At 40.8% G+C, this 138,952-nt stretch overlaps 9 protein-coding genes, 1 long non-coding RNA gene and 1 other non-coding gene across 13 annotated transcripts; 6 read left to right on the forward strand and 5 right to left on the reverse strand.

The window, feature by feature from the left end:
- Nucleotides 1–5,222: 5,222 nt before the first annotated feature.
- Nucleotides 5,223–5,296, forward strand: trnat-agu (transfer RNA threonine (anticodon AGU)). The gene has a single exon. It is a non-coding gene; the product is annotated as a tRNA-Thr (tRNA).
- A 7,875-nt stretch (nt 5,297–13,171) lies between these two features.
- LOC110952881 (homeobox protein otx5-like) lies at nt 13,172–18,110 on the reverse strand. The gene is made up of 3 exons (XM_022196629.2): nt 17,369–18,110; nt 15,983–16,134; nt 13,172–15,781 (listed from the first exon to the last, which is right to left on the reverse strand). The coding sequence occupies exons 1-3, from the start codon at nt 17,466–17,468 to the stop codon at nt 15,143–15,145; spliced, it is 891 nt and encodes a 296-aa protein (XP_022052321.1). The 5' UTR covers nt 17,469–18,110; the 3' UTR covers nt 13,172–15,142.
- A 1,387-nt stretch (nt 18,111–19,497) lies between these two features.
- Nucleotides 19,498–31,316, forward strand: LOC127536754 (uncharacterized). The gene is made up of 2 exons (XR_007945947.1): nt 19,498–19,695; nt 30,507–31,316. It is a non-coding gene; the product is annotated as an uncharacterized LOC127536754 (long non-coding RNA).
- Nucleotides 31,317–32,174: 858 nt separating this feature from the next.
- Nucleotides 32,175–38,800, reverse strand: psma6l (proteasome 20S subunit alpha 6, like). Its single transcript, XM_051957834.1, has 7 exons — nt 38,425–38,800; nt 36,676–36,770; nt 36,073–36,154; nt 35,783–35,938; nt 35,309–35,487; nt 33,340–33,434; nt 32,175–32,764 (listed from the first exon to the last, which is right to left on the reverse strand). The coding sequence occupies exons 1-7, from the start codon at nt 38,498–38,500 to the stop codon at nt 32,707–32,709; spliced, it is 741 nt and encodes a 246-aa protein (XP_051813794.1). The 5' UTR covers nt 38,501–38,800; the 3' UTR covers nt 32,175–32,706.
- A 95-nt stretch (nt 38,801–38,895) lies between these two features.
- LOC110952893 (inositol-tetrakisphosphate 1-kinase-like) lies at nt 38,896–47,806 on the forward strand. Its single transcript, XM_051957833.1, has 10 exons — nt 38,896–39,011; nt 40,294–40,318; nt 42,546–42,668; nt 44,066–44,183; nt 44,270–44,371; nt 44,464–44,504; nt 44,607–44,772; nt 45,088–45,119; nt 46,740–46,902; nt 46,973–47,806. Exons 1-10 carry the CDS (start codon nt 38,929–38,931, stop codon nt 47,074–47,076), a joined length of 957 nt encoding a protein of 318 aa, XP_051813793.1. The 5' UTR covers nt 38,896–38,928; the 3' UTR covers nt 47,077–47,806.
- On the reverse strand, nt 47,293–57,610 carry LOC110952892 (glutamic acid-rich protein). Of its 2 annotated transcripts, XM_022196641.2 has the most exons (6): nt 57,443–57,610; nt 53,906–53,946; nt 53,731–53,800; nt 52,391–52,456; nt 51,216–52,264; nt 47,293–49,086 (listed from the first exon to the last, which is right to left on the reverse strand). In XM_022196641.2, the coding sequence occupies exons 1-6, from the start codon at nt 57,486–57,488 to the stop codon at nt 49,018–49,020; spliced, it is 1,341 nt and encodes a 446-aa protein (XP_022052333.2). In that variant the 5' UTR covers nt 57,489–57,610; the 3' UTR covers nt 47,293–49,017. The 2 variants fall into 2 exon arrangements, with proteins under 2 accessions (XP_022052333.2, XP_051813792.1); XM_051957832.1 differs by lacking the exons at nt 53,731–53,800; nt 53,906–53,946.
- A 1,588-nt stretch (nt 57,611–59,198) lies between these two features.
- Nucleotides 59,199–71,308, reverse strand: sars2 (seryl-tRNA synthetase 2, mitochondrial). The gene is given in 17 exon segments (XM_022196640.2): nt 59,199–59,571; nt 59,574–59,595; nt 61,797–61,862; nt 61,971–62,063; nt 62,251–62,344; nt 64,472–64,584; nt 64,844–64,931; nt 65,025–65,070; nt 66,606–66,714; nt 67,051–67,098; nt 67,214–67,319; nt 67,450–67,513; nt 67,604–67,658; nt 67,750–67,890; nt 68,036–68,065; nt 69,690–69,785; nt 71,006–71,308. Coding segments are annotated over 17 exon segments (1,563 nt in total). The 5' UTR covers nt 71,282–71,308; the 3' UTR covers nt 59,199–59,455.
- Nucleotides 71,309–71,730: 422 nt separating this feature from the next.
- On the forward strand, nt 71,731–82,811 carry si:dkey-260j18.2 (uncharacterized protein LOC325231 homolog). The gene is given in 6 exon segments (XM_022196639.2): nt 71,731–72,195; nt 72,615–72,768; nt 72,856–72,934; nt 74,502–74,729; nt 74,916–76,102; nt 76,105–82,811. Coding segments are annotated over 5 exon segments (1,956 nt in total). The 5' UTR covers nt 71,731–72,195; the 3' UTR covers nt 76,413–82,811.
- A 528-nt stretch (nt 82,812–83,339) lies between these two features.
- On the forward strand, nt 83,340–99,051 carry slc5a2 (solute carrier family 5 member 2). 2 transcript variants are annotated; one of them, XM_051958259.1, is made up of 15 exons: nt 83,340–83,438; nt 83,547–83,618; nt 87,681–87,785; nt 87,959–88,018; nt 88,107–88,211; nt 88,301–88,406; nt 89,063–89,143; nt 92,344–92,573; nt 94,511–94,646; nt 95,006–95,113; nt 95,216–95,366; nt 96,385–96,553; nt 96,642–96,857; nt 97,962–98,097; nt 98,179–99,051. In XM_051958259.1, exons 1-15 carry the CDS (start codon nt 83,340–83,342, stop codon nt 98,388–98,390), a joined length of 1,986 nt encoding a protein of 661 aa, XP_051814219.1. In that variant the 3' UTR covers nt 98,391–99,051. The 2 variants fall into 2 exon arrangements, with proteins under 2 accessions (XP_051814219.1, XP_051814220.1); XM_051958260.1 differs by lacking the exon at nt 83,340–83,438 and having other exon boundaries at nt 97,962–98,023; nt 98,156–99,051.
- A 1,484-nt stretch (nt 99,052–100,535) lies between these two features.
- fbxo46 (F-box protein 46) lies at nt 100,536–112,228 on the reverse strand. The gene is made up of 3 exons (XM_022196638.2): nt 111,808–112,228; nt 104,327–104,964; nt 100,536–104,219 (listed from the first exon to the last, which is right to left on the reverse strand). Exons 2-3 carry the CDS (start codon nt 104,825–104,827, stop codon nt 102,378–102,380), a joined length of 2,343 nt encoding a protein of 780 aa, XP_022052330.1. The 5' UTR covers nt 104,828–104,964; nt 111,808–112,228; the 3' UTR covers nt 100,536–102,377.
- Nucleotides 112,229–116,920: 4,692 nt separating this feature from the next.
- Nucleotides 116,921–131,893, forward strand: coq8b (coenzyme Q8B). The gene is made up of 16 exons (XM_022196637.2): nt 116,921–117,034; nt 118,270–118,451; nt 118,567–118,666; nt 120,006–120,211; nt 122,020–122,086; nt 124,323–124,397; nt 124,820–124,939; nt 125,051–125,136; nt 125,221–125,361; nt 125,462–125,543; nt 126,355–126,448; nt 127,349–127,490; nt 128,697–128,804; nt 128,906–128,971; nt 129,141–129,227; nt 130,722–131,893. Coding segments are annotated over exons 1-16 (1,863 nt in total). The 5' UTR covers nt 116,921–117,033; the 3' UTR covers nt 131,028–131,893.
- The last annotated feature ends 7,059 nt before the right edge of the window (nt 131,894–138,952 follow it).

The raw sequence follows: 138,952 nt of genomic DNA on the forward strand, positions 1-138,952 counted from the left end.
GTGAGTCTGGTTGGATGTACTGCCAAATTCTCTGAAACACCTTTGGAGACAGCTTATGGTAGAGAAATGAACATTCAATACACCAGCAACAGCTCTGCTTGACATTCCTGCTGTCAGCATGCCAATTGCACGCTCCCTCAAATCTTGCCACATCTCTGGCATTGTGCTGTGTGAAAAAACTGCACCTTTCAGAGTGGCCTTTTATTGTGGGCAGTCTAAGGCACACCTGTGCACTAATCATGGTGTCTAATCAGCATCTTGATATGGCACACCTGTGAGGTGGGATGGATTATCTCAGCAAAGAAGAAGTGCTCACTATCACAGATTTAGACAGATTTGTGAACAATATTTGAGAGAAATGGTGATATTGTGTATGTGGAAAAAGTTTTAGATGTTTGAGTTCATCTCTTAAAAACTGGGAGCAAAAACAAGAGTGTTGCGTTTATATTTTTGTTGAGTGTAGAACTCTAAGTTCAAAACAGCTGAAATGCCAGATGTTTGAATTACGAGTTATCGACCAGCAATGAAAATGCACTGGAATCTTGAAAGAACAATGAAGGTACTTGGAACCTTGTACAGTTCCTGTGGTAGAATGTAACTTACATATGATGGATTCAAACTAGCTGTCTAGTCAGAAGAGAACCACATGGTTATGGGAAGCCTTGAGAGCAGGTAACCGAACAACACTTCCACATGAAGGCACTGTACCCTAAATAAAACCAATACAACTTGGTATTTGAGGTTTGTTTGTTAATCTGAGTCTAGGATGATGTTTGCCCTCACTTGTGGATTGAGCATTCCCAGTCCAGGTGGGCTGTCTGACAGGAGATGGATGGCAAAGACATGGGTGGTGTTTTTTGCTTGATGGGGGTTGGAGTCGTGGGGGAAGGGTGGTGAGCGGGTTCAGGCTAGATGAGTGTACCACTGAGATTACTGTAGTACACCAGTGTAACACAAAGAGACATGGTGAGAGGGGGGCGAGAGGCTGAGGAACCTGAGGGTGGGGGTGTGTGGAGGGACTTGGGACTTGCTCCCAGGGATTAACTGTGTTCAGCCATTAACACACCCTGGTAGTCAGCTAACGACGCAGCAGGGTTCACTGCAGCAGCACACACTGTTTAACAGGGACTGCAGTTATTAATACAAGCTGCAAGGAACGATGGGGGACGTACGATGAACACATGTCGTTTATGTGCAGCCTGAAATCAACAAAAGCTAAAGTTTGCTAAATGCTTTGTGCTACATGTAAGAGCTACATGTAGGGTTAGCACCACAAGTGAACCATCATATGATACAGATATCTGAAAGACTTAATGCATGTTTGTGCCAAGGTGTGGTTCCACTTGCTATGCTGGCTGCAGTAGTGTTTGGTAGAGCTCAGTTACACTGGTATGCATAAATTATGGCTAATTTGGCTCCATTAAAGTACAGAGTTGTAAAGCTGTTCAGACTCAGGTTGGACCACCAGGCCCCTGCCACATGATTTCTGAAAACAAACTCAACTCCAGATCCCATGACAGTAACACAGACACTTCTTCTTTAACATGGTGTCAGATCAGACCTAATGAGGTCCTAGCAGTCTTCATTAGGTTGGATGAGCCTGAAGATGTGATCATGTAGAGGTGTTCACAGGTAGTCTCATCCACCCACCGCCAGAAATGTATTTTGTTTAACCTTTATTTTACCAGGTAAGTTAGTTGAGAACTAGTTCTCATTTTCAATAACGACCTGGTCAAGAGGCAGCATGCAACAGGATGAACAACAGGTTACAGCAAATCAGACAGTATTACAAAAACAAAATACACAAAGATTTTTAAAATAGAAATGTCCCAAGAATAGGACCACAGCAACAACAAATAAATACCTGTAAAATACAGGAGGGCTTATTCCATCCTATAACACCAAATATTCAGGAAGCTGGTTGCAGCACCATCTTCAATTTTACTGTGGGTGCTGGTGGTGGAAGATCATGATAAAAAAGCTTTGTGTGCAAAATTATAGGCTTATACTCCCAATAATTTTTGAGTTATGGCATTTTCAAAACTTAATAATTTAGGCCAAAATGCCCTCCCCCAAACCTCGCCTGGAATTTTTAGGTTTTAAAATGCTTATATCGCTGCTTCTGGGTATCACAGAGACTTGAAATTTTTTCTCCACGCTCTCTACATGTTGGTGATGTCCTAGAAACAACACACACACTCAGGAGAAGTCTCTACAGAGCAGGGGGGCTTGCCCAAAATGTATAAATTATTAGTAAAAACCACTCGCAAGTAGGGTTAAGGGTGTTAAAAATACTAGAAATCTTACAGATTAATGTCTTAGCACCATTTACTATTGCTGTAGATCAGCCTGGCTTATAACTTATACAGGGGGAGCCCTCTAGGCACATTGTTTAGAGAGATATGGACTGCTGAACATTGCCCCTCATGAAAAGTGCCTAATTTTCAAGGACCCTGAAGTCAATGTAGCACAGGTGGTAGAGATCTGCAAATTTGCACAGAAACTCATCTATCCTCTTACTATAGCCATGCAAAGTCCCAACTTCTAGCCATCACTTTTTGTACTGGCTGGAATACTGTAAAAATTAAGTCTTATTATACAAAATGTGGTCACCAAATTTTAGGTGTGCTACAGAAAGGCTAAAAAGGCTAAAAACAGGTGCAGTGGTCCTGAAATGTTACTCTAGCTGATTTTTTTAAATGACAAGAGTGATATGTATGAGGACAGTTTTAGGGACTTTCATAGAGTTCCAGTCATTAGCAGCAGAAAACTGAAATGAGGATCGACGGCGTGTGGTATGAATTTTGGGAATGAGGAGGTGAATGAAACTGCTGGAACGAAGAGTACAGGTGGAGCTATGAATTGTAAGTAATGAGCGTAGATAAGGTGATGTTATACCAAGGAAGGTTTTGGAGATGAAGAGAAACCGGTGTAATTGTCAACTGGAGTTCTTCAGTTTGTACAACCTGCAGTGGTGGATGTTGTAAGGAGCTCCGGTAGCAAAGCGGATGGCAGAGTGGGAGACGGTATCTTTATGAAGGAGGGTTTTTGAAGCAAGGGACAGAATGTAAACATATGAAGAGGCTTTTATTGAAATCCTTACAACACACTGGCAAACTGTCACACATGAATATTTGTGGCTTTCACCCTAAAAAATCTGAGTAAAGTTAGTAGAAATAAGAGATTAAACAACATTCTCAACATTCATTTGACAAAATGTCCCATACTTTAGTTGCATACTGGGCCATACTTTTCCAAAATCACTTGTTGAACTTGTGATTTAAGTTGAGAAACCTTCCCCCCTCTTCAGCACGCAAATTTACAGAACTGTAAAATAACAAAATGCAAAACACATTTTGGACTTCGGAGGGGCTATTAATCTGCCTGCAAGAGCAGCGCTGCACCTGCTCCATGGACTTCAGTTCAGCGCTCGTGGCCGTTTAGTTTAGTTTAGTCGGTACAAACGCGTCCGTGTGTGCGTAGGTGTGTGTGTGTGCTGGCTTGCATCGCTCAGGCCATGTGCTTCTCCAGTCACACTGCTGCCCAAAGCAGGAGGGGAGGGAGAGGAGAACACACACACAAGTGTCTGCAGACACATGCTCTGTGCCGGGTTGTTTCTTTGCAGCTCCCTCCAATGACCAGTTGTGGCATTACCCCACCATAGTACCTGCAAAAGCCACTGACTGTATATCAAGACGCTAAAACAGAACTGTTGAGGCGCCCTGGTGGTAGGTAGCATGATGGGGAAAATGTGTAGAAAGCAGTAAAATTAGAGATTTTTACTGAAGAGTGTGTCTGGAAGCATGTACAACTTTTTTAAAAGGACTTTCTTGAAAGAAACCTCCAAAATAAATTGCACAGGCCTGTACTGATTCATGCTTTCCTTTCTTTATTTTTCTGTAAGAGCAAACTCCACCGTCTCATTCCTCTGTGCATGTGTCCGTTATTGACATATGATACTGAGTTATTGGTATGACATCATAAATCATAAGCCACTGTCTTAAAAGCACCCTTTTAAGTCTTTATATCTATATAAAAATGGACTTTAGGCTTGATGCCCATGGTTTTGGTACATAGATTAAGTCTCTTCCAGGACAAATCATATACAAATGCATATATATTTATACGCACGGCACAGGGAAAATATTTGTACGTGTGTGAATCTGCCCGTCAGTCGCAAACAGACTGGATGTTGATGTGTTTTCAGCAGACAAACGGGCACATAAATAGCCACTGAGGCAGAGAGATGAAACAAACATGTTGACTTGTTGTTTCCAGAAGGGGGTATGTGTGTGTGTTTGTGTGTGTTTGTGTGCATCAGTGTGTGTCTGACTAATATTTTGTAACTTAATGGAGGCACCCCTGATCCCCCCCCCTCCCCCATCAGTCTGTGATTGGTCTGTGGCTCCAGCATCGGGGGGATTAGGCCATGTTTCCCCCACTTTACGTCCCCTGTTCCTCCCTCTCTCTTCTCTTTTCTATTTCTCTCTCGCTTTCTCCCCGCATCACATGATCCGTTACATCACGGGATTGAGGTCAGCGCTGGATTAGGGCGAGCTACGTCAGCGAGCGAGAGAGGCAACGCTGGAATTACTGAAAGTGAAGGAGGAGAAGTGGGTGGCGGAGGGGGGGTTCAGATGGGCCGCAGATGAAGAGAGAGAAGAAAGAGAGATGGGAGATAGATTGAGACAAAGAGAGGGGAGGCCGAGAGGGGATGAAGACAAACAGGGGGGTTTACTCTAAAAGCAGGATTGAACAATTCAAAAGTCCCATGGTGTTAGTGTCTTGCTCCAATGCAGCATTCTGGCAAAGTGGAGCTCTGTAGGGATAACACGTTTTCAAAATTGAGCAAAAAATGCATTCACTGTGCAGCAAGTCAGATAAAGAAAACATCATGGAGAGTGATGTGGTGGAGTTACAGGGGCAAAGGCCAGCAGCTCAGACAGAAACTCAAGCTGTACTGTAAATCTGTTACAGCCACTGAGAGGGAAAGACTGCTAAAATATGAAAAATGGCACTTTAAATTTATTTTTAATCTAGCAGTAATTAGAAAAAAGTTATGCAGACTTTTTAAAAATAAAAATATATTCACATTTCAGGAGCTGGGCAGTAATAAAAACCTTGTTTAATCTTTACATATTTGTAGAAAATCTATTGTGGTAGTTCTAAAATCACTGCTGAAGCTGAATTCTGACTGTGGCGCCATGAAGCTGCTTCCACATGGCGCTGTGGCTTAGTTGGTTAAAGCGCCTGTCTAGTAAACAGGAGATCCTGGGTTCGAATCCCAGCAGTGCCTTTTCTGCAGTTCTTGTTGGATGAGAATGTAAAGTGGTGCCTAAGCCCCTTTCAGACATGCACTCCTCTCCATTAATCTGAGGGCAACAGAACACGTTGGCTTCGTGTCTGACTGAGCACCCTGCTCACTTTGCAGCAGCAATCCTTCATAACATTACTGAATCCGAGCATTCAGCTGCACACTAATGGACAGCTTTGACAAACTTTGTGTTGTGTGAGGGGATACTGGGGACCACGTTTCAATATTGATCCAAACACAGGACACTAAAGACCATTTTTCAAAAGCACAAACACATTTATCATACATTTTGCCTTTTAATTTCACACTGACAGGGCTGCAAAAATAAACTGTCACAATAAAAGCAAGAGAGTTGTGCAAATGTATCCATACGATATAATGGAACAACAGTGTGGGTAACTTCACAAGTTAATTATAATTATCCCAACATGGAGACAGGACTGATCGGGTTCTAGCAGCAAGTTCCACTGCGTACTTTCCTTCAGCTCAAACAGGTCAGCTGTAACAGTATATCAGCTGCAGTTACACAGCGGCCGTCTCAGGTTGAGGCCTGAGCTCCATCACAGCTGTCAGAATCTTTTTATGTTACTGTTGGTAAAGCTGTAGTTAAAGTATTAGCACAAGTGGACAGAATTTACAGTAATTAAGGAAATCATAAACAGGCTATTAATTATTTTAGTTTGTTGTTTCTTATCCATTACGTATCACACATCACTTGGTGTAATGTCCAATCTAGGACTGAATGACAAATATCACTGTGGTGTGTTGGTCTGAATAAAGCTGTGAGGAACATTAAAATATAAGTGACCCATGTCTGAAAAACAGAATGCCGTCACTTCAACAGACTGAAGCAACAATGGTACATATTCAATGTTCATTAAAGCTCCATAGTAGCTGTGATTCTTCTAAGGCAGGAAAGGGTTTTAGCGCGTAAATAAGCCCTATGTTTACAGAACAGTAGATTATGTAGCCATTTTTAGTGTGTAGACAACAACAAATACAAAGGTTAGAGACAATGGCTGACAATGATAGCAGTAGCTTAGCTGCATTTAAAGCTGTAGACTCTGAAACATCCCATTTTGAAACCAGGAGTGATGCAGCCATAGGTAGAATGAAGCATGTTTGCAGTATTCCAAACTGAAAAATTGAAATGTACATACTGGGGACACTTGAGGCTTTCATTAATTTGCTGAAAAAGGTACAATATGGGAACTAATGACAACAAGAAGAAAAGAGAAAATAATAGCTGGTATTGTATTGTGGTTTGACTGTTTGGCCTGAAACATAAATCTCTGATAAAATATTGTGACGCTGCTAACTGCAGCTGATCACCCACTAGACTAAAATCACGGACGTATGAAGTGTAAAGCATTCTTCTGGGAAACCGTGGGTCATGGACTGATGTTGCTTTGACAAACCACCTAAACATTGTTTTACACCAAGCACACCCCCCCAGGGCAACTGCACTCTCCTGTGCCAGAGGTCCTACCAAGCAGGCCAGTGAACCTCATCACTCTGCAAAAACAGCTCAGGAACGGCTCGAGGAGCACAATCATTCCTTTAGCAGAGTCCACCATTCACTATTCCTGTACCTACAAAGCTTAAATTTTAGGGAGGTGTTGGCTAACTTGGCTCGTCCCATATTGTTGCGTTCTGACTTTATTTATTGCCTAGTCAATACCCTATTTTTTACCCTTACCCAGTTTCATCCTTATCCTTTATTTACAATGTTATAAGATTGATGCTTGTCTAACTGTTGGATGTTTGCCTTTGCCTGTATTGCTCTGTATTGACTGTGTAGACCTCAGAGTCTTTCACGTTTCGTCATAATTAGGGAGGAGTTAGAATTTGACCAAACCAAACTGTTAAATCCAAGCAGGAAATAGGAAACAAGATACATCCAAGCCAATTTTGAAAGAAGAAAAAGGTGTTTGTACACATAATTTGAAGCTTGTTTGATAAATCATCTGTATTAATATCATGTGCCAACAAGATTCCTTGTGTGTAAAGTGTAAGAACCACATTTGGACAACAGGAAGTAAAGGAATAAAAACTGTATAGGTTTTTGAACACACTAAAAGAAACAAAAAGCAGCTGGCACAGTACAGTTGTGTGGCAGTGGGTTTGTCCTAATTGATTGTGCACCTGCAGATCAGGGTGAACCTGAGAGAGCCAGACTGCAGATTAGACGACATCCCACTGGCATGAAACTTGGATTGGATCTGGGGTTCCTTCAAACCAGCTCAGAGCAGTTGTCACACAACTGAGAGGACGTAGTTCTGACGTAGCTTTTTTTAAGGGAATATTACTACTGACTGTAAAAGCTGAACTCAGAAATGCAGTGAGGTAGCAGCATCCATGTTTATTCAGTGTTTTCCCTCAAGTTTCCTCTCCCTGTACCAGCTGTACGTGCTGATGTTTGGAGGACTTCATCAGTGTTATGTCAGAGGGTTTTTTTTTCCTATTTTTATTTGCAAGAGGTCAAAGTTTAATTAACGATACTTTATGTCCCATGATGCACTGGGCCAGCGAGAGCATCTGTCACCGGGCAGAGAGGGGGAACATTGGAACCAATTTGTCATCTGGAGAGGAAGAAGGCCTTAATCCTGCTGATGAAAAGAGAAATGTCCAGAGAAAGATGGACATACAAGTGGAGAGATGACGAGGAGAGAGTGACGGCGAGGATGGAGAGGAAGAGGAGGACGAGAAGGAAGAGGAGGAGTAGGAGAAGGAAGAGGGGAGACAGTAATCCTGTCTAATTCACTTAGTGTTGCGCTGAGGGAGCAGGACACTAAGAGGATTTGGGACATTCTCTAAATTAGATCAGCAAGAATAACAAACTGCAAGAAGAGGTGGAGTGCAGGGAACGAGGGGGCACACAGGGAGAGGTGGCATGGAGGAAGAGGCTCATGAGGGAAGATGACAAGAACGAGGAAACATGTGAGGCAGAGGTGTAAAGAAAAGATTTCAGAGGCACAACAGAGGGTTAGATGCATCAAGAAAAAAATATAAGAGTCTTACAGACAGAGGAAAGGGTTTGGTGTGTGCTTGACTCATTTTTATCAGCTTTCTTTGCAACTAATATTTAAAATTTATTCTTTTGAGCAAGGTATAAGTTCCAACAATAGCAGAAAACATCAAAGACGCCCTGAAATAGGTGATCCTGTTGATCCCACCTGTTGCCTCGGGTTCCCTGGTTCCGATCACAATTCGTGTTCAATACTCTTACCAACACGGAACGCTAAAAGCTCCCATAATCCAGACGACTGTTTGAGTGAAACATATCATTAATCTGTGGCTCTAAACTCTGACTTTTACTATTAGTGATATTAACTAGGTGTTAAGTTGTAATCTGCAGTAAAGCCCTTAGCAGAAGTGTATGCTGAGGTTGACAGTGGCTGGTTGATCCATTCATAGTGTAATACTGATCCTGTTACCACTACTAGCTGCAGATCACTCACACCTACTTACCCTGCAGTAATATGTGATTTAGCAGCATTACTGCACCATCACAAATGTTACTTAACGATTGGTGCAACATATGACTTTATTTCTGTATGATTAATTGGAAATTTTAGTTTGATAATGATTTGGCTGTTCAGTGTTGGAGCTATGTGACATATGATGGGTCCTTTACTGCAGCTATGGATTCAAATAATTGTCAACTAATATTATTGCGGCCAATCTGTGCTATAGTTACCATATTTTAATACAGGAAATGAATACAACACATTGTTTTCCAATCATTAGAGCTGATAAGACTTTTTCAGTTTTCTCTGTTTTCTTTTAAGTAGCTTCAATGTTGAACAAAAACCTCAGGACTTTTTAATTTAAGTTATTATAGCTTAGATTCAGACCATGTCTACTGTAACTCAGTTTCCTCTACTCTATAGGTGTGTCAGACATCTCACTCCTCATCTGTCTCCAAACTCTTCTCCTCAAACTATCGCGTCCTTTCCTCACTGTAAAATAAATATGTGCAGATGTGTATGTTTACAGGTTTTTTTTTTTGTGTGTGTGTGTGTGTGTGTGTGTGTGTGTGTGTGTGTATACACACACACACTTTATATAGTTGTTTACATGTATATATTACAATTGTTTTATTTCTTTAGAAAATCTTTTGTTTGTTTTTGTATTTATCAGTCCGATAGGGAGCTTGTTGCATTGGGATTTCGGTCATAATGTGCACCAGCTATGTTCTGGTTGACAATAAAGTGGCTATTCTATTCTATTCTGTTCTATTCTAAGCACTGCACAGTAGAAAAATGATGAAGTATAAGGAATAGATCATTAATACAGAAATCTAAAACACTGTTTTTGGGTTAGGATTTGGGTTGAAGCACCATCTTGAAATGCCTGTTAAGGCCTCAAAATATATGATCCGAGTAGCACTAACAAAACCAAACTTGGATCATATTGTCTATCTAGTGTTATAACTTAGTCTGACTATCTTGTTAGTACACAACATTACTAAAAGTTGTGCTTCTGTTTTGAAATTATCCCTGTTCTCTGCTTCAATTCTCCCTCTCTCTCCTTTATTATTACCCAAGCAGTAAAAAATGTGTTTATGTTGTGTTTGCATGTGTGAGAGTGTGTGCATCTTTCCATGTGTGTTTGAGGACTGTGAGTGCGTTCGGGTCTGTGCATCTGTGTGCGCCACAATATGTGTGTGTGTGTTTGGGCGTGTGCTCGGCACATGTATGCTTGGTGATGTTGGGATTAGGAATCGATTAAGAGGAAATTGGACTGCATGCAGGCAGGAGGGAGGGAGGGAGGGAGGGAGGAGGAAGAAGGGAGGAAGGGATGATGATGATGATGATGGGGAGGCCGGTCGGCTCTGGCAGCAGCAGCCTGTGGCATGATTACAGTGTGCCTCCAGAGCAGGCCGGCCACCAGCTTGTTTGCAGGGGATTAGAGAGGGGAAAGAAATGAATCATATTTCTAAGTCCTGAGTGTATCTGTGTCTGTGTCTCTGTGCTTCATAGTCCATATGCTGCTGCTGGGGGATTACAGGAGCACACCGCCTGCAGAGCACAGGAGGAGGCCCATCTATCTATCTATCTATCTATCTATCTATCTATCTATCTATCTATCTATCTATCTATCTATCTATCTATCTATCTATCTATCTATCTATCTATCTATCTATCTATCGACAAAAGTGCAAAAACAAGTCAAAGATCTATGCATGTAGCGCAGTGTAACATTTTCATTTTAAACCTAACAGTGTAAATGAACAGCCCTTAAATCCAGTTAGTTAGTTTGTCTACTGCACTTTGTTAATGAGCTTTTGGGCCAGCCAGTGTAATGCTGTGTCACTGTGAGACTGAAGTGCTCTCAGGCTAAACCCCAGTCAGAAGTCTTCTACTGGGCAGCCTGAGGGAAAAAGTGCAACCAGCAGCCAATAACACCAGTTATTTCCTGCTGTAAGGAGGTAAAATGTAAAAATCCATCAGTTCGTGCTTGAATCTAAAGCCAATTGCTGTAAGCATATCATAGTTTGCAATGTGAAGAGTGTAGCCAGGCACCTTTAAACTTACAAGATATACAGAAAAAAGAGGATAAGAAGACTAAGATGGAGCAAAACTACAAATCTACACCTGCACAAGCAGTTCTGTGTGGCCTTTGAGGTGCAGTAAATGCTAGCATCAGCATGCCAGCATGTTCATGAAAACAATGCCAACTATCTTAAGATTTGCTATGAACACTGAAGACAGCTGAGGATTATGTAAATTTCATTCATTTCATGGCAGGTATTTGGTATACAAAGGTAGAATTTACAGTTTTGGCCTCATGGCACTCGAGGGCAAGGTGTTTCACTAAAAATAACAGATTTAAACCTCATAGTGTTTCTTGCTCAACTGAACCAAGTGATCCTGAAAGTCATTAGGGTTCATCCTCTGAGGACTATGAATGTCTTCATCTGTCTGATAGCTGTTGAGATATTTCAATTTGGACCAAAATGGTGAAGCAACTGACTGACAGGGTGATGCTGGCATCACAACATCCAGAACTTAAAAATAGAAACAGGAACTGCCAAGACTGGCAACTGAATAATAGTAGTGTGAGACATTAGCTCCCTTTGCACTAATGTAATGTTAACGTTGTTTGATATTGCTGTATTTAATTTTGTATTGACAGTACAAACAAGTTAGAATTTGCACAACTTTTGCTCAATATTTATACGTTTTGCTTATTTGATTGCTTGTTTTACATTATTGGACTCCATCTCAGCAAATTATCTTTATAATGCATATTTGTTGGAGTATATAATATTAGGTCATGGATGCCTTCACTGATTCTTTGTCCTGAATGTCTTAAGTCCAGCCCCATCAAATTCCAAACTACCTTTATGTAAAGCAGGGGTGTCAAACTCAGTTCCTGGAGGGCCACTATCCTGCATGTTTTAGATGTTTCCCCTCTTCCAACACACCTGATTCAAATGATCAGGCTCGATATCAGGCTTCTGCTGAGCTTGATGATAAGCTGATCATTTGAATCAGGTGTGTTGGAAGAGGGAAACATCTAAAACATGCAGGATAGTGGCCCTCTAGGAACTGAGTTTGACACCCCTGATGTAAAGCCTCGGTGGAAGGGGAGAATATGTTGTTGTACTTTACAAGATGCCACAGCCCATTTTTTACTGACAGTAATGTTACTTTTAAGAGTAGGCGCAGTGTCTTCCAGTGTTTCAGGATTTTCTTCACACTTACGCATAGAAATTGGCTTCTGTTTATGTGTCTTTAGTCAGTAGAGGTGCGCATATAGAGCTCTGAAACATTACAAATCAGCCTTCATGTTTTTGCTTCCTTGTCTCTCATGGTATCTGTTACACCAATATAGTCGAACGTCTATCAAAATACAGCTACTAATGTGTCTCGGGCCGATCTGAAACATGTTTTATTAGTATCTGAACATGGTTTTAAGTTTTGCAGAAACATTACAAGACTTAGCCCACAGCCAGATTTTTTTTTCTTTGGCTTAAATAAATACGTGCAGTGTGGCAGCAGAAAGTGCTTGCAGCTGGGTTACGCACGTTACACAGGAGTGATAATGTCATTAACACAGGATCAGATGGTAAATAATGTTGTGTGTTCTTCTACAGGTCAGCTGTTCCTCACAGATTTAAGGATTATACAGTGGAATATTGGAAAATTCTTCCAACAAACAGGGCAGTAAGGACATTTATTTAGATATTTGTATCATTATGCACAAATTTAAATGTCACTGTTTTTTTCGTGCTGATGTGAACTTCTTAGCAGCTCACTTAACCCTGGCCCTCCTCCCTAATGTGCTATCTAAAGGGTCAGTTCACCTCTTGTTGTTTTTTTTTTTTTTTACCTCTCACAAGCCTTTTAACATTATTGTAATACAGCTTAAATGTTTTCTTCTGATAGGTGCATTGTGTTATTGCCATACAAACCCACAGCCTTGTTGTTTCCAGCTATCATCAACACACATGAGCTCATAGCATGCCTAAAACCTTTCATCCAGCGCATTTCTCACAACCCCTGTGGAGCTGACCCTGTGGCCTATCGGTGGCAGGAACACACAGAAACATCCAGCAATCCAAAATAATCTGCCCATCTCTGGTATTTCACTTTGGGACTGGCGGAGCGGTGGGACTCAGTATTATGGTTAGTTCTAATCTGTTTTCTGTTCTCTCTGCCCTACTCCCTCTCATCTCGGCCTTATACCCACTGAACCTCTTGTACGGATTAGTGGAACGCTCCCAGAAAGTGACTCCCAATCTCCCCTCTGTCTGTGTCACTCTTTCTTTCCTTCTTTTTGAAGGATGACACTTGACTGACTCAGGTGTAATTCAGCACTTCAAACACTCAGAACACAGTGACCCCAGAGCTTTAACGAAGTCGTTTAATGTCTCAGAAACATCATAGCTCTCTAGCATGGTAGTGGTGAGACTGGTCAAACACGGGAGACAAATGAAACATACAAAATAATTCATGTCAGAAAAATAAGCAGAGAAGATTATTATGCAAAAGATGAAAGTACAGTAAATGATTAAGAAGCATAAATAGCATTGTGTCCTATTATTCCTGCTACTTCTATTGGATAGACCCCTGAGTTTGAAAAAAGAAGAAGAAGCAGAAACCAAAAAATATATAAACAAAAATTAAAAAGTTGGCAGTTTTCTAGAAATTAAGAAAAAAATATGAGAAAGAGAGTGTCTGTTGGGTGGAGCGCCTGCGTAACAACACACGGCTGATACCAGACATGATTGCATTTTCAAGTTTTAATATTTACAAAACAACAACAAAAAAAGTATATTAGCAATGTCCATGTCAGCTGAAGACATAATACTCATGGTGATAGTAATAATACTGATAATAATATCAACTTCAAAACAAATTACCACAATTTGTACTTAAACGAATTCACAAATTTTAAAAGAAACATAATGTTGTTAAAGTCTAATACAAAAAATAAAATCAAATGAAACATCAAACACATAAAGTGGTACCCATCACGTCTTTACAGGTTGGAGCTGAGAGAGGCACCAAACTCTCTGTGCAAAGGGGGAGCTGCATGGCGGCTCCATCCCTTCCCTTTCTCTGGTGCAGTCTTCTCTCCCATCAAATACCTCGCTGGAGCAGTTCATCAGCCGATAAAAGCTAACGACAAAGTTCAAGAACTGCTTCAACACTCTGCTTGCCTCATGCAACTACTGAGAGATGAAGTGGGGGGAACATTGCTCGGCTGCCAACAGACACAGTGTGACCATTGTTGCCCAAACGGTGTGGAAGTGATCCTATTAAACTAGCAATGTACGAGCCATTCTGCTAATGACTACAACCATGCTCAAAGGCAACAGGTTTGTACTGCAGTCACTGGAGTGACCAGCTCCAACCCCTCCGCTTGTATCACACGCAGGCTGCAGAGGGTCAATATCATACAAGGCTACTGGGAACCATCAGCTTGTGTCTGCTATTTATTTTGAATTAGTGGCCTCCCTGTAAAGACACCTCTGTTGGGTGTCAGGTTGGGTTAGCTGAGTTGTTTGTCTCAAAGCTTCTCGAGTCAGCTGATAAAAAAAGCAGCTTTGCAAAAAAAAAAAGACATCAAGGAAAATACAAGACAAAGTCTAAAAGGAAGAAATTACATAAGCTTGGGCTCTCATCAGTTCATGTGCTTTAACACAAGAGTTGAAGGCCGTCAGTCATGCAGACAACTCATAGGTTACTGAAGGTGTAACTGTTGCTGTGCTGTGGCATTTTAAAAGATAAGTTGTGCTTCTATTTTGGTCCAAATCAAAGCCTTTCCAACAGTTTCTAAGTTCAGATTTGTTCATCAAACCAATTTGTACTAATTTCTGTTAACAGCTAATGAGTCTTGCTTGAAGGGATGCAGTTAACATGTGACAAGTGACCTCCTTTGTTTTGCAAGTTCACTGAAAATTCTCTGGTTTCGACTTTCTGATCCACTGAGCAGGAAAATTAAAGCTTTTGTTCTTTCTCGCTAATCTGATTTCATTGTACATATATCAGTCTTGCTTTCCATACGTGGCCATTCCTTGATTTCAAGGCTGATTTCTGTGTTGTTTCAAACGCTACTGTCATCTCTTTGTTACAAGCCAAGCATCAACAGATCAGTTCACCTCCACAAATGTTTTCCTGAAACAATAAAAACTAAGAGAATATTTCATCTGATTCATTCTTCAGCTGATATGATTAAAGATTTCTGTGTCCCAAGTTCTCTTCCTTTCTTCTAAAACACACCAAAAGCAATCTTGGGTTATTCACCCTACTTTGATTATGTCTGATTTCTCACTTGTTCAGCCACCCTCCCTACTTCCCATCTTCTTGTTATTTACAAGACCTGGAACTTCCAGGAGTTCTGGTCTTTGTAGTCCAGACAGTCAGCGGCATTGAAATTGAGCTTCCAGGCAGCTTGGTCTTTGTAGTCTAGACAGTCGACGGCCCCGAAGCCCAGCGAGGCTGCTGTGTAGCCCTGGGAGGACAGCGAGGCGGGGGACTGGCTGAGGGGCCCGCCCATAGAGGAGGCTGTGATGGGGCTCAGGGCTCCTCCGGTGCCTGACAGCTGCGGGTGCATGGGAGACAGGTAGGAGCTACAGTCCAGGCCAGTGAAGTAGGAGGAGGAGCCTGCATAGCTCTGGCTGTAGGCTGGTGCCTGGGTGTAGGTCATGGGGTAGGTGGTGGTGCGCTGCATGCAGGGGGTGGTGGAGGCAGACAGGGGGTCTGGCAACGGAGAGATGGAGGCTGGGCTCCAGATGGACACCGTGGCACTGGCAGAGCTGGAGCTGGGGGTGATGGCGGTGCCTGGAGGAGGGGGTGGAGGGCTGTAGGGTCCATTGGTGGCGTTGGCACTGGCCTCGGTGTTGGCCTCGCGAGCAGGAGAAGCCTTCTTCTTAGGGGGCCGGGGTTTGGACTGGCCTGTGCTCTGTTGCTGCTGTTGACGGCACTTTGCACGGCGGTTCTTGAACCAAACCTTTTGGGTGCAACAGAGAGGGAGAGGTTAAAAATCAGCAGCAAATAAATACTAAAAATATAACAGCTGTCTGCTACTTTTCTCTGCCTTTCTGTGCGTGTATGTCTCTGTCACACACACATTCACAGAGCCAGACATCTGTACGTGTCAGTTTGTTAAAATAATATGTCTGAAATTATATAATCCTCTGTAATGTGTTACCTGGACTCTAGACTCGGGCAGGTTGATCTTGAGGGCCACCTCCTCCCTCATGAAGATGTCTGGGTAGCGAGTTTTGGCAAACAGAGCCTCCAGGATGTCCAGCTGTGCACGAGTAAAGGTGGTGCGTTCCCGACGCTGCTTACGTGGGGTGCCTACAAAAAATATTATAATCATTATTATTATTAAGAATTGTTTAAATTACGTCAATATTTAAAAGATTCGAAAGAAAAAACTTTACTGAAGGCCTATAGCCTTAAATGCCATTTATCGGTGTTTGTCTAAACATTTAACTCATTAAAAAAGATGGATTCTTACAATTTAACGCAGCGATTGAAAAATATTACAAAGGTTCACTCGCTGTTAATATATTGTTAAGAGACTTTGCTAAAATTGCCACAAAATAATCAAATTATACTAGTTTCCACGTAAATGATTTTAGTGCTTTGTCTTGGGTTTGCAGCATAAATATACTACATTTAGTGAGCAGTCAGACAAAGTCGATTTTTGTACATATAATTCTACAGAATTGCCTTTGCAAAACACCACATGAAGTTTAATACATTTTAGTGACAGTTTTTTTTAATCGGCATCTAATATTATAATCCTGGGAAAATGTGCCATTGAGACAAACAATGCCTTAATGATCGATTCATTTTTATTGGATCGAATAAACCGATACAATCAGATATTATTGTTTTATATTCCTAAGTGGGACTGTTCAAATCGAAATATTAAAAGCAATGGAACGAAATGTGACTCCATATGCTAGAATTTGAATTTAAAAAAATAAATAAAAAGTCTTCAAACTTGGTTGATTCACTCTCTTAGTCTGTGTTACTCGTCTTCTGTCATCGGTGCCAAAACTCGGCATCGTTTCATTCAAACTCTCCTCTCGGAGATGACAGATGCTGATCAGAACATCCAGACAATACAGGAGGTGTTTGTTCTTGTAAAAACATCATGGCACCAAATAAAACACAATGACTGTCCTTTTATAAATAGGTTACATGTTAAGAGCAACAGATTGGAGTTTTAATTCGGTGTGAGAACAGGCTGCGTTTCCATTCACACACATTTTCATTGTTTTTTGACTCTATAATCCGCTGAACTTATAGGTCAAGTGAACACATGTTCTGATAGCTGAAGAATCAGAGACATATATTCATACACATGACGCTTAATCTCACAGATACAGTTAAAAACGAAATGAAAGTGACTTTTTTAAAAACTCGTTTTACACAAAAGAAAGCTTTGAACATTATTTTATTTGAATTCCTTCACGTCTAGCAATTCAGAATGATTCTTTTCTTCACTTTAAACAACAATAAAAGGACGTGTTTAAATAAATTCAAAACATACAGTCAGATGTGAAAGGCTTTTACTTACTGGGATATCCAACGGCAGCGGAGTGGAGCAGATCCATGCCCGGGCCGGACAGCGTTAACCCGTTCACGGCGTAATGGGGTTGCTTAATGTAGGACATCATGCCTCCTGCCGGCTTTAAAACACTCCCTCACTCCCTCACTCTCTCTCTCCTTCTCTCAGACCGGGGGCCGGGTCTCCTAACTAGTCTCCAGGGGGGTGTCTCTCTCTCTCTCTCTCTCTCTCTCTTTCTCTCTCGTTTTTGTCCTCTCACTCCCTCCCGCTGTATTTTCTTTTTCCTGGGTTGTTTGTCACTTAGTTGTTGTTTTTGATGTGCTCAGTGCCGGCCTTCCCCCTTCTTTGTCCTCTGACTTTGTGCCCGTGGAGCCAGGCACCTGTGCTTCTACGCGCACGAGTAACGGCCGTGCGCCTTTACACCTGTTCTCACCTGGTGCGTAAAACCAGATTTAACAACTTGGGCGCCTATTTTAACGCTTCTTCTGTTCAGATAAGAAATGCGACAACAACTCAAATCAATACAAAACTACAAATAAAGATACCACATTAATAATAACACCGACTGACTAAACGAGACCCGCAGTTTCTCCAGCAAAAGTCGTGCGTAATTGCGGTGCGCACCTATACGTCGCCAGGTAAAACGGTGGCAAAAAAAAGCAACGCCTCCTGGTCTGCCGTGTGATGGGAAGTGTAGAGGCCCGTGGCGGTCCCTGGTCCCGGAGAAGAGGATGTGGGTCTGCAGGGTGGACAAGTGAGGCGAGTGAGAAGAGACTGGCTAATTAGAAGTAACTTCTTACCCAAGTAGACACCCAGAGCCCTCCCTCCCTCCCTCTCTCTCTCTCTCTCTCTCTCTCGCTCTCTCTCTCTCCCTCCCTCCCTTATACAAACGCCTGCGCCAACACATATTTTTATTCACCATGTATTCACGATAAGCCTTTTGTGCTTAGGATGGTAGTTTTGCACGAAAATGTTCGTCTTCTAGAGTTGCGCCTCTTGCATTTAAATTTGTTTAAAGTTTAATGCTGGCGAATTAGTTCGCAGCAGCAGCAGACACTTGTTGATTCAACACAGGTTAAGGATAAATAAATAAAACAAAACCAGCAACAACAACAAAAAAGGCGTTTAAGTGTCTTCTTGTTCATAAAGGCCCCTGACAAGTTGACCTCAGTGGATGATAGCCCCAATTAATTACGGTCTGAATCTTTCCCAAAAAGTATCGTTTATTAATATGAACAATTAAAAAAAAATTGGCCTCCTTAGAATAGCTGGACGCTGCTGCCTGAATGTGGAGGTAGAGGTAGAACAACTGAGAGGCGGAGAAGGGGGTACAGGCCGGATTAAAGGCAGCACAAAGACCGCGTTGTTCTGCTATTAAATCCCCTTGTGATCCCCAACATGCTCCCTCCGGCCCATTCATCCATCCATCCATTCTCTATAGCCAATAATAATAATAATAATAACAATAATAATAATAATAATAATAATAATAATAATAACGTGATAGCTTAAATTCGGTTATCTTCTTTGATTTACACAATTTATAACAGATCATAAATTCATCATGTAGCTCACTGATATTAGATATACCAAGTTATGGAGGAGCTGGTAATAAACCCTACAGCGGGGAGAGTATTCTTGAATTCAAATCGGCCACAAGTAGGATAAAATATCCCTGAAAAAAATGCAACCTAACATTTTCATTTACCTATTTGCATTGAAATAATTCATTCTTGGAAAGAACTCATTACAGGTCGAATAGCTACATAGCATTAGCTCTTCCAAATTTGTTTTGCAGTCTCTCTCTAACTACTCATAACTAGCCTATATTTTGACCATTCGTCCATATCTCGTTTATTTCCACACAATTATCACCTCCTCTGTTGCGTTTTGTTTGTGTTGTCAGCCCCGGTGTGTATTTATTAGCCGGCTGTGTGTCTCCTAGTTTGTGCCATCCTCTGCGGCGAGACAATTTCACAGTGTCCAAAGCCGATTCTCTGCGCTTGTTAATTGAATCGGATTTCTTATAGTTTAAAATCCACACACACACACACACACACGCACAGACCCATGTAGCTACAGCCCAAACTGTATAAGGGGTTTATCTGGCTCTGTAAAGCCAAAGCGGAGATATAAAGACACACACAGAGCGACGGGGACACTTTACCGGCGTGTTTGAACAAAACGAAATGTCGAATAAAATGTCTTCACCTGCTCAGGTGTGTTAGCTGTCGGAGGGCGGCAGCTGGAGGCCTCTGTGGGTGTGTGGGAGTGTGTGCTGTGGACGTGGGGATACTTCGTGTCTTCAGTGGACGCTTCACTCGCTCCATATCCAGGTACGCCTTGTTTGTTTATGTGTTGTTTAGTTGTTTGTGGCTGGGGCAGCTTTTTGCTAAGCTAACTAGCCGCTAGCCGAGCCGACCGTTGGGACGACAGGAATGTCTCGAGACCTCCAACTGACAGAAAGAAAAAAAAAAAAACAGGGCGAACAACGAGACCTCAGGGCGCGTGACACACGGCCGTGCACGCGCCCTCTTCACGCACCTGCGTGTCTGAGACTCTTCTTCTTCTTCTGTGTTTTATAATGTAGCATTATTCTTATTATTGTACACATTTACACCGAAATAGCAGCAGTTGGAGGTGTTTCAGATAAAAGGCTGTGTCAAAACGGTGAAAAGACGACAAGAAAAAATGTTTTGAACTTTGAATTATTGTAAAAATGCATTTTTTTTCAAAAGCATTTTAAATTTTATGGTAAGATAGCAGTAGAGTCATTAGCTATAGTCTACATAGTGAAATGAAAATAGCATTAGAAAGAAAATATTTATTTCATGTTGAATACAGGAGGCCTAAAAGTGGCATTTCTACATGCTAAATAAATAAAAACAATATTTTTTGGCTTCATATATCAAATGTTGCTTCAATGAAAAATATTTTAAAGGTAGGATATAAATGCTCAAAGACGTAGATTTTGGGGGCAATGCAAGAAGCAGAGGACCTCCATACTAACAGACATTACACCAGATGCAACACTACCTATTTTTTCCTCTTATTTCTTCAGAATTGTGTTTTTAACTGCAAAAAGTAAAAACACACATCCTAAGCTCACACGGCTCATGTAATTTAACCCATATACATTCCATTATTTCTTTTTTTTTCCACATGTTGCCTGAATTCTGTGTTTTCTTTACATAAATTTTATCATTTCCACCATAAACTGATGCAGAAAAGGCATAAATTGATGCATAAAAATTCCCAGAATGCAGGAAAATATGTGCTTAATCCTCAAAGACCCCCAACTTAATTCAGATTGCTCAAAGCCCTGCAATGAAAGCTAATAATTATAGATTTTGAACAGACCTACTTTGCAAGTTTGCAAATGATACCTTACATTTCTGTGAGAATTACACTCTACACACATCAGTCACACTATACAAAGAAACACAGTGATTTGTTCATTGGGCTGTAAATAATTAAGTTTATTTTACCTATAAAGAACCATTTAAAAAGTTACCAGCAACTCTGCAGTCGCGGTTTTTCATTAGACAGACATTGCTTGTAGAAATCAGATTGCTTGTTTAATTTATTCAGATTTGTATATTTTAATCATTTTTTGTCCTCCAAGTAATTTAGCTTGCAAAGTTTAATCTCATGTTTCAAACATGTTTATTTTTTAATTATACAGGCATGACCTTGGATAAGCACTATGTTTTAATGCTCTTGATGAAGGCAGAGTATTTTGTTATTGCATGACAAGTGATTTTTTTCTAGGTTGTTTGTGTGGAAATTGCTCTGTGATGAAGGACTGCTGGTAGTTTGGATGCACTAGGACCCAGAGCAGCAGCAAATTAAGGACAAGCATCACATAAGAGGCTTAGTACATCTAATCTATACTCCTGCTCTCACACACACACACACACACACACACACACACACACACACACACACACACACACACACACACACACACACACACACACACACACACACACACACACACACACACACAGGGACACACACAGGGACACACACAGCATTTCATAAACATCCCATTTTGAAGCAAGCACGCATACGTGTCCCAAAGGCAAACACTGCCATTGTATTTTCATTTAGTTTTCATTTTCTCCAAACTCTTTTATTCCCCTTGTTGACCTTAACTTCCATCCTGCTTTGTTGGGGAACATTTGTCCATATGCTCCTCTGTTTGTCTCGTCCTATTTCATTAGCAAACGTCCTTCGATGAACTAAGAAGTCTGAAAGCAAACTCATTAATTCTGGACAATTATAGCAAAAAAAAGAGAAAAAGACCCAGGCATGAAATCTTCCTCAGTCATCTGGTCAGTGCATGTACGTGTATCAGAGTGATCCTGAGCGTTTCATCGGCCTGTTTACTGTTGTCCAGCCGTTCCGAAGGATCACAAATGAAAAAGGATTTTAAACTGGAAATGAAATGAAGTTTGACTCCATCAGAGCTTCCGAACAATCATTCTAATGAAATTCTCCTGAAGCCTTATACTGACAGAAAAAGCAATTTCTTTTGTTTCTCGTGAGTTTCGAGAACAATTACTACATTTTCCCAGAATGCTCCCCTGCTGACATGACTGGAAAACCAATATTTGTTGTTTGATACCAATCCCATGTTCGCTTGTGTGAGGCTGATGATGAGAAGAGGAAGGTTTATTTATGTTCAGGCCTCTGTTACTGAGTGATTTGTGACACGACATAAACCCAAACACATCATGTCCCAAAACACCCAAAACGCACACACCCATGCATTATTTACACACAAAAACCCTGCACACACATCATTCCCAGCTGTTAAGTACCTCTGACATCATGTTGTTCGATACACACTGTATTTTTGTATGTCTGTGTGCACACTGTGTGCTTATAGTGTGTGTGTGTGTGTGTGTGTGGGTGTGACAGTTACACACTCACACATACACACACGCACAGAGTTCAGCCGATTTATCATAATATGCTTTATCTGAAAAGTAAGTATCTTACCTCGGGATAAAGGGAGGAAAGAGGGGTTTGTGGCCAGATTGACAGAGGAAGGTTGGATGGAGAGAACCGAGCGCTCACTGCACTGGAACACAGAGCAGGACCTTCAGTTCTGTGGCTGGATCAATCACTATTGATAAGGTAACTGAACATTATGGTGCAGGAAGGAGCGGCGTTGGTAGACAGAGCCACAGTGAGGTGTGTGTGTGTGAGTGTGTGTGTGACGGACAAGTAGGCTGAGAGAAAGACACAAGCGAGAAGGAAGGAATGTGGCTTTACTGTGAGGGACTGGTGGAGGTTCAAATTATAACTGGACAGACTGGGAGGAAAGTTAGGGGTGGAGTAGAAGGAAGGAAGAGTAGAGGAGTGCGATGATAAAAAAAGGCAGAAATAAGTGGAAGAAGAGAGAGAGAAGCAGATGGGGAAGGGGGGGAGTATGGGAGGGGCGTTGGGACGGACCCAGTCTGAGCTTTCTGAGGGTCTCACTGTCAGTGTTGTGCTGCTTGTCATGTTTTTAGATTTAAAAGTCAATCTATTCATGTAGAATGCCATTAACAACTGATAATATTCAGTTTTTAAAAATATTTATCACACTGCTGCTGTTTGCTGAGTTTGTATATTGGTGTAAAATGCTGGTGTGTGTGTCTGTATCGAGGTCAGTGTGTGTTAACTCCTCATTTAAGTGATGTGAGGATTACTCTGCGTGAGTCCGGGCCAGACCATGTGTCTCTCTTACATCCACTGCAACACAATGGACCAAATGAAATGAAGGTCCCATGCTGCGTGGGTTGTAGGTTAACCTGAATGGTCCTCCTGTTAGAGCGCCATTACATGCCATTAGTGCAGAGAAGAGCAAAGGCTGGTGTGTATGTGCGTCCATTTACAAAGATCTGGGTTGTCAGCAGTCTGTCATGCATCCAGGCTAAAGATAAACTCAGGATGTGGTCGCTTACATAAGGACAAACTACATGCAAGTGTATAAATGCTATATATATATATATAACCAGTAGGATCACGCTGTAAATAGAACAGTAATCCGTCTTTAGTTTGCTTTTCAATGTTGCTAGATGTTTGCTGTGCATCTGACTTGCACAAATTGCTCTATTATATATATATATATATATATATATACACACACACACACATACACATATTGCTGATAGCAAGTAGCTAACAATTAACACACTATTGATTAAATACACTATATAAACTACCAGTCAATGCTTTTTACTTTTTATTTATTTGTATTATTTTCTACATTGTAGATTAATACTGAAGATGAACACTTTCTTGTTTACAACATAGTTCCATATGTATTCTTCATTCTTGTATGTCTTCAGTATTAATCTACAATGTATAAAATAACAAGGTGTGTCCAAAGTTTTGACCAGTATTATGTATATATATATATGTGTGTGTGTGTGTGTGTGTGTGTGTGTGTGTATGTATATATATATATATATATATATATATATATATATATATATACATACACACACACACACACACACACACACACACACACACATATATATGGTACTTTCACATCTTTCTACGCTAACCTTTCAATGTTTGGGGTCACTTAGAAATGTCCTTATTTTTTAAAAGAAAAGCATTTTTTCAATGAAGATAACATTTAATGAATCAGAAATCCAGTCCAGATAGTGTTAATGTGGTAAATGACTATTCCAGCTGGAAACAGCTGATTTTTAATGGAATATCTCCATAGGGGTACAGAGTAACATTTCCATCAACCATCACTCCTGTGTTCTAATGCTACATTGTGTTAGGTAATGGTGATGAAAGGCTCATTGATGATTAGAAAACCCTTGTGCAGTTATGTTAGCGCATGAATTAAAGTGTGAGTTTTCATGGAAAAACATAAAATTGCTTGGGTGACCCCAAACTTTTGAATGGTAGTGCATGTACATAGGGTAATTAATTATATATGGTAACTAATATGCTTATTTATGGTTCCAAATATTAAAATAAACATCATAAATAAAAACATAAATATGTCTGTATTTATGCTTTATTTGTGACATTTAAAAAAAACTCTAATTCATGCCAGTGTTATATTAAGATACTTTTTGAAAACAGAGCTTTTGTCAGTAAAGACAATATTAATGTCTGCAGCAGGAACAAACAGATTTATACCTTTCTGTGGTAAATTTACAGCAAACTAAAGCTGCGTTCAAACAGGAAATTAGCTACCTGAGTGATGATTAAATGACTATTTTACTTGTTGTAAGAATAGCCTGTAGTCACTAGTTCCTCCCCACACTGAGAGGTGTTATATGATGAACTTCATTACGGCAAGACAGGTCAGCCTGGACAGAATGAAATAAAATCTACAGCTCAGGGTATCACTCTGCAGAGTCCTGGCTGCAGGACCAGAGTGTATCTGACAGAAGAGGGAGTCTCAGTCTGACCATGAGCTCATCTGTAAATGTCTGGCCAACATCTTGATCAATTTCACAGACTGCAGACCCCCTGATGCGTACATGTGTGTGTCCTGCTGTCTTCTGCGGGTAGACAGACCTCTAATCTACTGCAGACAGCAGCAGGTGGGGTCTGTACACCGAGTGTGTGTGTGTTAACTGTCATCATTTATCCCTCCTTGGCTACTGTCTGGGGGTTTAGCATGTTAACACCTGTTCATGTCCTCATACTCATACACTTGTAACAGTATAAGCTGAGAAACTAGAGATGCACGTGCAGATACCAACTTCAAACAAAATAAAAGTGTTTTTTTAATACCTGAAGTGCTTTAAACACTTGTATACCCCCATGAAGAAGCTCCATGCATCATGAAGCAGCTCCATGAACATTTTGAGCTGCAAAGTCTGGCAGCAAATAGTTTCCACAGCCTTTATTTGAAGTGAAATGATTACGTCTAATTCACCAACAATTGATTGTTTCTTAGGAGTCTGAAAATAAACTGCATTATTTTTTTGGAAATTAAACTGTAAGGCCGATCAAAACAACACTGATTTAAAAGTGTAAAACAGGCAGTGCTTCAAATTTACTGCAGCATATGTGTTCAAAAAGACTAAAATCTAATTAAATCCAGCTGGTTGTGTAGACAAAAAATGCATCAAATTGTACAGAAAATAATTTAGACGAGTACGTTTATCGACACAGTGGAATTCTCATCACGTCAGAGGACTGGAGACTGTAGTTTACCTTAACTCTAACTACTAGTCTCCTTACTCGTTATTTAAATGAAGGCTTCACGCTAAAATGTATTGATCTACAATGTAGGAAGAAATGTGAATCCCCTGTGTAAATAGATTTATGCATGACACACACACACACACACACACAAAATCTTGAACTTGTTAAAACAAAGCTCATATGTGCATTCATGCATGATTTCATATATGCTGCTTTATGTGAGTGTGTGTGTGTGTGTGTGTGTGTGTGTGTGTGTGTGTGTGTGTGTGTGTGTGTGTGCCCTCTGGACATGTTTTGTGAGCATGTGTGTGCTGGTGTGGTGGGCAAGGGGGACATTATTGGTGGGGGTGGTAGTGGGTGGGGGTGAGTTGGAGTGTGTGTGTGTGTGGTACAGTAGCTTGCACTCCCCCCTGCCCCCCTGCCGCCCCATATGGCAGTAGACAGCAGTAGTAATCATGGAAGTGGAGCAACAGGCCCTGAGCCTCGCTAATCCTCGGCCACACTCCGACACGTGCCACACTGATGCGTATACCCACCCGATGCACACACACAGCTATCGAAAAGAAGACGCCATTTATATATTGTACACGTTCAAGCAAGCACGCAGATCTCATGTGCAGACACGCTGCACGCACAGCATCACACAAATGCATCCGCTGATGAGCCGAACAGAAAGATGGCTAGCATTTGCATTAAGATGTAAATGTAACAAAGCAGGTGGACCTTTCAGCGCTGTCAGAACAGGCCCAGGTTTAACTTGCATCTTTGAAAGTGAAACACATATTTTGTAGTTTTCAGCCACTGTTTAACATGCAGCACCTGCAGCACACTTCTCTACTCTGCTCCACTGCACTCATTTTATACATTTATTGTTTAAAGTCATGCAGCCGTAGATTTCATGTTAAATTAAACCTCATGCAATGCGGCAAAGAATCGCACAACTCCAACGCAGAAACACAAAGAGTCCTTTTTGATCAGCAATAAAGCACCTTGCCTTCATGCACGCACAAAAGCACATGCACTCGCGCGCATAAACACGCACTCGCCGCGACACGTACACACACAAAACCTTTTAACTGTGACGCAAAAGGAGACAGGGCTACAATGGCTCTCTTATTGTTAATTGGCCGTTTAATCCCGAGGAATGCGTGTGATTAGTACCCGCCGGTGGGTCAGGATCTTGCTCAACACTCTTGTTCACAATGGACACGCTGTAACAGAGATCTGGGAGTAAGCACACACACACCGGGACACACACTCACTCACACGGACAAAGGTGTGCACATAAACAATCGCAGCACACAAGTGTCAGAAAGAAACACACATCGAGCATCAGTACATGTGCGTGCAGACACAGTGGCCTCACATACCCTCACACAAAGTGACCACACATACACAATAATATACCCAGCATGCAACTCAGCTGGAGCATAATCATCGCAACAATTTCTTTTCACTTCTGAAGCAAGGTGCACAAAGACGCACTTTGCAGGAAAAGCAAGCGATAGTCAGGTGCAGAAAATGTGACTTTGAAAAGGGTTACAGAAAGGCTAAACTCTAAAACACTTTACATTTAACTGTACATTAGCATGTGTTCAGTGCAATGCTAAACCTACCTGAGCTTTTTTTTTTTTTCAACTAGGCCCAGCTAGTTGTTTCTGCAACACGGGGTAACATCACCTACAAGTTCTAATATTGTTTGAAATAAAACCTTGAAATCCAACGTTCAAAGAATGTTTCGGGGACATTTACAATTTAAAATTTTTTTTCCTATGAGCGTAAAATATAAACAGCAACATTCAGAGGATGTTTTAAGGATGTTGTCAGGGCCACAGATACATGAACATTAAAGAAAAACAAACCAACATTCAAAAAATGTTTGCCGTCCATGAGTTATTAAAGGACTTCGAGGTACTCGGAGTGCCTCGGACCTCTCTTCTCTTTGCTGTTTGAATGGATTTTTTCCACTAGATCCTGAAGAGCACCCCTTATACTTCTTTTTATCCACTGATGCACTCTCCTTCTGCCTGTTTCTATTCAAAAAATGTTTTCAAGTGACAGAATGGGTTTCATAAAACATTCCTAGAATGTGATGTCTGAACATTTTGCCCGCAATATTCTCTTGATGTTTTGAGACTGTTGTTGTAAGTATGTTCCTCTATAAAACATTTCTACAATGTTATATGATTCCAGCGAAAGCACATTCTCAATGCAACGTTCAGGCACGCGGTAAGAACATTAGGGTATAACCGCCATGTTGTTTACAGTGTCTTTAGAGAACGCTCTCAGACCTTTAAAAGAACATTCTGGAAATAAAAAAAAAGAAAAAACTTCCCACTGAAGTCATTGCAGAATTTTGTTAGACCATTTATAGAAAAAATAACTTTAGCTGGGAAGCGTCTGCAGAAAGAGGCAGAGAGAAAAAGCAGAATCATTATCAGAACACTTGCAGCTCTTTAACTCGCCAACAAGACTTACAACATTTTTGATCAGGGAACAGACTGCATACTGCACCACAGGGGCCTTTAAACCACAACTCTTAGTGTTTCATTTAACAATATGAACTAAAATGATTCCTCCATTTTGGGCTTTTTTCTTCAAAGGGATACAATGAAACAGCAGCGCATTTGTGGACATAAAAGTTCACCCAAGAAAGGTTGCATTGCACAGATTGCAGGGGTTCCACTGGGAAAAAAAACATTTTATTCAGACTTTCCTCTGTCACAGATGCTGGCATGACTGACCCTACTGTTTGTTTTGGGGGTCAAGGTGTAGGTAATGCTTAGTGCATGCTACAGTGGCCTGCATGCATCACAGAGTACATTGTGTCTCAGTATATTTGCAGTAGTGTGACAAAATGATAACAACCTAACAGAAGTGAGTGATGATTTTAGCTGAAACTGGTATGAGAAGGAAAGAAAAAATGAACTGAGACAAACTGGATCTTAGCACAGCTGAGACAGGCTACAGGTGGATGGTTGGGGTCCCATGTGTGGGTGTGTGTGTGCGTGTGTGTGTGTTCTGTAGGAGGTCCAGGCAGGCTGCATCACTGCTGACACACTGCTGCTGGTAAATCCAGCTTAGTGTGTCTAAAACAGGCCTACGAAATCTGCCACAGGGCACCTAATGCTAGGGCCGCTGTCACCCTCAATCACTCACACACACCTAATCCCCACGCTGTGACCCAACACACACACACACACGCACACACACACACGGTCTGGCTACCCATTCAGCTTGGCAAGCAGTCCCAGTACCAGGAGACACCAGCCACAGGGTCAACATTTCATGCGGTGGGGTGGAAGGTGGGGGAGAGGAAGGAGAATTTGGCGTGGAGGGGGAAGAGGTGGAGGACTCCAGCCAAAGAAATGGCTAACAGGTGGAGGTAGCAACAGAGGTGAAGCAAGAGCAGACAGAGGAACAGAACGTCTGTGAATTAGGAAGGTTAAGGCACCTGAGGCTGTGGAGAGTCGGGAGGGGCTGGGAGAGGAGACGTATGCTGGGGGGAGGTAGAGGAGGAGAGGCCCTGGGGGAGACGGAAGTGAACGGTGTACGGTGAGGGGGAGTGTAAAGGTACTGGGGGAGTTTGGTGTGCAGAGGACAGAGCTGTGGGCAGGAGAAAGTGTTTACAAAGGAAAGAAAACTGTAGAGAAGATTAGGAAAAGGAAATTTACAAGTTGCACAGCATAAACATAAAGCCAAAGTGGACAAAATGCTACTAGTACTAATATAAGAAGGATATGCAATACCTGGTAAAGTCTCATAAAGACGATAAAGTAACATGGCTTTAACATATCAGGGACTGGAGCAAACTTTTAGGGCACATATTCCTAACAGAGAGTCCCCATTCTGTTCCTGCTGCTGCACGTTATTCTCCTGCTCTTTTTCCCAACTTTTCATTTCTCTTTCCACTGATAGTTTTCTATATAACATCATTGTATCTGGTAGAACACTATTGTTAGCATTGTCTAACAGAGGCAGTTGGATAAATTCTCAGATTCTTTATTCTCATAATTTAAAGGTCACCTTTAGTCGTGCATGAAAGCATTTAAAATTAGTCTCTTTCGATTAACAAACTAGGTCTCTTTTTACCACAAAAAATGTATTGAACACTTTACTAAATTCTCAAAAGCTCATCATTTATTTGTCCTATTTAATAACACCCTTCATTTAAAAACTGCACAAAACTAAATCTTCTAAATCTGTCCTTTTCTCTGTGTGATAGCGCCTCAGTAAGATATATAATGAGTGTAAATGGTCCCTTTTCAGTGCAGACATTTTGTTGTAAAGAATAAAATCAATGATGGCCAAATTAGATTTAGCTGCTTAAGAGTCAGAGACAGAGTTCTGCTGTTGTGCATACTGGATCACTGAAACACTAGCACAGAGGTGCAATGATTATTTGATTAGTTGTCAACTTTCAATTAATTGACAACTTCCAATCGCTGGGCCGTTTACAATTGTCGTTAACAAGCTATCGTTAACGTCGTTACCATCGCGCGGGAGTATCGGCGACAATAAAGTGTTCAAACTTGTGAAATCAGCGTTCAAATAAATGAAATCGGCGGAAATCCGCGGATCCGCGGTAAATTCCCATCCCTGAAAAAAGCGGAATTCCGCGAATTCGCGGAAAAATCACATCCCTGTATATTGTGTTAGCTAATGGTGTCGAAAGGCTCATTGATGATTAGAAAACCCTTGTGCAGTTATGTTAGCACATGAATAAAAGTGTTCATGGGAAACATGAAATTGTCTCGGTGAACCCAAACTGTTGAATGGTAATAAATGTAGAGCTGCATGACTCCCAGTTTAAGGCTCCTGGTAACGTGGTCAAATGTTCTGATTGCTGTTGTTTCCATGAACACAGTAAACAACTCCGAATGACTCCTCTCACTTTAACTTTTGCATCTACTTCCCTTTTTTTCTGCAGTCATGTTAACTGACTGATCCCTTTGTGTTTTTCTAGGTTCCTGTCCATGCAGTACCAGACATGAAGACGAAGGGTCAAACACAGTACAGTTACAACGCATCAGTTCAAACACCACCCTTTGCCAGTACTGTGACTATATATACGTGTCTGAACTGACTGTTATGTTTCCCTTATTGGGTTTAATCTGCGTGGCAACACTTTTCCAAGACGGCTGTTGGCATGTGTGCAAAGTAGGCCGGGAGCTTTAATGTGACAAGATTTGTACGTTTATACGCAGCCTTTCTGTGCCTAAGAAGACACAAAACGCTTATACACACAAAGTAAGTGGAGAAGAGACACTAAAACGAATTAAGAAGCCTTGTTGGCGTGACTTGGGGCCTTGTTGCTTTGGTAGTTTTAAGGAGACTGGTAGGGGTTTTTGCTGCCTTCACTGAGACTCACTTACACAAGCCTAATCCTAATTATGTCGGTAAACAAAATGAAGATCCTCTCTTTGAATATCCCTCTTCTCAGTCCCAGAAGTGAGGGATTGTGACTGGTCAGTTCACACGACTGTTTTAGTGTTTAAAATTCTGATCTGTTTGGAACCTAAAACCTGAAAAATTACAAAGTGCATCTCTATTATGTAGCTCCTACACAGGACGTATACGGTTATTAAGTCAATCTTAACGAGTTGAAATCTCAGGCAAGTAAAAAAAATGATACAAGAATAAAGGAATACTGTTTAACCTGTTATAAAGTTTATTTTTAAGTGTCAACTATGTAAAAGTATTGACATATGTTCTCTGTAAATTAACAACATATTTCTACATTTTTGTCAGTTTTAATAAAGTAAGTTTTTTCTCACGCTGCTCTTCTCTGTCTTTTATATACTCATGTTTGAGAGTTAACGTGTGCACAGCTGCATGCAGAAATGCTTTTGCTTCCAGACTGCCTGTTCACATTTGGTAATTGAATAGGACAGTGATCCGTATCTTTAGATCGGTGGATCACAGTGATGGAAACTCAGGAGTGGTGGACACACGCATGCATAACAAGATGCGATGACACAATTGGCGGTGTGTTAAACGCATACGCAACATCCAAAGACTAATTGTTTACAAGAGCCGAAATAGACTTCCCTAAATAGAAAAGTACAAACAGAAATAATAGAATTCTGTTATGAAATACCTGGAAGCAGACACTGCCACCTGGTGGTCACATGAAGTAGCTCAGGACATCCTACAGTGACGTGGACACCTCAGACGGACAGGACAGGACATGATCACACACTTATGAGATAGCCTGATCAATTATTATTAGTTTTTAAAGATTAAAACTATTATTGCTGCTGCTAAATTGCCCAAAATGGGTATTTGCAATGCTTTCATCACTCTTGTTTTGAAAATAGTTTTCATTCACCTCTGTATGAACACCAATAACTAAATCCAACTCCATGCTCATGTACATAAAGCTACAATGCTGTGATGATTCTAAATAAGTTGTGGTTCAGTCCCTTTTTTGCCTCTAAAACACTAAACTGACCCGTGCAGAGAGCAGGTTGACCTCTGATAATACTGTCGACTCACTGATGCCACCTGCTGACCAACAAGGGGAACTGTATTTAATCAGGATATTTTATAAACTTTTAAAATCTACCCCATTCTAGAAATAAAAATGAAAAAAATCTCTTTTGCTATTTAATTAAAAGCGACACAGGACATGTTTTATTCTTTTTTCTATTCTGGTTTATTATGACAGATGTTTTAATGGGTTAACAATGAGTCCTACGGACAGTTTAATTGCAACTTTAGGAAAGTGGTGTTGTAAACATACAGTATTAAATTAGATGTATGACAAATGTTCTATACACATCCTAACCAGCATCAGACAGGTTTTCTAGTCACACAGGGAAATTTGCTGTGTGTAAGTATGGAAGAGGAATGTGTTGCTTGAACTGTTGGTGTGTCCACTAATGATGGTTGGAGGTGCAAGATCAGAATACAAAAACTGAATGACTATTACATTATGAATTTAAAAAAGTCCACTGGAAATGTCTTTTAAATCATGATGGATTGAATCGATATGGATGATTTATAACAGACCTTCGTGTCTGCATGACTAATCATACTGCACTTGTGGCTGAAAGACTGTACTGTTGTCCTGTTGGTAACAGTGTTGCTAAACTGAGATAAATCAGACAGACTGACATTGAAATACTACGATGAATCACCGGCTGACATTTGTGAAGGCACCTCTACTCCCGCTCTGCAATGGCGACCAGGTGGGCTTCAATCTCAGCCTCTGACAGTGTCCTGTAGCAGAAAGGGGATGAGGGAGGTAAAGTGAAAATGGGATAACAGAAAGAGAAAGAAGCGTGTCGTAACTTAATATGAGTTAGACACGTAAAGCCATTAAAAAAGAGCTAACGCATCAATCACATAAACGCTCTGATCATATTACAAACATTAGTCTCAATGAGATGAACAAAAAATAGAAGCATCAAGCAAATAATATGAAGGTAATAAGGCGAAATATTCTCATGATTACAGTCAACATAGAAAGACAACAATACCCACATAAAAAAACACGACCGTTCAAAGGTTTGGGGTCACCCAGACAATTCACATTTTCCATGAAAACTCATGGAAAATGAGTTTTCATGGACACTAATACAATTACACAAGGGTTTTCTAATCATCAATGAGCCTTTCAACACCATTAGCTAACACAATGTAGCATTAGAACACAGGAGTGATGGTTGCTGGAAACGTTCCTCTGTACCCATATGGACATATTCCATTAAAAATAAGCTGTTTCCAGCTACAATAGTCATTTTGTCATGGTATGACTCATGCTATACTCAGGACAGGAGTGTAAGTGGAGTTACCTGAACTTAGGGTTTTCTTTAGTGACTACGCCGACCTCCAGCTCACTGGACTTAAAGTCCATGGACAGCACAGAGGACAGACAGGATATAGCCAGCTGGAAGGACAGAGGGGTTGAGGAGAGTGCTTGAAGACACATACAGTAAATGCTTCTGCCAGAATATTACACATAATTTCCAGTCCAGATAACTCTGAGAAATCCAGCAGTGGACACATGTACAGGTCAATATTGTTCGAAGTGCATGCATGTAACCCCTTGACACTTTTTGTCACGAACCTGCATCATACCACTTTCATTCAGACTGCAGCAGAGATAACATATCCATTCCCACAATACCGGTTTGTGCATATTCACTACGTACTTAGGAACCTTTTGCAAGCACTGGTTTCCCCTTGGACCGGTTGAAGTGGGACTTAATTATTATATTTCTGTTATTACTATTACATATCTGTTCTATGTGTAATAGATTAACTAACAATCTCCACTTATTTTAGCATCAGCTGGAAAGCATGATTCCCCAGAGGCCTGTTCGTCCTTGTGGTGATTGTCAGCCATGCAGCTCAGAGGGATATGTGGCAACAGTTGTTCAAAGCTATATTGCTGTGCATGTTATTTGCCAGTCATACAGAAAGTTTCAATATTTAAGCTGCATGGTGCTTTATTCTCCAACACATCTCTGTAGCAATCAGTGATGAGTAATGGGACAGCGATTCTGCGGTACTTCATAAAGCCATTCATTTACCATACACTAAATCAAAGTATCTGTGAAAATATAAAAAGGCTAAAAGCAGAAATTAAGTATTTATGACACTGTGTTGTCAGTGTGTGTGCATGTTTATCATCTTTAATCTTTTTAAATAATTTATCAATTCAATTAATAAGCTTTTACATTGTTTTTCCCATAGTTCCTGCTGTGGGTTTCTTTTAATAAGCAGTTGAAGTAGTTACTCTGGTAAGTCTAAGTGTTCATTGGAAATCATTTAGAAATCTGGCATTTTCTAATAAAAGCATTGATATTTGGTACTAGTTTACTGGAAAAGTATTGCAAAAGGAAGTGAATAGACGTGTTGCGATACCGATATCTTGTCCCACCTGTCTTTTGTAGGTGATTTACACCTTTAACTCAGATAAAAATGCAGAGGTCACATCTATGTGAAGTCATGTCAGTTATAAAAATGACAAAACTGAGGGAGTTAAGCTTCAGAACATCGCTGTATGGAGGCTGTAATGATCCATGACTGCACCAGGGCAACTAGAGAACACACATAGAAAGAAATCAACTCTATTCAGAAACACTCAAATAATGACTTGACTCTAAAACTAACCTGGGAAAAACATCCTACAGAGATAAACACCTGCTGAGCCTCTGATACTCAAATAAGGACAAAAGCCCAACAACATGACAGGCTGGTTTCAGTTACACCAACTTCTACAGTTTCTACAAACATGCTACAAAACAGGACCAGATAAAGACAAACAGCCAGATAGAACAGTTCATTATGAGGATCTAATCTGAGGCACAACTATCATTCAATGATCTCATTCTGCCACAGGAGGAAGTGACTGTACCTCTGGAAAAGAGAGATCAGCGGTGTGTAAAAGGAAATAAGAAGACAGTGAACAACCACAAGAGAAGGATATGGATTTGGAAAACCCTGTTTTAACATCTATTGCAAAGTTTTCTGCTTGACCTAAATGCATGAAAACCAGGCCTCCTGTCACAGCCATCCTTTGACTTTCTACATGGATTCATTTTCTTCTCGCAGCACATCTGAAGATGTTCTGTATACTGAGGATATAGACATAAAGCCAGTGTTTTGTTGAAGAATACTTGATTGAAATGACAACGCCAACAACCCTTGTACAGACAGAATCACTCCTCTTTGAACTAAAAATGGATGTTCCATATCAACAATTCAAAACAAACCTGTCACATTTACGGCAGCCTCTTTCTTTAGGTTTAATTTTACCTGCACTGCCCTTTCATGGGTCAGTTCGGGCTTTTTCTTCAGTTTCTTCTCCAAGTAGCTGTTGGCCTCCGTCTGTTTGGCTCCAACCGCTGTGGCTCTGAAGCCGCAGTAGTAACCTGCAGGGTCACATTTATACAGAACAGGACCCTGCTGGGAGTCTATCGCCACCAGGATCATACCTGAGAGCAGAGTGTGAGAGAGGAATGCTTAAAATATTGTGCTTTGAAAAATATGCAATGAAAAAATAGGATTTTAGAGGTAAAGGTAAGCGAGTCATCCTTGAGATTTTGAATATTCAGTGTACAATATGTATAGTAATTCTTTCCTGATGCCATAGTACCTTTAAATTTTGCACCAAAAACTGAACAATTACAAAGTAAGTAGAGTGAAATGCAAGGAATGAGAGAGTAAGGAAAGAAAGACCAAAATAAAGACAAGGAAACAAGCCATTATTTACTGAAAGCGTCCACTCACAGCAGCCTAGAGGCCTCATTTCAGCGTTCTGTGTGTAGACCTGGGAGATATCAGCCAACCTGCGACACAACGCGTCTGCTGTTATGTCATAACCAAACTTATATTTCCACTCTCCAGCTTCAACTCGGGCCCGGTGAACCTGGGAACGACTGTCCGCTGCACAACACAGAGGGAACGATGAATGAGAAACATGTAGCTTTTCACAACAGCATACTAATACTACCATTCAGATTTAAAAGTCGCCTAGATTTCAACAAAGATGTGTGTGATCTAAGCACATAAATACGTACCATTGTGTCCCGTCATCACACAGCCAATGCGAGGAGTCAGTTTGAACATGTTGGTTACAGTGGAGGAGACCAGCAGCTTGTCCTGCAGTCAGGAGGAGGGCAGTAAAAATCCAACTTTACAGCACAGATTAATATTAATATCTCTGTGCATGTAATATGTAACATCATGCAGTCTGAGTACAAACATTTTAAACTGACAAATTTAGGGTTTCACATCTGAGCAATAGCTGACTAACAATAATGGTCAATATAATAAATTATGCTCAGCCAATGCACGTGTTTTATTTGGTTATGTGTATTTTATTGTTGATAAAATGGATCCTCTAAATCTACAGGATCAACTCTCACCATGATGAGTAGACACTGAAATTAACAGGAGGTGAGTAAGATTACCGAAACACCACAAAACATTAAGATTTTGTCCCTCTTGCAAATAATTCAGCCATCTGTGGCTTGGAAACATGAGTAATGGTGTGGTTACGGCAGTATTCTGCTTGACTGCTGATGCATGTGGCTTCACTGCTTGGCTTTAGCATCATCTCCACACTGAGATGTGTGTGTGTGTGTGTGTGTGTGTGTGTGTGTGTGTGTCCGACATCTTACCGGTACTTTCTTTTGTGTCACCACGACAACGCTGTCTGTTCCCCGGACCCCCACAGATGTTAACCCACTCTGAGAGATGGCTTTGAAGGCATACTCTGTACATTACAGCACATAAGAGTAAATCAGAAGAGAACAGAATGCAGACATTTTCATTGTAGTATGGCAAATTTTGTTTATCAGAAGAAAACTTTAAGTTTGCTCCTGCATCAACAGGATATTTACTCAAGTACTGTAGTTCAGTACAATTTTAAGATATCTGTATTTTAATCGGGCCTGCACAGTGGATCGGTGTTTAGCACCGTCACCTTGCAGCTAGAAGATCCCCAGTTTGCGTCCCAGCCTGGTATCTTCCTGCATGGAGTTTGCATGTTCTCCCTGTGCATGTGTGGGTTTTCTCCAGCTTCCTTCCACAGTCCAAAAACATGCTGAGGTTAATTAGTGATTCTAAATTGTCTGTAGGTGTGAATGTGAGTCTTTATTTGTAGTCCTGTGATAGACTGGTGATCTGCTCAGGGTGTCCCCTGTCTTCACCTTCAATCAGCTGGGATAAACTCCAGCCCTCCGTGACCCTAATGAGGCTTAAGCGGTGTGTAGATAATGGGTGGATGGACATTTTACTTAAGTATTGCAATTTTGTGCAACTTTATACTTCCAGTCCACTACATTTCAAAGTAAAAGATCGTACTTTCTACTCCATTACACTTATCTGACGGCTTTAGTTACTATTAAGATGAACATTTAGGACAAAAAATAACATATAGCATAAGTTTTATATGGTTTTCCGAGCTTTAAAACGTCTGACATTTTTGCAAAAAGCAGCGTTTCGTTATATTTCAGATGTCTATGAGTTGCTAACAGCTCACTCAAATATGTGTGTGTGTGTGTGTGTGTGACATCTTATTGGTATTTCAGAAAAGTTGTTAATCAGTTGTTAACAGCTCATTTATATATTGTATTATATATTGTGATTTTTCACTCCAAAATACACACATGGTTTCATTTCAGTAAATGTTCTAATGATTCAATATCACACCAAAATCCAAGGACTGGAGAAATTGTCTAGTAACAGTTTTGTGCATCAGAATTTTATTTTTTCCTCTTTCCCTTCCCAGTAATCATGTGGCAAACTCTTTTGTTTTACATCTTGATATAAAGTAGCTCAGACCTGCAGCTGCTCCACAGTAACAAGCTGCTGACACATTGATTCACTGCTAATAATACAATGAGATCATAAAATAAGTATCAGTCAGACGTATTAAAGATGGACTTTAACTGTAATACTTTAACTATGTGTGGCTGCAAATGTACTTTCACTTAAGTCGGATGTTTCATGCAGGACTTTTATTTGTAATAGAGTATTTATGGTGGTTATACTTTTTCTTCTTCCTCCACTGTGATAGGATAAGTTTGAGGAACTATATCCAGCAGAGCTACTTTAAGCACGAAAATTAGCTATCAACACACTAACTTTATCAAAATAACTTTGGAGTGTGACATTAAACTACATTTATGTTTCAACATTAAAGGCAGAGAAGCCGGTGTTGGCGATATTTGGATGCTAACCGCTGCACTCCACCCACACACACCTGAACAAGCTAACATGTTAGCTTCATTAGACGTTAGTAGGTTTTTCCATTTAAATGTGTTGTTTAGCTACGCTGTGTGACTTCAGCAGTATAAATAAGTTGCACATTAAACTCACTTCGACACTACTGTTAGCTAAAACCCAGGAGAAAGCGTGTCTCTTACCGACTTGATAGAGGCGGCCCTCCGGGGAGAAGATGGTGATGTGTCGGTCGAAGCCTGCGTTAGAACCGCGGGACATTTTCCTCCCGGTGACCTCAGGTGAACTTCACTAGCGCTTAATGTGTCTTTAAAATAGCCGAATAGCGGGTTATTCTTTTGATTCAGAGCGTCAGTAGTTAGCAAACTGCATGCCTGTGCTGCTCCTGGAAAAATAAGCAGTGTAATGGTGCGACTTCCCCGACAGTTTCTTACTTTCTCTTTCAGTTTTTGCTCCATGAGCGGCTTCTCTCTGCTATTGGCTGCAGAGACCAGGAAGTAGAGAGACGCTTCACCTGACAGCACGGTTTACAGACCGGAGCTGTCTGCTAGTGCTCCAGGGATCGGGAGAAGTTATAGTGGGGAGGGATGAATGGGTGAGAGAGGCGTCGACCCTCCTGTTCCCCTCTCTGTCTGTCTGTTTGTGTGTCTGTCTGAGGGTCACTTGTCTCCTGGTGGACTCGGAGCTCCATGTCAGGCCGCAGGGTTGGATTCTGCCTGAGCGACAAAAAGCGCAGGAGGATGAACCTGGACGCTTTTGCAGAGTTCTGTGAGTAAGTTGAGCTTTTTAAAATTCAAATAGAGATGATCATTATGACAAAAATGTTCCTGTGGAGTTATTAACCCTCCCGTTGTTCTCATTTACCAAAAAATGTTGTTTCCTTGTCTGAAAAAAATACAAAAATTCAGCAAAAAAATCCCCAAATTTCTGAAACCTTCAGGAAAAAAATTCCAATAATTCCTTCAAAGTTTTCCTTAAAAGTTTTATTTTTAAAAAATCCCCCAAACATGACAAGAAAATGTTAGGAAATATTTTCAAAAAATGAGTAAAAATCCTAAAAATACCAAAAGTGGTTACATATATATCAGTAAAACTGTTAATGTTTTCTTTAAGAGCATTCACATAAAAATCAACCAAAATCCAGCGAAAATTTAATACACGGTAATGTGGTGACATTTTTATCTCATTTGATTTGATTTTATCAGATTTTTATTTTCCTGACGTGTTTTATTGTTGCTTTCTTTTAAGCTGCTTTTATTTCTACGTTTACTGTTTGTTTTTAACTGCAACAACTTAGTATTTTGTGTAATATAGACCCCAATTTTGTCGTTTTCAAGATTTAAATATAGTGTACTCAAATATACATCTGCAGTTAAAAAAAACTTCCTAAAAGATACTAATCAAACTATTACTCAAGAAAATCTAATTGCAGCAGCTTATATATTTTAATGTTTGGCAACTAAAAAAATTTGCGCTTATAAATTTTCTCATACATAACACTTAAAAGTAATTTTAAATAACATGGAAATACTAGTTTGAACAACTGATGTATGAGTTGTGCTTATGCTACCAATCATTATATAAGTAGTAATTAAAATAGAGGAAAAGCTAATTCCAATAACTCACTGTAGTTTGTTAGTTGAACATAATTTCATTCAAAGCTGTCATAAAGTTTATGACTGTTGTGTTTACTTTATTTCTTTTTAGAGTGTATAGTTTGGTTCCAATGTGTCTTGTATAATATAGCTTAAACCTTAGAGCTTATTTATTTATTTATTTTTAGCTCATATACATAACAAGTTAACATGTGCATCCTGTCCTGTCTTGTATTGCTCTTGGGAGGGAGGTGGTTTGAGATGCCTTTTGTGTGTGGAGTTGGAATGACAATAAATCTGACAAGAGAACTTGGAAAAATTTGTCCTTTGTTTTTCTTTTTTTTCTTTTTTTTCTTTTTACAAGGAAATCCTTGACCATTGTCAACACTCTCTGATATCAGATAACTCCTGTGTAATCACAATTAAATAACCGATATATTTCAATATTTTTCTCTGCAGGGGTCATGGAGTGGAAGTGGTGGAGGTAAGTGTGTTCCATACATAAACAGTCTGTGTTAAATCTTTGACGTTTACAATGACGTGTCTGGTGAAATATGAAAAACGGGACTGGCCAGTGGATTCAAAACTGTAACTGTTTAAAGGAGTGGCCCAGCCAGTGGCTCAGTCATTACAAACTCACACTCTACACCCAGACCTTGCTCAAAATGCCTGAAATAAAGTTTTAAATACTCATGCAGGTTCCAAAGTTTATGAAAGAATTACTTCCTTAGAGAAAGGTGTAAATACATAAATCCAAGCACAAAAAGGTACATTGTGTTGGGTATTTCTCTGTGTAAACAGCTGAAAGATTGAATGAAAAGTTGGAACAAGTTCCTGTCAGACTGCAAGAAATAAGATAATTTTATCAACTGAACTTACATCAGGGGAGGTAAAAAGTGTATAAAAGTGCTTAACCATGTTTGTGTGTATTAGTGAACTTGCTTTTTAGCATGTCTTTATACACACATTAAGGTGAGTGCATGTCTGCATGTTTTTTTTTCAGAGTTTCACAGCCGTGATAGTATACCGTAGGTTCACTGTGCGCTCACAGACACACATGTCAGGTACAGATGTCTACAACTGCAGTAATCAGTGTCACAACCACCTGCAACCACCAACTATAATCTGCTTTAGCAAAACTGGAAACAATGACTGCTTTATTGCAGCTGCTCAGACATTTAGCAGCGTGTAAATATCAGTACAGAAACACTGGAATTAGTACAGTATGACCTTTGGTTCACAAGTTTACATCAACTTGTTGTTCTGTAAAGAGCAGTGTGGATGATTGTGGTGTGGATTTCAGGAGCAGTGGTAAAGAAGTGACACCGAAAAAAATCTTCATTGGCACATTTTTTTTTCTACAGGATTCGAAACACACTATTAAAGAACAAATTCAGTATTTTTGTAGCTACATAAGCAGGCTCTTCAACATCATCAATACAATAAAATGCCCTTAACTGTATGCTGAAATCTGTTCATGCACCTGTGTGTGGGGATATGCAGCTGATGCAGCTCCTGGAAGACATTATGACTTACTATGTAAATCATTATTGACTGATTGTATGTGTCTGGTGATAGGCAGCTGCTGCTGTGCATACATTGAACAGAGGTATTATCCATGATATTGGTTGCATTCAGTTACAAATGTTTGTCATGTGAAAAGTCAATTGAGAATTTATTTTAAAACTTCAGTGTGCAGCTTCTCAGAGCCACTGGATGTCACTAGAGCACAAGCTTCTTAGATCAAAACAAACAGACACATCGACCACATCTCTCAAATTCATTCGCTTTCATTTACAGTCAGAAAGGTTGTGTAAATGAGAGCCAATGAAAAATAATCAAACAACAAACATTAGCTCATGCTAGCATTACAAAATACATTAAAAGGGCATAATAAATAATGTTACCTTGTTCTGCGTCTCTTTCTGTCCATTCAAGTCTGATCCACTCTGGACGTGTTTGTTTTTAATGGTTTGTTGGACCGGAGTGACTAAGTGTGGAAACAGACAGATTAAGGTTGAGGAGAGCCTCAGACAGGAGTACAGACTCTCACACTGAGATTAAATAAAACACCTGAAATTAGATAAATAGCATCACTGAAATACTGTTTTTAGAATGCTTTGGATTTTTAGAGCAGTATCTGATTACTGGACTGCACTTTCACTTTTCCATTGTGATGTGGGAGGTCACTCCTGCATTTTTTGTAAGCGCTACGAAATCCACCGGTCTCAAAGGGAGGAACTCACATGCACACATGGTCAAAATGGCTACCAAAACGTAAAACAAACAAGTTCGGACTACAACACACACACAACTCCTGAATTGTTGATAAATTCAAAATGTCCAGTGGCCAATTGGAGGGCTGTAATCCAGAAATTTAAGAAAAAAGTACAATTTACCATTTTAAATACTTGTATTTCTCTTCTCTAATACACAAATGCAATAATACTTGGTGTAAATACCATCATTTCCCACAACATACAACAGCTACACTATCGTTCAAAAGTTTGTGGTCACTTAGACATGCCATTATTGTTGAAAAAAAGCATTTTTTTTTTTCAATGAAGAAAACATTAAATGAATCAGAAATCCAGTCTAGACATTGTTAATGTGGTAAATGACTATTCTAGCTGGAAACAGATGATTTTTAATGGAATATCTACATAGGGGTACAGAGGGATGGTAAAGTGTTCTCTTTTTTTAAATGACAGATTGACCTCACTCAGCCACTGGTACCTCAGGGACCCTTTGACATCATCGTTCACAAGCTGTCTGATGTCATCGTGGAGGCTGAGCACAACAGCCAATCACAGCAGCTCCTTGCCAACTTCCAGGTAATGTCATTGCACAGTAACACCTCTCATTCATCTGTTTAGTTTGTTTCTGTGAGCCAATATTTTTTCGTGTGGGTGAGTTAAAGCTGGAGCGTTGATGGAACCAAAATAAAGCTTCCCACTCATATTAGCTCTTACTGATTTAGGTTAATGTGAATACTTGTTATAGCTGCGCATACAGCTGCAGCTATACATGGTATGCGTATGTGCACGTTGTCCCATGATCGCCAAAAGGCCATCTTCAACAGACAGGTTTTTTTCTCACGTATAAATTGACACTCTTGGTAATTACAGAGCCTCTGGTCTGACATTGTGCATAAAAACCATCCCTCTGCCCTCCAAACATGAGTCTGTTCTGGGTGTACAGTAGTTCCAGAGCAACGGCTTGTTGACCTAGTTGGTTAGAGCGTGGCGTACTGCTTCCTTGACATTAATTAGAGTGCTTTTTTGCCCTCTATTCCTGCCTCATTCATTCACCTTTTCACAGCATGAGGCGTGCTACTGTGTCCAAGAGTATTATCGCCCTGGATATTCAGACAGAGCTTTGTACAAGGACAGCAAGGGTTTTATAAGGATGCTTGTACATGTGTCCAAAATATAGTATTTTATTAGCTTATATTTTAATATTTACACTACAGGCCAAAAGTTTGGAAGCAGGATAAAATTTGTTCAAAAAGGATCATAGTGTCATGGATTCAGTAGACTTTGTAACAAAATAAACATGATTATTATATAAAGAGTCACTCATCAGAATGCATTTTTACTGTAATTATCAGGTATTTATATCTGTACTCTTGTTTGTTCTTCTGTCTAGCCATTTTGGTGGTAGTTCTAGAGATATGGACACAGTTGAGATTTATTGAGATTTTTGTACGCAAACTCTCAAAAGCCAGAGCTAGAGTGAATAATGCCAACTGTGATTTGTTGTTTTTACTTTTGCACTGAAGTTGTGACTCTGGTAAATCTTCTCAGCTCTAAAACTAAGCCTTTCTTTTCTTTTGCTAGCATTTATTCAGCAATTGTCTGGTAGCATCAATGTATACCTAAAGGTACATTGAGGAAAATGTTGCACATCAATGAAAACAAAGTCTGATCATGAAGTAAATACATCTTAAAATCCACAGAATTCGTACGAGTTTTTATTATTTTTACTTTTTCAGGAAAGACATTGTGAACAGAAACTTGAAGTTGCTTCCAAATATTTGGCCTGTATTGTACTTTCACCTCTATCTATCTATCTATCTATCTATCTATCTATCTATCTATCTATCTATCTATCTATCTATCTATCTATCTATCTATCTATCTATCTATCTATCTATCCATATGGTTGATCATTCAGATTCGGTATGTATTCATGCATCAGTAAGTTTTCTCTTTGCGTCCTCCACATGCAGAGCTATGTGTCAACTCATCCCAGTACGATCCTGCTGGACCCCTTACCCGCCATGACTCAACTTCTGGACCGCTTTGCCTCCTATCGGATAATGAGCAAGCTGCACAACTCACTCCGAGGTGACCTACAGCTTCATAGAGTCAAACCTGTAGCTGACAGCCTGATTATCAGTATTACCACTGGCCTGTTCTACTCTTTTTGGCAGACTGGCGCATCTGTAGTCCTCCCTACCTGGAGATCCACAGTGCCGCTGACCTTTCCTCCATTCAGCAGACTGTGACAGCTCAGAACCTCAGCTTCCCTCTCAGTGAGTTCACCTGCTTCAAAAGATCATTTTTACTTCCTAATGGAGTGTGACAGATCCCAGAAACATTTCCTCTGTTTCTCTGTTAACCACAGTTTGTAAAACCAGAGTAGCACATGGCTCACTTTCCCATGAAGTAAGTTTTTGGCTTTTTTCCTTCTCATAAAGTCTCATTTTAAGCTATGAAAATACTTGAGCACTCACCGTTATCTTGATGTGTAATCTGTGTGTATTTCAGATGTCCCTGATCTTCAGTGCGGGCAGCCTGGCTGATGTCCGTCCTCCCTGTGTGCTCCAGAGCTTTGTGAACCACGGTGCTGTTCTGCATAAGGTGTTTGTGGTAGGAGACAGACACTACTGCGTAGAGAGACCCTCACTCAAGAACTTCCCCTCCGGTCCCTGTGGTCAGTCTGAGCCCCACTAATACACATAGAAGATACTTTCTTTCCTCTATTGTCCTTTATTTTTCTTTAGTGAACATTTCTTTCCTTCCATCACCTGCCTTGTCTTGTCTTTTTTCTTTCTTTTCCATCCATTTATTTCGTCTCCTTTTCAGCTTTATCTCTTCATTTCTGTTCCTGCTTTGCCCTGTCTTCTCCTGTCCTGTCTTCTCGTGTTCTGTTGGGTTTCCCTGTCCTAACTGATGCCACTGTACTTTTCTTTATCATCCAGTTTTGCTCCCTGTATACGCTGTAGTTTTGATTTTTCTCTGCCTCCAGACAGGGAGACCATCTTCTTCAACAGCCATCAGGTATCCAAACCAGAGTCCAGCTCTGATCTCACAGCTGTGAGTAGTAGCAAAGTGAAATACTTTAGAGAGGTCAAGATGTCAAAGACAGAAATAATTCATAGTAGTAGTGGCCAGATGGGGTAACTGAAAATCTTGGGGTAGCGCACAAAAAACAAAAGCCATGACTGAATTTCAGTCATTTAATATGGTGTTGTAGTATGCAGGCTTGTGAACAACTCTGTCGGTTTGAGAGTTAGAGAATTGCTTCTTATTTTACAGTTAAAGGCATTATGGAGGATGTTTTTTTTTTGTTTAGTTTGTCTGATTCACATAAAATGAATATACTGACCTTTAGTGGACTTGTATGTATGGTCTCTAAAAGAATAAAAAATTAAAATAAATAACTGTGGACATGGCAGGACCTGAAAAACATCAGCCAATCAATGCGCTCGGGCCGAGGCGTTTGATTTGCTCCCTTTCCTGTCAATCAAAAATTTTCCGGCTCAGGCCTAGTTACGTAGATTACGTACGCCTTGGACTTACGTGTTTTCTGTATGTGTTGCTTTGGTATAGCTTCGTAGTTAGCTGGCGACTTGTTTTGTCATCTTTTTTTTACATAATGGCAGATAAAGATCCAGGGGGACCCAGCCGTAAAAGACAACTTCACGAGTGCTACGCAAGTTTCTGGAGGGGGGCGTTTCTTCGTACATGTTAAGAGGGGGGAGGTTAGAGGGGGGGTGAGGGAGAGGTTGTATGTGCGCATGCGCATGCTACGTTCAAAGTCGTAGGAAATTAAATCTCCTCTAATGCCTTTAATGTTACTAATTATCTGATGTGCATTAATACAGGTACAGGTAATATTTAGATTTTTTATAGGATCACAGTTCAGAATAGTCTTTTGAAGGGAATTTTTTTTTACCCACAGGCAAGACATTCATAGTGTATTTAAGTTTTCAACATGGATAGTTGTTCATGTCCATGTGTAATAATAGTTTGTCTAATTACAGCAAGTCATAGCACAAATATGTTTTAATGTTGCTAGGCTAACTTTGGTAATATTTTGGTAGTTTATTTTATATGAATATTAATGTCACTGCTGCAGATATTCTGCTCTGAAAATGGAAAAATAAATTATTTTCTGTTACATTCTGATTGGTCCTGTTTCCACATCAGGGATAAATTAGAATTATTAGCAAATAATAAAATTACCACTGCATCCTCTCTTGTTTTGGAGATGTTCATATATATCCTGCTGCAGTTTGATGCTGCAGGTATTTAATAAACTCAGAGGAAAGATTCCTACAAACAACTGGAAGCAACAAATTAAACGTTTTGTAGTTTAGTTGTGTGCCTCCATAAAGTAAGGACACATGAACTATGGTACAGTTTTCCACTCTATGTGACACATAGTGGTTAGAATCATCTAATTCTACTTTCATTGCACTCAGAAACTGTATTTGCATTCACTGAAACAGTGGACACTGGAGTTTCAGTGAATGATCTCTGTCGCCTCCCCTTAGAGGCACCACTGGTCCAAGAAATGCACATTCAGTGCTTTGTATGTGGTTGCTTTTTTTAGATATGCATCCTCAGTGGGTTGAAATTCGCTGAAAATGTCTCTATTTCCTCGTATTTTGGAAGCTGGATGAGGAGATGCCGTGCCTGCCTCCGCCCAGCTTTGAAGCTGTGGCTGCCCTGGTCCGGGAGCTCCGAGCTCAGCTGGGCATGGCCCTGTTTGGTGTGGACATCATCATCAACATCCACACGCACACGCTCACCGTCATCGACATCAACATCTTCCCAGGTACTGCAGCTGCACTCAGCGACACACAGAAAGACACAGCGATGTCCTGACACACTCTTCTCTCTGTCAGGTTACGAGGGCGTTCCCCAGTTTTTCTCCTCGCTGCTCAGCCACATCAAATCAGTGTTGGACAAACACTCCTCTGCTGGACCTCAGGCCACCGGATCTGTTTAGTCAGCACAGACTGCAGGTCCTTCTGTCAGTGTTTGATCAGAGGACAAACAACATTCATTAGAACAAATGTTTTTACTGTTTTGTTGGACCAAACTCAGCTCTTTTGCTTCAGTAGTTGTAACTGGTAAACTTGATGCTAAACTTTATAATAACTTCTGGCTGCTAACTTCTCCTGCTCTGTTTTAGTCGACAGACAAACGAGGCAACACAAGGTGGTCTGATACACTTTCCATTTATTGATTGACAGGTAGCATAGAAGAAGATACAGCAGGCACAAAATACAGCACTCTGATTGGCCGGTAATATTACAAATGATGTTTTTCTGATCATTTTTTCCCCCCAGGTGTTTGAACTGTCTTCTATGCCCAGTATGTCACCCCCACCACAGACGTTTCCCACAGCTTTGTTTGCTGGTTTGTCAGATCAATTTTGTGGAAACATTTTTGCACTTCTATAGAAAAACAAAACTACAGTACATTCATTTTTAATTTAAGTGAACAAACATCTCCTCTTTGGAACAGACAGTAATGAGCTCCTCAGCGCTGACTGATAATATATTTTATCACTACGTGTTTAACAAGTCCACCGGCTGCTTGGCCAGTGTCGGAGTACATAAATGTGTTGTAAATCTTGGCTGTGTAGAAAAAAGAGAGATTATATTTGCTATATGAGTACTGTATGATGCACTTTGATTACATGTTAAAATACATGAAATTCATTATTTGGCTAATTATTGCATTCTCATGTGCTGTAGTCTATATTGTGGTATTTATTGCGGTTAGTGGGCCTCTAGTAGTCACCCTGTTAATCCTGCACCGTGTGCACGTCTACCCGGTGTCCTCTTGGGGGCGCTGTTGCTTCATATTTCCTATGACCTTGGCTTACAGACTTCAAATGTGGTATTTACACAAATGACTGGACAGCAATGAAAACTGTGATGGAGCACGACTGAGCATTTATCAGCGTTACTGTCAGTGCTGCTGTTACCAAAAGACAACAAATGGCTTTAGTGTCTCCCTCCTCCTTCCCTCCGCTCCTCCTTGGCTTGTTAAGATAAGAGTGCAAAGCTGGCTGAGAACCCGAAGTGACACTTTTAGACCTTGTAAGCTCTAAGTACATCGCATCCTGTCGCCACAACCAACCAGAAGACAACCTGAACACCTGATGTACGTGTAGGTGTGCAGAGTTACAATTTTTTATTTTTTGCTCGTGTCACCTGGGTTCGTCACAAACAGTCTGGTTTTAACAGTGCGTGAGCCAAATGAAACACAATCCCTGTTTCTACTTTATCGTCAAGGAAATGAAGAGGAAATAATGACTTACTCCTGTGTAGAAATATCAGTAATACGTATTGTTAACAGTCGGAACAGCTTACACATAGTTATCAATTATTGCACAAAATATATATTAAAATACACTTATTACTTATTGTATGAAGCCTGATTTTCCCTTCAAGAACACGCCATCAAAGATGAGACCTCCAGGGAAAAGAAGCTCTGGTTATCAGTAGTCATGACTCTACAATCAAACTAACATTTGAATCAAAGTGCTGAATGCGTTGCATCCATTACAACTAAAGTGAAATCACCTGTCGAACCTTACAAACAGCATTTACAGGTACTCAGACAGGGACACCAGTGATGATCACGAGCTTTCAGATTCTCTGGAAAACTGCGTCTCTTTTCCCTCAGTGCAAATGTGCGTTCAAATACAATGACAGCCTTTTCCAGGAAATCTAAAAGTAGAAATGAGACAACAGTATGTACAGTTTCTACAAATGTCCATTTACAGATTCACATCTAAAGACATTTCTCTGAGTGCTCAAGGGAATTGAAGGCTGTTAAATGGAAAATGTGTGAGCTGAATGTGTGACTGTGAATGCAACAAAGGGCTTTGTCAGTCTGTTGTGTGTGTGTGTGCGTCAGTGGGTGTTTGTGTGTCTTATCCTCTACGAAGCTCCCTCAGCTCTGCAGCAACTTTACGCAACTCTGCTTCGATCTCCAGCAGCTCCTGTGGACAGAATGAATGAGAGGATGAGATGAGGCGGTCACAGCACCTCCAAGGTCTGATTATCGAATGCATCCAACAGCTAAAAGAAAGAATGTCTCCCTTTATTATTCAGCGTTAAACTTCTCCAAAAGACACTGGATGTTCACTGAGCTTCCGCTGCTTCATGGTGTTGGTCTTTGGTACTTGCAAACGTGTACCAAAGTTGTCTATATCCCATCCCTTCCCGTCCCTAAAACCCAGTGTCACTGCATTTCCTCCAACATTTCCAGTGATTTAGATCTGTAACAGGATGCAGCCTGTGACGCTAAACCAAACACATAAAATTGCAAGGTTGACTAGCCAAAGGTTAAAAAAGTGGCACACAAACTGCTTCAGGACATAGTTAACTTCTTACAGTTTCACTAGTTTATACCAGCCATCTTAACAAACATGCTCGGATTCCATCCTTGTGGCCTTCATCAGAGCATGAAAGAAATCAGATGGCATTCATGTGAAGGAGCTGGTGGGTGATTTGTCCAGAGGGCAATGCAGTAGGTGAATACAGGAGGATGTCATCCCCCTTGTTAGCAAAATGACCAAAATGCATCACCCTTGTTAATCCTCCCTGTGTGTGCTGGAAGCAGCCAGTGCTCCTATTGGATCATCCTCCCTGCTAAGATGACAAATCACCTGCTGCTCACACAGTAATTGCCTTCCTGAGGTCTCATATACATCTTTCTGCTAACATGACAGACTAAGAGCAGGTGAACAATTATGACAGCCCTAGGGTGAGATGTATAATTACCATGTGACCCTTTAAGCCAATCAGCTGTCGACTCCCGCATATAAATGACACGATCTTCACTGTCTTTCATACTCTGATGACGACTGCTAGGCCAAAATGTTAGCATGTTTGTTGCCCTGGCGGCTATAAATTATCCATCCATCCATCGTCTATACAACGCTTAATCCTCATTAGGGTTGTGGGGGGCTGGAGTCTATCCCAGATGACTTAAGGTGAAGGCAGGACCAGTCTATCACAGGGCTACCTATAGAGACAAACATCCATCCATCCATTCTCTATACATTGCTTTATCCTCACTAGGGTTGCGGGGAGTGCTGGAGTCTATCTCAGCAGACTCGGGCGAAGGCAGGAGACACCCTGGATAGGTCGGCAATCTGTCACAGGGCCACATATACAGACAAACAATCACACTCACATTCACACCTACAGACAATTTAGAGTAATCAATTAACCTCAGCATGTTTTTGGACAGTGGGAGGAAGCCAGAGAAAACCCACACATGTACAGGGAGAACATACAAACTCCATGCAGAAAGATCACGGGAAAGCTGGGACAAGAACCGGGGATCTTCTAGCTACAAGACCAAAGTGCTAACCACCAATCCACTGTGCACTCCTGCTACTCTTTTTTTAACCACTGGGTTTTCAATGTTGGAATTTCCAGGAATTTATTGAGTGTGCTGTTCCTAAAAGTTAAAAGTTACCTCAACTTCATTCATGCTTTTCAAAAAAAGAGATACCAATTGGCCACCCATTCCCTAATATTCCAATATGGCCAATAAATTTCAAGAAAATGTTGTTTATTAGTGAAAGTTTCTGCACGATTTACACTAAACCCTGGTTCACTTCAGACAAGCCCTTTAGCTGAACAAAAATTTGAACGCTCCTTTCTCTCTTGCCCTTGTTTAAATGCATGTGTGTTTTTCAGTAAGAATTTTCAGAGCAAGCAAAACACTAACTTCTTGTATGTGTATCAACAACCAATAAAGCTGATTTTCATTCTACAGTATCTATTGAGACCCTTAACTACATACGATCTTAATGTATGACAGGACATGGACGCTGCTTCGATGTTCAAGACACAAAGTTGTTACTTCTTTATTCCCGGAAATTTTGTCTTCTTCTGCTGTATGTATATTATATATGTACTCGTGTACATGTATTTATGTCTTATTTATTTAGTTGTACAATAGGCAACCCCTGAATAGAAAACAAAACCAAGTAAGCAAGAAAAAAGTAGCACAATGTGATGATAAAATATGTTTGATATCCAGTAAGCATTATGTGAATGTTTGACTTTCTGGAGTTTCAGCGTCTAAATTCACTCTTTATTTGCTCTAACTTACCTCTCCCTCATCTTCCTCAGCATCCCCCTCCTCGTTATCTTCATCCTCCTGTCCCTCCTCATCCTCTTTGACATATTCATCCTCGTCTTCCTCATCCGCCCCATTTTCCTCCTCCTCCTCCTCCTCCTCCTCCTCATCCTTGTATCTCTCCCTCTCAAACTGCCGTGTGGCTTCATCGCTAGCTTTCTCCATCACTCTCTTCTGCAGCGGCTCCTTCACCTCCACCGCTGCTTCTTCCTTCTTCTTCACTTCATTTTCTGCCTTCTCATCAGGTTCCTTCTCTCCATCGCCCTCCTCCTCCTTCTTCTCGGTCTTGTCCTCCTCCTTCTTCTCACCTTCGCCGTCCTCTTTCTTCCCTCCTCCTTGCACCTCCTGGTCCTCCTCCTCCTTCACTCGTTTCATCTTCTTGACCAGTTCGTCCAGCTCCTCCTGCTTCTCCTTCCTCTCCCTCTCCTGCTCCGGCTTGTTCTTGCTGTCCAGCTCCTTCAGCTCCTTCTCCACCTTCTCCTTCTCCACCATCAGCTCCACCTCGTTCTTCCTCCTCTCCTCGATCCTCTGCTTCTCCAAGTCCTCCACCTTTCCTCCAGCCTTCTTTTTCTCCTGCTTTTTGCTCTTCTCCTCCACCTCCTCCTTCTGCTCACTCTCAGAGACTTTCTGGGTCTTCCTCTCCTTCACCGCTTCATATCGCTTCTTCTTCAGCTCTTTCAGCAGTTCTTTGAGCTCCTCATCATTCCTCTCCTCTTTTCCTTTCTTGGTGATCTCCTCGGCCAGCAGCTCCTCAAGCTCCTTCGCTCTTTCGTCCTCGGCATCAATTCTGTCTTCAATCCTCGGCTCCTCAGTCATCTTGTCCTTGGTGTCATCATCTTCTGTCTCCTCCTCATCTTCTTCTTCTTTTCCTTCTGTCTTTTTATCAGTGTCGCTCACATCCTTCTCGTCTTTCTCCTCCTCATCCCTCTGCTCAAAGTCGCTCTCATCGTCGGCCAGGTTGTATTCATATCGCTCCCTTTCATCGTCGTGTTCCCTTTCATCATCTTGTTCCCTTTCTCTCTCTGCAAATGTCAGATTACAAAAGTCGGTAATATGCACAAATAACACATCAGATCTGAGGGTTCATGTATTCTAGCAGTGATGTGTCTAAAAAACACCGCAGTGTGTCAGTGTGAGTTTGTGCGCACCGTCATCGGCCAGCTTCTGCAGCTCCCTCAGAAGACCCTGATGTCTTTGCACTTCATCAAGTTCCTCTGCAACAAGAAGGAAACATAAAGCTCAGAACAACAGGCCACCAAAAACAAAGCCCAGAATACCAGCAGAGTGTCTTTCTGTACATGCAGACAGGTTTTTTAGAAAAGAGAAGTGTCGAAACACTCATCACAGGTTTGAACAAGTGATAAATGCTGCAAATGAAGCAAAAACATCTTCTATTGGCACTTCAAATTACCAGCTTTAAAGGTAAATAGAAAAATCTGCTAAAAACTACTCAACTTTGGAACCATTTTTGCTTGAAACTCAGATATGCTGGTTTCTAATTTGTCTTACACATGCATGATGTTGGAAAGGTTTGAGTGTGCATTTTGTATTTGTGTGTCATTTATAATAAGCGTTTTGTCTAATTTGTTTAGTGTAGAAGTATTAATAGTGAGCAGCCAGGGGATGAAAATAAGCCTCAGCAATCAAATGGCATCACATTTACTTTTAATATTGAAAATAGACCTTCATTATTAAATAAATGAAATCAAATTAAAACTCTTTCTACTCTGGTAGCAAAAAGGGTCTCTACTTCAAACTTCCAAACTAAACAAAGAGGAAATAAAAGATTTGGTGAACATTGGCGTTCACTCAAAGAGTGCAGCACTGTGCCAATTCTGCTCAGTCTTTGTATCATTTTCAATGAATGAAATCTTTAATAATAAAACTACCTTAAGCTGAGCACAGGCATGTGTTGTGCATGCATACATTATGTACAGATACCGAATCGTGTGACCTAAATATGTAGCAGGCGTCGGGATTTGATGGGACTCAGAAACACCCCCACAATTTAATCAACTGTTCCTTGTATCATTTCTGATGGATAAGTCCTGATAAGTCCACAGTGGGGGATTTGTAGTAGGATCACAATCATGTGATTGCCAGCAGGCAGCTGACATACTGTTCACTTGTTGTCATGGTTACAGTGACACCATGCCGCTATCTCGCAATGATACAGAAATCTTTAACAAATCTGTGGATCCAGACTATAAGCTGTATCACTGCTAAAATCTAATCACTTGGTCCTTGTGTCATTTCTGACCTTCCCTGAAAATTTCATCCAAATCTGTTGGTCCGTTTTTGAGTAATGTTGCTAACAGACAGACAAACAGACAAACGTATGCCGATCGTCACATAACTCTGCCACGTTCCTTGGCAGAGCAAAAACTGAAAATATTACCAAGAAAATTGCCTATAATCAAATTCCCAGTGGTCCCGTTGTCTGATTCTTCCAGCTCCAAACACTGTGCTGTTCTGTGAGGGATGTTACCTGCTAGTTGTGGGCCACACTCATGCTGCGACCCATCTTCATTCAGTGTCTCCTGAATAATACATTCAACCTAAAAACACACACACAGTTAGCTGCTGAGCCATAAAATATGCATCCAGACATGTATATATAATAATGTGAATTGGAGATGAAAGAGAAAGGAATTGTTTCTGACCTTTGCATCATTAAGGGGGGAGGTAACTGGCCGGCTTCCCACTGAGATACAAAACAATGAGGGGAGAGTGAGTGACAAAATAAATCAGAATCAGTTCAACATTTCTGTAGCAGTAAAGCTGCTCTGTTACGGATGAACTGGTTTGTTTACTGCGCAGAGGTTGGTGCTGCTCAGGCGTGGGTGGAGCTGTTCCCTCATTAAGGTGAGCACAGTTACCTTGGTAAAGTGACACAGCAAAGAAGCTTAACCCCTGTCCCTCTATCCCTCTCTCTCTCTCTCGGATGCAGACATTCCCAGAAGCTTTAGCTCACCGGTAGTTTCTCTCCGGAGCTAAATCAGTTACCAACCCCACGCCTGCCAGGACGTCGTTAAAGGCACACTAAGCAGCTCCATCGAGGCCTTTTCTCACGGAGATACATGGAATCAAATGAGAACCTAAATGTCAGGATAGATTACGATCCATGTTCACCCTGCACCCAGCAACCTTTTCCTTTATTGTGTACCGAGGCCCAAGAAATGATGCTGCTCAGTTACTGCACCTTCATTCACTGGTGAATCTAAATGTCAGCCAGCTTCACTTTCAGTTTAGAGGCTTCTCTGTGTTCTGTCACCATCAAAATGATAAAGAAAGGAAGAATATTTTATATGTTTTTAAACTGCAGACTCATAGAAAGATGGATGGAATGAACTGCTAACAACTATTTCTCATGATTTTATTTATTTAAACAATCACTTGAAGCTCTTCATCTAGCCCAGGGGTGTCAAACATGCGGCCCGAGGGTCAAAACCGGCCCACCAGAGGGTCTAATCCGGCCCGTAGGACGACTTTGTAAAGTGTAAAAATTCCAGAGAAGACATCAACTGCAGATTGTAAAGTAGTAAAACTCTAAATTTAAAATAATTTCTAGACCACGACAAGTTGCTTTGATCGTAAAGTGAAATATTACATTACTCATTGTTCTTTTGACGTTTTATGTCTCATTTTTGTAATATTTTGCCCTGTTTTTGTTGTTTTTTGCCTTTTTCGTCTAATGTTTTTGTCATTTTGTTTCTCGTATTTGTCTTTTTGTGTTTCTTTTCGGTCTCACTTGTGTTTTTTGTCTTATTTTTGTCACTTTGTGTTTTGCTTTAATTGTTGTTTTTTTGTCTCGCTTGTGTCGTTTGTGCGTTTTTTTTGTCTCTTTGTGTCTCATGTTTTCCAATATTTTGTCTTTTTCTGTTGTTTTTGACTTTTTTGTCAGAATTTTGTCATCTTGTTTCTCGGTTTTGTCATTTTGTTTCCCTATTTGTCTCGCTTGTGATTTTGTCATTTTGTGTTGTGCTTTATTCATTTTTTTGTCTCGTTTTTGCCCCTTTGTGTCTTGTTTTTGCTGTTTTTTGTGTTTTTCAGGTTGCATCTTTCAGGTTGTCCATGATGTTTTGTAAAAAGATAATTCCTTAAATGTGAACATTTTCAGAATGTACTTTTTTGCACTAAAACCAAGATAATATTAGGAGCTGTGCTTATTGATAGGTTATTGTTCTGTGATTTTACTGGTCACTGGAGATCAAATTGGGCTGAATGTGGAACCTGAACCAAACTGAACTTGACACCTCTGATCTAACCTCTTTATGTGTATCAGTTAAACATATTGGACATTTTCCAAAACCTGCGTGCTTTTTCCTTTATTAAAATCAGCTTTCTGGAACATGGCCTTAAGTCTTGCACCCAATTTTACAACTAAATGTGCTCCAGAGTGGATGCTGCATCTACAAAGCAACAAGAGTTTTATCTGAACTCTGAGGTCGGTGTCAGCATACGGCTGGATCAACACAGAGCTGCATAAATAGGACTAATTGATACCTTTGGCCAGTGGTGAACCCCCTGCATGGACACGTGCGCTGCCTACAGCTAAAGCTCTGCATGTCCATGTGAGGAGGAGTGAGTGTGCATGTGTGTGTGTGGGTCCTAAGCTGGGACACCCCGGCCCCGCAATTAACACCATGATCTGACTTTATTGGCTTGTCCTGCCTCCCATGGAGTCAACTCGAGCTTAGAAATGAAGAACCATGTGTCCAAATCAAAGGGGGCTAATTCAGCCTCAGACTGTTGTATTGACTGAAAAGTAGAGCCACATGTGTCAAAAGTAGAGTGGCTGAGGGAGGAGAAATAGAGTTTATAATGTAATGAAGCCTGTCTGACCTCTGGTGTTTATTAAAAGTGTATTGCATTCCTTCAGTTTCATGTAAACTATGAAAAAAAATCTGTTAATAAAAGGTGAAAATCTGTCAGCAAGTCCGCCTGAAAATGTATGTTAAAACCACAGTGGGCTGCTGTAGCTTTCAAACCTGTAAAAATGTGAACATAATGTAATTTAGCTGTAAATTAATAATATTTTTAAGCCAATCTGAATACAATAGTGTAATTTTTATAGTCATACTATGCAAAGGAACAAAAAACTATTTGTATAAACACAGATTTCTGATGTGGATGTTATTTACAGTTTGAGGACGTTAATAATAGGAACAGACACCTTTTTTTAAAATACAGATTTAGATGTATTCTGTTACAGTGGGGTTGCTTTTGGGTGCAGGTTACATCTGAACTCTGGGGAACACGGTCAGTGATTCTGCTCCAGGAACTTCAAAGCACCAAAGTCTTGATTTTCTGCAGTCTGGAGCACTTTCATGCAACAATTTGATCCCTCCGTCTGCTTTTTTGCGTCTATGAGGACACAATTTCATAGCAGTTTATGAAAATCCCCAGAGCTCTTTCATGTTGTCCGTGTGATATAAACAGTGAACGACTCTGATCTCTCTGGAACACACTGCGACACAAGTTCAGCCCACAGACAGTTTCCACTCTGCTCTATTTGGGTTATCGACTGTTCTGCTCATCACTGCCCGAACAGCGCATCCTAATAGTAACGCTGTGTTCATGTGTGTGGGAGGCAGACGTCCCCCTCTATGCCTCCCCCCTGCAGTCAGATCCACTTGTTTTAACTGATTACTGGGGCTCTCACAGCGGATGGCGCGTGTCGGCACGCAGCAGGCGCACATGTGCGCTGATCCGCTCACCTGTGCGGAGCTTTCAAATGCGCGTTTCTGTTGTTTAAGTGGGTTAGCTGGAGGACTAGACAGTAGAATGATTTTCTGTATGTAAATATCTGTGAAGCAGCCAGCGGCGGCATCGTGCGTCTGGCGCACAGGAGCGGGAAGGAGGGCGCAGAACAAATTATGTAACTGCGCTCCTGTTTAGCCTATTAGTGTTAAACCCCGGAGGCTTTTACCGCAAGGATACCGTCCACAGTCTGTCCGCTGCATGTATACTGCTATTAAAACGTCTTTGTTTTCTTATAAGGCTGGATCCATGTCGACACAGAATAAAGAGCTGAGGCAGCAGCTCCATCATGAGGCTGATCTCCGGTGCAGTCTGCTGACACATGGAAGCTTACCCGCATTTTCTACCTTCAGTTCACACTAAGCGCCCACCACACACACACACACAAACACACACACACAGACTGTAGCTGATTGATGGATGAGGTGAACACTTACCTCCGACGGCAGCCCAGAGAAGGATCGCGGTTATCAGAATTCCCATAGGATCCGAGCAGTGAGGCTCCTGCAGGAGATAACCTTGAAATAACGGGCTGGATCCTCTTCACACACCCGCCGAGCGAGGTGGAGCCGAGCCCTGTGTGTGTCCGTGTGTGTGTGTGTGTGTGTGTGTGTGTGTGTGTGTGTGTGTGTGTGTGTGTGTGTGTGTGTGTGTGTGTGTGTGTGTGTGTGGTGTCAGGTGACTGAGCCCAGCCCGGTGCCACAGTCAGACTGTCCTCCTCTACTACTCTGTATGTTAACAAAATATTGCTTTGCGTCAAACTCAGAATAAATAAACCTGTGTTCTATTTAAATTCCAAAGCATAAGCCTCTCTACACTGGAAAAACATGCCCCTCTCAAAACAAGAAAAAATGACTTATTTCAAAGAACTTTTACTTTGAACTAAGTGAAAAAAAAAATCTGCCAATAGAACAAATGAAAAATGGCTTGGTGAGATTTCTTGAAATAAGATGAGATATTTAGAATATTGAGATCTTAAAATTAGCTTGGAAAACTTATTTTAAGCTGCATTTTACCAAGATTGTCAAGCTTAGGTGCCTTAACCCTCCTGCTGTCCTCATTTATGGCACCAAAAAACATTGTTCTATTGTCTGAAAAAAAATCTAAACAATTCAGCAAAAATCCCCCAAATTGATAACAATTTGCAAAATCTTCAAGAAGTAAATTCCATAAAAGTTTCCCTTAAAAGTTTTATTTTAAAAAAATTCCAAATTTGGCAAGAAATAAAAATTTTAAAAAATCTAAAAATTGTAAATATTTTCAAAAAATGAATAAAAATCTTTCAAAAAAATCCTAAAAATATCTAAAGTGATTGCATCTATATTGTTAAAACTTTAAATATTTTATTTAAGAACATTCGGGGAAAAAAATAAACCAAAATCCAGCAAAATTCGCTGGATTTTGGTTTATTTTTTTCCCTGAATGTTCTTAAAGAAACATTTTTCCTTGACATTTTTTTTTCCACCAAAAAATTGTCAAAAATTTCCACAAAAAATTTTAAAATGTATATATATATATATATATATATATATATATATATATATATACACTCAACAAAAATATAAACGCAACACTTTTGTTTTTGCTCCCATTTTTTATGAGATGAACTCAAAGATCTAAAACTTTTTCCACATACACAATATCACCTGTGCACTAATCATGGTGTCTAATCAGCATCTTGATATGACACACCTGTGAGGTGGGATGGATTATCTCAGCAAAGGAGAAGTGCTCACTATCACAGACTTAGACAGATTTGTGAACAATATTTGAGAGAAATGGTGATATTGTGTATGTGGAAAAAGTTTTACATCTTTGAGTTTCTCATAAAAAATGGGAGCAAAAACAAAAGTGTTGTTTGTATATATACATATTCCACATTTTTAAACTTTAAACTGGGTCATTTTGACCTGCAGGACATTAAGGTTAAACTTATTTTTAACTTTCTTGTGAAATTCATCTCAAAACAAGATGACTTAAAGATTGTTTGACTTAACAAGATATTTAAGATGCATTGTCTGAAAACAAGTCCCTCCATCTTGCTGAAATGTCACTTGTTAAGTGAATTTATCTTAAATCCAGTGGGATGAGACATTTTAACTACATTTTAATACTTATATATATATATATATATATATAAAATAAGTATTGGGCCTGTGAAAAATATAACTAGTAAAAAAATTACATGATACAAAAGTTTAACTCTTTCTCTTATTGTGATTCTTGTAATAATCCATACAACACTCAGGCATACGTTCATGATCTCATGGCATGTGACCAAAGACAACATAGATATATTTACAATAAACTGCTGCATTGTGGTCTAATCTTTTTTTCAAAGCACCAACGCCCTCAATTCATACTGAACTCAAAAACTCAGATTGTGTTTAATGTAGACGCAAGTATTATTTTTTCCCTCGTTTTTAAATGTGAGCTTCGCTCCACTTCTATTATCCGGTTTTAGGAGCAGGTCTGGGTGGTCGACTGTACTGGTTGGGTCCAATGTATTTCAGTGGAGTGTACTTTGGCTTCTCAATCACTTCCAGACCCAGGTAAGGCCGCAGGGCTGGGGGACACGCACTGATCCCTCCTGGAGACATGGAGAGGAAGGAGGAAGAGGGGAAAAGGACAAAAGTAGAGAAAGAAAGATTATTATCAGTAACACTGCAATAACCTACAAGGTAAGTTTAAGAATGTCTTTAACAAACATGTTGAGAAAGAAACTTTTCACTTAGAAGAAATGTGAAGAGACTTGAAAACATTTAGTTTCTCAGCATTTATTTGGGTGCATTTTTTTTTTTTTAAACTGGTGGATTAGTGAGCTGTTACTAAAGGTGGTCTGAGCATGAATAACTGATCTGTGCTCTAAATACTTTGACTGGTGGTCTTTATAAAGGCAGATGAGCTCATGAAGCACGCCAGACAATTTCTCTATTCCCAGCCATAGACTTCTACCATGTTGTCTGTGTGTGCAGCGAAAATGGTTTCGCTGATTTCACGAGGTGTCTGAAAAGGCAAGAAATTTGCAATTTACAGCGTGTGTTCTGAGGAAATCCCTCTAAGATGAAAAAAATTGAACATTTAACACCTCCAACCGCGTCAGGCATCTGAAGGTTAGTCACGTGAAGGATTATGACAACGATAAGACCAGCACTAAGGCGGAGAGAGAACAGGACCATTTAACAACTTAATCAGCTCTCACTCAGCTGTCAGCAGCAGAGGCATCATAATGACTGCAGCCCTGCAGCAAGAAAACAAAAGCAGTAACTACCAAAATAATGAATTCATGTTATTGATGAGGCCTGCCCTGAGAAGTGACATGAGGTGATGGATATTGAGGTACACATTGTTTGCTTTTTTGTTTGTTTCTTGCTGTGCATTTTGTTGTCTGTAGTCCACTATCTCAGAAATGCAGACAAAAACTGAGGGCTGAAGCACTTTTTGCAGCTGGTACAGTAAAATGATAAAAGTACAGTGATTTGTTTTCATCTGTATTTGCTCTGAGCTGTTCCCAGTAACCAAGCATATGCTACCGTGGTTAAGGTTGTGCCTCTAAAGCTGCTTCACACTTTTCATTTTAAAACACATAACTTCTGCTACATTTAGACCTAGTGTCTACAACAGAGAATTTTGGAAAAGCTGCAGTTTATTGTTGTAAAAAAGCAGTAAAATGTTGAGCAGAAAAGGAGACTTTCAGCAACAATGATGCAGACGCTCATGTTTGATTTGTGATTATGTCTTAACTGTTGCTACGTGAAAAGATCTATCAAAATAATCTTGATTGTGGCTCATTAAGTTCCGTGCAAAATAAGTTTGAGAACGATGAAGGAATCTTTGACTCATTGTTAAATATGCTCCTTAATTTCTCAGCTCCTCTGCCTTATTAAAATGTGAAATTGTTTGGCTGTATGATGGAAACTGCAGAGTTGTTTTTATACGGTTATTTCAGCAATTAAACTACGATGAATTACAATTAGCATAAAGGCAATATAAACGACAACAGTCACAAGGGGGAGCCACCACAAATATTAGACACTGAACACAGTGAGAGGCACAGAGGAAGAGATAAAGAGAGAGGAATCATAGACTGTATATAAAGATGGACGTAGCATCTGGCTCCAGAATTGAAGCCAACCCGGAAGTGTAAAAAACTTGCAATATCACGCCGTCCGCTAGGGTTGGCTCCAAAAAGCTTTTGCTCCATAGACCCCAATTCATTTTTGGAAAAAATAAAATTTGATAGACTGATTTTCTACAGCTCAGGATTTTTTTCCCGTTAGTTTTCATGGTCAAAATGAGAGATCAGGTGGCCGATCTTAAAATAAATCAATACTGAATTTTAAATAAATCGTTAAAGTTGGCGGAGCCAGGGGGCGTGGCTATACTTGATAGACAGCAACAGAAGTCTCTGCGGTAAAATGTGGGTGGGATAAGAGAATCCTCAGCCAATCCTGCCCCTAGTTGCTCCCCGGTCCAGTCTGTTTGACGCTTTTTACGTCACTGGCTCCAAAAAATCCAAAACGGCGACCAGGAAGTAGCAAAATCCGGGCTTCATTTTCTCGGCGTTGAAACCAACGGGTGACGTCACGGTTAGTTTACGCCTGAGAGGAATGAATCTATTTTGAAAAGCGGGCTAACATTTTTACACATTAAAAGAATGTCTTTCAAAGCACACAGTCTGGTTTTTGTTTTAACTGCAGCATGTTTAAAGATTAGAATATCTATTCAGCATCAGACAAGTGTTACTTCTGGATCCTTGTGATATCTATTGCAGTAATGCTGTTGTCTTACTTTGGTCTGGTGAGTCTCCAGGATGGCGATGATGGTTCGAGGGATGGCACACGCTGTAGCATTCACCTACAAATAAGACAAAAAAAACCCCTCAACATGCATTGTGGGGGTGCCGGCAGCCGTAATGTAAAGCAGCAGGAGTGTCCAGCAGTGTGGCCTCATCTGCAGCCTTACTGTGTGGGCGTACTGCAGACTGCCGTCCTCTCGCTCATACAGGATGTTGAGGCGTCGGCTCTGGTAGTCGGTACAGTTGGACCCACTGGAAATCTGACGCATACAGAGAAGAACGCCCGAGGGTTGATTTACTTGCATATCGCTGCACAATAAGGAGAGTCTCCACTGACTGCAGAGTGAAGGCGTGTTTTTGAGCCACTCAGCAGATCATCAGTTTAACTTCAGTTACTTCCTATGCTTCTGAATTATGAAGTGCAGATAAGGTAAGAGGGTAAAAGACCTCTCCATAGCTGTTCCTTCCAGGCATCCAGGCTTCAATGTCGTACTTTCTGTGAGCGGGAGGTCCCAGTTCCTGAGTGGGCATGTCCAGCACTCTGAAGGAAAATAAACAAAAGCTTTAAACACGAGGAACAGAACGTCTCATCTATTAAAGGCTGCACAAACTGGAATACTTCACCTCTAGCTATCAGAGAAAGCTCCACCTTTGTCAGTTTTAACAGAAAGCAGCAGTATATCAGCACTTTATGACTAGAAAGCACTTTAAAAAAATGACCCAGCAAGAATTCATTTATTATCACTGTCTTTGTTTTACTATGTTGTTTTTATATGCTTGTAACTCTGTATGTTTTTCTTTTATGTCTGGGACAACTGATGGAAATTGGGCTAAATCCGCTTATTTACTGCAACCTTGTGTAAACTTATGAGACTGTACGTTCATTAATATGCACTGCGCCATCAAAATAAAGAAAGAAACGAAAGCTAAAGCACAAAATGACCTCATAACTGAATGTGTAAAACTGTAAGTAGGGTTAAAAAAAACTACATCCTAGGGGAGAAAGAGCTCCGGTGTGTTTGTGTTTCTTTAAACTAACCATAAGTGGCATTAATATTTATGGATGACTTGCGTTTTTAAACTGTGTCTACAAAAATTCAAGGTAAGATCCAACAGAAGAGAAGCACCACTAACAAGGCTGTTATCTTTAACATATTGTAGACACTGTAAGCAAAAAGTGAGGACCAGCTGCTCAACAATAACAAAACAGAAGCTTTCTTAAGGGTTTAATTGGGCATTAACTGTTAAACTAGTGCAGATGGTGAACCATGCCTAAAGAAAAAGACTTGTAATGACAAACAGGTTGGATTGTGTGTTTATGTTGGTCAGACAGTTCCACAGGATGCTGTCGGAGGCAACAATGCTTGACAATATTAGATTTTTAAATCAATGCAGGGTAGCTTATATTCAAGGACTAAAATTTACAACTTTTTAAAATTCTGAGTACCACTGCAGCACAGTCTTCTGCAGCGAGTGTTGCATTGTTGGTTGTTTGCAGCTTTAATGCTGTCTGAGTGTTTTCGAATCTCTTTACAGCGAGTTATTCAGCCCTAGAAGAGTTTCTTTGGACTGGAGGCCTGCACTAGGAAGCAAGATTAGTGGGTTAGTAGGCATGTTGAGCCAAAAGTCAGAGTTTTCAGTCCTCTTTTAACCTGGCTACATCTGCATGGTAACATACGCTGCAGAGCTAACCCGGTCGGGAGCGTTTTCTGTGCAGAGTTTTGGATTTAGATCGACTGTTGGAGGCGTCTCCCTTTAAACAAAGCGTTTCCAGACGTTTATTTAGTGATAGATTCTCAGCTGAGAGAAAAAGTTTTATCCGTAAACATGTTGATCTGTACGTTACTAAAACCGCTGAATGAAGCCGCGGAGCTATAATATTGTACACTGTATGTATTGCGTTGCCATGGGAACTTAAATGCGTCTAGTTTTTGACGCAGAAATTGTAAAAATATGTTTCAACTTTGGTCTCGATTTGCTGTCATTCATGAATGGATGTATAATATGTATAAGCTCTACAGTTTCTATGTTTGTCTGCTTCAATAAGTGCACTGTTAATATTTCTCCCACACACTGAATGACCAATGGGCTCAGGTGTAAATGATGATGATGGAAACACAGTTCATCTGTCAGCACAATACAAAAGTAATATTTTCCTTCTTTCTTTTCTTTTGTCATACACTACCATTCAAAGGTTTGGGGTCAGAAATACAGTCTAGACTTTAATGTGGTAAATGACTATTCTAGCTAGAAATGTGTGATTTTTAATAGAATATCTCCATAGAGGTACAGAGGAACATTTCCAGCAACCATCACTCCTGTGTTCTAATGCTACATTGTGTTAGCTCATGGTGTTGAAAGGCTCATTGATGATTAGAAAACCCTTGTGCAAATATGATAGTTTTCATGGAAAACATGATATCGCCTGGGTGACCAACCACAAACTTTTAAACGGTAGTGTTATTCAAGTGTGTTTGGCCGGAAAAGCTCAAACATCTCCAAGGAAACATCAACAGTGTCTGTTATGTCTCCAGATTAATATTTCTCACTGCTGGCGCTGGTGTTGTTTAAGAGTCAACAGGGGGAAGCACACGTCTCCATTTTGCAATTGAAGCATTTTTCCTCGTTGTGCAACAGAGACTGTGTGTGCGTTTCTGTTTCTATTGACCTGTAGTGTAGTTCCAGTGCAGAAAACATCTCTTTTTGCAAAGAGACAAACTCCTCCAGCAGCTGAGAGCTTTCTTCTCCGGTCTCATCTGCTGTCACTCCAAACATCTCGACCTGAGCACAAATTCACACACAGCGGATGACAAACCTTGTTTTACAATATTTGCACAATTTTAGAAGATATTTTTTTTGAGATTAAACAAAAATGATTTGTAGCAAACATAAAAATTGAGTTAATATGCAAATTTTAAAGGCCTGCACATCATTTACATCTGAAAACGTATTATTTACATCAAGCACACAAATTGTGTTTTCTGCATTTATATACATTCCTCCAACTAAAACCTCCAGTGTTTCCGTGTGTCTTATTGACCTTATTGAAGTGATGAACCCTGTACAGCCCCCACGTCTCTCTGCCTGTGTCAGTCTCAGCTCTGTAGCAGGTGCTGCTGCACGCCGTCCTGCAGCGAGACGACAGCTCAAGTCAGTTTTATTTACTTCAATACAACAAACACCCTATCTGCAACAAACTAGGAGTGAGAGGTGCTTCTAACCTGACGGGCAGGTCCTTCCAGTTTACTGCATGATCCATGAAATACCCTGAAGAAGACAAACACAAATGGATGCGTCCATTTAATGCAAGTTTTATTAAAGAGTCGGACAGATCCTAACATGATTGGCTCATATTGTTTAGATCAAAATGGCACACTAAAGCCTTAAAGATATTCTGAGCATCCTGGGCACTTTTCCTTAAAAAGTCATAACCTCAGTCTTGCTAGGTCGGACCTGCTAACATTTCCAAATCACCTTCAGCATGGTAACACGTCTTAGCTACATGCTGACAGACACAACATACTTTGATTTCTGTAAAGTAATTTGAAGGTTTTTCACACAATCCAACACCAGTATTTACCTGCCAAAAGCATAAAACACCTTTCTTAATCACTTTGCCCTGCAATACACATCAATTATAAACTGAAATGTACACAAAAACACAATTTTACAGCGAAAAAGACGGAGACCTTAATGCATCAGATTAATGAGACTCGGCAAAAATGAATCCAATCCAGGTTTTGACAAAAAGTTAACAGAAGCTGATGTTTAGGTTGTCTTCAGACAGAAGCAGGATCCATATGAATGTCGAGGTGATGCATTTATTCATGTGAACAACAAAAGTAACTGCATTAATTACCTATAATTATAAATGCAGCGGACATGGAAACAGGATTGATGATGATGTAAGAGAAAACGGCACTGTGTACTTTCTTTTTTTCTTTATTCTTCACCTCAGACAGGCGAGCTGTCCCAGAGTCACAGTTTATTAGCTGGAGACAAATCATTTGTTACATCGCGGACTAAGACTTAGTCTTTTCCTAATAGTGCATTATTGTGTAATATATCCCACCTGAAGTACCGTAAAATCTTGCACATTGCACACATGCTCTCTCCAGTACTGTGGTATGCATGTCTGAATGAAGCCATGAGAAACCTCAATGTAAAAGTGATCTATTTATGAATGAAAAAATGTTGTTACTTTAACAGACTAATGAATCCAGTGGTGTTATGCATCTTAAGTTTGAAAAGGGCTTATGAGGAACTATGACAGCTAATTTTGCTGGCAGGAAACAGGACTCTTGATATGTTTATTTACAGCTACACATAGATAAACTTGACAGTTAGTCGTTTTAAGTTTCTGATGACTCCTATAAGTCTGTATTTTCTATGGTGAAATTACTGAAACCTTTGCGTCTTTATCACAAAAAACAATCACGCCTTTTGGTTCGTTCATAGGTTTATTATAGGTCTTTAGAAATATGACACAATCTGCTGGTCAAAAATAGAAATGCAGTAACTTGCATTGTCAGTTTTGGTGATGTAGAGAGTTGTGTTAATTAAATGTTTGACCTCTTAACTGCTCATGAGTGGCTGCTGTTGACTGCAGCTGCTGACTCCTCTGAGACCATTTCAATGGGACCCATTTGATCCACTCGTTAGCAGACCTGGTCACAGAGAATTCTGAATTATAGGAGTCATTGGAAACTAAAGACGGCCATGACATGTATAGTCGTTGCAAGGGTATGTAAACTTTTGCTCACGACTGTATTAAGGTAATGATGATAACAATAAAGTTTCACCTGCCACTCCCACCTCTCCAGTCCCAGCCAGGTTGAGGTCTGGGAAACGGGCCGGGTCCAGTGAGTAGACCTGAGAGCGATGGGCGTTAGGCTGCATCCCACAACCCTCCTGGAACGTAACAGTAAGAGTGACACTGTGTAGCTGCACCCCATTTAAAGTGAGCACACAATTACAAAACCTAGCTAACATTTTGTTCATGTTTCTTGCTATTAGAATAGAATAGAATAGAATAGGTCTTTATGTCTACTGCTACAAGAAAACAATGAAAATCCGTTTAGCACTGTCTGTATAGCGGAATAAAAATAAACTATATAAGGCAATATTAACGCACACTAAAAATAAATACAACATTACTACTCTTAATGTGTAATTTATGAACATTCAAATTACACTTTTTCCATTAAATAACATTCTGCTATTGTGCCACAGAGTTCCATCACTTACAAACACTGCCCCCTTCAGCATGTCAGGTACAACCATGGGAATGAAGCCCTGCAGGAGTCAAAAACAAAGCTTGAGATTATGGAGTCGTCTACATGCTAATGAAATGACACTTTTTAATTTTAGAGGCATCATATTTATTTTATTTTTTAAAAAGCATGCGTACCCGTTTCTGCACTGTGTCCAGGGCGAAGTTCTGGAGTGCGATTTGAAGTCTGGCTCCTGCTCCTCTCAGATAGTAGGACCTGTGGCCTGAGACGTGAGCGAGATGCCTGCAGCAGAGGACAGAGGAAATGTAAAAATTAGGACAATAAGGGTAGCCTACATGAAACTAAATATTGCAAAGTGCAGACAGCACAGCCAGGGGACCAGATATTTAATAAGAACATCCAGAGTGCTCACCTCTGCCTGATGAGACCCAGCTCCTCCCCCAGCTCTATGTGGCCTCTGGGCTTGAAGTCAAACTCTACAGCACACATTTTCTAATTAGTCTTGTTAAAAATAAAACAGTAAACCATTAAAGTTTTTCATCCACAATTCTCACCACATCAGTCACCTGGTTTCTGTCCGACAAGCTCCACCACCCTCGCCTGGCTTTCATCTCCAACCGGCTGAGAGAGGACAGAAAAACAGAACCTTACAGACTTGAAAGTCCCTCCTAGGATTGTCAGAACAAAGCATGAGCGTGCAGTAAATCCTCACCACATCAGGGTGTGAGGTGTTGGGCAGCCTGAGCGCTTGGCCGTAGTGTTCCTGATCCAGTTCGGTCTCTTTGGGGTAGAGATGGTTGAGTCTGGTGCGGATCTCTCGACCTTTCTGCAGCGCCTGGGTGTACTCTGGAACCTGCAGGACAAACAACCAGGACTCAGAAGTGGCTCCAAGTGTGATTTATTACAGCACAGGGCAAAGACAAGGCAGTACGAGTGTCACAGCTGATTGATCCAGGAACAAAGTAATAAAAGATAAGAGGTTCTGAAGTTGAACTTACATTGGCGAGGGCTTTCTTGTCCTTCTTGCTCTGTGAGGAAAAGATAATTTATGTCAGACTTATGGATGCAGCTTTACACACCTGCAACATGTGACTACGCAAAATGTCAAACTGAGCAAACCTTTAGTGAAAACAGGGATTTTAGACAAATGTGTTCATTCAGAGAAAACTGTTTCATGTCCACTGAATGTACACTCCAGATCAAAACCTTAAGACCAGTTGGAAAAATTGCAATTTGCGTTGAAAATGCAAAAAGAAGAAATGAGAGCAAGAGAAAAAAAATTGGAGCAGATAATTTATTGAAAACTGCATTTAGACTCAAACATGCTTTTGTCAGCTGATCAAACGTTGAAAACCACAGCCTTTAGAAGCCAAAATCTGCACCAAAAAATGGATTCCATGTCATTTCCTGTCAGGTATTCTAACTGTCATGACCTCCTGATGGCTAAAAAGCTTTTTGTTTTTGAACATAGTAGCACTGTTGAGCTCATAAGCAAAGGCCTCTCACAGTGAGGCCATCGCTGCTGAGGTTGGACGCAGTGAGACAGTCATGCTGAATTTCTTAAAAGATCCTGAGGGTTATGGAACAAAAAAGTCAAGTGGTAGACCTAAAAAAATTTCACCAGCTCTGACCTGGACCTGATTGGCTGTCCATCAGGACACAGGACGAGCCTCAACCCAGATTAAAGCTCTTACTGGTGCTGACTGCAGCCCAGTAACCATCAGACGACATATGTGAGGGAAAGGCTTGAAAAAAAACAAAACATCTTCAACATCTACATCTCCTTCGATGTCACAAAACTGCCTGTTTGAACTTTGCAAAGAGCCCCAAACATAGGACATTGAAAGGTGGAAGAAAGTTTTGTTCTCTGACTAGAAAAAAATGTAACCTTGATGGTCCTGATGGCTTCCAACGTTACTGGATGACAAGGAGATCCACTGGGGATGTTTTCTATGCGGCACAGTGGAGGAGGCTCCATCAGGATCTGATGAGTGGAGCTTCAGGTTGTGCAGGGCGTCAAACGGCGGCTGGCTATGTGGTGATATTGCAGTGAGCAATAATCTGTGCAGTAATTATTGGGTATTTCAACAGGACAAAGCTGCAGCTCACAACACCGACACAACAAAGGACTTCTTCCATCAGAATAGCATCACTCTTTTGGACCATCCTGTGTGTTCCCTTCATCTAAATCCAATTGAGAACATTTGGGGATGGATGGCACAGGAAGTCTACAAAAAAGGACATCATTTCCAGACACTGGATGCCCTTTGTGAAGCCATCTTCACCACTTCGAGCAACGTTCCCACCAGCCTCCTGGAAACACTCGCATCGAGCATGTCTGAATGAATTTTTGAAGTGATCCACAAGAGCGGTGGAGCTACTCATTACTGAGTCCTTTTTTGACATTTATATTTCTGTTTTGAAGGGGTTTCAGTTTGTTTTTGAGCTCTGGTCTTAAACTTTTGATCAGCTGATGAACAGCCTATTTCAGTTTAACTGTTGTTTTTAATCAGTTTTTTTCTTCTCGCTCCCATTTCTTCTTTTTGTATTTTGAAGCTCTACTTAGAACCTTCTTAAGATCCAACAGTGCAAAATGCAATTTCTTGCAATTTTTCAACAAGGATCACTAAAGTTGTACCGAGGTTTACTCACCACTAATGCTTTCACAGTGTCACTGACGCGTCTCTTCTCCTGCTCCAGTTCAGAGATTTCTGTCCTCACCGCCTGAAGCTCCTGCCACACACACACCTGCAACACAAACACAATCAGTAGGGTTGAGTGAAAAACAAAGCTAAAAATATAACAAGAAAATGAAAGAAAATCTATACTCAGCTTTTTTTTTCATTTCTCTTAGAAAACCTTCATCCTGTTGATTTTTTTTTCAAAATACTGACTAAATATAAATATACTGAAAGCTACTGAGTCAAATTCCATGTGAGCATGTGTGGCCGACACAAAATACTTCTTTATGTATTCTTCTATATCTACATGATGATTTTGTGCTTATACTAAAAACCCACTATTATAGACTTGCTTTTATGGGAAGTTTACTTTTAGTTTTAATTAGTTCTATTGTTCAATTGTGTATTATTTTATATGCTCTCTATTGTTTTATTATAATGTAGCTACCTAGTTCTTTGGTGTGATTTCATCTTTAATTCTCTAATTTTTTGATTTTTAATTTCTAATTTTTAATCTTCAATCGTACTCTTTCATTTTCAAACTGTCTAGTTCCTCTGTTGGATATTTGTGCCGATGTAGGAAATTATTAATTGACCTTCTTATCATTTTTACTCTTTATTTTGATTGACTACTCTTCCTTATCTCCTTACATCTCATTTGATTGTTGGTGTTTCTATGTTTTGGCTGTGAATGCTGTTCTTAACTCTACATAACCATTTGTATTGTATTTGCTACATGAGTTTCTGAGACCTCTGTCTCATCGACATGATAAATAGTTAAATAAATAGAACAAAACTAGTTTTCGCTTCTAAAATCAACATTGTGAGCAAAAAGTTGCCCGATGCATCAAATGTGATACAAAAAATATATGATAAACAAAATTATACAGTATTTTTTTTTATTTTTTAAAAAAGATTTTATTAAGAGGGATAATAAACATCTCAGTTACAAAAAATATAGAATTTTCTCGGTATTTTTTTCGCTTTACAGGGTTAAGGGTATCACATTAATAAAGCATTATTATTTATACTGATTTTTCTAGGCTAAAGAACATATCATGCCTGTTGCTTTTATCTAAATGTTCACTATGAAGACACATTTGTAATTGTTAAATGAGACACCAAGCACAGCTTTCACTTAATATGTTAACTATTTTAGTAAAAATGGTTGGGTTTAATGTTTTGGTGAATTACAGAATGTTAGTGATGAGGATGCACTGCATATTTCAGCAAAGATAACATTGTCATTACTATACAATGTCACAAAGAGGACTGCTAAACACTTACAATCTTCCTGACATCGTCTCCTGTCAGGTCTCCCTTCCTGTTCTCCACATTAGCGATGACTTTGTCGGTCTCCTCACACACTGCTCTCATGTCCAGATCCGGCTTGTCGCTGTAGCCTTCACGGACATGTTCGTACAAACTGCTCCGGGCTGCATGTGAGAGGCGGAGCGGGACTACCACGCTTATCCTGTGCCTTGAACACTGCCCGGCTACCGGCTTCAGCACAGTCCGGACAAAGCCTCCAACTCTCCCAACCATGCCGATGCAGGTCGCCATTTTTGTCTGATAGTAGATGCTGCATTCATGTCTATAGGATATATCTCTACCGTGCTCATTTTAAACTTCTGCACAATTTTCCTTCCGCTTTATGGCATTTGAACTCATGTTTAAATATTAAATTAATATTTAGATTTCATTTATACTTCGTGGCCTTTCTTCTTTTCTGTTTTAACCGCTTGAGAACACAAAGAACTCTATTTCTGCCAATAAAACGTCCGTATTTGCCATGAATGCCACACGAATGCGGAAGTGATTATTTGGCGGATCGAGAAAGAAAATAAAACGTTAACAAAGCATAATTTAAATTTTATTTTAACATGTCAGGAATTTAACGCAACGGAGGTCACATAAAGTCGACGAAGCAGAAGTTAATATTTACATTTTCCAACGACGGAAATCCAACAAACGGTCGTCACGAGTCAAAGGTCAGCCAATCAGAGGAGCGGAGGTTTACCATTGCGGTAATCCGGTTCAGACATGACAAGTGCGGCCGACTGAAGCTCAACTCAGTACAGCTTTCTGCCCCGGGGGCTTCAAAAAACTCCGCCACACCGTCTCAGCACCGAGCTGGACGTGTGAGCACAATGCCGCGGTGTATGGATGCGTGTTACGACGAGACCCGTTCGTCCGGGAGGAGAAGTGCTCCCTTGTCAAGCTAGTTTGGTCCGTCAGCAGTGGTGATGGTGAGCGCCGGGCTGGATGAGCAGCGAGTAGCCTGACGCCACTTCAGCACAGGCCGGGACGAGCCTTTCAGTTGAGCCCGGAGCACCGAGACACCCGGATGCTTCGAAGTTCACGGGTAATAAACGGGGTAGTTGGACACAGTTAGCCCGCTCCAAACGGTCTCACCAATTCCTGCTGAAAGTGAGACCCAACCAGCTTTCACGGTGGAAACCAGAAGAAGAGCAAAGGTGAGGAAAGCTAAAAAAAAAATCACCATGTTTCAGCAACAGTCTGCTGTGTCATTTAGTGTAGGAAGAATTCATGAAAAGGTTATCACTGTGGAGAAAATAGAACATATTTGAACATCAGAGTATGCCACATGTATATAAAGCTGTAATTATACTATACAATACATATAAAGCTGGAATTATACTGCACAACACAAATATACAGTCATAATGTTTGGCTAGAAAAGCACTATTTTTCACAGAGACAGGTGTTATCTGGGTCATATGTGTGTAAGTCTCTATAAAACTAGGCCTTGCATGAGTAAAGATGAACGTGTTGACCTGTTGTGTGTTTGCTCACTTTAAATGCATTTTTATTGCCCTCTCGGGACAAATAAAGTTTGCTGAATCTGAATTGTGTGTGTGTGTGTGTAACCCAGATGAATGCTGTGCGGGGGGGCACAGTCACCTGGCGTCCCCAGCCATGGCAGGACGGGGACGGAGGAGGAGGGGAGCCGCTGTCAGACAGCGACTCCGAAGAGGAGGACTTCCCCGATGACAGCACCACACCGCTGGGGGACTACATTACCCACGGTGAGACAGAGAAACAAAGAAGACCAGGCTTTCTCTGCCCCCGTCCCATTCCTCCGTTTCATTCCCTCTTTCTCCTTGTGTTTTCAGGACTGAAGCAGCTCCTGGATGCTCAGCAGCTGTGTGATGTGACTCTGCTTGTTGAGGGGAAAAAGTTCATGTGTCACAGGTGAGACTGACACACCTTACAAAGCCGTTTGGTGACTCACTTTACAGACACACACACACTGACAAGAGCAGCTATTTAGCCATCTATGGAAGATTTTATTTTGTTGGTGTCACTAATTTACTCTTGTCTTGCTGCTTGTCAAAAATATCCCATTCAATATTTAACATATTTAACCCTCGTGTCGTCCTGTGGGTCAAAATTGACCCGTTTTAAAGTTTGAAAATGTGGAAAAAAAATATTTTCACAGTGAAAATTCTGATGTCCACATTTTCAACATTTTTGTGATTTTTTTTTAAACATTTTTTGATGGAGAAAAAGAAATGTTAAAAATGGTATTTTTTGTGAATGTTCTTAAAGAAAATATTAGAAGTTTTACTGATAGATATGTAATCACTTTAAATATTATCAGGATTTTTTTTTGGAAGATTTTCACTCATTTTTTTGAAAATATTTACAAGAATTTCCTTGCCACATTTGGGGGATTTTTTTTACTACAAGTTATTGGAATTTTCTTCTTGAAGGTTTTGCAAATTTTCAGAAATTTGGGGATTTTTTTTGCTGAATTTTTTGATTATTTTTTTTAGACAATGAAACAATATTTTTGGTGCCCGTAAATGAAGACAACAGGAGGGTTATTATCAGCTATAACAACCAGATATTACAGATAATTATTACAGATCAGTTTAATTTCACCACCAATAAAACTAAGAATGCAAAGCAGATGTGACTTCAGATAATTCTGATATGTCTCTGGTCAGCTCTGTCGTAATTCAGAAGCTGTTTGTGTTGAGCGTTTTTTGAGACAGAAGACGAACTACTTCTCTCCAATTAAGCTGTTTATTTTCTAATATCAGTGTCTCAAAAGAATCTTGCACAAAGACCTTTTTCTGTTTGGAACAGCCTCCCAGAAAAGGATGAAATCTGATATGAACACACCGTTTTATCCAGTGTGGTAAAATGTGATTAGTTACAGAACACAAACGTATAATTCAGATATTGAAATATGATAGGCTAAAGGTGGGGATACACCGCGGTTTAGGCTTAGTTCTCCTATTAGTTGGTGAGCAGATATGTCCATATCTCTTAGCACAGGATTCATCCAATCAGCAGGAGCCGCACCCTGTTAGAAGAACCCTCCTGCAAACTTCTCATAGGGAGGATTATTATGGTTTTCTCCCTCAAACAACCTTGAGTTTCAATACAATTAGTTTTACATGGTAAGGAAAAAGGTGCTGTGTGTCAAGGCCAAAACTCTATCTTTGTTAGTGTGTGTGTGCAGCTGTAACTTTCCAGCTTGACCTGTCTGTATCCATCATGTATTTAACCCTTCCTCTCTCTGTTTAGGTCAGCACAGCTCATACATTAATTACACAACAAATGATTATTAATATCAATGTTGTATTACTCATATGTGATATCAGTTTCAGTGTTCAGCTAGCGGTGCCTTAAAAAATACATCCTAACATTTTCTGATGGGTTGACTGTCACTTCTCACAAAAAATGCTTCCCTTGTAAAATGTAAAAGTGTCGTCTGCATGTGGAAAGACTCTCTTTCTCTGCCCCTCAGAGTCCTTTTAGCGGCAGTGAGTCCCTACTTCCGGGCCATGTTCACCAGCCCTCTGGTGGAGTCCCGCCTCACCGAGATCCGACTGGAGGAAGTGACGCCGTCTGTTATGGAAACTGTGATCCAGTTTGTGTACACCGGTGAAGCGGGGCTCTCCCTGGACACAGCAGAGGATCTGTTTGTGGCTGCCAACCGCCTTCAGGTCATGCCCCTTCAAGACTTGTGCTCCAGGTACAGTTCATAGTAGTAAGACTTTACACTTCAGATGGAGATGGTTTTACTTCATGACCAGCTTTTAGTCAACACGCCAGCTTCCCCCTTCTGGATTTTAAACCCTCTTCTTTCATTTCCTCTTTTCTCTTCTCCTTCTGCTGCCTTTCTCTCCTCTGTCGTTTCTCTCCACTCTAATCTTTCCAGGTTTCTATTTGAGCACCTCTCAGTGGATAACTGTCTGGGGATGTATTCACTGGCTCGCTCTCACCATGACCAGCTTCTGCTGCGTGCCTCCCTGCGGCTCGTAGCCCAACACTTTCCTCGGGTGGCTCGGCAGAAAGATTTCCTTCTGCTTGACCATGGCACCTTAGGCAGCCTCCTGAGCTCCGACCGCCTCGGGGTGGACTCTGAGGCGGAGGTCTACGATGCGGCACGCCGCTGGGCAGAGCACCAGCCGTTGGACCGCTACGCCCACATGCCGGCACTGCTTCACCACCTGCGCCCAGGACTGCTGTCCCAGGAGGAGAGTCGAAGGCTGAGCCAGGAACTGGGGCCTGCTGCTGCGGGGGAAGGCCTCGGTGGACCTCTGAGACCACGTGAGGGAATGTTTGAGAAAAAGATTGTCTGCGTGGATCTGACACCTCGGGAAGATGAGAATTTAGCTGCAAGAGACTACACAGTGGACTGCTTTGACCCTCGGACAGGGAAGTGGGAGAAGTTAGCAGCTCTGGGTTCACTTGTGAGTCCTGGCTGCACGGCTGTGGGTGACAGGCTGTTTGTAGCTGGTGGGATCCTGCGGACCGGCTCTGTGTCTGCAGCCGTGCATGAGTATGATGCTGTGTTGGACCGCTGGATAGAGCGACCTTCGATGGTCCAGCCCCGGGCTATGCTTGGTCTGCTGGGCTGTGGAGAGTCCCTCTATGCTTTGGGTGGCAGTAACCGCTCCGCTCTGCTGGACTCCAGCGAAGCCCTGGAGCTGACGACGCTTCAGTGGGGCCCCGGGCCTCGGCTGCCGCTCCCACTGCGAGCCTTCGCCTGTGCAGCGCTGCGTGGACGACTTTACCTTCTGGGTGGAACCACACTTGAACAGAACCGGGCTGTGGTCCACTCAGGTGTGCTCATTTATCACACCCTGACAGACTGTTGGACACGTGTGGCGCTGGACTCTGGTGCCACCTGCCTTGCTGGAGGAGTAGCAGTGCGAGGGGGAGTCTGCGCTATCGGCGGATACATGAGGGATACTACAAAGTTCCTGGATGGAAACTACACCAATCTGGAGACTTTAGATGCTACTGGCCGGGTGCTGTTCTTTAGAGAGGGCCGGGGGTCAGGCGTGGAGAGGGAGGTGACCGGAGGAGGAGTGATGGTCAGCGCAGAGCAGCGGGGGGTGGAGGTGGTGGAAGCGACCGAGCACCGAGTCCTGTTGTCTTTCCCGGGTTGCCACGGCGGATTGCAGCAGGGGGTGTGGCCAGGTGGAAAAGGAGGATTTATGTGTTGGGTGGGGAAAACGGCTCGCGGTTCTATGACAGCGTGTACTGTTGGAAACCCGGCTGGCGCAGCTGGGTCCAGAGACGGGAAAAACTCCCGGGAGACACTGGAGGGGTGAGCCAGTTCGGGTGTACCACTCTAAAATTTCCTAAGAAACACATCCTGTCCAGACTGAGACTAGCCAAAGAAAACTGCAAGAAGCCCTCTAACTAGCCTGACATGGATCAGTATGACTGGAGAGGCAGAGATGAGCTCCAGGCTGAATGAGCTCCTTGTTGACCTCTTGAAATTTTGGTGTGAGAAACTGAATCACAAGGAAAATACAATTTTATACAGTCTGAGTGCAGCGGCAGAGCAGGACTTGATGGTATGAGATGTATCATCATCGACAGTCATGCAGATGGAGGGCAAGTGGAGCCAGGAGCTGGTTAAAAGTCAGGCAACATGCACCTGAATGTAACCTAATTCACTAAATGTCAGAACAGTGAAGTCCTTTGAAAGAGAAAAGGGCCTTTGAGTAGTTTTCTTAAAAGTGTAATGTCATGTTCAGCTCGCTGCTGATGTCATATTTTTCAGGCAGTTTGGAAATCATTTCAATGCTGTGAATTTCTTGTCAGCGTCTAGTTTGGACACAAGGATACTGGCACATTTCCGACCACGCTTTCTTCCACTTTATTTGCATAAATGCTGTCTTTTGTCTGACGTGGGCCCGTGAAGCCCTTTGACACTGCTAAAAGGGCTACACAAGTAAACTTGAGGAGACATATCATAAACTGACTGGCTTCTAGACAGTTCTCACTTGTACAATAAGTTAGTCATTTTTTAACCCGCCTGTTGTCCTCACTTATGGGCACGCAAAAAAAAAACAATATTATTTGTTGTCAGAAAAAAAGAAAAAAAAAGAAAAGGGCAACAAAATTCCCAAATTTCTGAAAATTTGCAAAACCTTCAGGAAGAAAATTCCAGTAATTCCTTAAAAGTTTTATTTTTTAAAAAAAGAGGAAAATTCTTGTAAATATTTTCAATATTTTGGTGGATTTTTTTGTGAATGTTCTTAAACATTTTTAACAATTCTTTTTTCCATCAAAAAATGTTCAGAGATTTCCCAAAAATGGTGAAAATGTGGATGTCAGAAGTTTCACTGTGCAAATATATTTTTTTCCCCCACATTTTCAAACTTTAAAACGGGTCAATTTTGACTCGCAGGACAACACGAGGGTTAAAATATAACATCTTTCAAAAACTAGGTGTTTTACAAAGACATGAGCAAATAATAATTGCATGAATAATACTTAATGGACATCTGCCAGACTATATCGGACTGAATTCAGGTTCAAAAGGGACGAGGATGAAGGTGTAGTCAGGGAGCTTGCCTTAATGATGATCTTTATGAATTTAAAATAATTTCTAAAACATGCAGGTGTCTAGATATGTGTTGTGTGGATTCTTTAGTTGGATTTAGTGAGTAGTCCTGCTGCAGCGTTCTGGAGCAGCAGAAGCTTTGATGGGTGCTATTACGTAAGTCAGGAGCACAGTGAGTTACAGTGATCTGTATTGACTGCATGCGTCACAGTTTCCACATGTGTTGTGGATAGAAATGATCTAATTTTAAAAGTATTTCAAAGGTGCAAGATGTAAAAATTAACAGTAGACTTGAACTGGAGGCCAAAATGAAGTTTGTTGTGGACTATAACACCTACATTCCAGGAGGATAGGGAGCCTAAATAGGGGGGAAATGTGTGTGAGTTTTTTAGAGTTTGGATTTTTAGCATCTGTGAGATGGTATTGTGTATTGTGAGTGAAGAACTACGTCCGATTGTCATCTGCATTAGAATGGTGTTTGTGGAGGATTGTCGGTGCTGGAGATTGGTTTGGCTAGCTTGCTGGTATTTCTTTAAATCAGGGTGGTTCAGTGACAGTGCTTCTGCAAAATAGTGACAGGGAGCATTTTCCATGGAACTGTCATTTAAATGTCTACTTCAGGCATATGGGTTCTGTAAAGAGACAATTGAGACAATTTGAATTGTAATTGGCACTATGTAAATGAAATTCAATTAAACTGAATTGATTCACTACACATTTGGTAGATGTGGCTTAATACAAGAGCCAAGTAGTTGGGAAAACTTCACATCTTTAGCGTGAAGGTTGCTGCTCGAAGGTCCGTCTGGTCCTGATTCAAAGGGATTTGAAAATGGTAACATGCAGATAGTAGAAGAGGAAAGGAGTCGTACATGTAATGCATAGAAGAATAGGCAGACTTTTACCTGAAGTCTACATCCTACAAGTCAGACTAATCCAAAGGTAACATGTAGAGAATAGACTGAGCCTTGAGCCACTCATTAAGTGCAGAGGAAAGTGGAAGAATTGCAGACTGATGGCCACGGTTTTCTGTTGGAAATACAGGAACAAAACTGCTGTAGGGTCACCTGATGTTTAAGGTATTTAATAAAAATCACATGGTGGAGTAGATGTTAGCTGGCAGAAGAACATTGTTAACTAAAAAGAGCTTCATCGGTGTTGCAGTTTGCACTTAAACCTGTCTGAAATTTATGACAGCAGGGTTTTTCCTGGCTCAGAATGGATCTTTGGGTGGTGACTGTGCACAGCTATAAGTGTGATTTGTTGGCATACACTACAGGCAATGAGTCTGTGTTGCCTTTGTTGACAGAAATCTGCATTTTCCTGTTATTTCTGAACATTTGACTAACAAAAATGTGTATTATGCTTGAGCAAACGGAAAGAAAATTAAAAAAACAGGTTAAAAACATCTACATTCTCTAATTTTGGCGTTTATTGTTGGCCAAAGTCTCTTCTACATGCTGATATGAGCAGAGAGATCCCAGCACAGAGCCCATTGACATTTACACTGTATAGTCCATGATCTCCTCAGCAGCAGTTTTTTCCAAGACCCTGGCCAAGACGGGGAGTTGAGATATTGTGCAAAAGCTATTAAAAATGAATGGGCCAGAGTTGACTCATTCGGAGGTGCTTGAACTACAACTGATTTAAAATATTCAGGCGCATTGTGAAAGTGAGGAACTGTAATAGATGATGACTTGGATGCATGGAGATACTGACTTTGAGTATTTCTCTAAGGAAGTGAGTTGAACAGAAGCATATTTTTAGCTCATTTCTTTTTCGACAACAGCGACAAATTAGGGAGAAACTGTTTGAGCACATTGACTACCATAAACCAAAGGTAAACATCTGGTTCTGTGAGTGGCTTGGGATTTACAGCAAACCGTACTAGTAGCTGGAGCTGTGTTGTTTCATCTGTGGCTCATTCATTCAGCTTCATAGTACCAGGATAGTGTACCTGACTGGGTTGTGTCACCACCAGTGTGCAAAACATGGACCAAATAGTGTCTTTTTACTCGGTAGAATAAAACAAAAGTGGACAAATTGCAATGGAAGAAATGTGCAGAGAAAAGTTAAAGATAATATTCAATATTAACACATACAGTAAGACCATGTGTGCTTTTACGTGTACGAACAAAATCTACCATCAAAGGCATCTGCAAAGAAAATCTGTCCTTCTGACAGACTTGCTGCTTCATATTTTTAGCTAGATCTCACTGTATAATTCCAGCAATAAATGTCTGAAGGTGTCGTGCAGCCGTGTGGGAATATGACCGACAGTATCCTTGTGTCTAGACTCACTCTATCCAGCGTCGTTCCTGAACCTCCAGGCCAGGTGGGCAGCTGTCTGCACTCGCTTCAGCCGCCGTCCACAGGAATCTGAATGTACTTGGCTTGGAGGTTCTGGATTATTTACTCACTCTGACATTGCACATTATTTATTGAAATGTGTTTTAATGGGTTTTATTGTTGTTTTGAGTGCCGAGACGTTCTGTAAACTACACATTTGCCCAGAAATATAAGCGCGTTGTTTAGCTGCAACAGGCCAGTAATGATTCAGAGTGACTGCACCTTCCCTAAAGACTTTAGTTAGACTGTGACGGTCTCCTTTAAGATCACAACAGTGGAATTTAACACTACAGGCAGCAAGCACAGAACCCCCCCAGTGACACAGCTACTGCACTGCTTAAACATTTAGATTAAAAACACTGTGGTCTTTGTTTTTCTTCATACTATGAAATACAGAATAGATGATACATTGCTTCCTTTCATTTAGTCTGCTATGTGTGATTAATATGTAAAATCAAACAGAATTCCAGCCTCCCTTTTTTTCCTAACCCAGCTTCTGTTATCCCGTTTAGTTTTCACGGTAAAGGTGTAACATATTGATATGTTTCCACTGTTGCTCCCTCCTGCCCTTCACTCTGCCAGTGCCATAGCAGATAAACTGACAGGGATGACTTAGCAGCACAGTAAACCCAGAGGTTCTTCTGCTCTCATTAATCATGGTGTAAAACCCCGGTGTAGGAGTTTTCATGGAGGTGCTGTTGTACAGCGACTGTAATCGTCTCTGTTTATGGTTTACAGTTTCAAACTTGTGGGGTTTGCTTCACAAACACAAGAACAGTCTAACATTTGCTCCGAGATTCAAATTACAAGAGCGTTTCAGAAATATAATGACTGACTTATTTTAGGCTTAGAAAGTCAACCCCTCGACCCTCAGGCTGACTTAGAGCTATGTTTCCTTGGTAACGCTCAGAGACACAAACTGGTGAAAACGTGAAGAAACATGGCTCAGAGTTCAGGGTTTGCTGATAATGTTCTGCAGCGAGCAACGAGACAGAAGAGCTTTTTGAGAGCGCAGTAGTCTGCTTTGCAGAGTTATCTCAGTGAAAATTGTTGTTACTGGTAAATTTGTTGAGGAGGCGTTGGTATCCAAGTAGTTTGACACAGTTGTTACTCTGTCAAGGAACACAGCGGAGTTATGTGACGATTGACGTTGGTTTGTCCGTCTGTTAGCAACATTACTCAAAAATGGACTAACCAATTTACATGAAGTTTTCAGGGAAGGTCAGAAATGACACAAGGACCAAGTGATTAGATTTTGGTAGTGATGCGGCTTCTAGTCTGGATCTACGATCTCTGTAGCATTGATAGAGGCACAGACTCGACGGCAAGTGAACACTACATCAGCTGTCTGCTGACGATCACGTGATGGCGATGCTACTATAAATCCAACACTGCTGACTTATCAGGACTTAAACGTTGGAAATGATACAAGGAATGAGCAGCCTTGGCGGAGTACTGCACTCTCTGAGTGCTTTTCTAGTTCAGTCTGTTGTATTTTATTGTTTGGAAAAGGTCTTAATTTAGTCATAATTTGTAGCAAAATTCTCCCACTTAAAGCTGTTTTTTTTGTGTGTGTGTCGCTGGAATAAAATTCCAGACTAAACTTTGAGGAGATGTTGGAAACTTGACTTTCACATTTCCTCTTGACTCCATATACAGGGTTTAGAAAATGTAACCTATGACAGGAAACTTTGGCCAATCACAGGTCTTTTCACCAGGATGAGCTGAGATAGTGTAAAAAGCCACAGCGTCATCTCTAGGTGTTGAATGTGGAGGCAGAATGGGTTAAACTGAGGACTTTTGATGCTTTTCCATTAGCATCTACTCTGCTCGACTCTGCTCGGTTTGTGAGGTTTTCAATTAGGATGTAGCACCTGGTACCAGGTACTATTTTAGTACTCGGCTAGGGTTCCAGGTGAGCTGAGTCGAGCCAGTAATGTGACGTCTGCTGAGTGCAGGCCACTGATTGGACAGGGAGTGACACACACGAGAGCGGCTCCTTCACGAAAACTGGTGAGTGTTTGGTGACTTCAAGAAACTTTTATCATTACTTATCTCATTGGTGGCAAGCTCACTTTAAAAAACAAGTATGTTTTTTAAAGTAACGTCGTTGTCTTCTGTATGCAGACAATAAGCTAGCTAGCTAGTTAGCCATCAAGGCTAACTCCATGGCCGGGCCGCCGTGCTATGACGACTCCACCCACGATGAGGTGGTACTCAGTTGTAATGGAAAACGACCTAAGCCAAATCAAGCCAAGTGCTAGTGGAAAAGCGCCATTTGAGTTCTGTGTGAGACTTGAAGTGCTGACTTGTGGCCGCCGTGGCTTTCTAATGAGCAAATGTTTCACTAAAATCAGACTGTAAATTAGATCTGAGCCAAGCTAAGGAAAAGTCTGTCTTTGTGAAGTCGACCCCGTATCGTACGTAAGCCAAGTATGTGGCAGACCAAAAAAAAAGAATAGAACAAGTAGCAAAAACTCTTAAGTAAGGTTCTCTAATTCAGCACTAGGTGGTCAAACTCACAGTAGAGAGTTTTTTTTGTTTGTTTTTTTTATTGTTGTGAGCTTCAGTTTGTATTTCCAGGAAAACCTAACACCACACTGTCTGTTTTAGTTCCACAACATGCTCTGAATTTTCACCCAGAAATGTCAGATGGACTGCTTTCCTTTTCTTCGGTGTGCTTACAGCTTGTATGACATGTGAACAGTGTGTGATTGTGTACGCATGCATGTTTTCTATGCCGAGGCGTAAATCTGCTCTTTGCGCACATCCACACCTTCTTGCTGTGCGACCATTCAGAGAAGTGAAGCTGCCCTCATTTGTACAACCTAATGACTTTTGTGAACTGAAAGGCAAATGGATGAAAGCAGTGCTATGAAATGATTAAAGGACTATTTGCTTACACGTTTTTGATTGTGACTTTTCTTTTCATACAGCAAGAACTTTTAACCCTGACTTATCAATGATTAGATTGAACAACAACCTTAAAAATAGAGTTTTTAAAAAAAAATTAAATGATTATTCAGTGAAACATTCAGTCCAAAAAACACGGTTTGCTAGTAACATGTGCTACTTTGAGACCATAGAGAGTAATTATTTGGCCATAAAAGTCAGCATTCCTGCATGTAAATGTTGAAAATCCACTTGAACTGTGTGACTAGTAGGTTGTTTTTCGTGGTTTGGTGTTAATAATTACTCTAATAAACTGCTGATTCTGCTCATTGTCACAGCAGGACAAAGTTCTCACTTGTACCGACCACCTCACCTCTGCTGCCCAGCGGTGCTCTTTTGCTCACATCAATTGGCAAACTTGCAAATAGCAAGCTTTATAGAATAAATGCTGCAGGCGAAGTGAACCTTGGTTTCCTTGTATATGCAGCTCATTAAATCAAGCTTCAGGTCAAACTAAGTGTATTCAGGTCAAGGGGAGCAATGGAGAGTCTCTCATCAGACAAGGTGACCATCAACAACCCAGCAGACATCGTCATCATTATCGGATACTTCTTCGTGGTTATTAGTGTTGGCATTTGGGTGAGTGCACCTGAGAGAGTCTATAATTATCAGGACTGATATACCACTATCACATTTAAGCAGAAAAATGCCATATTGTATTTGAGAGTCTCTGTGTCTGTGTTCCAGTCCATGTTTCGGACCAATCGTGGGACAGTTGGAGGATATTTCCTGGCAGGACGCACCATGACCTGGTGGCCAGTGAGTTCACAGTAGAACTACATCAATAAAAATGCAGCTTAGTCTGATACTAGCTGTTAGCATGAGTTAATTTGTTGGCTGAGAATGACAAGAAGCTACAGAAATGCCCAGTGTACACTACCAGTCAAAGGTTTGGACACATCTTCTCATTCAATGCTTTCTATTTATTTGTATTATTTTCTACATTGTAGATTAATACTGAAGATCAACACTTTTTTGTTTACAGCATAATTCCACATATATTCTATTATGGTTTTGAATTCTTCAGTATGAATATGCAATGTAGAAAATAATAAAATAAAAACCCTTCAACGAGAAGGTGTGTCCAAGCTTTTGACCGGTAGTGTATTGTATGCTGGAGGTAATTTAGAAACTGTGTTGCCACATGCTTACATACATTGTCCTCTAGAGGTGGAGCTGACAAGTTCACTTTCAACTGTAACATCGGTCCACTGATTAGCGATACATTCTTTAACCTGCAGAGGGCTGGAGCCTTTCCCAGCTGACTGTCCATCACAGGGCTCAACTGTAGTATGTCATGCTTTAACAAACTAAAACACCAATTTGAGTAAACCTTAGCAAAACACTGTGTTAAAACAATTTTCAGGCATTCAAATGAAAGTTTCCTCTGTGCATTTCAGACATGAATCCAATCTAAAGAGCTGATATTATGCCTTTCTTTTGTTGTTTTCCCATTCCATTTAGTCTGTTTTAGCTTTTTGAGCATGTTAAATGTCTGCAAACTGACAAAGGTCAAGTTCACACCAGAGTTATTCCCTCCCACAGACAACACTGCTCCTACCTGCCTGAAACCCCTGTTTGAAGTCCAGACTTTTCCTCCATCATTTATTTACATCACCTCAGAATGCATTTGCATAACACCTGCTGAGCCGTTAGTTTAGCATGTCCTCAAACTAAGAGTTAACAGCTAGCTAGCAGTTTGCTATTATCTCTTCACTTTATCACATTTCTGCTGGGGCTATGTCTCTTTAGCTACACCTATAGATCTGGGGTTATAGTTTTAACCAACATTACTTGGCTTTATTCGGGCCAGCTGACCAATCAGAGCAGATTGTCATTATTAGGAGGGGGGTCTTACAGAGACAGGAGCTAAACCAGAGCCTTTCAGTCACAGTGGGAAAGAGGTGCTGCAGCAAAGTACAGTATGAAAAAAATGATGTTTTTTTGAACATTAAAGCATTTAAACATATCCAAAGTATAAAATTAAAACTGTCAGTGTGCATAATATGGGCTCTCTTACTTGAAACACAGTGGAAGCTTCAGTCATCCAAATCCAAAAAACCTGCACTGCAGCTCAGTAAGGAATCATTGTCATCGTTGTCAGTCATTGTCCATGGATACACAAAGAGTCTGTAACTTTAAACGATATGTGCTTTAATTTGTTAAACTCTAGAACAGGGGTGTAACGACAGCTCCAATTTTTTCCTTTGTTTTAATGCTAAAAGGTACATTCTGAAAATGTTCACATTTAAGGAGCTCTTTTTACAAAACATCATACACAACTTGAAATTTCTTAAGAGAAATAAGTGCAATTTCAAAAACATAATGCCTCCATTTATCATTTACACATTACAACTTACAGATCACAGTGTTTCTACAAAACCAAACATTTAGTCACAAGTATCTAAAAGTGAATATAGCATTTTACTTTATAATCAAAACGACAAAAATCAAACAAAAGAAGACAAAAGCAAGACAAAATATTACAAAAACGAGACACAAAGCGACAAAAAATGGGCAAACAACACAAGCGAGACAAAAAAGACACAAAACAACAAAAAATAGACAAAAACGAATAAAGGCAAACACAAAATGATTAAAAACGTGACACAAAATCAGATTAGAAAACAAAAGCACAACAAACTATTACAAATACAAGGCATAAAATGACAAAAGAACAATGAGCAATATAGTTTTTTTTTTTAACTTTATAATCAAAAGAACTTGTCAGGGTCTGGAAATTGTCCCACGCGCCGGATTGGACCCTCTGGCGGGCCTGCGGACCACATGTTTGACACCCCTGCTGTAGAATGAAGTGACTTTATTTCCCATCAGTTAAAGTAAGACAATGTTTGGACGGGATGTTGAGCAGTGAGTAGGACTTGAGGGGATCCATCAGCAGAAGTTTAACATGTGTATTTATAATGCGTCTTTCGCCTGTGTATGTTTTGCTACAGTGAAATGTTGTGTTTGATTAATCCTTTATATCTAATAGTAGGTCCTCTTTTGTGGAGCCTGCTTTGTTACACAATCATTCTTTAACATTATCCCAGAACTAAAAACAAACCGGCACTGGCTGTAGAAAGGAGCTTCTGTGTGTTTATGTTGAAATATGGGTGCTGTAGGTTCAACACACACAAAGGTGTGAGTGAAGGAGCTGCCTTCAATCTGCAACTTCATCACTAGATGTCACTAAATCTTACACAGTGCACTTTTAATAGGCAGCATGAACAGCAGGCATTATTACTGAAAGTAAATCTGTTTTAGTGTTCAGATCAGCACCTGGCCATTGACCCTTTCACCCCATCCAGCCTGGAGGTCTCTGCACCAGAACCATCTGTTTAAAAAACCAAACCCTCAGCAGCTTTTGAAGGTTTTCAAGGAGAGTGACAGATTCACTAAAGACACTGCATCATATCACTGTGACTAAAATGGATGTAACATTCATTGTTTCACGTCTGTGGCATCAGATTTGGAGGAGCTGAAATTTGAAATTTAGAACAAGTTCAAATTTTACTGAAATCACCAGTATTTATATGGCACCTTTAAAACAGCAGATATTGACCTAAAGTGCTTTTCAGTAGAGAAATGAGCTTAAAATTTTTGAGCAGGTTTAAATGTAGAGGTTAAATTATTATTGCACGCATTTACTTTCTCATTTATAGTTTTAATTGGGCGGAAAAAATTCCATTTTCGCATCACAAGTTTCACGTCTCACTCTAGCCTGGTGATGGGGACAAAGAGATTTTTTTTTTCTATTTCAAAATTCTCCAAAACGTTTTTAATCTACAGTACTCAGGGTTGTTTATTTCATGCTTGCAATGCTGCAGCTGTTACAGAACACATTTTGGGATGGTTTTTAGGTGGAAACTTCTAAAAATTGTCTAGAGCTAAAGGGTTAATGTTTATTACTCTGCCAAGGAATGTGGTGGAGTTATGTGATGGTTGGCTTATATTTGTCTGTCTCTTTGTCTGTTAGCAACATTACACAATAATGGACCAACGGATTTGGATAGAATTTTCAGGGAAGGTCAGAAATGACAAAAGGACCAAGTGATTATATTTCTGCAGTGATGCAGCTTCTAGTCTGGATCCATGGATTTGTTCTGTATCATTGTGAGATTGTGGCACGACATCACTGTAGCTATGACAAGTGAATGTTATGTCAGCTGCCTGCTAAAGATCACATGATTGTGATCCTACTACAAATCCACCACTGTGGACTTATCGTAACTCAGAAATGATGCAAGGAACAATTGATTAAATTGTGGGGGTGTTTCTGAGTCCCATCAATTCTTGCTGCCCACTACATACTTAGATCACGCAATTCGATATCCGTACATAACGTACACGTGCATAACACACACCTGTGCTCAGCGCAAGATTATTTTGTTTGTGGGTACATCTATATTACATGACCACATTCTATGTTGTCGTGATTTCTGATCGTCAATAACTAATAAACAAATCTGCCTTTTTAAAATAAATGCTTGGAATGAACAGCCTTGGCGGAAATACTGCACTCTCTGACATTTCTTGTTTCTTGTGATGGAAGGAAGGATGTAAAATTAAGACTTTATTCAAAAATCATTTGCTTCTTTTCAGGTTCTACTGCGCCGCTAAATCTGGTGGTCGATTCCAGAAAAAGTAGCCGTGCACTGTATGCTTCAATTTTACAGTTCATATGGAATTTTGTTGGATCAGTATATTTTGCTGACTTCTCTCTTTTGTGTATTTCTGTTGGTTGGTTGGTTCGTTGTCACTGCACCCCTGTAGAAGGATTTGATGTTTGTTCACTGCATTCCTGTGCTCTTTTTGCAGGTCGGTGCGTCTCTGTTTGCCAGCAACATCGGCAGTGGTCACTTTGTGGGTTTGGCGGGTACTGGGGCAGCCAGTGGCATCGCTGTAGGAGGGTTTGAGTGGAATGTAAGTCACGCCGTTTTATCACATCTCTGCACCAGAGTTTTATATACAATACAATCAGCACTTTATTGATGCATACAGTATGACTGGAATCCAAAGCTGCGTGGTCTTTAATTGACTAGAAGATGTCTGAATTTGTCATAACATATTATTGTGTATCGCTGGTGTAATGTCAGGCTCTGTTCATCGTGCTGCTGCTGGGCTGGCTGTTTGTACCCGTCTACCTCACAGCGGGGGTAAGACGTTCAGCCTGCATGATCCTTTCAGTCTACTGTAAGATTCAAAAAGCGTATCTGTCACTAATGAGACGATGTGTTGTGTTAGGTGATCACGATGCCGCAGTACCTGAAGAAGAGGTTTGGAGGGAGCAGAATCAGCCTCTACCTGTCTGTTATCTCTCTGTTTCTGTACATTTTCACCAAGATCTCAGTAAGTCATCCTGTCAGTGCGCACATGGTCAGAAAATCTGTCCATATCTTTGGTATTTGTGTCTTCATTACTTCTCCGTTTCTCTCCAGGTGGACATGTTTTCAGGAGCCGTGTTTATCCAGCAGGCGTTAGGGTGGAACATCTACGTGGCCGTCATCGCGCTCCTGTTAATAACAGCCTTGTACACTGTTACAGGTGTGTTTGCAAATGTGTGTTTTTGTGTATGTATGCAGTGAGTCTAGGCTGGAAAACTACAAAGAAGGTCTAAAGAAAAATATTTGGGGAAAAGTAGAAGGAAGAAGAGTTTGAGTAGATTTAAACTGGATTTTTTGTCTTGCTTTGTTAAGATGTTCCACCTGTCATCCAAGAGTTTAAACAGGTGGTGCTGAGTCTCAGGTATTTCTTCTCACTTCCAAATCACAACGCTCATGGCCTGTAATTGGCCCAAGACAGTACTGAAGGTGTGAATAGCTGTGAAACTACCTGGGGAGGCATCTCAGGACTGTGTTATAAGTAGCTGAGAAGTGGGGTTGTGTACATGAACTATGTGATCTGGGGTGAGAATAAACACTTGGAACTCCCCAGCAGTTTATTAGAACTGAGGAAGCCTCTTTGATGAGAGGTGAAACATCTTCAAGAACTGAAAAGAAGTCTATTATTTTCTCCTGAAGCACTTGGGAGTCTCATAGCTTGGGTGACTGAGCATCTGCTGTGACTTACTAAAGTGACATTTAAGTGATTTTATGGCTCTCCGGATATCTGGACTTCTGGCAATTAAAAAAAAAATTAAAATTAAACCATTCTCAAGGCCTGGTTTGATGTTGTGTATTTGAACATGTGTGTGTTTCCAGGTGGCCTGGCTGCTCTGATGTACACTGATACTGTTCAGACCTTTGTCATTATCGCCGGCGCCTTTGTCCTCACCGGTTTCTGTGAGTACAAACTTTAAAGAGCTGCATTTAACTCCAGTTATGTTTCGCACAACACACAGTTTGTGCTTTTGACTTCAATCCTTTCAGGCTTATAGCTGTGTCTCACTGAGCAGCTTCACAACAGGAAACAGGGCCTGTAAACATTAATATCACTGCAAAGGTGAACGGTATAGTCCATTGGCCAGGACCAAAAATTTGAGGTATCGGTTTGCATTTTGATATGACAGCCATTGCAGACTGACAGCTTAATATGTGTTACCACTCGTTTAATGGACATGACCCACAATGAAACGCATAGAATAGAATAGAAGGGAAATTCAGTTGTCAGGGTTCTTATCTCTTTAATTTTGAATTGAATAGCCTGACTGCTGATGGCAAGAAGGATTTCCTAAATCTTTCAGTCCTGCAGCGCAGGGATAGGAGCCGTCCACTGATGTTTTGTTGTTCACTGAGGCAGATGTGAAGTGGATGATGCATGTTTGTCAGAATGGCCTCCATCTTCATGCAAAAAAGTCCTGTCAACACAGCAGGACGGAATTTGATGGGAGTTTTCCTCATTACGAAAAAATACAAAACGCCACATGCTACACGTCATCATCTGTATAATAACTTTACAGCACAGAGCAATACTATAAAAAACTTGAGACTGAGAAAGATTCTGTTGCTATGGTAACAAGATTTTCTGTAAGCAGGACGGGACAATACAACAGTGAAAATTTGACAAACAGATTCAAAGTTAAATTCTATTGAAGTTAAAAACCAAAGAAGAACTATATCTTGTGATATTTGATCAGTGTGATACAGCAGACTGTAATTTCCGGTTAAACATAAAAAATACCTTTTTAAATGGTGTCAGAACAGCCAAAATGGTGATGAAAAGTTCAAAATGTAACCCAAGTGTAACAGACTTATTCCAAATTCAAAGGTAATTTTCTGAGAACGGTACAGGGTTATAATGGCACGAACACCTAAAATACAGGTAGGAGTCATTTCTTTAATGTACCAGTATCATGTAAAAATAAGGCAGCCATCCATGTTCATTCAAAGTTAATCCTAGAAAAGGAAAGGATAGTACATTAGTTAACTGGTCTTAACCAATCAAGCTTAATAAACCTTAATTAGAACTGTAAAAGACAATTTGCATAACTAGACATTTCAGCAGCTTCTTCAAAGGACCTGAAAACAAACTTACACCTACCCACCAATTACTCTTTCTGTAGGAAAAAACAAGTGAAGGCGAATACACAATCATCAAAAACCATGAAAAGATTCATTCATTTGGGTGTAATGTTTAATTATTTTTACGTATCTTGCTGGTGGCTCGTGGCCATTCCACCATCAGCACTGAGAACACACACAAGCGAGACCGGTGAAAGCGGAAAATTAATAATTTTTTTTCCAATTCAATTTTATTTATATAGCACCAGTTACAGTCAAATGATCTCAAGACGCTTTTCAGAATCCATATGCCTGAACCCCAGAGCAGCTCTAAGGTGACAGTGGCAAGAAAAACATCCTTTTAACAGGAAAGAAACCTTGAGTCAAACCCGGCTCTTTATGTGGGGGGACCCATCTGCTGCTGGCTGGTGGGTTGAGAGGTACAGAAGAGGTAGAGGGGTGGAGAGGGATGGGGCAGAACTAAGGGACGTTGAAAAGGGAAGTCAGTTGTGCAAATGAAGACTCCAGCTGACCCCCTTAGGGTCACCCAGTCAGTCCTCACTATAAGAATTGTCAAAAAAAAAAAAGGTTTTAAGCCTGGTGTTAAAAATAGGGAGGGTGTTCACCTCTCAAACCCAAACTGGGAGCAGGTTCCACAGGAGAGGAGCTGATAACTGAAGGCTCTGCCTCCCATTCTACTGATTGAAATTGTTCCAAAAGAAAGAGCTGGGGGTCAGTGGAAGACATGTTGTTTGGAATGTTGTCCCAGATAGCAAACTATGGGTGAATCAATGTTGAATCTATGTTGAGACCTAACGTAGAAATTATACAGAAAGCGCAAGGTTGATAAAATGTTGAGTCAACGTTTGCTTTTCAACCATAAATCCCACTTTACCCAGAAAGCAAAAGATGTTAAATCAATGTTGAATTAGGGTTAAGAAGGTTGAATTTTGGTTACGGTTGAAGATTGATGGTTGGATCAGCGTTGATTCAACAACATTTTGTCAACATTGAAGTTTGTGTTTAAAAGATACCATTGAATCTACATTGTATTTTGGTTTAATTAAAATGTTTGACAGGTCAATGTTTAATTAATGTTGAATCTATGTTTGCAAACATGTAATCTATGTAAGCAAACGTTGACTCAACATTTTATCAACCTTGCGCTTTCTGTATAATTTCGACGTTAGGTCTCAACATAGATTCAACATTGATTCACCCATAGTTTGCTATCTGGGGTATGTCTTACAGTATTAATATTTTCCTGCCAAAGATGTTGCAAATTTGCAGTTCAGAGTGTGGGATGCTGGGATATGTAGTATTTTTCGACACTGAGTCAGAAATAGGTACAGCTAGACAGCCTTAAAAAAATGTTGTAAATTTGCAGCTGTGGGCCTCAGAGGGTTAAATGGATTGCATTACAGCAGTTATGGTGAATGTGACCGTTTCATAAATAAGTGATTTAGCTGCCAGTGTGGAAAGGCTATCACATCTTAATGTACTTACATTAACCCAATGTACATTTTAGTACCACTTAGGTTTGGTCAGCTGAGGTGGTACCACTATCTGTGGAATAGTACGCTGACACTGCAGAGGTGCAAAAGTCAGCACCTACTGCCAACAGCAAACACCCCCAACAACCTTATTGATTTTTCTATACAAAGGTCAATATACAGTATATCAGAGTGCAATCCAGTCCAAGAAGGAAGCAGAGCAGATAAAAATGGGAGAGAAAGCAGCCTTCTGAACCTCCTGCTTTGTGAACTGGCGATGCATTGAACAGTGAGTGCTGACTCAGCAGCTGACTCATCTCTTCAGTTAGGATGATATGAGACAACAAGAGAGCTCCGGTCTGTTAAGATGGATACAGTGCAAATAAAAAAACATTTATCTGTCCACAAAAGAGTCCTGCTTTACACTCAGGAAGTACCGGTGTTAATTTACTCTAGATACTCCTGAGGTCGAGCAGCAAATCTGTGCTGTTTGTGTTTTGTCTGCCTTTAAATGATAAGAATCTCTGTCTGTCTCCTCCTCACCTCCAGCCTTTGCAGAAGTAGGAGGCTACGGTGCTCTGGTAGCTAAATATAGCTCTGCTGTGCCACGTAATGTCACCTCCCTAGACCCCCAGCGCTACAACATCTCCTCCCAATGCTACAATCCCAGACAGGACGCCTTCAATCTGCTGAGGGACCCGGCCACAGGGGACCTGCCCTGGCCTGGGGTGATGTTTGGGATCGCTATAGTGGGAGGCTGGTACTGGTGTACGGACCAGGTGAACATCCTACTCAGTCTGGCTCTGTCGCTGAAAGCCGTGGGTTACTACTAGAATGGTTTCAGTGCTGGAGGTTTACACAGATCAGCCAACTTTAACTGCACTCATTTACAAAAACTGTAGGTTTCTGGCAGGTAACCTTTTGAAATGCAGCTATAGATTTGTGCTAAGACCATACAGGTTAACCCTCGTGTTGTCCTTTAAAGTTTGAAAATGTGGAAAAAATATATATATTTTCACAGTGAAACTTTTAATGTCCACATTTTCAACATTTTTGGGAAATTTTTGAACATTTTTTGGTAGAAAAAAGAAATGTTAAAAATGTTTCTTAAGAGCATGTCTCTAAAGAAAATATTAGAAATTTTACTGATGTATATGTAATAACTTTAGATATTTTTAGGATTTTTTTTTGGAACATTTTTTACTCATTTTTTGACAATATTTACAAGAATTTTTTTTGTCGAATTTGGTGGATTTTTTTTTTTAAAAAAATAGAAGTTTTAAGAGAAACTTTTAAGGAATTATTGGAGTTTTCTTCCTGAAGGTTTTCCAATTTTTCAGAAATTTGTGGATTTTTTTTTTTTCAGACAAGGAAACAACATTTTTTGGTGCCCGTAAATGAAGACAACAGGAGGGTTAAGTCTGTGGCCAGCTTGGACTTGTGGATAACTTTATGGCAGCGTTTGGTAAACAGTCCAGTCCAATTAGCTATGCACACAGCTAACGGTGAGCAACAACCATTCATGGTCACTTTCACAGCTTTACACAGAGCAAATTCAAAATCACTATTTGAACTAGCATGCATTTCTTTGGACTGTAGGAGGCAGGTTTACCACAGAGTTAATTTGCACATGAAAATATGACTGTGCTTCAAATTTGTGGCAGCATTAGCAAAGGTTAACTACAGCTGCCTGCTAGAATCCTGTACTACCAGAAAACATAAACTGTTTACCTCCAATGACAAACTTGTTCACAAAAAGTTACTCGAATTTAAGCACGACTGACAAACTGTGTTTTAAACCACTAGTGAACATGATTTCCAGTCGTAGCAAGTTTTTGTCAAAATGTTGAGGATAGTTTTCCACAAGCGGCCAACACTGGACAACCTGTGAAACATTTAGCTTTTAGTCGGAAAGTCAAACGCAACAACATATTTAGTCAAAATGGAGTTAGGACTCAAATGTGATTGACTTTAACATTGCATCCTAACATAGTAAAATTAGTACATTATAAAAGATCTAATGAACAAAATATACCAACATAAAAAAAAACCAGCTATAGTTAATGTTGACACTAATGTGCTAACTGTTTTATTTTACCAACATATTTAACGTACAAGTACACATAAACACAAGTAGATACTTGAGATAGTAGATCGTTAAAAGCTTATTCGGGATCTATTTCTGACTTGAACATCACTTAAGGAAGAGCAGTATTTAGGGTTGTTGACAGAACATGAGGAAACCTCTCTCATTCAAAATGACTGTCAGACAGCTTCCACCCAGTCAACATAAAAATAAGGCTGTACAATGTAAATATTAGTTTCCCAGTTTGGCTAAGACACTTTATACTTCATGTCTTTTGTCTCGGCTTCTCTGTTTACGTAGTTAAGGTGCTCTGCCTTTATCAGACAGTATCTATCGCTCACTTACTGGAGCTACTGCAGGTCACATAATTGCCATTTCCTTTACATTAATCCTCTTAAATCCAGCTGAAGAAGTGAACCTGATAACCTGGTGCAGCTTTCCCTTTCTGTAAGGAGGAAGAAGAAGGCTTAAGAACTAAAGGGCTCCAGCCAAAAGACACATAATTATCAAATCCGCTGCTCCTCAGTCAGTAGCTGCTGCAACCTTCAGGTGGTCATTGAGGAACTGAAGCCGGACTTCCTACAAGCTTCAGCTCTTTTATTCTCTAAGTCCATCCATGTGTTTCTACAGGTGATCGTCCAGCGGTGTCTTGCAGCTCGTAGCCTCACCCATGTGAAGGCCGGCTGCATCATGTGTGGCTACCTCAAACTGCTACCGATGTTCCTCATGGTGTTCCCTGGCATGATCAGCAGAGTGCTCTACCCAGGTCTGTCCCTTACATATTATCAAACCCCATTGTGAAACAAGGCTGAAAAAACAGGAGAAACATCTGAGAGAATCATACAAATCTGTGCAGATGCATTCTGCTGAGACTGCTTGGTTGTTTCTAGACGAAACTCCGTCACGTATAAAGCCCAAGATTATGATTTTGTTCTGCAAATCTCTTAATCAGTGTCTGTTTTGTAAGTGAGAGACATTAGGGTGAACGGATTAAAGCTGAATGCTTGTTGTTTTTCATCGCAGATTAGAGGAGGAGGCCAGGAAAGCAGAAGTCTTATTTGAAAGCACGAATTGCTGTAGCTATGCATCAGAAGTTTGTCTGTGTGTGTTTCCATCCTCCTGTAGATGAGGTTGGCTGTGTGGTCCCTGAGGACTGTAAGAGGGTGTGTGGGACGGAGGTGGGCTGCTCCAACATCGCTTATCCTAAACTGGTGGTGTCAATCATGCCCAATGGTACGGACACATTTGGCTACACTGAAAAAATAAAGAGGAAAGAGAAGTTGCACCTTACACATGTCCTCCTACCTTTCCCCGTTCCTCCGTCTCTCTGTGCAGGCTTGCGAGGTCTGATGTTAGCTGTGATGCTAGCTGCTCTCATGTCCTCTCTGGCCTCCATCTTTAACAGCAGCAGCACTCTGTTCACCATGGACATCTGGACTCGCATCAGACCACAGGCCACAGAACGCGAGCTCATCATTGTAGGCAGGTAAACAGGCAACATTATAGACAACAAATGTAATCTCAAACTTCTGAGCATTCATTTTTAAAATCTGTTTTTAAAAAAATTACACTATTGTCTTTATATACATGAGCAGAAGCAAACCTGTATGTAGCCTGTTCTTGTGACTCTTCCTCTTGAAGTGGTGTTTCTCCATGTACACAATTTACACTGCTACTAATGTGTCCTTTCAGGGTAAATATGGCAATAATGTGCCCTTAAAATGTACCCTCTCCAGTGAAAATCAAGAGTTTTACCTTGTTGACGTGTCAAAGTGGTGTCTTTCATAAGCTGGAACAAGCAGTCGCACCATGACTGAGTATTTCCACCTTCAAACTACGGTGTATCGATGGTGGTTTCAAAAACACCGATTCTGACTTTTGGAGTTTCACATGTCACAAACCTAAGGAACCAATCCCATGTGGTTGCAGGGCGAGGCTTAATGCAGCATTATTATCATACTTTAGAATTCTTTCATGGTTTGAACATTTAACACAGAATTGCTTCAATATTACAACTTGGCATTATGTACCACCGAGTAGTTTCACCATGTCTGAGCAGAGTTTTAGGTGAGTTGGTGTGCAGAGATGATGGGTGGAGATAGAAACAGATGCTTCATAGATCTGCATATTCTAGAGGAGGCAGTGGTGTTGCTTCTCATTTTAAGGCATGGCATTAAACTAAGCATTCTTCTATAGGAATGCGTGATATTTTGAATTGATAAGTAGGTTCTTCTTAACATATCCTGACATATTTATCCTATTCTACTGGTTCTTATTTCATTTCATTTCCCTTCCATATTTTATAGATCTGGCCTCTTTTACAGATGTTGTCATTTTTAATATTGTTTGGTTATATATGTACATTTGATTTTATTATTTAATGTTTATGTTTTATTTCTAATTGTTTGTTGTTGTGCACCGTCCAGCAGAAGCTGTTTATATTCTCATCATGCCATGTATGATGACAATAAAACCATTCTAATTCTTTTTCCTGCCCTCTTTAGAGTCTGGGTTCTGTGTATCGTAGCCGTCAGTATCTGCTGGATCCCAGTAGTCCAGGCAGCCCAGAGCGGTCAGCTGTTTGATTACATCCAGTCCATCTCCAGCTATCTGGCTCCCCCTATCGCCTCCGTCTTCCTCCTGGCTGTGTTTGTGAAGAGGGTCAATGAAATGGTGAGATAGCCTCTGTCTGCACGGATATCGTAATATAAAACCACGCTGATGAAACACCAGATGTGTAATACTGGACTCTCACTTCCAGGGAGCGTTCTGGGGCCTGATAGGTGGTCTGGTGATGGGTCTGTGTCGGATGTTGCCTGAGTTTTGGTTCGGTACCGGCAGCTGTGTTTTCCCCTCCTACTGCCCTTTCCTGGTGTGTGGGATCCATTACCTTCACTTTGCCATCATACTCTTCTTCTGTACATCGCTGCTGGTGCTGCTGGTCAGCTACTGCACCGAGCCCATACACGATCAACATGTAAGTGAGATATATACGTATATATATATTAATTTATTATTATTCGTTATTTTACCAGGTAAGATCAGTTGAGAACAATTTCTCATTTACAGTGATGACCTGGCAAGTGGCCTCAGCAGGAAGAAGGATAACAAATAAACAATATATATATATATATATATATATATATATATATATATGTACCGGGCTTTGCAAAAGTTCTGTTACACGGTTTCATGATCTTTAGAGATGTTTACATGTCGGAGTGAAAAATTCCATTAAATAAACTGAAAGTTCTACCTTATAGGCAGGTGTCCTTAATTCAATTTTTTCTCCGGTGAAGTTGTATCAAGATGGAAGTCAAAAGAGTTGAGATATCTGCTCTCCTTCATGCTGGCCACAACAAGTCTGACAGAGCCAAGCAGCTGAACATCAGCCGGATGACCGTCCACAGAGTCACAGAGAGGCTCAAGAATGGTGAAGATCTTTCAGGGATCTTTCAAGAATGGTGAAGACCTGAAAGATCTTCACCATTCTTTAGCCTCTCCACGACTCTGTGGACGGACATCCGGCTGATGTTCAGCACAAAGGAGAGCAGATATCTCAACTCTTTTGACTTCCATCTTGATACAACTGCACCGGAGAAAAAAATTTGAATTAAGGACACCTGCCTATAAGGTAGAACTTTCAGTTTATTTAATGGAATTTTTCACTCCGACATGTAAACGTCTCTAAAGATCATGAAACCGAGTGTAACAGAACTTTTGCAAAGCCCGGTATATATATATTTACAAAAAAGGACGCACAAGTGTTTAGACAGAGATTAAAAACAGCTTAAATTAATGCTAGAAATTCAGTGAAAACAGTCTGCATGTGCAGCAGTCAGCTAGGGTCTGCTGCAGCTTCTGCTTAAACATGGAAAGTGATGGAAGAGATGACAGTTTGAGAAATTTTTGGAGGGAATTCCAAAGATAGTGCAAACCTTGGGGACAGAGATTTTTATGAGATCACTGGACCTCAGGTGGTAATTATTATTATTGTTATTATTCTGCAGCTTAGTACAAGAAAGACAAATAGAGTCCCTTTCAGCGAATTAAGAAACTAATTACTCTGTTTGCCTTTCAGCTCCATCGCCTGGTGTTCAGCCTTCGTCACTCCAAAGAAGAGAGGAAAGATCTGGACTGGGAGCAGGAGGAACCAGGGAGGAGAGCCAGGAGAGAGGCTGACGAGAGGCTGAGGGAGAATCACAGCAGTGATGCAGGTAAACAGGAAAGGAGATGACAGCTACAAAGACCAACAGAACAAACCCTTACACTGAGGACTAACTCTTCCTCCTTCACAGTGGCTGACCAGGAAGAAAAGTCCGGCATCTGTCGCCTGATTGGTCGTTTCTGTGGTCAGGACAACAAGTCTGAGGTCCATGAGCCAGAAGCTCCTGAGGCACCGGAGCAGATGCCTGACATCAGTGAGGACCCCGTGTGGCAGTACGCTGTGGATTCTAACGCCATCGTCATGATGGCTGTAGCAGTTTTTATGTGGGGATACTATGCTTGATGGAGTCCTCTAGTTCTTCCTAACTCAAGGTGGAATTAAAAGTGGCATCTTGATGTAATAAAATCACTTAAAACGAGACATGACAAGTGAATTGGACAAAAAAAATGTAAACAAATGTCCCTGGTATCAAAGTTCTATTAAATTTTCTGCGTGATTATGCAAATCAAGTATTATCTCTCAAAATATTCACTAATTTGCATCCAACAGCAATCTGGACAAAGCCAGCTTCAAAATTCTCATTTCAGTTTGTTAGAATAAAGGTTTCTACTGGGGAGAGTTTGGATGTCTTTTTATCACCCCATGAATCAGAAAATGCTGTCAGAAGAAAAGTTCATTGTTTCCATTTAAAAAAAAATAAAAAAAAATACAACGTTCTATAAATCCAGCTATGACTAATATATAAACAAACTCCTCTGTACAAACCTTCAGAATACAGACAAGAATAAAACTGGAACATTTGATGAATTAAGCACTTTGAAGTGGAGGTTTCTGGCTTTGAGTTTCTGAAAAAAATAACAGTGACAAGATATTCAATATTGTCTAAAATTAACATTCTTATTTAAAAGCAATACTTTTTTTTTAAAAAAAACTTGTCTAATAGATATTGCTGTGAAACTTTCAAATTTGATTTCTTACATGAATAAAAATATTTTTTGTGTCACATGTTCAACAATTTTATAGTTTAAAAAAAAGAGACACACTGCAGATGGGACACTGATGAATATGGAAATACAACAGGAAAAGTAGGAAGAAGCATAAAGTGGGGGGAAATCTAGTAACCAATTCAAATACAAAGAGAGAATTCAAATGGTAGGCAACTATTAGATGTTTTTCTTTTCCGAAAATCAACAATAGTGGTCAAAATGGACCCAACTCAGTCATGTTTTTTGCCTGTAGTGTCTCATCCTCTATCAGGCTAAATACAAGTGTTGCCATCTGTTGGCAACGATTCATCACTGCACTAATAATGACAGACCTCTCCACAGCTCACAGTTGGCAGTCAGTCATTTAAATATACTGCCAACAGTCTCACAGGAGGTTATTCTCCTTTAGTACAAGATCTAGTCTTAGAGAGAGCGTGTGAACCAGAGACTAATAAAAATTTTATCCGTTTAAAATGCCATTATTGTATATGGTTACATGTTGATTCAATCAAGTCCATCTTAAAAGGTGTGAGAAGACAAAGTTCTTCTGTGCGTTCTGAATGTTAACTCAATGAAACTTTAAGTAGCCCTGAAATTTGTTTTCAAAGCTTTTTGTGACTTCCTTCAAAAAGTTTTGCTCATGAGAAATCAATGAAAAGTTGAGTGGAGTCACTTTAGACTACTCAGTTGATCGCTGGAAGAACTACACAGCAGAGTATCAGACACATTTTAACACCTGTTCTACTGTTCCTGAGGCAGTGCAGCGTTTAAGATTACAGGTTCAGGTATTTATTGAGGTTTAAGATCACTACAGATTGATATAATTGTAATTTGTATGATAGTAAAGAGTGTTCATTGCTTTTCTGTCCCAAACCATTCAGTCATTTAACTCTGCTGTTGTCCTCATTTACGGGTGCCAAAAAATAGTTTCCTTGTCAGAAAAAAAAATCCAAAAATTGAGCAAAAAAATTCCCCAAATTTCTGAAAATTTGCAAAACCTTCAGGAAGAAAATTCCAATAATTGCTTAAAAGTTTTCCTTGAAAGTTTAATTTTAAAAAAATACTCCAAATTTGGTAAGAATTCTTGTAAATAGTTTCAAAAGATTAGTAAAAATCTTCCCCCAAAAATCCTAAAAATATCTAAAGTGATTACATATCAGTGAAACTTATATTTTCTTTAAGAGCTTTTGTTTTTTTTAAAAAAATCCACCAAAAACCAGCAAAATTTGCTGGTTTTTGGTGGATTTTTTTGTGATTGTTCGCAAGAAATATTTTTTTCCATCAAAAAAATGCTCAAAGACGTCCCGAAAATGTGGACATCAGAAGTTTCACTGTAAAAATATTTTTTCCTCCACATTTCCAAACTTTACAACGGGTCAGTTTTCACTTGCAGGACAACATGAGGGTTAAGCATTTATTTACACACAACTGGAACTTCACAGTCAGCATTAGTTGCAGGTCATGTTTGGACTGATCACACACCACACGAGCCACGTAGGGATTCAGATTTCCAGTTTTAATCATCACTTGTTTTTATTTAAGCAGATATTTACCATTAGCATTTTACACATCTGGAACCTACAGAGGTCTCCCAAGACTACCCAACCATCTTCCCATCTCCATGCAGAGTTTCAGCATCATTCATCACATCAGTTCTTCAATGTCCAGTCTCTCAGCTCGCGGGGGTCTGGGAGTGTAAAAGCAAGGGAGAGGGGGAGGAGAGGGAGAAAGAGGATTTATTTCTTCTTCTTCCAAGAATGAAGAGTCAGAGCCGTCACCAGGCACTGTTCATCTTACACTCCCACAATAAGAGTTTTGGGTGGATCCAGTAGAGCTGGATGGAGTCTGTCAAGCATGTGAAATCTAGCCGCTTACAGGGTCCTGTGCAACTCCCAATACTCTTGGTCATCTGTGAGGTATCTGACGCCTCAGTCTCCTGCAGGGTGGGTAAGAGGTAGGGGCTTTTAAGGCTGGAAGCTGGTGTAGAGAGTTTCTGTGGTAGTTGGTTTCACCCGCTTCGAAGCATGAATGACGGCTTTGGCAAACGATGCCCTCTGCCGAACCGGAGGACGGAGGGGTGGAGGAAAGGAAGAGAGCTAGGGGCTGAAACAAAGATGGACTCTTTAAAAATACATCTTTGCAGGTCGAGTAGGTTGACAGACTGATACAAGGAGAACATAGTCCTCAAGAATAAAAGCAAAAACAGCAAACACTCTCTGACACACACCCCAATAAAACAGCCAAACAAAAAAAACAAAACAAAATGGCAAACAAGCAAGTCAATCAAACCATACAAAGTGACATCAGGCCTTTCCAAAGTGACATCAAGTTTCTCTTTTAAATCCCATTCAATCCCCCTGATCTTAATCAAGTCCTTCTCCCATCATTCTCTGTAAACCAGTGGCTCCTCTTTATGGCTGGTCAGCAAGGTTAGGGTCCACTCTGAAACAATGACAAGGGTCTCATGTCTTAACAGGTCTCAGTGAGATTCAGTATGCAGAGACTTGCCTGTCATTAACCAAGGGTATGGCTATTTCAGAATTAACATCAGTGACACAGGCAATGATTTCAGCAGCATTATCAGGGGACTGATCAACATAGTACAACATTACAGCACATTCAGAAAAATAGAAAGTCATGGTGCAGGACAGGTACAAATGGCAATCTTGTACAACGGAAAATCAAGTTTGCTTAATACAATCACATTTCTATAGCAACGCTGAACATTCCACCACTGAAAAGTTTTACATTTGTTGGACTCAGTACAGCTCATTCCTTGAAGCACCATTGTACAGCTAACATGGAAGTTTGTGATACGACACAGAACATAGAACAAGTATTGGGAATAGTAAGCAGGCTCTAGGGCATTACATTTCTATGCGTCACTTTATGAATGCTAATCTCAATAAAATACACAGCAAAGTTTTCACATGAATTACCTAACAACGATGTGCAGAGTTAGACAGAAACCCAAATGATTAAGAGGCAGAAAAAGAGCTGACTGACAGCAGCAGGAGGGGACCCCAACCCTGGTATGCAAACTTTTAAAAGTAGCCACTCTGGAGCACAGCGGGGGAGATAGGGATTCTCGAGGGCTTGGAAAAAAAAAGGCAAGGAGAGTGACACACCTCTCTTCCTTCTTTACCTCTCAACCTCCCTCCACTGAGGGCAAATATGAGACAGGAGTGTTGGAGCAAATAAAAAACAAAACAGTCCTGGAGTGCTGATTCCTCCGCGTACTACTGTCTGTTCCTGTTTGTCCTCTGATCAAAGATGAGAGGGAGAAAGAAGGAGGTACACACAATGAGATGAGAGTTGGTCTGTGAGGTGTGCTCTTGCCTCTCTACCTGGCCTCCTCCCTCCTGTCCTCCCTCTTTGTGCGGATGGGTTGAGAGCCATCAGCAGGCTGCTGGACCCAGTTGTTATCATGGAGCCCAACACGGCATCCTGGCGTGTCTTTGTCTGTACGCCGGCAGCACATCCAGTAGGAACGTCCATAAGGCAGGTCATGGTGGTAAGGTTTGGGGTGCCAACGGCACAAAGAAACGTCCCCGCGCTCATACTGTCGCTTACACTGCTTGCAGGGGTCATCCCTGTACAGAGGGTCTTGATTCCAGCGTGAATCCACTGCCCGCACCCCGTATGTCTCGATCAACACCTTGAAGTAGTGGCAGGTGCACTTAAGAGCTGCCAGGGAGCGTGTTGGCAGGTAGCTGAAGATGTTGACCATGATGTGGTCGGGGAGCAGTAGCATGTACTGACGTGGTTCGAGGAGTCGCTGAATCTGAAAGCGGATCTCCAGGAAGTCATGGGACACGTGGCGGTAGAGGCGACACAGTGAAGGGTCTGAACAGTCTTCACCAACACTCGGAGAGTCTGGTCGTGTTACCCGCTCCCCTGAGCCCACTGCCACCCCTGACCCAGGACTGTTGTTGTTGGCACAGTCCAAAGAGCACATTCCTGACCCACTGCCAGTGCTCGTTCCTTTAACATCCTCCTCTGGGCCCCGAGGGGGCTGAAGGAAGAAGAGTTGTCCAGGAGGGGGATCATCTGATGAAGGGTCAGTGGAGCTTCCTACACCTCCACCACCCCCTCCCCCACTAGGCATAGCAAAACACACCGTCTCCTCCTGCACATTCTCTGTACTGTCCTTGCCATAAAACACACATTGGTCCACAGCACCCGTCACCACCACCTCCACATGGAAACCAGTCACTCTCTCCCTTCCCACACCCACAGCTTTCTTCTCCCCAGCGGAGAGCTCCTGGGTTGGGTCTGGGCTGCCACAGGCCGGCCTGTCTGGGTGATGAAGGTCTCCATCTGTTTTGGGGGCTGCAGTTGTGGCAGCAAGCAGCAGACTACTAGGGTCTCTTGAAGAAGGACTGACGAGCTGGTAGAGGTCACAGGTGATTTTCTCTTTGGCCCTGGCCGCTGCCTGGTTGCTTCCACCACCACAGCTCATAAACATACAGCGGGACCTGCCGGCTGGCTCCAGCTGAGACCGCGGATCCAGATTTGACACTCGGAAAGCTATCCGAACCTCACCGTGACTGTGACTGGGGGGTGGAGGGGGTGTTACAGTGCCAGACTCGCCTCCTCTCCTACACTCCCTTTCTCTGTCTCGATTAGAACAGTCTACTCCAGAACCAGTGCCCAGATGGAGCTGATTCTCCAGGTTCTGGGACTCAAAGTGTGCGATGGCCTGGGCTACCCTGCATGACTCCTGCTGCTCCTCCAGCTCCTGGTCTGTCTGGATGGGAGACGACGATTCCTCGGCCTCTTTGGAGGGCTGACCATTTGAACTGTCTGACACAAACACCATAGGAGAGGGGTCTGACACTGTGCCCCGGAGTAGGGTGTGCTGGTGGGGGGTAAGGCCCTGACTGTGAGTGGTGGTAGTGGTGGTGGTGGTGGACTGGTGGTGGTGCTGGCTCCCATGAACAGCCACAATCCCCTGAAGGGCCATGGCGGTCCTCTGCTCCACCAAGGCAACCATCTCTGCCACAGAAAGCAGGTCTGTTTCATTCACCCCTCCAAGCTGTGGCTCATCAGGACTCGGAGGTGCAATGGAGGAGTCATGGCTGAGGGGTGACTCTGAGGCTTGGGAGCGAGCTGGAGGGTCGTAGGATGAGCATCGTCTCCGTCTTTTGGCTTTACTACAGTCAGTTGCCCAGTTACCTTTAACCTGCAGAGAAGAAAACATTTTTAATTTTCAGAAATGGCTAAATCCAACTAAAATCCCTAAAAACATTTTTTTAAATCACTGCTGCCCTTTTAGTTTCAGCTCTTTACCTTCATGGCGCTGGGTCTGGGCTGGCCTGCTCCACTGAACTGGTGAGCAACAAAGAAGGCAATCTTCTCCTTAGTGTTTCCTGGCTTAATAACATACCAGGTGTCTAACAGCACACGGCCATCTTCCATCTGGGACCCGGAGGAGGGTGGTGAAGGAGGGGCAGGGGCTGAAGGGGGTTGAGGGGCTTGGCTCTGTGTGAGAGAACTGGAGTCCAGCTCAGGTTCAGGTGGAGTGTTCTCTGAGCCCACATCCTCCTCTTCTCCATTCTCTTCCTGCACCCCCACTATCATCCCTACATCTTCGCTTCCATCCGCCGTCCTCCTGGCACCTGGAGACGGCTCGGCCTTGCAGAGGGAGGGGGACCCTGCCCCGCCGCCACCGCCTCCACCTCCACCTCCACCGCTGCCCCCCGAGCCTGGGCTCCTAGCTTTGTTCTGGGAGTAGGTGCCGAAGGGGCGTGGGCACCACAGCCGGATGTGGGAGAAGGTGTCTCGGTCCATCAGGAGGCGGACCACCGTGGCATATCGGCATCTATACTGGCCAGCAAACACCGAGAGCTCTCATCGTCGGCTCCTTGTCCCAGTGCCGACTCGACGGGCACGATCACCGAGCTCACAGAGAACTCTGGGCATTCAACCTGTATCAGCAGAAAAGAGATGAGAAGAAAGGGTGGAGAGCAGGCAGGGAGGAGGGAATGAGAGAAAAGAGAAACAACAGTGTGACATGACAGTTTAATAAATGAAAACGGAGATCATATCTCTAGAGCAGGAATGTTTGCAAGTGCCAGGATCAATTCAGATAATCAATTACCAATTGGGGCTGTATTGAATGGTGGCCTCGAGGTATTCAGACGGGCTGTTCGCTTTCTACACCAGCAGCCCAGCCAGCAGACTGGAGAGAACAGACCTATCATCATACTACTACAGAAACTAATCACAAGTGGCCTGCCTCCTACTTTGGCCAAACTCAATTAGCACACTCGATTACATTTTCTGCTGTGTACCAAGATCATCTGCCCCGCTTTGGAGCCTCTGAATCAAATTAAAGGGATTCCATTTCAGGTTTGGGATCTGCGGCCTGCAGATGAAAGGGATGAAAGATGGAACACAAAAGCACCAAATGGACTCTCCTCTCTCTCTCCCTCTGCTCCTCTCTGCATCTCAGTGCTTCAAAGAGGACTTGCTTAATAGGAGGCAACACAGGGAGGAGCAAGCAGGCATATGCTGGACCTATTTTTAGCAAACGGCGTGAGGGGGTGGGGTAGTAGTGAAACTGCTGTTGCTGTCCTCACCCCTTTCTCCCTGCCAAAGAGCCTATGCTACTGGCTAAAGGGGGGAAAGCCTTTACAATCACCCAGCATGCTTTGCTTCTGCAGCTCTGCCAGCTGGAGTGACTGCCAGAAACGTGCCGGCACGCTTATGAAGAGGAACAAGTAGCAATCGAGCAAAATGCTTGGCTCACGGCTGATCTGAAAGTCTCCTCTGCATCTGAGAACAGCTTGAACCCACAGTTACACCTCATTTTTCAGTCCTGAGCTGCTCATTTTCAGGTTGTCCTTAATATGTCATCTATTTAATCTGCTTTATGAGATTAAAGTACACAGGGCTTTTCTGATTCATATCAATTTATGGCTCAACAGCACAAATTTACCACCTAAGGTGCAACAGTTTAAGACCACATCACTATTACAGTTTCACAAAAGCCTCGAAAAATCTATCACGGACCAATTAAATACCAGCTTCATCAACAACACCATGAACCCCACCACGTCTTCTCAGCGACACATCCACCAGTTTGCTCCAAGGGCTGACAGACTGATGGGGTAAACATTAAGGCTGGTGGGGGTAAACCATCCAGTCATATCTGGTCCTAGACAGCCTTTCAAAAAACTTCACCTCAGAGCTATGCAGCAACATCATCTTAGTCCTTTTCTGTGCACTTCTGGGTAAACAGAGCACTTGATGTTTGGTCAGTTTACGTCAAAGCTGATGTTACTTGCTTTCTATTTTGTGCGTCAAGGTGAGATTCTCCCTTTATCCTCAGCTGTTTTTATTTGTGTGTGAATATATGTCTTTTTTTATTTGTAACATTTAAAAAAAATTACCTGTGTGCCTCGGTAAAGTGGTCTCATACTACGTAAGATGGTGAAAACAAAACCTTTTTCTTTATAATTCATTATTAAAACTATGTCATTCAAAGTGATTAATAACTACTGGTAGACTGAAGTGAAACATTTTTCACATACCGGGCTTTGCAAAAGTTCTGTTACACGGTTTCATGATCTTTAGAGACGTTTACATGTCGGAGTGAAAAATTCCATTAAATAAACTGAAAGTTCTACCTTATAGGCAGGTGTCCTTAATACAATTTTTTTCTCCGGTGAAGTTGTATCAAGATGGAAGTCAATAGAGTTGAGATATCTGCTCTCCTTCATGCTGGCCACAACAAGTCTGACAGAGCCAAGCAGCTGAACATCAGCCGGATGACCGTCCACAGAGTCACGGAGAGGCTCAAGAATGGTGAAGATCTTTCAGTGATCTTTCAAGAATGGTGAAGACCTGAAAGATCTTCACCATTCTTTAGCCTCTCCGCAACTCTGTGGACGGTCATCCGGCTGATGTTCAGCACAAAGGAGAGCAGATATCTCAACTCTTTTGACTTCCATCTTGATACAACTTCACCGGAGAAAAAAATTTGTATTAAGGACGCCTGCCTGTAAGGTAGAACTTTCAGTTTATTCAATGGAATTTTTCACTCCGACATGTAAACGTCTCTAAAGATCATGAAACCGAGTGTAACAGAACTTTTGCAAAGTCCAGTATGTCGCTTAGCTCTAATACATAACATAGCCACATACATGAATACACAAGAACTGACAGGACACTGCAGCCTTTAAGTAGTCTGATATAAACTATGTTTATTGGCATGATGCAATTTGGTATATTTTGTTCATGTAAGCATCAACCCATGTTGACAAGCGCATAGTCTTGATCATGTGAAAAGGGTGTGCTCTCTGAACCATTTTATTAGATGTTGGTTAACTTCTAGGTCCAGATATACAGTCAGATAAAGTGAGACTCACAAACAGCAGCGTCATGCATTTGCTATTAACTTGTAGAGTTGAACTGCAGCGTGTGTTGGTCACCAAGTCTGGTTAGTTTGTGCTGGAGTTCATGGAGCCACTATCCAGGTGCTGCTCTGTGCTCTTAGAGTTCAGTTTAGTCATTTTTCATTCTGTTGTGATTCACAATTCTTCTGTGGATTGATTGTTTCACGGCAGAGACTCAGTAGCACAGCCTACAGTAAAACAGGCTAAAATAAAACTAAGTTCAACAGCAATGCTACTGCTACACACATTCCCAGGTGTCAAAACAAGTCAGCACAAAGAAAATTGGTAACCATAAAAGGACTGTTATCCAGCTTGCTATGGAATAATGCCAACGTAAGTTCACACAGGCTGTGTTTTAGTGGACAATACAAGCTAGAAATGCAGCGCTTGAAAATCCCACAGTGATTCACATGACAAATTTAGAGCTCTTCAAACAGCCTTGTTGCATAACATATCTGGTCAAAGATCTTATTTAGCAAATGATTGATAAATCTGTTTAAGACCAGTCTCTCCGTTTTGCTTGCAGAGTCGCCTGCTTTCCATTTAAAGCACCGGACTCCTTCAATCCACACGCTTTAAATCGGGTCATTTGTCGTACTTCTCGGTCTAACACGCTGAATGGGTGGTGCTTTGTACATTTGGACTAATGGAATGGCTGAAAGAGGTGCAAAAAGCAAACACCGCCCACACAGTGTGGTGAACCAATTCAAATGCTTCCTCTATAATCACACAGCAACAACTCAGCTAAGAACAGGCAGATTATACTGTTGTGAGAAAAAAAAGCCTGTGAACCCTTTTTACTGGCCTTTCTCTCTGTGACCCCTTATGACTCACTCGCTCTCTTTTTCACCACTTTTATTCTCCACCTCCTTGTCACTGCATCATGCAATCCATCCCTCATACCAGATTGGATAATATTATAAGAGCAGCCAGAGGAGAGACCGCCTGCAGACTGCAGCACTCTGGCATGAAGTCACACACATACATAATCAACCACATTAAACTGCACACCAGAATTATTAATTCTTACCTTTGTATGAATTTAGAACAGTGCAAGAAAGACATACCCTATCCACACCGGTGCAGATTATTCTGAAAAACCTGTCTGTATGTAAAAATAACCAGCTCGTAATACCGTTCTTTGGATTTTCCTCCATCTATATTGAAACTAGAAAAAAAAAGGCTTCTTCCTCCTCCTCTTTTGTGTGTTGGCATTGGCTTGCATCAAAATTGTGCAGTGCAGCCAAAAGCTGGCAAGGAGTCAGTGGGACACTCCGAGCCAGGTTGCTCCTGTTGGTTTCAGCAGGTTAAAAATTCCATTCTGTCACTTACTGATCTCCATACTGACTTACAGTATTTAGCATTTTATTAAACTTGAACAGACAGTTCCACTGATATTACATAGCTTGCTGTCTCTGTTGTAAAATGACTGAATAAGTGTACAACAGTATACAGATGCCACTAAAAAAAACCAAAGCAAACGGCTATTTCTGGGCTGCCTTGCAGAGATTGTCGAGATCAATTCACCGCTTCAATCTGGAGATGTCGTCTAACAACATAAACGTATATAAAAATCAATGACACTTTTATTGTGCCATCAGCTGCCCTTCAAAATGAGCGATCACAGAATTACAGTGGCAACAGGGGCTTCTCAAAATCACTGCTACACAGCACGCAAGCTTATCTGAGCAGGGACCTATCCCCATTTTGGGAAGAGCTTTGGTTTGTTTGTCTTCCAAAAGCCCAGTTTTTGATTGTGAAAAGGTAGGGGGAATGTGGCCTTAGATGCCAATTAACTTTGTTGAGGGTTGTTTGTTTGTTCAGAAATTTATGGACTCATTCTTCTGATGGCACACTGCTTTTCAAAACAAACTACAAACCATTACAAACAATGCCACCAGCTGACAGCTGCTGTAACTGTTCTTCTCTTGAGTTCAAGTCGATACAGAAACTAAAACCAAAATACACTGAGCAGAATCTAAGAAATTCAGACGCTTGTGAAAGACGTCTTTCTGACAGACTCTGCTCTCCCCAGTATCTCACATCCAGACACACTTGGACAGTCATCTCTCACGCCGCATCACTCCCACCAGTCACTTTAAGTTGGTACAGAGGTATATTTACATTTTTCCTCATCATTTGAAACAGTCCTTGCAAATAAAGGCTTGGGTTTGGTTTTAAGCTTTCTGCAACAACCTAATCCTTCAAATCCTGTCCCAAGCGCAGTGGCAGCCAGTGACACCACAGCAACACTGCAGCGCCCTAGACTGCATCATTAGGTACCCAAGTTATCAAAAGAGAATGATTTATTTCTGTATATATTAATTAACACTTAATCTCCACACAGAAAACTATGCAGCTGGCCACAGGTGAGACATGTTAATCAGTATGACATTAGACACTACTGATTAGTCTGTATAAAATCAAAGAAGATAACAGCACAACAATTCAGCTATTTAATCTATGTGTATGTACAGTATGTCAACAATACAGTACATCACTTCTTCTGTGTCTGGCAGGTTCTGGTTACGTTTTTTAAATTGTACTATTGCGAAACACGACAAAAGACACAAATGGCTTACTCACTGTCCTGTCAGAGTCAAATGCCTGTGGATTACTGCTGCAGTCACAATGTGATAATCCACACAATACTCACACCACAGCTGCAAACAACACATATACAGAAATATTAACAAGGCTGTGGCAGGTTCACTAATTACTATCCTGCTGTTTGCATAGTGAGAGATTGGCAGGTTTGTGTCATTACTTTAAAATGGAATTTCTGGCAGACAGGATAATTTCCCTACACAAATCAAGAGTAGTTTGGCATGCACTCTCACCAGCGTAATAGTTTCACTATGGTAGGTACAAGCAGTTAAGAACAGTGTGTGCTGAATCCCCATTAAAGGCTAATTTAAGGTTTAACAAGTTGGTTTAGGAAATGGTGCACCAATTTCAAAGATTGTGTCTTAAAATCTGTGCTGTTTTCTTTTAGGACTATCAGCTTATATGGCTGAGGCAACACTTGCAAAAGAAAAAGTAAACCTGATAAACACTGAACAGTGCATCTCTAACTCGCCCCCTTCATACAATCCTCCAGCTCTCTTGCAGCCTTTTTCACAGCAGCTCAGCCAGACGGCCAAAAGCTGACGAATGACAGTACTGAAGCATGCCAAAAAGTCTTAGCTCAATCTCGCTCTCTGCATGAGCGCCTGTCAAGACAATGCAACAGACATGGAGCCAGCAGGCCAGCTTTGCTACAAACTGTCAACAGAACAATGGAGCTGAGTGCATTACTCCAGCAGTCTGCCCAGGAACATTACATGAGCGCGGCCTTTCTATCAGGACACCTGGGAAGAGAGGCTGACTGGCCTGCAGGGCTTGCTCCGTGTTTGTGCGCATGTGAGCGTCTGGATGTTTGTGCTGTAACATCATCACAACTTAGACTCTGATGAAAGCTTTGATACTACAGTCACAAAGGCCACTGTGTCAACACACTGCATTATCCTATTGAACATCTGAAAGGAGGCCAAATCATGCACTGTCAACAATATCACTTCAAACAGCACTCCATGTAAGTGGGCACCAGAAACCCGATAAAACCTAATATTTTTATAGCAATGATGACGTGCAATTTTATTTCTGCCACTGTCAGAAAAACTGTTTTACTGAAGGCTTGATCATATGAGAGGAATTATTTGTCTGTATGTCCTCACAACACCTGAGTTGTACTAAACACCATTTGAGTTTGATTATTTTCATATGCAATACAAAAGCCCCATAATACCATACCAGTCTTTCAATGTCTAGTTTTAACTGTGATTTAAATGTCTTGGTTGAAAACAAAGGCCTAGAGGTCACTTAACCATTACTTTTCATGGTTGTGTTCAAGATAACCTTATAACCTGCAAAACTCGCTGAAAAAAGCCAACCTCCCAAGTGACAACCAACAAGTGGGACGTAACAAAATCGTAATAAATAACAGCAAAAAACCCAGCTGCCATATTTTTAATGCCACTATCACATTAAAACGTCTTTGACCAGCCACTAGCTAGTTACCCAACTAGCAAACAGTTAGCTCACGTAGCATCGTAGTAACGTAAAATGTCCAGCGCCTTGTTGGACAAGTAGTGTGTTTATAATCAATTAATATTAAACATCAAGTAGTCCAAACCAAGTATGCTTGTAGAAACTTTAACACTTGATCTGGTTTATTGATGAGTAGTTACGCAGAGTAAACAGATCCGTCATCAGCTAACAAGCTTGCTAACTGGATAGCACAACTTACCTGCATAATAACATCACAGCGCCTGCTAGCAAGCTAAGATAAAAAAAAATACCTCAACCTTAAATAATAACTTGCCCACGTACCTTAACGGTGTGAATCTCCGCAGACAACCTTCTTGACTTTCGATGACAAGAGTTTCCTCGCTGTATTTCGCTGTAAACCAACCAGTCTGTCTGGTGAAATGCAGGTGACACGAGTTAACTATCCGTGTCCACGTAGCTAAGCTAGCTCACGTCGACATTAGCCAACAGCTACTTTCTATTATCAACCTTGTCTTAGTGGCGGCTGCTGTCGAAGCTTGTACGGCTGTCACTTCTCTGAACACAGCCGGGCTGACTGTGCGCCTTGTTAGGACTATCAGCAGTCGCTCTCCCACTATCTATTTGGAAGTGACACGGGCTTTTACGGTATGTTCTCGGGGATACCAAAATAATCAGTGTCAGAACGGCAGGAGGAGGAAGGCCATCTTGTTGACAAGCAGCTGCATAAGGCCCGCAGCCAATAGCAGAGCAGAGTCGGTGGTGTGCCCATATATGGCGTCTGCACAGCTCCCTCCCCCTGCTGCTCCCCACAGCGGCTGCTCCGGACCGAGTGTAGGACAGCAGCCAGAGGTCACTGTGTCACAGACAGGTGAGGAGACCCAGCGCTCTGTCGCACCCATGGTCGCACCTCAGCACGCGAGTTTGTCAAGTCACGTCCCTCACATTTATATTGCACATTTAAGCTGCATCAGAGAGCTTTCCAGTAGAAAACTAAACTCCTTAAAGTTTAACCCTCGTGTTGTCCTGCGGGTCCAATTGACCAGTTTTAAAGTTTGAAAATGTGCAAAAAAAAACAAAACAAAAACATTTCAGAGTGAAATTTCTGATGTCAACATTTGTAACATTTTTTTGAAAATTTTGAACATTTTTTGGTGAAAAAAGAAATGCTAAAAATGTTTCTTAAGAACATAAACAAAAAAATTGTGAATGTTCTTAAAGAAAACTTTAGATATTTAGATATTTGTTAGGATTTTTTGAGAAGATTTTTACTATTTATATATATATATATATATATATATATATATATATATATATATATATATATATATATATATATATATATATATATATATATATGTACAAGAATTTTCTTGCCAAATTTGGGAGATTTTCTTTAAATGAAAGTTTTATTTAATTTTTCTTTAAATAAAACTTTTAAGGGAAACTTTTAAGGAATTATTGGAATTTTCTTCCTGAAGGTTTTGCACATTTTCTGAAATTTGGGGATTTTTTTGCTGAATTTTTGGATTTATTTTCAGACAAGAAAACAATATTTTTTGGTGCCCATAAATGAAGACAATAGGAGGGTTAAATATTGATGTTAAAACTCGACATTGTTATTTCTAAAGCAAATTTACCTTTATTTGGAATACAAGGAATTGAAACAGCACAAAATAATTCGTCAAATAAACTTTTACCTGACCGAAATACATATTAAGCCAAAGACCCTACATTGTTCTTCGTTATGGAGATTAATCTAATTAAGATCAATTTCAAAACTAAGACCTTACAGTATTATTAGTTATGGAGATTAACCTAATATAAATATTAAGGCCAAGACCCTGCAGTGTAATTAGTTATGGAGATTACCCTCACTAATTTAGAACTAAAGCTACAACCTTCCAAAAATATCCATGAAACTCAACAAATCCACAGATTCTCTGTGAGGAAACTTTGCTTGTAAATGTCTTTTTTAGTTTTATTTTACTCACTATATATGACTATTCTCTGTGTAATTCATAAACTACTGTCCATTTTATAAATACACTTGTGAATATAGTTCTGTCATTAATTCTACTGTTAAAAAGCTTTTGTGTATTTGTGATTTAACTATTTTCATCAACACCTTCCTTATTTTTGGACACATAATATGAAAAATTGTGTCATATTTTCATCTTTTTCTTTGTTTTATCTTCTGTTAAATCCTATGACACATTGTAATATCCCTAATTCTGCTCAGCTGTTGAAATTCACAATGCTGTACCAAGTTTGCTCTGCTTTTACATTCAGTTTTCACGTGACACCCTTTCGTGCTGCACTGACCCAGTTTGCCAACAGGGATCATTAAAGTTTCATTTTATCTTCCAAAAAACTGGTGCTTTTGAGTAAATTAAACACACAGGAATCTTCAAACCTCAGCTGTTATTCACGCATATCTTTACACTGCATCCTTCTTCCGACACATTAAATTGAGTCTTCGGATGGGGTGGAGGAATACAGTATGAGCACTAAGTGGTCAGTATGTTTTGCAGGTTTGCATTTCAAACAGAATGGAGAAAAGCTGAAGCTCTGAGCAGCACCATGTCAGTCCAGCAGAGGGCCAGATGCAGCTGCACTGTGGGTGCATGTGTCAATCTGTCTTTCAAACAGGATTTTTCAAGTCATCTTAAGTACTTCTATTCACTTGCACAATTTTAGCCAATCAAGATGAGACAGCTCAGAGTATCATCCAGGTGAGTCACAACATTGTGGCTGTTTGACAACTCATTTGAGGATGATCCTTTCGGTCGAAAGCCCAGCAGAAGTGGCAGCAGCAGGAAGGGAACATGCTGGTTGCTGTTTACTTTTATTAGTAGTTATATATTGCCTTGTTTTAAATACTTGTTGGGTTAGTTGACAACCTGTTGAGGGATTTTATCTCCTGCAGTAACAGGAGTGACTGAAGAGGGAGTTCACCTGTTGACTTGATGTGACGAGATTTAAGATTCTGGGTGTGGAACTGGTGGTAGTTTGTGTGTTGTCTGTTGAGGGGGAAAGACAAGTGTATTTGTAAGTAATTTTCATTTGTATTGGCTATGATCATAATGGGCAAAGGATAAATACATAGCTGAAAAAAATCTGTTCTGTTTTTAATACTCATGCTATTTTTCTTTAAGATGTACCATTATGGATGGGCCAATAATTCAATATTATCTCTTTCCTGTTAAATAATATTGTGAATCTATAGTAATATTTTTAAAATGACTAAATGTGGTCTCAAATTTAGCAACTATTCCTACAATATAATGGAAGATATACTGGAATGTAACCAGAAATAATCATTCATTATTCACAGTCTATTACCAACAACAGCTTTGTTACATTACTGTACAAGGATTGGGTTTTGTTTAACAATAGCTCAGTTTTGCCAATTCATTATGTAAGTTCTGGTTAGTGAATCTCACAGCTTGGAAATAATGGCAGTTAATTACTCAGGGATCAGTCTTTGCTGCAGTCATTGCTCTTTTTAGCAAGTTATTTCCACTGTCTAACAATTCACACTCAGACCATAGGCAAACATTTAACTATTTGTAATTAAACTTTAGCAATCAACTAAGTATATTATGAGACAATATTATGACAATATATTATGAGACAAATCAGATTTATATAAAATATCTGTGCAGATTGTGATTCATTCAGGGTATGTTTATCACATTAAATCCTTCAGTAGAAGACAACTGCGCTTCTCGTTTTGGTTCTTGAAGACCTTTTCTTCCCATACAAGAGGCTTCCTCAGTTCTAGCTAGCTCGTGGGGAGTTCCAGGTATTTATTTAAGGCCCACTCTTGGTCCTATGAGAACAGCAGTGTTCACATCCTGGACAGAGAAGAAAGATGGTTTGAAAAAGGATTAATGGACTGACTGGAATTACCTGATCTGAACAGGGGAGGTGACCACCTGTCAGCCACAAACAATCCAGTCCTGACATCCCTCCCCAGGCAGTTTCACCGCCATCCACACCTTGATTTATGTGCGTCTTGAGTCATAAATGATTCTGTGAGTTCTGGGTGAGTAAAGACCCACTACTCATTTAATACCTGAGGGGGCCTTAAGGTGAAATATCTTCAAGAAACAAAAAAGTTCCTCTGATTTCTACTTAAGCATTTAGCATTACCTTATAAAAAGCATCAAAACTCACTCCTCCAGCTTTAGCTAATGCACAGTAGGTCCAGTGGAGCAGACAAACAAATTTATAGGGGTGTCCAGGCCAAGGCCATTACTCACTTAAAGGTCATTTTATTTATAAATCCCTGTAAGCCAAATAGTCTTTTTCCTCCGATCATTTTAACTCATATACCAAATATGTTTTTATGTAGTCCTCAATTGATTAAGTCCTCAAACCTTTGCTTAAGCTATGACTCTTTAATTGTTAATAAAGCCCATAAGATAATTCAGTTAGATTAGATAAGTACATGTGACTCTTAAGTCAAAAGTGTCCTTATCTTGCATTGTTTAGCAGTTTGTAACACTTATTTCTAAGTAGGCTTCATCCCTGATGTGTTTAAGAGTCAGTACATAGGCTTTAGCTAAAAAAAAAGAATATGTACAGATTCTGTTTTTAGATTTTAGAAGATACCTTTGTATGCTTTCTACACATTTTTCACTGACAATAATATGAAATTCTCAGTTGCTACAAAATCAGTATAAACATTGTCTGGTCGCTTGGTTTTTTGTGGTTGAATGATGGGTCATTGTGCTGTTAAAATATATCTAATCTAAATGGAAACAAAGACTGAACAGAAATTGTTGTGCGTGGTTCTGCGAGAATCCTTATTCTGTGTATACATGCACAGAGCTGGGCTTCACTATTAACTGTGTGGGGTGGCAAGCCTGTAGTCTGACATAGCTTTGACCCTAAGGAACTCTCAATGTCACCTTGACAAAATGAGTTTTCAGGGCAGCTTCAGTTGCTCAGGGCACCATCATTCATTACAGCTCGTACATTGTTAAAATACATACTCATACACTTTTCTATACATTTCTTTCACTCTGTCATACATACATTTCTACTGATATGATAACAATGGCAGGTAATGATCAGACAGACACATATAAAACTTTTTTAATCAAACATGTAGAACAAAACCACTGAATTGAAGATGAGTTGTGACATTGAAAATAATAAACAAACCTATTCAGTACCTCCCATCTCTAGTTTGGTAACGGTACCTTACTACACGTGCTTGGAGGCATCGTTCACAACGATGACACCCCTTTAAAATCCACTGGATGCTGTCATCTTAGCTCCGCCTTATGATGACTATGATTGGACAGCTTGACCTGCTTTAGCCGTCCGTCATCTGGTGTTCTGTACAGCCATTGGTCAAAGGAACAGACCCCTCCTCCTCTGACATTTGGGCTCTACCTACTTATCATTGTGATTGGTTCTTGCTCCTGTCAGTCAAGTTTAAGCTTCCGGGTGTTGCAAAAGACACCGTACAGCTGGACAGTATTGGAAGAGGAGGAGAGTCATCGAGAAAACTCAGGATAACGAAGCTTTAGCAAAAGTGAGTTAATTCATTTGTTAACGGCAGAGTGTTTCCATCAGTCAGGCGTGTTTTGTGTAGAACTCTGAACCGTGTGTTTAAGTATATGAACGTAGGTAGCTTGTAATTTGAAGCATCTTACGGCAGCCACTGTCGTTAAATTACACAACACGGAGCTAACTAATTAGCTTGTTGAAACACCTGAGACATGTAACTGTTGTCTTTAACTCTGTTTATTCCTTGTACATTATTATTGCTAGGGGCTTTAGCTCATTGTTACAGGGCTACACGTGTCAATGGCACATGTCCTGAAACACGAGAAGCTACATACATTCAAGGTTAACTATGTAACAGGGTGAAGACCACCATAGATTTTTATCCCAAGGGACTTTTCATGAATCTGTGACTATGCTAAAAACGTAATTGATATATTGAATAGCACACATTGGTCATTTTGGTCAGGGAGTTTGGTGGGCGTGTTTGCCACTGACATTTTCATTTCTTGTCACTCATACCTTCTGGGGCTGCACGATATTGTGAAAAACTGTCACAGCCACGTTTGTTTTCTTGTGACTTTATCTTGCAAGATGGAAAAAATACAGGAATTTTCTCAAGATGGCTTTTATAACTCTATTTTAAAAGTATTATCATATTAGAGTGATTAAGTCTGCATACAAAATAATACATACCTCTTAAAACATATTTTTTACAAGCTGTTGAGGACTGTTCTCATATGGCGTAATGCTGTCGTCAGAAATGTTTTTTGCTCTGGATGACATTCACATCTAGCTTTGCGCTTGTCATACAGAGCTACAGGTACTGCATTAAGTTGTCAAACAAGTCGTGTTTCTTTGTGGAGTGAAACAATTACAAGACACTGTTGGCAGAGTTGACACAGAGATTGTGTTTCTTTTTGAAAGCAAATCTCCCTTTTAGCATTTCACTCCTGTTCATCGCTCCTTTTGTTGTGGTTTGCAAACGTCACATCTTGTAAACAAACTTTTAAACAACAGTGCATCCCAGAACCATTAAATCAGAGTAGGATATGTTAAACTTCTTCTGTAGATTATTCATGGAAAATGAGAGCTGCGTGAGTTTTCTTTTTGTCTTAAACAGGAAAGAAAGCCATAGCATGATGTGGCTGAGTTCATTTGCTCTCGTTACATTGCAGGGTTGACGCTGAAACAATATATGGTGCAGACCTAACACCTTCTTCTTACGCCTGACAATTGACTCCTTTCCTCCCCTGTGTGTAGTGATGCTGTCAGAAGTCCTGCAGGTGATGCGAGGGGCTGGTAAAGTGGGTTCTGCTCTGGTCGCCACGCAGGGAGAACAGCTCCGATTAATGGCCTGCAACTCCACCCTGGGAGCTGGAGTCAAAGCTGCTCAAGATGTGGTGGAAGGACTGATCGGCACGCTTATGGGCGGCAGCAGTCAGGTGAGCTGAAATGAGCTGACGGTAAACATAACACATACCAAGTTGTACACACAAAGAATTATCGCCTGACAAATTGACCCATCCAACTCTGCTGTGTGTGTTTCTGTACCAACAGTCAATAAAGGAAGATGTGTTTCCGGACGCGGAGGGCTGGGAGAATATGGACCCCGATGAAGTAGCCAAATGGAGTGTGGGGTCAGAGTTTCCCTCTGAAGGTGTGGAGCAAAGACAGGGAGAAGCTGGGCCTTCAGCAGAGATGCACACAGGCATTGTCCAGGCAAACTTGAACATGACACCCTATTTAAATCTTGCTTTATAGACAGTTTTTATCTAAAAGTTTAATGCTGTTGTGAATTTTTGGTGGTGTTCACATTTTCAAGGATGTCATGAAAATTTACCTCAATAATTGAATCCAAAACAAACAGTTATTAGATGAAGAGGTCATTTGTGTACAGTGACAATGAAGGCTATTCTATTACAGATGTATTGGGAAAAAGGCACTGGGTAAAGGCAAAAAAAAAAAAAAATGACACCAGTATGTGAAATAGCAGCTCCTCCCTCTCCCCTCTCTCCCCCTGCCCACCAGATTAGAATAGCCATATGCATACACTTCCAACATGCAAAAAAAAAAAAAACCTCATTACACAGGTTTCACACCCCACAATCCTGAGTGGAAGTCATTTACACATTGGGGCATCATGTCCTACTCTCATCACACTTTGTTGCTTTTTATACGCTCTCCTCTGATCTGGGTGAAAGCCTTGACTAGCTGATAACTTCTGTCTCAGGATACATTTTGTAAAGTCTGAAAGATAAGTCAAGAGGAGGTACAAAAATCTATTTCCCCCTCAGATCACCTGAATTATATTATGCTGAAAGATTATTATGATTTTTTTGAAAAAAAAAAGCTTCCTATCTCAGCTTTAAGTTTAAAATCTACAATTCAAAAAGGCTGTACATTTTCAAAGAACCCTTTAGAAGGTCTTTAAGTTTCGCAAGAGAGCATAATGTGTGAACATGGTAAAAGAGGATTTATCTAATTTTTACTTGGAAGTTCTTTGAATATAACATTTATTTAAGTGCATGGACACTTTTCTGTTGTAACCAGAGTGAGTAAGAGTAAAGCACATGTCTTCCATTGTATTTAAATGGTACAGTAGATTTTTCTGTCATTGTCATGGTTACACACAGTGTGATTAGATGTTTAAGTCCCATGTGGTGAAACTCCCTCTTCTTTGTGTTTTGTGTTTATTAGAAACTTTGAGGTGTGAAATACAAACCATTGAGATATGAAATATGTACTGCTGCCTTCCTACAACTAGTTAGTCTTCCAGCTTTACAAGCCAGTAAGAATTTGACCTCACTGCTGTGTAACACCTAAATAGCCAATAGTCATCCAGCTCAAACTGTGATTGACAGCTGTACATTGTCTAACATGGTTCTTTCTGATTAATTGGCTGCAAACTGGCACAATATGGAAACTTTTAAAAAGAATCATAGCTTCAGAGTTTTTACCATTTAGACTCAATGAATCATTACCTCTCTCTGTGTTAGGAGCACATCCTAGTCCAGGGACAGCACCAGGAGGGGCAGGCTGGCCGGGACAGAGCACTCGTTTCCTCCACACCGCCCACGGCCTCCACTGGTTCTACTATCAGACCAGATCTGCCCACAACTCAGTGGTGGCCAGACTCACGCCAGAGGACATCAAGAAGGCCAGAGAGGCAAAGCAGGCCCTGACTAAACCTACTAAACAGAAGGTCGGTTGAAGGATTCAATCCGCAAAGCTAGTTTCAGGAAAGATTAATTCTGTATACAGCGTGTTGCACGTTTTGGGTGAAAGCAGTATGTATAGTAATTGGTTCAGCAAGCTTTTCTATAGTAGTAATTTTACATATCCAGAAATACATAATTGTCACAGACTCCTATTGACCCATAGACTTAATTTGAAATGGTGTAAATTATGTCAGTAAGGTAATGGTGTCTTTGTTTTAGAGTTTCATTTTTGTCTCTTTTGCTGACAGTATTACGTACGTTTGTGAATCATTTTGAATATTCTGTATTTATGCATAAATATGAGTCCTAAAAGTAGATAGAGAACCCCATCAGACAAATGAAACAACGTTATACGTGATAAATTAATTATTAAGGAAAATAATCCAGTGTTGCATGTATGTGCGTGGTAAAGTATGTACACCTCTGCTTTCAGTATCTTTTGTGGTCCCCTGTTGCAGCAGTGTGTGACCGTTTATGGGTTCTGCACGTCAACTTGTAGGATTTTTACTCCATTCCTCTGTACATAACATCTTCAGTTCCAGGATGCTGGTCAGTTTTCTCACATAAACGGCTAACATCAGGCTCTTCCTCAGCATTTCTGTTGGATTACAGTCAGGACTGTGGATTGGTCATTTCAAAACACTTACTTTATGCTTCTTTAACGCTGCTATGGTAAAACGACCTGTGTGTGCTTAGGGTTATTGTCTTTCCACATGGCCCACTGCCTCTTCAGATTCAGTTCACAAACAGGTGTCCTGACATTTGCCTTTTGAGTTCACTGGAATGGCTCAAAATATCTTTGTCCCAAGCTGTCCTGGCCCAGATGAATTAAAACAGGTCCAAACCATGACAATACAACCTCCATGTTTCTCAGAAGGGATAAAGTTCTTATGCTTGAAAGCAGTGTTTTCCTTTCTCTTAACAAAACTTTTCTCATCTAAATTAATAGCTTATCCATCCATAAACATTTCCAAAAGGTTTTCTGGCCCCTTAATCTGTAGCAAACGGCTGACAGGCAGCAGTGTCTTTGTACAGCAGTGGCTTTCTCACTTTGTAGCCCTGCCTTGCACACCATGTGTTCCAGTGTTTTACTGATGGTGGACTCATCAACATTAATATTAACTAGTCTGAGAGAAACTGTTAGGTGCTCAGAAGTTCCTTACAGACTATTACACACCTCGCTCTTTGAGAGCTTTTTGTTGGTTGACTGCTCCATGGACAGTAACAGTGCTCTTTAGTTTCCTGAATTTGTAAACTGGTTTGGTGGAATCTAATCTCTGTGGAGCTGGTTTTGTAACGTTTGTCCAGCTCAATCTTTTCTGAGGTCCTCAGAACTCCATTTTTTGTGTCTTGTTGAACGTCTGCAAATGTGTGTTGTGAAGATCAGACTTTGATGCTGTTCTTTTACTGTTCTAAATAAAACAGAACACAAACTCAAAGTTGACTGACTGAAAACACCCATCGCTAATTTCATCCTCAAATTAACTGCTTGTCCTTAAAGTTCATAAACCTGTGTCACTAACAGATATGTATCATTGGATCATTTTGTCAGTGTGTTTAATGGGGGTCTCCATATCTACTCCTAAGAACAGTTGGACAGTTTGAGCATGTTTTACATCGTATTTATACAGAAATGTAGACAATTCTAAACAGAACAATTCAGTCATTGTGGTACTCACCTGAGGTAAGTGGTCTGAGCCGCTAGGAGAGAATTTAAAAAAAAATAAAAGAATTGCAAAACATATTAATTACATGTAATAATTATTTTTCTTCATTTGCTGACTTCCTTCAGCTGAGTGAGCGTGCCAAAGAAAGGATAGTGCCTGCCACAAGAATCAGCCGGCTGGCTAATTTCGGGGGTAAGAGTAATGTTTTTTTGTTTGTGTGTTTTTTTTCTTTGTTTTCTGTTTTTCCCATTCCACATTGTTCATATGCCAGAATCAAAGATGAAAGCCTTTTCAGTTCTCTTTTGGTTGCCACATGGCTTCAGGCACAGTAGGAAAAGTATGACATTGTACAACAAACTTATGAAACACAGAAGTAGAAGCACAGATAGGACTAATTAGAATAGACAGCCTTTACTGTCATCTTACTGTTCAGAATTTCACACGAATAATGAGTGCCACTCCTGATTTATGCATTTAGAGACGCACATCAAAAGCAACCTCAAATAGACAGAGTAAATAATCTGTGGTCAAATTTAAAACTAGAATTAGTGTAATTTTGCACCAGCATACAGAAATGTTGGTTTCTGCATTGTAATTGTTACATTATGAATAAATACAACTGTTGCACAAGGTCAAAAGATTGTGTACCAGGCGTCATCCACTGCTTGTCAGGATCCAGCGTATGAATGGCCTCGGGAAAGAAACTGTCTGATGGTGGCCTGAGTGTAACAGCCCCTTAGTGTCAGCCAGAGGACGACAGTTGAAACAGGTGGTGACCAGGATGTGCAGAGTCCTTTAGAAGAATTGTGTCTCTGCTGAGGTACCGGGAGCTGGACATGTAGAGGACAGAGGGCAGTCGATGTTCCTCTGTGTGGTGTGGATAATCCTCTGAAGAGCTCTTCTGTCTGCTGCTGGACAATCAGCATACCACACTGACATACTGTTATGATCTCAGCTGAGTAGCTCCAGTAAGCCACCAGCAGTGTTTCTTCAACACTGTTTTTCCTGAGCAATCTCAGGGAAATGTAGTTGCACCTTTTTAACAACTGCAGTGGCATTGGGAAGCCTCTGCTACAAAGCAGGATTTCAGGTTAGTGAGGTAGCTTCAGGTTTAACTCGTGATTTCAGGCCAACAGTGGTGGTTATTTATCCTTTAAATAATTTGTCTTTTGGGATTAACAGTATTGCATAGGTAATTTTGTTGCACCGTCTTGAGTTGGAGAATGATAATGTAACTTGATGTTGAAAAGGAAACCTGTATCTTCATACAGTCGATACCTTGTTTTCTTTGTGGTTATAGCGGCAGCAGCAGAACTGGTTGTATTGGCTTAGGATTTTGTGTGGCTGCTTATCCCGTGTTCAGCATCAGGTTGTTAACTGAACACTACACCGTGAATTTCTGGGCTTCATCCTTGTGGACTGACTCATTTCCCCCTGAGATACATCTGACCACGGTGGTAGATCAGAAGAAGGCAGCACCCATACCATTTGTTTGGTCTCCTTTGTGCTGCAGGGAATCAAATCCCCCAGACATCCAACTTACAGAAATACTGCAGTTATTTATTAACAAGTCAAGTTGAAGCTTCGGTCACAAGGAACCTCTCTTAAGACCTGTCAATCATAAAAGGACATGGTGCTCAAATACAGCCCATAATACTGCTGATTATTGTTAGAACAGACCACAGTTGTTTTGGAGATGTTTGTCAAACACTCTAGATTCTCCCAGAGCATACAAAATCTCCACTCCTGTTCTCACCAGAAGTTAATACCTGCTCAGGTTAGCAGCATATATATATACATATCATAGAAATAATATCCCTTTATCAAAGCATTTTAAATACAGTGTTTGATCTGTATTCCAACATTGCTGTGCCTTAGAATATCAGAAGATAAATCAGAACCCGATGCAACAAATGGATGAACACCTTTAGTTGTAGCCTTTATGCTGGATTTTGCAAATAATTATACATTCAAAATGTTTCCGGATAATTAGCACCTCATAGCTAACCATAAGTCTTAAGATCTACCCTTACAAAGCAGGTAATGTACACTTATCAGAAAGTATGTTAAAGCACATCTCTAATGGGTCCTTTTCTATTCACTGTACTCTAAATATCCTTGCAGTGTGTTTAAAATGTAAATGTATTGTATATTGTCATTGCCAACTGTTGACAAAAAGCTGAACATGGTGGCAATGAAAAGGAAATGCTTTTGCACTTTCCTGACATCTCTGAGGAGCTTTTTGAACCTGCTTTCAAGTGCCAGAGGGTGAAAACACTTAAACATTTCATACAAGATACCACACTTAAATGTGTGATATCAGCCTTCAAATAGCAACAGCATCTGTGTCAAATCACTGGTTTCCTCAAGCGTCTGTTAAGTGGCACTAAATTTAAAACTGCTTGTGCCTTTTGTCTCCTTCGTGCAGGACTGGCAGTAGGACTGGGAATCGGAGCCATTGCAGAAGTTGCAAAACAGTCACTGGGAGGCAAACAGAAAGGAGGTAAAGATATTCTCTTCTCACTTGTCCTCTCTGGTTCTGCCTTTGCATCCTGTGAAGCAGCCTTTGGTCCAGCACACTTGACAGATCCAGCAGACAGATGGACAACTTGTCAGCCCTGACAAGTTTCTAATGTGTCAGCACCTGCAAGGCACCGGATGGACTTTAAATCCAACTTGCTAACAAGAATTTAAACAGGCTTTAATGTGTGTTAAATGAACAGTGTTTAATGATGTACCACTGCCCCAGTTTTTATGCTCTGCTACCTACAATTGGCCCAGTTTAGGGCTCAGTTATTTACATGCAGCACTTAGAAAAGTAATTGCTAAGATAAATTACTTATCTTATGGTTTTGTGCTTCTAATATGTTGCTCCTAGTATCTCTGCTGATGCCGCTATGTGTGCGTGTGTGGTGTGTTTTATAGACATGGGCACCCTGCTAGACTCTGCTTTCTTGTCAGAGGCTAATGCTGAGAGAATAGTCAACACACTGTGTAAGGTTCGTGGAGCTGCACTGAAGATAGGCCAAGCCATCAGCATACAAGGTACACCCTGTATCAATGCTTCCACCGCTGTTATTCAGATGTCCTCGCAGTCAGATGATTTCAAGGCGGTGGAAAATGCTTTTCTGAATACTCCATTTTTTTTCTTTTCAGACAACTCCTTCATCAACCCACAGCTGCAGAAGATCTTTGAAAGGGTCCGGCAGAGCGCAGACTTCATGCCCTCATGGCAGATGGATGTAAGCATAAACTGTTCCTGACATTTTGTCATTTTGTACAATATAGTGTTAGTTTTTTTTTAATGTCTGTTTCTGATGTTGTAGAAAGTTCTGGAGGAGGAGTTGGGGCCAGGCTGGCGAGAGAAGCTGTCGGCCTTTGAGGACAAACCGTTTGCTGCTGCTTCCATCGGCCAAGTGCATTATGGGATGTTAAAAGATGGTAGAGAAATTGCCATGAAGATCCAGGTAGGATGTTATTCTCACACATTTAGGTCGGTCTCCCTCACAACCTCTGTCTCACTGTCTGCATTGATTTGCCTGTCTGTAATTTCCATTTTTGTTCCAGTACCCCGGTGTGGCAGAGAGCATTCACAGCGACATAAACAACCTAATGTCAGTCCTGAAAATGAGCGTGGCCCTGCCTGAAGGTAACGGCTTCAAAGTGTTATGTTGGAGTTTGTGTCTAAATGATTGTACTTTACTGTGACTGCCCCCGTTGTGTGTTCCATTCCGTATTTTAACCACTATCCTCTTTACACCATGGGGTGGTGCTATAGGTGCAAGTCAGATCTGTCTCACTGATGCTTTCTGCTGAGTGGCAGGATTCAAGCCAAAAATATCCAATTATGTGCTGTACTTTATGCTCATACACTGGTATTTGGTTGTCAGTCAAGTGCTCATTTGAGAGTTTCCCACACAGAATGCAGAAACATGCTGAAAGTGAAGTAAAATCTGAAGCACAGATGACCTCTCTCTCTCTCAAAGATACGGCACGCTGTATTTAAAACTACTGACAAACAGTGGATGTAGTCATCAGAGTAACTTTTAGATGCAGAGAATATTTTCAGGAACTACTTCCATAATTTTTGCAGAATTTCCCTCCAGAGATTAATAATGTCTTAGTCTAAATTAAGTGGGGGGGAAAAACAGGTCATCTAAATATTCCTCTTGTTTGGGTGAGCACCTGGACTTCGTGTATTTCAAGCCTTTATTTTGATAGCTGACAGCTGAGACAGGAAAAGACCTGGCGGGGAAGCTGTGGTGATGTTTGCCTCCTAAACCTCCTGACCACCAGCGTACCCAATTACCTTCAGTGCATGACCTGATTTTCTTCCTTTCATGCTCATTACAGACCAACATGAATGCTGTAAATTAGCGCTGCTGTGTTTGAAGATGACATGGTCCGTGTGTTTTCTTTGCTTTTCCCTGCTGAGTTTTGCACTGTATGTTTTTCTACAGGTCTTTTTGCAGACAACAGCTTAGAGGTCCTTCAAAGGGAGCTGGAATGGGAGTGTGACTATAAGAGGGAGGCAGAGTGTGCCAAGAAGTTCAGGTAGGTTTCTGTGACTGTTTCTGAGCCGAAACACTTCCTCCACTGAGGTTCAGTGGTTTGCCACTACACCGTTTAACTGCATAAAATGCAAACCACGTCAAGTCACCTTTTAAGTTACAGTAGGGTTAGTCTGTAATTGGGTAGTGGTTTCAGTGAACAGCTGCTGCTACATGCGTCATATATTACACACTTACTACAGCATCGGCCTCATCTGACCCCTGATGTTTTAAAATTCTATAAATATATATATTTTCATTCTATATTTCCTTTACATTAAAATTCTTATCTACTACTTTGATATGTTAATGTATGTTTTAACTTCTTCTCTGTATGACTTTATATGACTGAAACTGTCACCTTTCTTGCATAGCAGTAACACTGTATTTCCTACTCATGTATGTATTTCTTGTGAGAAAAAGAGATGGCCATAAGATCCCACTTCAACTTTATTGATTTGTTTGTTTTAGTTTTTGTTATGGGAAAAAAAGAGAGGGCAATGATAAAGATGACTAAAAATCATTTGTAATGTTGTAAACCCTTCTAATAAAAATCATAAATTTAAAAAAAAGAAATAACTTCTTCTCTGTCTGAGTAGAACTTTTGAACTGTTTTCAGTTTTTCTAATTCATTTTTATTGATCAGAATATTTTGGAAATGTACAGTATACCACTGCAGGAGCTTATGTGTCACAGTGAGATTATTCTGCACAGAATATGCATTCAGCAGATGCAGCTTAGTATTACTAGGTGTTATATGTAGTTTGTTCTCACGTAAATGACCAGTCATAGTGTCTAGATGATTTTAACTGCCTTTTTGTTGTGCGTGTTTGTTGCTGAATTGTGCAGATCTACATGTAGTAAAGACGTTGTTTTTCTTCTTCCATATGTGTTTGGCCTCCAGGTCACTGCTGGAGGAAGATGAGTATTTCCAAGTCCCTGAGGTGATCGATGAGCTGTCGGCACGCAGAGTGCTGGCCATGGAGCTGGTGCAGGGAGTCCCTTTGGACCGCTGTGTAGACCTGGACCAGGAGACGAGGAACCAGGTATGGTTCGATTCAACAGGCACACGGATCCCATCTGTCATGGATTTTTATTTATCGACCTGTGAGTGGAGACGGAACAAGAGGAATCGGTGAACCCTCTAGCCACTTGTGTTTGAACTCTGCAGGAATATATCAGAACGTTCTTGAAGAGGGGATGTTATTATTATCCCCCGCCTCCACGAAGTGGAAAAGGGGGATATAGGTTTGGCCTCCGTCCGTCCGAGATAAAGGGGACAGCTTTTCTCGGAAACTATTACAGCTAGGATTACGAAATTTAGTGTGTAGCTTCACACCATGGACACCTTGATCAAGTTCGAAAATGAGACCTGTGCAATAATATTTAACAGAGTTATGGCCCTTTATCACTATTTTGGATATAGACTCATAGACATCACATGTGGCGGGGGATACTGATGACCATGTCGTCTTGTTGTAGTGGGGATGCTCAGCTGGGTTTTCCCTTCACTAAAGCTACAGCACATCAGGAAACAATGGAGAAATAACTGTTCATGTGCAAAGTGAAGTAAAGGTCAGCAACTTTTACAGAATGGTTATGGTGGAAATTATACACAGGACAATATCTGGCAGAAAGATTTCCAATTAGAGGTCCATGACGGCATGGAAGTGTAATTGTGTGAACCAATTATAGATGAAACCCTCTGACAAGTATAAGGGGCAGATCAGACAGCTCTGCTCCCATACTGGGTTTATGTAAGGGGATGTGTTTTTTCTTTGTTTCATCTCTCCTTCACTATTTCTTAAAATGAATATATGGGTTTGGGGTTGTATTCACCACCTCTTGGTAATCAGAAGCTCAGCTGAATAAACTGTACTTGTACCTTGTCACACTCTATATGCCATAATATGATAAGTGCGTGACTGATGCATATAACATTCAGAAAAACAAGTTTATTTGCCTGTAAATTATTCAGCAGGCACTAAATACAGTGTGAAATTGATGCTGTGGCACCGTGGAAATATGCGTAGAGATTTTCCCATCTGACGTACAGCAATGCAGCATCTTTAGACACGGTGTGAGTGTGGCAGCGTAGTGGGACATATTACCATGAGACAGTCACACTGAATAGAAGAAGGTGTGAAATAGGATATATGCTGAGGCGTAGTTCCAAAGGTAAATAGCATGGAGATGTAACATGGATAAATAACAACACTGTGGTAAACACAAGTCTCCTCTCTCCACTCTAGATCTGTTTCAACATCCTCCAGCTGTGTCTCAGGGAGCTCTTTGAGTTCAGGTTCATGCAGACAGATCCAAACTGGGCCAACTTCTTTTACAACTCAGACACCAACAAGGTGGGGGGAATCAGATGTTGAAGTTGTAAAGGAACTGTCTTAACACCGAAAGATGTTCATCACATGCAGCAGATTCATAACACTCTGATCGTGTCTCTCAGGTTATTTTGTTGGACTTCGGAGCGTGCCGAGGCTACCCAGAGTCATTCACAGACGACTATATACAGGTATGACGAGTCTAAAATTATAAAACGTCCACCAGTCAACCTCACAACATGATTTATGCAACAAGGGTCATGTCAATAATTAAACATCAGAGTCTTATGCTAAATTCTGCAACCGTAGAGGAAAAATTCTCACACCATCACCTACATGTACGTCTGTGTGTGTGTTCAGGTGGTTCATGCAGCTTCTGTGGGAGATCGAGCCACCGTTCTTTCCAAATCAAAGGACTTGAAATTCCTCACAGGCTTTGAGACCAAGGTAAGGTATTTTAGTCACTGCTGCTGTACTCATGTATTTTTGATGTGGTTTATCCTCCCTTGTCCTTTCTGTCTTCGGCATTCATTTTGTGTTGCTTGTGCTTGATGCTGTTTCTCTCCATGTTATGACCCCATTCTTCTTCTATTACAACTATATCTATATCTATATCTATATATATATATATATATATATATATATATATACACACACGTATATATATTGCTGTTCAAATGTTTGGGGTCACTTAGAAATGTCCTTATTTTTGAAATAAGAGCAGTTTTCTTTCAATGAAGATAACATTAAATGGATGATATATCCAGTATAGGCATGGTTAATGTGGTAAATTGATATTTTAGCTGGAAACAGGTGATTTTTTTAATGAAATATCTCCACAGGGGTACAGAGGAACATCTCCAGAAACCATCACTCCTGTGTTCTAATGCTACATTGTGTTAGCTAATGGTGCTGAAAGGCTCATTGATGACTAGAAAACCCTTGTGCTGTTATGCTAGCACATGAATAAAAGTGTGAGTTTTCATGGAAAACATGGAAATGTCTGGGTGACCCTAAACTTTTGTACGGTAGTGTGTATATGTATATGTATACGTGTGTGTGTGTGTTTGCGAAAGAACACACATTCGTTCAGGTACTTCAACACTTCAGTCCTGTTTATTTTCATAAATGGATCTCTCTAAAATCGGGTGGGCAACAGAATTCATGTGAAGGAGCTTTGATGATTATAATTTCAAATAAATTTGGTTTTGTTTCAAATGGAAAAGAGTTATACTTTTATATGAGTGCTGTTGTGGGTGGTTCAATTTTGACCAAACAAGGCAAAATGCACTTTCCAAACGTCTGTGTTTTCTGCATACGACATCCTTTAATCATTATTAAAGGAGGTGTGACTTAGACTCAAGGAAAATACACAGATATTGGAGCTGGAATCCCATCTATTCCTGGGAAACAAACACAATTTATTACAAATTCAATGTGCATAGAGTCTCTGCTACTTATTCTACGGCTCTTCCGCTGCTGTTTCTTTGTGTGTCGGTGTCCACAAGCTGCTCTGATCAGACAGAATATAGAAACAGACACACAGAATCTAACAGACACAAGGACAGGCAGGTCAAGTGAAGGTGACATGGCTCAAGTTGACAACTACTTGTTATTTTGTTATTGGCTGTCATATACTCAACATTTCTGGTTGTAAATGAAAGCGAATGGAGGAGGGAGGTGTGGCTGACCTCCCCATTTGACGTGCTCTGAGATGTTCATGTTCTGATGATCTCAGTGTGCACATTTCCTCAGGCTGCCTCAAAGTGTACACACTCAGAAATGCAACTTGAAGTCCTTTTGTATCGTTTAGGCCCACAATACATTTTTGTACTTTCCAGCTAGTTGCCTTGATGTTGAAATATTCGCTCAGTTGTTGATTTGCAATGAAAGTGTTTCACTCAGACACTCACTGTACCGTCTCTCCCTGCTCTCCACCAGGCCTTCCAGGACGCCCACGTGGAGGCGGTGATGATCCTCGGTGAAGCCTTTGCGTCCGCCGAGCCCTTCGACTTCGGCACCCAGAGCACCACCCAGCGCATCCACAGCCTCATCCCCATCATGCTGCACCACCGCCTCACCCCTCCACCCGAGGAGTCGTACTCCCTCCACCGCAAGATGGCCGGCTCCTTCCTCATCTGCTCCAAGCTGAAGGCCCGTATACCCTGCAGGGACATGTTCCTGGATGTGTACAACGCCTACAACCAGAGGAGGCAGGCCCAGCAGGTGGCGCAGGTGAGTGCTTAGACACTCAAGGACTAAATTTGCCAAGAACATTTCCAGAGCTGGCTCCTGAGTACAAGGACAGATACATTTATTCCTGAATCCAGAGGTGGAGACGCTGCATTGGACTTGCTTAAGGCACTACACTCCGTCTGTAGGTAACTGACTGCTGCCAAGGTGCTCTAATGAGGACCAGGACGGTTTGTGACTTTTTCAGCTTGACGTCTGTGTGGGGGATTGGTTTTGGGGTGTTTCTCAGAGTCTTGCTGAGGTGTGACTGAGGTCATGTACAGACAAAAGTCATGAATTATAACGATGTTAAACTGAATTTGTGTGAAAACGATGTCATAAATATATATGGTGAAGCTCAGTAGGCTCATTACTGATTAAATATTAACATTTGATTCCTGCTGTCACAGCAAACACACAATGAAAGGCTACAGTTTTTCAGAGAAGGCAAGATGTATTTAAGCATGCTGCCATGGCTAAAATTATTTCATCCCTTCTTCTAGAAAAATTAAAGTCCACCATATTTCTAAAAGAATGAGTATCCTGTGACTTGAGGCCCTGCGTTGAATAGCTGATGCTGCCAATCGCTCTCCTTTGTTACAAGGACTTTGTGTGGCGCCTGATGAGTTGGTGAATAAAGCTTTCACCTAAATGTGATGGCTGCCTGACTAGACGAGCAGATTATCAGAGGAATTAGAGAAGACAGTCTAATGGAGCCCTGCTGAGTAATGGCCTGCATTGTAAAGTGTACTTGACATAAAACTCCACGATATGAAAAGCGTCAGTCATTTTTAACACTTCTTCATCGCAAGGACGTGTGCTGTATCCTAATGACAGAGTGCTATGCATGTTCTTTTTCATGAAATAAAATGTGAGAGAGATTTATGCGTCTGTGTGAATCACAAATTGAGTTTCTCTGGCAGGTACCGGGAGGCTACAGGCCAAGGATTTCTTCCACTCTGTATTGATCTTTCCATTTCAGTTTTAGACCTGTTCAGGAAATGTCACTGACTGGAGGCCATGTTTGACCTCACTGTTTTCCTACAATGTTCTTGTATTGACAGTCGAGTTTAATGATAGCAGATGGGCTGAAATAATGCAATACTGGAGCTAATGGTGGCATTGATGGGTCTGTGTTTTCAGGGACTATTTTTGTTTCAAGGCAGTGAGGTCTATTTTGTCTCCAATCAAGCCATTAGGCCACTTCAGACCTGTCTGCAAGCGTCTCACAAGATGATGGGAGCCGAGGTGTGAGGCTTTCACTGCTGCTATAAAAACCTGATGGTGAAGGATACGCCCTTTTTACTGTCTCTCCATTAGCAGCCCGCTTGCCGTTAGCGTATCCCTCCATTGAGCTCGGTTACATCCTGTACAGTCCAGCTGCTCAGCTGTTCCTACAGCGAGGTTGACTCTCAATGCACTACATCAAAATCACAGTTTCTTTTTCTGAGTTTTGGGAATCGGCCACAGTTAATGACTGCAGCACATGTTGAGAGAAGAAAAAGCACATTCTTCTCCTGTAGTTTTACGCAACGGAAAGTTGGAGCGTTTCTCTCCCCCTCTGCGTGTAAGAAGCAGCTGGCTTTGGTTTGTTGGAGAAGAACGGACTCTTTTTGGTTCCACTCTAAGACTCTCAAACTGCACCGCTGTGGGTTGATTTCTACCAGAGTTTAGTTCATTTATGAGGTTAAAAGCATGGCATATATATATGGAGACACATTTTTATTGAAAATTTCAGCGTTTACATTTTGTTTGTACAAAGACATTTCCCAGAATGGGGTGTTGTTGAATGAAAAATAATGTGATGTTACAGAAAAACATGTGAACAAGAAGGGAACTTGGGGTCACTTTTTGCTCCCCTCTATTTACCTGACAGCGTGGGCACCAATGTCATTTAAGGGGGAGCACAAAAAACTCCTGCATACTAGTTAAATTTTAATGCACCAATTTCCATCAATTTATTGTGGAAAATCTTCATTTATATAACGAAAACCCAATTTCAGGCACCAGGTGAAAGTTCCAAACATAATGGAAATAATGCAGTGAGGCTCTCAGGTACTCTGTTCCTGTATCAGATGTTTATTCTCCTGTAGATCATTTAATATTTGATTCAACACACATATAGAGGCTTTATTTACTCTTCTGTCCTGCTATGTTTTTTGTGTGTCTAACCCATGTGGCATCCACTTCATTTTAATCAACCTACAAGCCCCTGAACTTGAGGGGCTCATATGTGTTTCTGCTCCAGTTCAAAACGTTCCGCACATGCAGGACAGACCCCACATGTGTGTTTCATATTCTGAACCAAAAACCCTGCCGCTGGACAAATGCACATGTTCTAAATATTGACTCCTTTCTGTGGTGCTGTAGTGGTGGGTCTGGCTATGTGAGTCTAAGGGGCACATATGTGTTGCCCCTGAAATCTAAACTTGCACTACTGTTCAAAAGGTTGGGGTCACTTTGAAATGTCCTTATTTTTTTTCAATGAAGATAAGGAATATAGAACATCTCCATAGGGGTACAGAGGAACATTTGCAGCAACCATCACTCCTGTGTTCTAATGCTACGTTGTGTTAGCTAATGGTGTTGAAATGCTAACTGATGATTAGAAAACCCTTGTGCAGTTATGTTAGCACATGGATAAAAGCGTGAGTTTTCATGGAAAACATGAAATTGCCTGGCTGACCCCAAACATTTGAACGCTGGTGTATATCTGACTGCTGCTTCACTATATACTGCATGATGAATCCATAAAAATACCAAAGAGCAAACATTATACTCCCACTTTGATTAGCTCCTTCAGTAAAATGATCAGTAAATAGCAAACATATAACTCATAATTACTTACAGTGGTCACACAGGTGCTTTTATTTTTGATATTTTAAGTACATTTTGGTGCTAATTCTTCCTTTTAATTACTTTTCCCAGAGTTATACTTTCAGTGTCGCTAATTTTTCCTAATGCCACTTTTAACTCCTAAAAACTTGTCTGTGTTTTTAATGAAAATTATCTTTAAACTCTGAACTGTTGCTGCCTCTAAAATGTGCCCTCTATGAAGTCTAAGAAGCCCCTGCTTCTCTCTCCACCCACCCCAGCTCCTCACTGCAGCTCACGCTCACCAGCTCATCAATAAATCTGCTGTAAAACTACACTGTACATAGTAAGTTGTAATATTGGACTATTTCAGCCGTTCGTGTTTGAATCAAATACTGATTCTGTAGAAGAATAATGACACACAAAGTCCCACCCTGCAAACTGCTATGATTGGCTCTTTAGGTTTGTTATGTATGAAACCCTGGAAGTCTGAATCCATATTTTCATCACGGTTGACTGTCATCAGTACACTGAATTTCAAAGGTGGAAATGCTCAGCCTTTTTTGTTCAGGATGTGTCTTATAGCAGATTTTTTTTAAAAAAGAGACAAACAAAACACCAGACGAATATGTTAACAAATCAAAAACATGGCTTTCCCTAGAGGGCTTCTGTTAGAATCTGAATACTTTCTGTGTCCCTGCCGGATAATATAATCATGATATTTCTTTATTTATGGAGCGCATTTCAAAACCCATGTTACAAAGTGCTTCAAATGCCGTAAAATAAAACACAGATTATAAAATCATCGCTACTTAAAGGCAAATAAGAAGCAGCATAGCTTATAAAAGCCAACACAGTGTTAGAAATGGTGAAAACATAAGAAATAAGACACTTCACTGGAAAGTAAAACTCAAATAAAATCAGGAAAGTCTCTCCAATACAAATATGTTTTATGAGACTTAAAAAAGTGATCAGCTGACCTCATTTCTCTGGTCAGATTGTTCCAGAGCCTTGAAGCCACGACTGCAAATGCTTCTTCCCCTTTAGTTTTCAGCTGAGCCCCTGGAACAGACAGAACACTTCAATCTGAGGATCTCAAAGTGTGTGCTGGTACTTAAAAAGGTCGGAAATATAACTAGAAGAGATGCCATGATGGACCTTAAAAGCAATCGGTAAGATCCGAAAGAGCCGTAACGAGGCTGAAACAGAAGTGCTTTTATTGTGTCTATTGGTTCTGGTTAAAAGCCTGGAAACAGAGTTCTGTCCAGTCTGGAGTCGATGAACAGCTTTTTGGTTCAGACGGATACAAAGGCTGCTGTAGTTCTCCAGGCACAGTGAAATAAAAGCATGCAAATATGTCTAAACTTCAGGAACGACTGTCTTGTTTGAAGTATTTTTAAGCTGATTAAAACATGATTGCTCGAGCTTTGTAGTGCTCAAAACTTACCCAGTTCCCATCCGACCACGATTCTCCACAACAGACTGATCTGAAGGAGAACCAGCTGAGTGTAGAATCTGTGTTGCAACATGCTGTGAAAGAGCCTCTGTGTGTCGAGAGCTTTGAAAATAAATTTAGAAAACACTTGTGAAGTTCATGGAGAGAATTACATTTACAGTGGATATAACTGAAAAGTTAAATGGGGACATTTATAACATTAAATCTCTTCTTTTTGTGTCAAAATGAATGATTAAAGTCCTCCTGGGTGAGGGGGAGGAAGGTGACTTTAGCTGTGGACCTCAGTGTTTCTAAAATCTTGGCCCTGTTTATTCACCTGATGTAAAGATATATTAGATTTATCCTGTGAAGGTTTGTCTGCTGGAGCTGACATCAAGTCTTTTTAACCTTCCTGTTGTCCTCATTTATGGGCAATGCGTAAATATTGTTTCCTTGTCTGAAAAAAATCCAAAAATTCAGCAAAAAAAAAAAAATCAAAAATTTCAGAAAACTTGCAAAACCTTCAGGAAGAAAATTCCAATAATTCCTTAAACGTTTCTCTTGAAAATGTTATTTTTAAAAAAAATCCACCAAATGTGTCAAGAAAATTCAAAAAATGAGTAAAAATCTTCCAAAAAATCCTAAACATATCTAAAGTGATTACATATATATCAGTAAAACTTCTTATATTTTCTTTAAGAACATCCACAAAAAATCCAGCATTTTGGTTGATTTTTTTTTGTGAATGTTCTTAAAGAAAACGGTAAAAGTTTTACTGATATATATGTGATCACTTTTTTGGAAGATTTTTATTAATTTTTTAAACATATTTACATTTTACATATTCAGATTTTTTGGTGAATGTTCTAAAGAAACATTTTTAACATTTCTTTTTTTCCACCAAAAAAAATTCTGAAATCTCCCAGTAAGACTTCTAATATTTTCTTTAAAATATTAGAAGTTTTATTGATATATATATGTAATCACATCAGATATTTTTAGGATTTTTTGGGAAGCGAATTTCGCTGGATTTTGGTTGATTTTTTTGTGAATGTTCTAAAGAAACATTTTTAACATTTCCTTTTTTCCACCAAAGAATTTTGAAAAATTTCCCAAAAATGTTGAAATGTGGATTTTTAAAGTTTCACTGTGGACAGATATGTTTTTTTTTCTCCACATTTTCAAACTTTAAAACGGGTCAAATTAGGGTTAACAACCTGCCTCCAGAGCCTGGATGTGGGTTGATTGTAGTAACACATCCTCACAGCAGGTGAGAAGCCGCACGGTGGCGCAGTAGAGCAGCTGAACCGGAGCCCTGTGCTTTTTTTCTTTTTCTTTTTTCTTTTCTGGAAAACATCAATGGGAAGAGTGGATTTGCATGTCCGGCCGTCTGTGCCAATGGGCGCACTGGGAAGGCTGGGTTAGCGGGTGGAGCCGGGGGAAGCAGCCCAGTAAGTGCACAGTCAACAACCAAAGCATCCGAGAGTACTACACACAATTTCCTCCTCTGAAACCAAGAGTCGGCTCTTCTTATTCTTTTTCTTTTCTTTTCTTTTTTTTTTTTAAATTTGGCTTTGATTGCATGAGTAGGACAGATCTGCTGCTGTAAACCCTCTCCTGTGAGGCTGATCCGCGGCTCCACGTCGCCTCCACACGTCGCTGCTCTTGGTGCGGATGAAGCAGACCTGGTGAAATTACCAATTTACCAGCTCACTCCTGTGATTCCCATCCATCCGTGTGCGGGGTCCTGGATTTCCACAGAGGAGGAGGAGCGGGGAGCCGATCATCCGTCGTTCTCTTGGGTGAGTTTCACCGGATTCTCGTCCAATCTGGCATCCCCCTCCGTTTTACCGACACTTGGGGCTCATTTAGCAGCGCGTTAATGTCTCCATAATGACCGATCTGTGGCGTGGAAGTGATCGGAGGGCTGCCGGTTTGTTGATTGGTGAGTTTTTCGTGGGGTAATTGTATTGTTTGGATGTAACTGCGGCGCTTTTGGACACGGAGCTCGCCGGCGGGCCCATATGTGTGAAATGAATGAAATGTGGCAGCTCCAGCCTTTATCACAGCGCTTTACAGCTGTTATCCACAACCAAAGACCAATTACACCCAGCCAGGACCCTGATCGGCTCTGACACACTACTACGGCTCTCAGTGTGTATTATCTTACATAGGAGGAATGAAAAGCTCCAACTTTAAAGCCCTGCTATTGACATGTAGCTCCTATTATGAGCCCATTACACCCACTACGGCCGGGAAATGTGCTTTATTGCGTCATTATTGGCGTGGGGATGAGATAATGTGATCACCTATGGACTGAGCTGTTAAAGACTCCCACAGATTATTGGGAAATTATGGGTTCATAGGTTTCTGCTGCAGTTTGAATCTGTTGGATGATGATTCTCACCTGTCTCCATGATTTTTCTCCATCTCTCCCTATTGCATCATGCTGTGTGCTGAATTGTGTCTTTTGGGTATCATTGCATCATTTTCAAAGTTCTTCAGGGTTTGTTGAGATAAAAAAAGAAGAAGAAGTGCTGCAACTCTAGTGTGATCTCCCCCCGTGCCCTGACGTGAATTCATGAACCATGAGAGGGAACGTGCCAAAGTGCTGGCATGGGGGGACGGAGTCGTGATTCGTCCGTGTGCACGTACACATGCACACATGCCTCCATATGTAGGGCCTGCTAAATGCATGCGGCTCTATTGTCTGTGGAGCTCCATCTGTTCCATGACATGGCATTCCTCAGACAGCCAGTCATGCTGTTAGGGGGGTGGTCATATGGACGGTGTTAAGAGAGAAGGTACGGGGCTCAGGGTGACCACCTGTATGGACAGCAGGGTGACGGGGCTTCAGTTCAGGAGAAGTGGATCTCTAAAGGTGTCCTGAGATTAGGCTGGAGGAAGGGAAGTCTGGTTAGGAGCATAGCGGACATTAAGACTGGGATTGTTCTAGAGCTGGGACTAAAGGCTCAGTTTACCCCTGAAACTAATTAGAGGCAGAATGTGGTGTAAAGACGGTCTCTGCATTTTTTTATTTAGCATTTATTTAACCAGGTTTGTCTTATTAAGATTAGAGGCCTGGCCAAGAGGGCAGCAGCATAGTCACATTAAAAAAAAAACAGTAAACAGATAAAATTAACAACATTAAAATTTGCTCACATATAACACTAGAAGACAGACCAGGTAGACTGTTATGATTTCACCAGAACTTTAAATCATTCAGTGTAACAAGATGAAGTTGAGATTGTAATTTATTCCATGCATTAGGTACAAAAAACCTCAGTGCTTTCTTGCCCAGTTCAGATTGACCTTTAAGGACGAGAAACAGTATCCATAGATTGGAGATTGTCATTGACTTCAGTGTTTCCTTGTGAAAAGACGAGACAAATGGGAAGGAACAATACCCAGAATGGTTCTGTACATAAACGCATACCAAAGACTGAGACAAAGCGCACTTAAAGATGTCCACTTAACTTTAGTATAGAGTATAATGAATCTCAGCTCCCCATGGTACAAACTATCCAACATGCTAGCGTAATTAGCAGAAGCCTTCATACAAAACACATCTCCATAGTAAATAACAGGCAAAAAGGTTGTTTCCCCAATTTCTGTTTCACACTTAAAGAAAAGTAAGACTTATTTCTGTAATAAAATATATCGCTGTGGAATGGTCGGGCTGCACTCATTA

Source organism: Acanthochromis polyacanthus, chromosome 13, assembly GCF_021347895.1.
Source record: "Acanthochromis polyacanthus isolate Apoly-LR-REF ecotype Palm Island chromosome 13, KAUST_Apoly_ChrSc, whole genome shotgun sequence".
Classification (NCBI taxonomy): Eukaryota; Metazoa; Chordata; class Actinopteri; family Pomacentridae; genus Acanthochromis; species Acanthochromis polyacanthus.

What these genes read in the sequence shown, in the direction of transcription:
- LOC110952893 (XM_051957833.1), top strand. Translation starts at nt 38,929, where the DNA reads ATGTCAGGCCGCAGGGTTGGATTCTGCCTGAGCGACAAAAAGCGCAGG. An exon ending in ATGGAGTGGAAGTGGTGGAG is followed by an intron (nt 40,319 to 42,545) that starts GTAAGTGTGTTC and finishes TTTAAATGACAG; the next exon opens with ATTGACCTCACTCAGCCACT. An exon ending in GCTGCACAACTCACTCCGAG is followed by an intron (nt 44,184 to 44,269) that starts GTGACCTACAGC and finishes TCTTTTTGGCAG; the next exon opens with ACTGGCGCATCTGTAGTCCT.
- fbxo46 (XM_022196638.2), bottom strand. Translation starts at nt 104,827, where the DNA reads ATGGACCGAGACACCTTCTCCCACATCCGGCTGTGGTGCCCACGCCCC. An exon ending in CCAGACCCAGCGCCATGAAG is followed by an intron (nt 104,220 to 104,326) that starts GTAAAGAGCTGA and finishes TCTTCTCTGCAG; the next exon opens with GTTAAAGGTAACTGGGCAAC.
- LOC110952892 (XM_022196641.2), bottom strand. Translation starts at nt 57,488, where the DNA reads ATGGGAATTCTGATAACCGCGATCCTTCTCTGGGCTGCCGTCGGAG. An exon ending in CCCCCCTTAATGATGCAAAG is followed by an intron (nt 53,801 to 53,905) that starts GTCAGAAACAAT and finishes GTGTGTTTTTAG; the next exon opens with GTTGAATGTATTATTCAGGA. An exon ending in GCAGAAGCTGGCCGATGACG is followed by an intron (nt 52,265 to 52,390) that starts GTGCGCACAAAC and finishes TGACATTTGCAG; the next exon opens with AGAGAGAAAGGGAACAAGAT.
- psma6l (XM_051957834.1), bottom strand. Translation starts at nt 38,500, where the DNA reads ATGTCCCGCGGTTCTAACGCAGGCTTCGACCGACACATCACCATCTTC. An exon ending in TGTGATGACGGGACACAATG is followed by an intron (nt 35,939 to 36,072) that starts GTACGTATTTAT and finishes TGTGTTGTGCAG; the next exon opens with CGGACAGTCGTTCCCAGGTT. An exon ending in AAAGAAAACCCTAAGTTCAG is followed by an intron (nt 32,765 to 33,339) that starts GTAACTCCACTT and finishes TTTCTGCTACAG; the next exon opens with GACACTGTCAGAGGCTGAGA.
- LOC110952881 (XM_022196629.2), bottom strand. Translation starts at nt 17,468, where the DNA reads ATGATGTCCTACATTAAGCAACCCCATTACGCCGTGAACGGGTTAACG. An exon ending in CGCTGCCGTTGGATATCCCA is followed by an intron (nt 16,135 to 17,368) that starts GTAAGTAAAAGC and finishes TATTTTTTGTAG; the next exon opens with GCACCCCACGTAAGCAGCGT. An exon ending in TGCCCGAGTCTAGAGTCCAG is followed by an intron (nt 15,782 to 15,982) that starts GTAACACATTAC and finishes TGCACCCAAAAG; the next exon opens with GTTTGGTTCAAGAACCGCCG.
- coq8b (XM_022196637.2), top strand. An exon ending in GTCAGAGTTTCCCTCTGAAG is followed by an intron (nt 118,667 to 120,005) that starts GTGTGGAGCAAA and finishes TCTCTGTGTTAG; the next exon opens with GAGCACATCCTAGTCCAGGG. An exon ending in ACCAGGAGACGAGGAACCAG is followed by an intron (nt 127,491 to 128,696) that starts GTATGGTTCGAT and finishes TCTCCACTCTAG; the next exon opens with ATCTGTTTCAACATCCTCCA.
- slc5a2 (XM_051958259.1), top strand. Translation starts at nt 83,340, where the DNA reads ATGGAGAGTCTCTCATCAGACAAGGTGACCATCAACAACCCAGCAGAC. An exon ending in CTTTGTCCTCACCGGTTTCT is followed by an intron (nt 89,144 to 92,343) that starts GTGAGTACAAAC and finishes CCTCACCTCCAG; the next exon opens with CCTTTGCAGAAGTAGGAGGC. An exon ending in CAGCAGAGTGCTCTACCCAG is followed by an intron (nt 94,647 to 95,005) that starts GTCTGTCCCTTA and finishes ATCCTCCTGTAG; the next exon opens with ATGAGGTTGGCTGTGTGGTC.